This window comes from Cyclospora cayetanensis, unplaced genomic scaffold (assembly GCF_002999335.1).
Source record: "Cyclospora cayetanensis isolate NF1_C8 unplaced genomic scaffold, CcayRef3 CcayRef3_contig_10, whole genome shotgun sequence".
NCBI classification, from domain to species: domain Eukaryota; phylum Apicomplexa; class Conoidasida; order Eucoccidiorida; family Eimeriidae; genus Cyclospora; species Cyclospora cayetanensis.
In genome coordinates this window covers 42,639-177,172 of record NW_020312037.1, presented here as the reverse complement: position 1 = coordinate 177,172, position 134,534 = coordinate 42,639, and the positions used below count along the sequence as shown (strand labels likewise).

Genomic DNA, 134,534 nt, shown 5'->3' with positions numbered 1-134,534 from the left:
CATGCAAGGGACCAGAGGCCTTTGCAAAAGACTGGGTGTAAGAGCATTGCGCAGCTTGAGCTGCTGACAATCTGGGCATGCCACTGCATTCTCCTCTGCCCAGAATGCATCCCAGGCCACCGAAAGGAGTGTAAAAGTTTTTGCACTGTACTGTGAGTCCCAACGTAGCTCGAAATAAGAATAGCATATGCTTTGAGCGAAAAGCACTGCGGATCAAAGCGAGAATGTAAACACGGCAGAGGTCCGGCTTTGTTTGAAACACTGCACGTTCTTTTCGACGTGGGGTGTTTTGCTCGTACGCAATTTTTGATTTATCGATAAAAGAGGATGCATGCATATCGAAAGCAAAAGGCCCATGACCTTCGGATGGAGAGGTGGATCATCGGAGACACGAGCGGGTGCTCTGCACAATGGTGAATTGCCGGGGCATTGTGGCAGTGCTTCGGCTACTATACTTATAAAATGCCCTCGATAGACTTCACTGTCAGAAGTCGTACTGAAGGAAGAGCCAAACCACATAAAAAGGTCAGGGCACATTGAAGATGGGTGGTCGGGTTGGACAGTAGACTGATGCCCGTGTAAATATTAGCAGCAGTTCATCACCCCACGCCATACCGCATACTAGCACATTTCCCTGCAGTGGGTGCTGCAGCCCAGTTTTGGGGAAGTGATGAGAATGAAACGCAAAACTTTGATATTTTGGAGGGCGTTTTACAGTGTCGGAAGGGAATAGCATCCACCGCTACATTACTAGAATCGGTCGTCCGTGGAGTGACGCTCAAAATCAGGCAGCGCAGGTACCAAAAGAGTTGTAGTGGGCCTCTAATTGTCCTTGCTGCAGCATCAGCCTTTTCTGGAGAGGCTACATAATTTTTTTTCTTAATAAAGAAGTGAGAAGAGCGCCTATCTCGAGCAAGTGTAGAAATAGAATTTCGGTAACAAATGCAAGTCAAGATTCCTTTGGGTGCGTAGAAGACGCGCACTGACAGCTCCAACTTCTGTGGGATCTAGCTGAATTCCTGCAACAAAAAGTGAAACCCCAGAAAAACAACTGCTCTAAAGGAATGTGATAACTTGGTCTGCTAGTCCCGCAACAGATGAAGCGCACACCCTAAATGCTGTTAGAGTGTTCGAGCGTTTCAGCGGTAAATTAAGACGTCGTCCACGTAAGCAGCCATCCACTCCTCCTTGATAGACCCATCAAATACCCGTTGGTTCGACATTGTATCTCACCTAGGGCATTAACAGAGTCAATCGGCACCACCTTATGTTCGAGTTCGCAAGAGATATTATAGACTTCTGTTTGTGCCTGTAGTCTGGGTACATGCAGATTCGTAATAAAGTGGCTGTGCGGTCAAATGCAGAAAATTGTTTGTCATGGATTTCGCCTATTTGCCCCATGAGGAGCTTTAGCCTTACAATGGTCTTGCTCAGGAGTATTATGCTGGTACACATGCGTTAGCTACCATCGTTTTCCTGCACCAGTATCAAATTATGCCTGAAATCGCCTATCCATTTCTGCGCTCTGCTCTTTTTCAACATATTGCCCCCCTGTCATTCAATTTCCTTTTCATGCTGTGGACGACTCTGATATCACAGAACATAGCTTCCGGCTGATGCTCGATAGCTCAACGCGGTGCATTGAACGACCAGCAGATAGCTAGCCTGCTAGAAGCTCGTCTGTATTTGGCATATCCGCGAGCTCCTCGTATTATTTGCCCATCCCTTTCGTTCCTCTTTAGAACGTTCAAGCGAATTTCTTTGAAAACCCGGTTGCAAATCCACAAAGACGGGATTCGTGCTCAGATCATTTTTCTCTTCTTCAGAGATGTCCGAATGAAGGCTCTGACTCTCCTTGTGAGGTACCAGTTCTGAGCCACTCATCATAGATGGAACTAGCAGTTCTGAGAAGACCAGGAGTTGCCTGTTGCTAGAGCTCCCTGGCACACGTACTTCCACAGAGTCAAGCTGTGGCCACAAGCTCTCGGAAAAATTGGTGACCCATGGCGTACCTAGCATGCGTCATGGTGTACTGGTCGAGCAGAAAAGTCATGGACCGTACTGATGGAAGCAGCTACTGATTTGAAATCGCATTTGGTTGCTGGAGCCTCAGTGGAAGTGTATCCTTTTCTCTGCTTGCCAACCAGCCTGCTTTTGCTGGAAGCAGTCGCATTGCCCAAGTTCTTTGGCTCTTTGTATGCGCTTTCAGCCCCATATCCCCACAGTACTTTGTTTGTCCATGTAAGATTGTAGGCTGGGCCGTCTGACACGATCCACAGGTTTCGAGCTGGCCCCCGCACTTAGCTGAAAGCCAAAGACGCAGAAGCTGCGCTGATTCGTCCCTGAAATCCTCAAGTACTGCACCATATGTAAAATCGCCACGCTTTGATTGCTTACTCGCTAGTCGCCACCGAGCCTGCGAATATCTGATGTGACACTTCGGGTAAACTTGCTTTAATTCACTGGTAAAACAGCTTTCTGTCTGTGTTATGACTTTTGCAGATTAAAAACGTTTCCGTTTCTGGATACATCAATTTATCAACAGCTTCCATTGTGTGAGCTTTCTCAGTTTTTCCACAGCTCGCTGTTGAGCTGATCCTGGCATAAGCCACTGACTTACGGTTCGGCTGAAGGGCTGAGCTGTACTAATTTATGCCGACAAATACTTTTTTTATACAAATAGCGCAGTCCTTCAAATGTTTCTCCTCCAGTTGACATGCCGCAGTAAGCATTGCTTTGTTCATCTAGGGGTACAAGGCGGGGTACATCTACAATCTGCTTATGAAATTTTCGCCTGCTTGTCCATCCCTAGTGCAGTCACATTCTGTGGTCGGTATCTCCTCATCACCGCAACCAACAAAGGTTTATCGGATGGTAAATCATGCCTTGCTACCGGCTCTGGAGCTGGCATTCACATTAGCTTGCAGCCGGCCGTTTCTACCCGAACAAACACTGTGCCACCGTCTTCTTCCATCGCTAGAGAGCTTTTTCCCCTACCAAGTTGTCAAACTAAAGCACATTATTGAGTTAATCAATAACCTGATTAAAATCAGACAGATATAAGGAAGTTCGACATCCCACTGCATCCACACCTTGAGGATGAGCGGGGAACAGCTGCACAGAACAAGGCAGTGCAACCGACTGTCACGCTTTAAGTAAGGTCTTCCTACGAAAAAACCCAACTGCAGACTCAGATATAAACTTCTTAAAAAGTTCGTAACTCACTTGCATACAACATTGAGTCTTCGCCTAGCGAGTCGATAGTAATCTACAATAAGCAAGGTACACAGAGAGACAAACCGCCCAGTCTCCTCTTTATTCACTCCTAGTAAGATGTATCTAGTGTAATAGAAAGTGCCCTGGCGTAGCTTTACCAGCTACGGATAAAATAAACCAAGTCAACGATAATTAAGGCTGTACACTTTTGCAGCAGGCGCTCAGTGAACATAACTAGCTCTGAATGCTCCAAGTGCGTATACGGTACAGCTACGCGTCCTTTTAGTTGTCTGCTACCACTCATGTCGCGAGCTGAGTGGAGGCGTGCAAGGAAAGGCGGGAGATTATTTGGAGAACAGCTCAATAAATTTCTCTTTTGTTTGAATTGAGGCTGGAGTTAACTTTCTCCCCACGGCACTTTCGATTGGAATGCACTTATTGATTTTTAACCGAGTCCCCTCATTCTCCTACCTCGCATCAGACTCCCCGACAGGAGGATAGAAGGTCAGCTCGGTGGTCCTTGTTGCTTTCTTTAAGCACTCCGAGCATTCATGGCCATCCTCACGTAGCATCTAGCAAAAAATACACGGACACGACGGTGCGTCATCTTGTATCATGTCACTACTGCCCTGCACAAAAGAAGCTATACGAACAGAAAAGCCAGATTGTGGGCTCGTAACACATTCTGTTTTGGATAAACTTTGCTTAGAGAGAGTGACTGCCTCTAGCCTTTCCCGGTACATACATTTGCAGACAAAGTGAAGCCTCGTAGTCATGGTCCATGTCACTGTACTCCCTAACTCAGCACTTTTCTGAGCAAAAGTTCTTTATTTCACATCCGTTCCACTAGAAGTTCACAAATGCTACTGAAATAAGCATTCACCAGGCTTCGCAAAACCCTTTGCCGGTTCAGCGCGGAAGGGTGCCTGTGACAGGACAATGGAAGCACTTCTCAGCTAAAATGTGGCCAGATTAGCCCTGTAAAAGCTCACATAATGATATACTTGGCGTACAAAAGCCCGTATCTGTCAACATATGCAGCGATTTTCGGGGCTGTCGAAAAAGAAGCTGGAGTAGCCTAACAAGGCGGAGTGAAACAGTGTAACGCCTGATACTTGGAGAAAAACTAATGATAGCAGTGTTGTCAGGATCTGCTTTCTGTGTTTTGAGCATTAAGCCCGAGAATAAAACTCATCAGATGGCGGCTATCTTGACCACCCAGATCAAACGAGTCCCAGGACCGTATGTCCACCAACAAAAGTGGACTTTTCGTAGCTCTAATCACAAATATTGCCATTTCCGTCATTTTACACTGGAATAAAGCTCAAAGGAGTCTTCAAAACATTGGTTTCCATACACTGAGTAGAAGTGGTACCAGCGCCATCCATGACCAATTCATCCCATGCAAGACGGTCTGCCAGTAGCTGTTTAACGGCTTGCTGCGAGATTTCCCAAGGCCTCAAGCTAAATGGAAAAATTGGGGTAACGGTACTTGCCTCAAGCTTCAATAAGCGTAGGTGTACTGCAAAGTACTTTGGAGGAACGTCATTGTGCCACCAGAACCGCGTTACTGCAGCGCCCAATGCCAGCTACGGGTTCTGACCGGGAAGCCTCATTGCCACGTATTCCAAAGACTGCTGATGGGTCTTTTCTCCCTCGAGGCGCTCTCATAATAGCAGAATCAAGGATACCTGGGGCGGGTTTAGGACTCTTCGTCCAACAACGTGAGGCTGGCTGACGAGGTGCTACCGTAGCCAAGCTCTTATATATGCAGTGCAACTGCTATTGCCATAGTACATCGATGACGCTTCTACTACAATGAGTATCTATATAAACATATTTAGCATGACGTTGAGCGCTTCATGGTTCTATATTCTATGCACCTCCTGCACCCATAGTGTCCCTCGTCATGCCATGGGACAACAGAATGCAACCGAGTGCATTAGCCAGAAAAACAAGCAATGGCTATTCTAGGCGTGTGTTGCGAATGCTGTGAGCCACTTACACAGATGTTGAGCCAGGAACCTGGATATGCGAGTACCTTGGTGAGAGGAAGAGCCTAATGTAAGACATATCTGATTGTATAGGTGAGACTGCAGCCAAGGTTTTCTGCAGGGAGGGCCGTCACCGTGTAACACGCTTTGATCTGAGGGCCAAACGTTCTCTTGTATTGTGTTCATCTAGAAGAAAATGGGGTCAGGACACAAATTACAAATTGATCGCCATGCGCGCTACCCCTAGAACAGATGAACGTTTAATGTTTTCGACGCTTCAGGCAGGTAATGCGCATGGAAGATAGAGAGTATGTAATGGGAACAGGACAAATTAACTGCCATATCGATGCAACGAAGCACCCAGAGGCAAGAAACGGCCTGTAACGCGGCTTTGACATTAGGGATTCCCGCGGCGTCTATAGAGCTTCTGGCAAATACTCTCCCCTATGCTTCGCCTTCGTAGCTTGTAAGCTTACGTATTTCTGTCAGATTCAATACTTTGCTATTTTCTATACCCCTTTTATTTCAGGTATATGCAAGGTACGTCAACGACAATGGCGACAGAAGGGCTTTGAACGCAGAATTCTTTAAATTCAAACATGAAGGGTATGCGCCCCACCCGCTTATCCTAACCTGCATCACTACGGATTACCTCGCAACATGAAACGGCGAAGTAAGCGTCCTATTCTAGCAATCCTCTGTGTTCTGCCTGGATTCAGCCGCGTATTACTGCGAGCAACGGCTGAAGTGAAGGCCGGTTCGGAGATCTATGCTTCTTACGGAGAGGTAACTTCGCACTACTACGCCCATGCAAACTCCTTGACATTTTCAAGCAGCGTCGGGTGGGATTACACCTTGATGGAGGTGTCATGAGACTTGTGCGTGGCGCGTGCAGGTTTTCTGGCGCAACCGCAAAATGGTGATTGGCTACACTCCTGCTGCTGAGTGGTCTACAGATTCAGGCTAAGAGAATTTTCGCACCCATGTTAACCATCATTTTAAGAAGATGCAATCCTTAGTTGCCTCCAAGCGTCTGCCGAAATTTTAGAATAGTCCACAGGGCCATCGTGGGACACAGCCAATGTATTTTTGTCTCTAAAAAGTGAAAAGTTGGATTCCCTAACACGCACCGCGCCTGCACAATACCCTAAAGCAACTACGTATACAGTAGCGCGCCGGAGAGGCTTCCCTTTGCTTCTCAACTGCACAAACAAATGACGGTTCGCTCGCGGAAACGTGCAACGCGTTTCCGGCGTTGTATTGCGTCATGTAGCAAGCAGAGTTGCTACGAGGGCGAACCTCGGAAGTCAGGCAGTGTGCTGCCGCCTGCTGTGCTGAGCTATTCATCGTCTTCGGAAATGCTCTCTGCCTCTGACGCCTCTTCAGACTCATCGCTTTCGCCGTTGCTTGATTCCGAAGATGCCACTGTGTATTTCTTCGGCGCTTGTGCTGCAGCCCGACGGGGCCTGTTGGATGCTATAGGGGATTCTCCAATGTGGGAGTCTGAAAGTGGCGTGTAACACATGGCACTTATTTCAGCTGCCTGTAGTCATGGTACTAGTAGATACAAATGTGGAGACCAATACTATTCAAGGCCTTCAGCCAACACACTTTTACACAGATGCAATCCTCCCAAAGATATTTTTGCACGAATTTTTATTCAAACGTGTTTCAACATTTGTTGTTCAACGAATACAACGAGGGGCCTGCCGTCGGTATGCCAGGCTAGCGTGCATCGCCTACCTTCACCTCTGGCCGAATCCGAATCCTCGTCGTCACGCTGCGGCTTGTGTTTCTTTGGTGTTGTTTGAGGCCTCTTCTGAGGTGTCGTCGAAGCGGACTTTCTGGGAGTGGCCTGCTTGGGCTTGGATGTGGATTTTGTGGCTCCGTCAGAGTCACTAGAGTCAGCAAGTATCCGGCGTCGCTTTGGTTTGGGGGGAGTTTTTAATATTCCCGAATTCAGAGTGTCTGCCTCAACGCTCGCAGTGCCAATGGCCATGCTGTTCGTTGGCGCTACGTTGTGATCGCTGCCAGGGCACACGGAATGCAGCACACGAAAGCAAGGGAATGCAAACAGTCCCACTCAAGGGGTGCAGACTGTCGTAGATTGTTTTAGAGACACTCATTCTTCGACAATTTGTATCAGAAGGGATGCCTTGTACTCTAGGAGAACTCAGTCAACTAAAGAACTCGAAGGATACAGCGCAGAGTAGCAGGGGCGAGTCACGCAGAGGCGACCGCCCGTCGAGTCTGAATTGCACGAGAACTTACCAAGTTTCTGACGCCTTGACGGTGGAGGTCTGGATAGGTTTACCAGCTTCTGAGGGTTTGCTCGAGCTGCTGGCAGTGGGTGCAAAAATCTCATCGAGCGTCAACTGTTTGGTTCGAATGGGAGCTGAAGAGGAGAAGGAACAGCCCCCCCCAAGCCGGAGCCGATCCAGAAGCGAAAGCGACTGTATCGGGGGAGGAGCGGCCTGGATTTCCTGAACCGATTCTTTCTTTTCACTCAACGCACTGGTACCGAACAGGGGCGGGGCTAAGGATGGCTTTTCTCCTTGTATAGCTCCTTCCCTCAATGGGGAAACTTTTGAACAAGCCGCCTTCGGTGGCTCGTCTGGCTGCACCCCGTTTGTTTTCTGTTGCGTCTGTGGGGGCCTTGCGCGCACTTTTAGTGGCCGGTCTTCGTCAGAAGAGTCATCGTCGAGACTTAATTCGTCAGGCGATTCTTCTGAAGCATCAGAAGAGCTAATCGATTCCTCCTCGGAGCTCGAGTGAACCTGAGTCAAACAGGACAGAATAGCTGGCATTCGAGTGTACGCCCACATGTTTTAGGATTTGCACACATATATATATATATAAACGTTCGCGCTAAAAGCGTATTAGCCCCTGCCATTGATATCCATGACATGCCTAAAGTGATATCCAAAGTAGTTGGTCCCTCCCTCCCTACCTTCTTCGTGCGAGTCTTGGAAGCCGACTTGGCACTCCCCACTTTGGGGGCAGCCGCGCTCGCTTCCTTCGCAGCTTTGGGTTTGCCCTTGAGCGCTGCGAAACCCTTGAGGCCCTTCTTGCTTTCTAACTGCCTGTGGAAAGCTTGATCTGCCTCTCTCTGCTTAAGGTCCGCTGCGTCCTAACAGCGCACGATGCGCACCGAAAATCCCCAAGATGCTGGCGGATTCTTGCACCCTGTGAATCCGCCGCTGATACTTTTCTTGCTTTAGAGGAGGATCAAGACTGCGATTGGTGCTTAAAGTTATGGCATGCGCATGCCGGTACGGTACCTGCTTCTCAATGGCTTCCAAGAGGGCGTCTAGGTCCTTCAGCCATAAGGCCCGAATGTCAGTCTGACGAAGCCCCTCCAGGTCAATTTCCTTGTCTCGCAGCTGTCTCTTGAGGTCTGCAACCTACGATCACGCACGCGGCGGCCATATGAATGGGAAAAAGGCATGGTGGTCTTGCGAGAGCTCATTCACCTTTCGCCGAATATCCTTCCAAAAAATATTCAGAGGACTGCAGGGCGCTGAATCTGCGCCGCTTTAAGCGCCATGCCACCAAAAATATGAATGGCCTTTTTCACGTAGAAACGCAGGTAGATTTTGACGCTCTGCGCTTCCTTGCGCATCACGACAAGCTGCCACCTAGCCATTACCTTTTCAGCCGTGAGACTCCAGAGGGGCATCCCCACGAGATAGTCGAAATCTGACCCGACACACCCACAGGCGGTTGCAGGCTCTTCATCAGCGCTTTCTTTATCCTGAAAACAGACACAACGAGCTTGTCAACAAGCCGCATACCCTAAAAATGAAAAAAATGCCACCCTCCAGAAAACGCACATCCAGTAAGGGCCCTCTTGAGGAAACCGGGCAGGACCCCCAGACGACTTACAGACAAACCGTGCTCCTGAGGAATCTTATGATTCAAGATGCTGTCAATCAGAGCCGCACACTTCTTTTCAAGCTCGCGCATCGGATCATATCCCTGTGGTCGAAACGTGCAATGGTCAATACAAGCTATTTAGGATGTGAAAGCCAAGCAACACATGCGTATTTACACCCATACCCATATATATATATACCCAACCTCACTGCATTCACGCGTCTATCAGTAGGTATATAAATTTATATATATACTTGCATGCACGTCAAAGTAGGAGGCTCTCCGAGGTACAAGAAATCTGCGGGAAGCAAGAAAGGAGCCCAATCGTTTTAGGTGGCCCCGGTTTCCTTGAGGAGAAAGAGGGATATCGTAAAGACGTCAAATGCACCTGGTGGGCAGGTGTAGCTAGCTGTGCAGCCTGCTTGCCTTTGCGAAGAGCTCTTCAATGAGCGCCTGGCGGCGCTTGTTGCTCACAATCAGTTCACCGGACAGCACGGCACTGATAAAGCGGGAGCGGTTGTAAAGTATCGCCTTTTCCTTCTCCGAGACAGCAACGAGGTAGGCCTTCCGTTTCTGTGGTGGCTCGGCAGACGCATGCACACGTTGGGAACACTGTTTCCATTGCTGCTAAGAGTACAGTGCAAGACAAGACGCTGTTACGCATCTCCCGAATCCTGCGTTGGCCTCTCCGCCTAAGTGGAGAAATGAATGCTCTCCGCGAAGTTCGAGCCATTGGAGAGGGATGCCGTTGGGCTTTTTCGCCGTGTGAAAGGGTGAAAATGCCTCCCGACGGGAGTATAGGCTCTATTAAGACAAAGCGGGTATTCACTAACCTCGTAGTATGCCAATCGGATGGTCGCGAAATCGCGCATGATCTCCAGCTCGTCCGCGTACTTTTGGACCCTCCCTTCGGCGTTGAAGAGGTGGTAATTTTGAGTGCTGAGAGATGACTTCAGACGGAAAAGCTTAAGGAGGCCTTCATCGTCGGTGCTCGCAAGTCGCTCTGCACGGTGCATTCACCCCACCCGCGCACATGGCAAGTGTATGTACACCTTGATGTGAGCCGTATGTACGCGCCCTTTTTACGTTGCCTAAAAGGGCAGCGGGGTAGAACGTGGCACGCCGCCGAGAAAGAGGCATGGGAGAAGGGACCTTGATGTGCAAAGAGTGCATGCAGAAGCCAAGGCAAGTGAAGCGTACCTGGGGAGACTTTCACGGCGAATTTGATGTCTTCGTGGCTGCTGCTGTCTCGGTAATCGGAGATTAAGGGCTCCTTCTTCTCGGGTGCCGGTAACTGCTCTTCGAGCCACTCTTTGTAATCCTGTTGTGGAGGAGAGCGCATGCGTGGAGGGGTGCTGTGCAGCGAGAGCCTCTTCTTCCCCCAAGAAGGGTTGGCAGTTTCGCGCCGGAAAGGCGATACAAGGGGTCCAACCATAAGGGTGCAGAGGAAGCAGATGTCGAGATAGCTCTAGAATATCCTGAACCCTACAGCTCTTGGCTGGCTTGGCAGGTGTCATCGACGCTGGTGCAAGAAAAACATTCGGTGGCATGCGTGCGTCCAAGGCGGATGCGTACCTGTGTCCAGCGCTTGATGGGCAACTCGGTGATTTCTATGACATCTTCGCCTTTCCTCTCGACGAGCCCGACGGTTTCGAATGCGATTTTGGTGGGACTTTCTTCGATGACGCCCTTGAACCCCCTATACCAAGGTTTCATGCGCACCATTTCCTCCCCGGCAATGAACCTGGTGGCACAACGGAGTCATACAAGAGCACGCGTTTAGAGGAGAAGCGGCAGGCTGTGCGGTGGCATCAGATGGCCTCTTTGAGGGGGGAAAGAAGGGCAGCGGGTCAAGATCGAGTCGGCAGGGGTACATTCGGCCGTGCTGACCTCTTGAGGTTGGCGATGATGTCTCTGGGATTGAAGTTGGGAATGAAGGAAGACCACCCCGTGCCGATGCCTTCGCTGCCGTTGACAAGCACGGTGGGGATGACAGGAACGTAGTATTTCGGCTCGATCTTCTGCCCCTCCTCATAGAGGTACTCGAGCAGAGGGTCATCGGCTTCGGGGAAAACGAGGCGTGTGTACGGTGCGAGCTTTGTAAAGATGTAGCGGGGTGCAGACGCATCCTTCCCGCCCTCTTTTCTGGATCCGAACTGACCAACGGGCTCAAGGAAATTAAGATTGTTGCTTCCAACGAACCGCTGGGCCATGGTAATGATGGTTTGCTGCAAAGACTGCTCGCCGTGGTGATACGCACTCTGCTCGGCAACATACCCAGAGAGTTGCGCCACCTTCAGCTCGGCCTTCGTGTTCTTCTTGAAGACGGCAAACAGCACTTTGCGCTGCCCAACCTTCCAGCCATCGACAAGCTGCGGGATTGAGCGCTCGTTATCGTAACGAGAAAACTGCACGAGCTCCTTATTCACAAAGTCAGAGAAGGTAAGCTCACGCACGGAGTGATCTACAAAGGTCCCCTCGCGGTAACCCTGCAGCCACCGCTTCCTGTCCTCTGCGCGCTTCTTACTAAAGGCCATATCAATCAGCTCCCCGTCGTTACTGCCTGAGAGGCCGCGCGCACATCTCGCAGGAATGTCCTAACCGCCCGAGGCTCACGTAGGGGCAGAAGAACGAATGTCAAAGCCAGACAACAAACATTTACCGAGGCAGACCACAAGTGATGCTTTTCTTTGCACTTGGGAAGAGGCAGACACAGAAAAGCGCCAGCATGTAGCACCCAGCACACTTGGCTGCTACCGCGCGCGGGGTCGCTGCCTATATGTGTAAGTAGGTAGACAAAGGATTCCACAAAGCGAAGGGTGGTCAGCGAGCTTGCCTGTCCATCGAAATCTAATTCTGTGCTTATCGAGAGCCTGAAAATAGTCCTTGAATTCTCTGTCCGTTGACGTTCCCAAACCCTGAAGCCCGAGAGTGAGCAAAAACCAACGTTCGAGGCGCTAGCAAGCACATGTCCTGTCCTCTCCCAGGCTCTCTAAGGCTAAGGGGGGGAGAAAGGGGGTGCCTTTCGCGGCGAATCGATGACATCGCAACTCGCGATATGCCTAAACCTGCATATTAGACCCACTTTGTAGTACTTTATCTTCCAGCCAGAAAGGTTGCCTGCCTGCTTTCTCCACATGTCGTACTCCACAAGCGTGAAGAACGCCTTCTCTACCGAGCCTTTGGATACCTGCACGTTACGGCACATATAAGTGTATGTGTATACATGTATGTATACATATACATATGTATATGCATATATGTATTTATGTATGTATGCATGCATGTATGTATGTCTGTGTGAATTTGTGTATGCATGCGCCCCTAGTACCTACGTCTCTAGTTTAATCGATTTGGGCCGGAAAAAGGCAACGCCCATGGGGCTGCATGGGGTGTACGGACATCACAGGCTCTCAGGGTGGCGCAAAGGCAGGGTCTTTCACGAAATAGTACCTTGACGATAGGCGTAACGAACTCCGTAAGGAAGTGGTTGCATTGGAGCAGATGAGGCCAGTAGTGGTGCAGCATGTTGATGAGCAGACCCTTTATGTGGGAACCGTCGTAATCCTGCACGCGTAGTAGAGCGCCCCCCCCCGAGCATCAGAGCCCCCCCTTGCGACCCTACCGCATTAGCCATGTAAAATTCACGTTCAGATTTCCTCGGATGGATGCAGTGTTATACCTAAAACAGGCGAATTAGGAATTTCGCGGGGGCCTGCATGGGCTGTATCGGCTTTATCTGTAGAGCTTTCAGCATTTCAACGGGACGCAGACACACTTGGTCCGTCATGATCATGAGTGATCCGTAGCGTAGGCCGCGTGTGTCTTGAACTTTGTCATTAATCTGCAGGCCAAGGATTCGGAGTATGTTTTGTATTTCGCGGTTTTCCTTTAGCTGCTTGAAAGAGGCCTCGCGCACATTCAGCAGCTTTCCCTGGAGCAAAGCATTCCACAGCCCACCGGAAAAAACGCGCGCTGAACGCTGCAAATACGCTCAAAGTCGAGACGGGCTTCACGCAGGGCGACGTACACGTGCCGAAAAAAGCAGCGGGTGACACACCAAACCAGCGGCGCGGCCAGAACACACAAATGCCAAAGAGACACCCCCTTGAGAGCTGTGCCTGACAAATGTGGAATTGCCACCATGCATGCCTGTTGATACCGCTACACCCTCCGAGTATTCTATCGTCGCTAGAATGTAAATGCAATGCCTATTAAAGCCATACTGTGAAACAGCCCCCAAGGAAATCCCAACCAATCTATCTATGGAGTGCAGCTAGTTCTAAATGCGAACTGCGAAACCGGAGAGGAAGGCCGACCCTTAGAGGAAACACGCCATACTTCTCCCTCCCCACAACGGAGAGTCCGGCAAGGCAGGACGTTTTGGCGCTGTCACCCTCTGTGAGAATCAATGTGCATGCCTGGGCGTAACGACCACCTGCAGCAACACATGTAGGACAAAGGGTAAATCCTCAAAGCCTTTCTGCAAAAAAAATCCTTCCTTACGCCTGCCGTGGCAATCCTTCAACAAATTAGAGGATGGATGCCTGCAGCTCCGATATTTGCCGCGACCTCCGCACAAATGACATCCAAATGATGCCGTCCTCCTATCACACAGCACCTACGTCAGGCCCTCCCAAGTACAACAGCTGTCTCCTCGCCCCGAAGCCTCTTGCACCGGCGGCCTCACTGCACAGGCGAAACTGTTAGTGCCGTGGCTAGAGTAAGATATTAGGCTGGACGTCTGAAAGCAACCCTTAGGCGTGCGTTATCAGCAAAGGCTTGTAAATTAAAAGAGAAAGAACGCATCTGCAAAGAGGGGCAGCCGGTTGCAGAGGTGGGTGGGGCCTGTGCGGCAGCGAACGAGGTCCTCTCTTACCCGCCTCGTTTGCATCCTCGAGCTTGGAAATTCCCGTGAGGCGCTCCTTGCCTTTCGTCTTTCCTACAGACATTTGGCGTCTTAGCTCTACCTGGTAGCACAGGCACGCCAGAAATAACAGCGCTCAGACAAATCGACGAGAGGTTCTGCAGGCAGCTGCTTTACGCTCTGTGCTGGTCTGGTCTCCCTATCTGAACAAAAAGAGAATCAAACCTTTCTTGAGGCACTCGCGCTTCTTCAGGCTGGCACCTAGCACTGTTGCTCACCTGCGCTTTCGTTTGTGCCCATAGCAGCACGCCATCTAGGATGGCAGACTTGGCGACGGCATTAACTGTCCTCTCGGAAAGGTTGCACTTGCTGCCGAAACGGGAGACGGTGGTGGTTAGCGTCTCCTTTGTCTGGGAGTCGAAAGCAGGGTTCTCAATGAGGCATTTAACAAAGACCCAGAGATGTTGCCTGCGCAGGAGTAAGCGCATGTGGAATAGTCTCAGAGACACGGTGCTCTCCTACTAAGGTTCCCACAAAGCCGGACGGTGCTGCCTGCAAATGTTAAGCCCCCAATGCGAAAACAGCAGCCCCGACTGTGTGTGTGTGTGTGTGTGTGTGTGTGTGTGTGTGTGTGTGTGTGTGTGTGTGTGTGTGTGTCTGTGTCTGTGTCTGTGTCTGTGTGTGTCTGTGTGTGTCGGTGTAGTCAGCACTCCTGGCTAGCAGTCCACCACACAGCTCCTCCGTCGCCATCGACGGTTGCGAAAAAAGGCACCTCCTGTGGAATCCAAGTGTAGCCTCCACTAAAGTCCTTCTAAGCAGCTAGGCAGCTTGTCAGTCAGCTATTAGCTACAGCCGATCCGGGAGGGAAAGACAAACGGGGGGAGGAAGGAGGGGAAAAGGCCTAGTCGTGTAGGTGCAGCAGAGAGCGCGCTAGAGTGCATGCCTCGGTCAAGCAATACCTGACATGCGGGGGCTTGATCTCCATGCCGCCCTTGTTCTTCGCATTCGCCTTTTTGACGAGCGCCGCGAGGAGGGGCTCAATGACGTGGTTAACATGGTGACCTCCTTTGGGAGTGCAGATGCTGTTGACAAAGGACACCTGCTGGAAACCGCTGCCATCTGCGGACAGAAGCAACTCCGCATGCATGCAGCAGCAGCCTTGTCTCGTTCTAGCCCCTCCTTTCATCCTTGCCGATCTCTCTCTCTCTGCCCGAGAAGGTCTCTGTGCGTCCTGCAGAAACTGCGCTGTCTGTGACACCCTGCTGAGCGTAGGGATGCCATAACTACGCAGCCTTTTTGCCTGTCAGGCCGAGTGAAAGTCTCAGACAGCCGGGGGGCAAGGCATATTTGTACCTGACTGGCTTATGACGACCTCCCATCTGTGCATTTTCTCGTGGATTTTGATGACTTGCTTCTCTGGTGTCCTTTCATTTTCCTTGTCTTCATCCGCCTGGGTCTCTGCGGCGTCCTCTGCCTCGGAATCGCTGCCTTCGCTGCTTTCGCTGCTTTCGCCGCTGCCCTTTTTCTTTTTTCGCTTCCTCTTCTTGCCCCTCCCCGCCGCCTCTTTACCCCTATTGCCCTTCTTCCGAGAGCCGCAGCTTCCAAGATACAAATCCACGTAATCGACAAAACTCCTCACAGGCAAGCGGACGCCATTCCAATACACCGCCGTCCCCGACGTCCCCGCCAGGTCATAACACCGCTTGCGCAGCAACGAGATCAAGTCCTCATCCAGCCTGTGCGCAACACCCATCATTTCCAGCCTGCATAGAGGCGTCTGTACAGCCAAGCCCAGAGGCGCTCTTCGCACAAGGCAGAAGAGAAGGCCGGGAGGTGCCCTCCGGGAAGGCGATACACGTCAGCACGCCCTTCAAGGCTTCAGGCTGTTAGGAGGGGTTTAGAGCCCTTCATTGCAGAGGCATGCAAACTTTGACAAAAGGGGTAAGGGCTCGCTTGCGGGTAGGTATGCCGCACGTAGACATCCCGAAGCGGCCGAGATCGGGCTTAAATTTTACAGCGACAAAGTCGCCAGCGCCATTGAAAGGGGTGAGCACGGGTGCCTGCTGCTTGCCCATATTATCTGTCCACACTACCTTGATTTTCCTGTGCGCAACAACAGCAGGCAGAGAAAACACGTGCATCCTCACACGCAGAGGCCTCTAGAACGCTGCACATATGACCCCCCAAAAGTATGGACCGCCAAGGGCTGCCACGAGCGCGCATAAGTAAAAGGTCTTAAAGGGGAAGGAGAGGGGAAAAAGAAATGCAGAGGAGAGGAAAGAGGAAAGAAAAGAGGAAGGCGAGGAAAAGGTGAAGAAGGGTTGGCTGCGTGGCTGGTGCAGTGCATGCAATGCGGAAGGCGAAAAGACTCGAGAAGACGAGTGGCAGCGCGAGGCGGCGTGGTGTTGGCGCGGTAGTGAGCGAGGGGGGGGAGCCCCCGGAGATGTTCACCCCGCGGCAGCAAAAGGTAAGATCCGATAGACTGAAGAGGGCCTCTTCTTTAGGGAAAGAGGCGCAGGAAGGGGGCCTCAGCGGACTGTATGCTGAGGTGACCCCCTTCGCCCGCACAGCACCCCCCCGGGTGCTGGCCTTGTTAGACGATCCCGTTTTTTTCGCATTTCACACACGGGGGAGGGCAGCAGGCATCGCATGGGAAAAGGCTAGCAGACTGCAATGTGTGGCCCTACTGCTTGCGCTTGCTGTCGGCGCATTCGACTTCGAAGTAAGAAGAAAATATGTTGGTTAGCTTGGCACCAAAGCCGTTGCGACCCCCTGTTACCCTCGCCTCCGTGTCATCGTAGTTATCGCTAGTCAGCAGCTGGCCAAAGATCAGCTCCGCAACGTACACCTGGTGTTCCTTGTGAATAGCCACAGGAATACCTGCGAGAAAAAGGCGCTCACACCGACACAAGAGAGTCTCAACCTGTGCAAAACGAAGGGAAACAGCCGGGGAGAAGAGACTGCCGCGAGGGAGCGCAGCAAGAAAAAACGATACCATGCTCGGAGCAGGAACCGTCCAGCAGACAGAGCCTGTCCAGCAAGTCCTCACACACAGTCTCGACTCCAAAAGTGGGCGGCAAGGTGCAAGAGAGAGACCCTGGTGGAAGAAAGACTAGGGGCATTATAGGTTTTAGAAAAAAACAAGAGGAAAATGGGCAGTCTTTCATTCACACGCATACATACACATGTATGTGCGAACATATACATGTATGCACAAACATATACATGTATGTACATACACATACTCCTATACATACACATAAACACGTATACGAATATTCACATACGCATGTACATATAGGCATATATACACAAACATACATACATAAGCATACTCACAAATGCATTCACATACGCATACACACACACTCATGCGCACAATTGGGCGGGGGAATGTGCATGTTCTCACCTTCCCCGTCATTCCAGACTCGAATCATGCCTTCTGCGGGGTCGACATTGACTTTGATTGCAGTCATCTTTCCCCGCGGAGGAGCCTCTCGGCCCTCTGTTTCTCGGGCTTTGACGTCTGCTGCATTCACGAGGATCTCATCGACGATTTTGTAGAGTCCAGGGGCAAAGGAAATGTTCTTAAGCTGCATGCGGACTGCCCCATCGGGCATAACCCACAGCTGCTGGATACTTTTCTCAGTGCTGCCAATGTAAGAGTCCGGCCGCAGAAGAATATGGTCAAGCTGAGACTTCTTCTGATACCGCTGAGGAGGACCACAGGGAGAGCACACGCACACCACATCACCCCCTGTCTGGCAATGCAAGCCAACCCGACATCATAGATGCAAGCAATCGAAAGACGCGCCTTTTAGAGCAGAATCGAAAAAAAAGAGGTGTATACAAGAGGCTGGCGGCCACCACGGCCCAAAACAAAGGAACCGGAAAAACGCACACGGGGAGAAGAAGCTTGTTCAATAAAAATTCGGTTGACACAAAGAAAGCAGCGGCAGCAAAAAGAGTCAGGAACGACAGCAAGAGAAGACGTCTTCCCCTGCCTCTCCCCCCACTTGAAGGCCGCATACATATTCTCGGGTTTCAAAGCTACCTGTTCAATGGTCTTCTTGGCTCTCTTCTTCGTGCCATGACTTTTAGGCCTTGAAAACTCCTCCTCTTCCTCTTCTTCGCTGGAGACTGCATGGACATCTTCATCCTCAGAGGAACTCATCCTTCGCAAAGGCGGAGGCCAGGAGCGACAAAGGAGGCCCTCCTGCTACCCTGTTTGGCAGAATGCTGAGAAGCGGGGACGGCGGCACAATGGTGGGCTCGGCGCGACACTATGCAGAAAGCCTGAGGGGCAGGAAGAGGTGGCGGACAGAGAGAGGTGTATTGAGTGTTTTCAAGGAGCCAAAGCAAATGCCGATCGTCGTCGGCGGAAAACCTTTATGAGGCCTCCAGAGAAAGAATTTGAGTTTGGTGGTGGCAGTAAAAGCCCTCGAAGCGTCGCCAGCGGGCAGCTATGGAGGTCTGCCACATGCTTGCCAAGGAGTTCAAGTTGTATGAGCCGCTGGATTACAGGGAGCGATCGCTCTGTCTATGGGGATACAGTAGCTACAAGGGGGGAACGGGGCCTTTCGGCTTCTGCTTCCACCAGGCTGTGGCTTGCACGCTGAGAAATACAGAAAATCCATGCACGAATCCCTAAAAAGACAAGCGTAAGGAAGCCCCCAAGGAAACCAGGTGGTGGGTGGGGGGCCCCCCAACATGGTGCTGGGCCACCAGCCCCTACAGGGAAGGCACCCCGGGCAGCGCAGCCTGTACGTCTCCTCGCCGTCAGTTTCTGGTCTTCCTTACTTTCTTCCAACCACACACAAATCGAAATGCGCAGCAAGAACTCATCAAACTCAATGTGCATGCGCTATTAGGGCTTGAGGGCACGTAGGAACCGTTTACGGGAAAATGCTTCCACTAGGGAGTGAGCGAGACGGGGAAGGGAGGGGACGCGTTGCCAAGGAAGAACGCTGTATTAGAAAATGACTCGCTATGATCAGGGAGCAGGGGACATGTGTCATTAAGAAGCCTACAGATATTGCCCGGGAATGCAAGTAGGATCTTTGCTTAAAGGGTGAAAATTCAGAAGAGAGACCTGTTGTTAGCCCCTAGCCAGCACCACTGTATTTAGGACTCGCCTAGTGGCGGCACCCCCAGGATCTCTTGAATATCCTCCTTAGAGGGCCGTTTGCGTTCTTAATGCAAAAAGAGTATGAACCGCTGTACAAGGGTATCTGTAAACGCGTACAAAAGACTAGCAAGGCAGCCCTATTAAACATTCCTACGGCCGCTCTGTGCACGGCGTTCTCACACTGCGCGCCAGCCAAGTCGCTCCTCGCGAATTGCTGCTGCACAAGGAGTACAACGAGGCCTTCAACTTCGCCATTTCTACCGCTGTCTCTCCTCTTTTCGGCGTTTACCTTGTACCATGTGCGTTCTAACGGAGCCAGCCAGGCATGCTGTGCATGTTTGAGGGGTCTTAGGGTAGAGGCTAGGCTTCTCGTTCCTGCTGCCCGAGAAAGTTCTCCGATGCCCAGCCGTTCGGATCGGTCTCGACGGCTTGCAAAACACCTGTTTCTAGGGTTGCGAGCCTAAGGCTTCTTGGCTTTGAGGAGGTTTCTCTCCACAATGGCGCACCACGTGTTGGCTATGAGGACCGTCCTGGCGGCCCTCGAAACGAAGGCCGCCAGCTCCAGTGTCGATCCTGCGCGTTTATTGTCTATTGGGCTTTCGCCGCTAGGTAAGGGCGTGGTGAGTACTCTGGCGGCCTACCCCAAAGAGGTTCTAGATGCTTCGACCCCATTGCTAATGATCTAGCGTACGTGCCAGGCACGATTGCGACTTGTAAAGCCGTTTCGCGCATCAAAGGGTGGCCGCTTTTAAGCCAAGATACCCGTACACATTGCCAGGACGCTCCCACTACGACTCAGATGTCGCGCGCAGAACGAGAAGCAAACGGAACACGCCGAGGAAAAGGGCTGGGGGGAGGAAGGAAAGGAGAAGGGCATCCCTGCGGTGGATGTTTTTCACCGCAAGGTTTCGATGCTTTAAACAGGATTTGATGGCTTTCAAAGTCTGCGGTGATCTGCGCACTGCAACTGGTTGAGCAAGCGCAAGGGCACCGAAACTGCGTCAGGCAAGAGGCCCTTAGGTCTCCCTGCCCCCCTTTATCTTCTAGCAGACAGTGGCCTCCCCATAGAGAAGCATGGGAGACTCTCTTTGCTCGCTACTCGCCCCGCCTCCCTATTTCTTAGTGCCAAAGAGACCGCCTCCCACCGCAATTTGCTGCGTGTTGCCAAAGAGGCCCCCCCCAGTGCCCTGACTCCCTGTGGAGGTGCCGAAAAGGCCACCCCCCCCTTGTGCGCCGGTGGACGCCCCGAAGAGGCCTCCTCCTGCTCCTGCAGCTTGTTGTGGGGTGTTTGAGGCCCCGAAGAGGCCTCCTCCTGCTCCTGCAGCTTGTTGTGGGGTGTTTGAGGCCCCGAAGAGGCCCCCTCCACCCGTTGCACCTGTCTGCTGCTGCGTGTTTCCAAAGAGTCCGCCTCCTCCAGGTGTAGTGGCGGAGGCCCCTGTCGATGCTCCGAAGAGGCCGCCGCTACCTGCAGGCTGGGTCCCTGTGGAGGAGGCTCCAAAGAGGCCCCCAGTGGCGGGTTGTTGTTGCTGCTGCTGCTGTTGATTGCTGCCAAACAGACCCCCAGAAGCACCTTGGAAGCCTGAGCTGGCCCCGAAGAGGCCCCCCGTTGCTGCCGCCGTCCCGCCTCCTGTCTGCCCTCCGATGCCACTCGCAGTAGACGCGCCGAACAAACCCCCACCAGTAGAAGCCGCCAAAAGACCTCCCCCCGCCGCAAGGCCCCCAGTCTGCTGCTGCTGCTGTTGATTGCTGCCAAACAGTCCACTGCTGCCCCCTGAAAGGCCTCCAAAGAGGCTGCCACCTCCACCCTGTTGACCCCCCCCACCACTCCCCAGAAGGCCCCCTCCTCCCACACCGCCAAAGAGACCGCCTCCAGTGGCGGTACTCGGCTGCGGGGCGCTTCCAAACAAGGAGCTTGAGGCCCCTAACAGAGGGCCCCCCCCGCCACTCGTTTGGCCCCTATCTCCCGCACCATTACCGGAGGGCCCCCCAAACAAAGTGCCCGCTGTCGCCACCCCTGAAAACACTCGAACACCCCAAAAATGCATGCGATACGCCGCTTTCTTGGAGGAGCTACAGCCAAGGCGCCCACAGCAGCAGCAGCAGATACGACAGCGCATGCATGCATGCCCCTGCCCCTCCTACCGTCAGGTCTTGAGGCTGCTTGAAGATCTGCTGCCTCTTCGTCTTCTGCGGCGGGTAGCAGCTTGATCCCGGCCTGGTCAAGGGCCTCCTGGGCCTCCTGCGCTGCCTCCAGAAGAACCAGCGCCTGTAGACGACGCACGAAAGGCAACACACCCTCTGACAATGCGGTGTCTCCCCACAATCCTCCGGAAAAGCAGTTCCCGTGGCCTTTGACGCTCCTCTGGCATCGCGCGTGTGGCTCCCTCCTCAAGAAAATGCAACAAAGCCTATGGGAAACATCAAGGGAGCCCTCCGTAGGACCTCAAGAGTCTCCTACCGAGAATCTGTCTCCGCACGGCAAAGCTCCCAGGTTACCTACCCTCTTAGATGCGTTGAAAAGGAGGTCGCGCTGGGCCCCTAAAATTTCAGCGATAAGAACCCCATCTGCTCTACGGGGACCGAAGCTTGGCGGGCCAAACGGGGAGCCTTGATGCTCGGCTCTATGAGAGGAGGAGGAAACTCCATCACAGGGGACGCAGCCTTCCTCTGCGACACGCAGTTCCTGCAGCTGCGCCTCAAGCAAAGAGAGCCTGTCTCGTGCCCTTTCTATGGACTGGAGCAGCTGCTGGATACACGGAGTCGACACAGCACACGGAATCTGTGCAGCGGCACACACACACACACACAGGAAACCCCAGGCTGTCCAGCCAGAAGTGCATGCAGCCCCGTCTGCCTCAACAGGGCCACGCCACTTCTGTGCAGGGTAGACACGGCACACCGCGGAGGCCCTATTGGCTAATGCACACGATAGCTAGCCAGGGAGTACGCCAACTCGGAAAGCAAGGGCTAGCTAGACAGCCGCCGTGGATTCGAGCTGCACCTGGAGAGGAAGTGCACACGGCACGTCTGCACCTCGAGCTTCCATCCCCGCGGCGGCTACCGCAATGTTCTGTATGAGCTGCTGATAGAGCTGCTCAACTTGGACGCAAAAGCTCTGCAACAGCAGGAGGCAGTACCAAGGGCAAAAGAGAAGAAATGCACACAAAAGCAAAACACGGGAGCAGTGAGGGCCCCGCAGGTGTTGCCCCTCTGTCTGTTGGAAAGGTCCTTGCTGCTTAAACATTGCAGGGAACCAGGAGTTGCCTCTAGAGCAAAGCCTCGCTTCAGGATAACCGTAAACTAACCTTGTCTCTTTCTAAGAGGGGCTGCACCGTGTTTGTTTGTCTCTTCATCACCGAGACGCGGTGACCAGCAGCAGCAACGCGAGCCGCCTCCGCGGAGAGGCCCACCTCAAGAGAGCTAAAAGATCTGCACCCCGTATCCCCCCATGCAAACACACACCTCACAACAAAGGCCATCTAAGACTCGCGGCAGCGGGCTAAAGGAAGCAACGCGCAACTGCGTGTGTAATTATGTGTATGTGTGTGTTTGCGTATGTGTGCAAGGTGTGTGCATGTGTATGCGCATATACATATATATGTATGTATGTGCGTGTATGTATGTGTATATCTATGTGTATAAAGTGCGATAAGAGAGAGGCAGACGTTAGCTCGTGATGAGACGAAGGGCAGCCCTACTTTTTAAGAGATTCAGTTTGTGCCTGGAGACCCTCCAGCTGTCTCTCCTGCTCCCGCAGCAGCACCTCTACTTCCCTTGCCCCCTGAGGCAGGTTCTGCAGAACCCGTCCGAGACTCTCCAGCGTGGGCTGTCTAGGCAGCAGGCCAGCGTTACGCCAGTCTACTGAGGCGAAGGCAGCGGTGCTGATACTACCCCTTTTCAAGCTGCTGTTACTGCTACTGCTGCTTCCGGTGCTGCTACCGAATAGGCCTCCGCCTCCCGTAGTGGTGGTACTGCTGCCAAAAAGGCCCCCCCCTCGTGTAGTGGTGGCGCTGCTGCCGAAGAGGCCTCCCCCTCCCGTAGTGGTGGTACTGCTGCCAAAGAGGCCCCCTCCAGCGCTGCTGGTACCAAAGAGGCCCCCCGTAGACGCCGTAGTGGGTGTGGCTTTCGACGCCCCAAAGAGGCCTCCTCCTGCTGCTCCCGCAGCAGCAGCAGCGGCAGTGTTCGACCCGAAAAGGCCTCCTCCGGTTGCTGTTGTGGAAGTTCCCCCCGTCGAGGCAGCAGCGGGAGCTCCTGCACCTGTTGAGAGACCGCCGAAGAGGCCCCCACCGCTGGCCCCTGTTGTGCCAGAGGCTGAAGGCTTGCCAAACAAGCCACCACTTGGAGTGGAATTGGCAGCAGGGGTGGCAGACGACCCGAAGAGGCCCCCACCGCCGGTCCCAGTTGACGTGCCTGAGGAGGTTCCGCCCCCAAACAATCCGAAGCCGCCCCCCGTCAAGGAGGCCCCTGAGGGAGCTGCAGTCCCTCCAGTAGCGTTCGCTGTTGCTGACGTGGCGCTACTGCCGAATAGGCTTGTCCCCGTTCCCTGTCCCGACCCCTGGGTGGAGGCGCCAAAGAGGCCCCCCCCAGTTGGCGTGGGCTGCTGCCCAGTGGTGCCAAACATAGTCTCTCGCCTGTGGCTCTGAAGCGAGTGCGTTCAGATAAAGAGGGCTTCGTAGCCCCCTTCCCCCAAGACACCCCGGCAGAGCTGCTTGACAGAGACTTCGGGACACAGGAAAGCTCAATCCCCGGCTCGACACATGCAAAAGAGAGTCTCAGGGTATTATTGCTGGACCCTCATGCAGAAAGCACGTCGCCTAAACGGCCACAGCAGCCAACGGAGCTCCGAACCGTCAATGAAATCGCATTTGCTTGTCCCGTGGGGCCCCGCTCGTGGGTGGGCACTGACGATTGCGCACAGGGGGCCCCTGGACCCCGGTCACCGTGTGCGCGTTTCAGCTGCCAAAGGCTAGCGGTTAATTCTTGAATTCCATGAGGTTATCTTTTTCTCTGATTGCGTCATATTCCTCCGTTCAAACTTGCAGCTGCCGTCAGTCGCCATGCGCGGTTGGGGCCCCACCCCGCATCAACCCACAGCCAGGGTTCCACGTTACCCACCTACGGGCCCCTTCGGAGAGCGTACCAGCCAACGACCTCAACAAAAAGCTTCTCAAAGGCTCCAAAAAGGAAAGAATACGCGTTTTAAGGACACCCTCCAACCCCGTCCCTCAAGGGTCATTCCCTCCCACAGGGTGTGCTTCGCCAAAAAGCCTATGGGCTCACTCTCCACACAAAGTGAAGATCACTAGAAGCACCATTGTCCTTAGCTCAGGAGATTCATTCAATCGCCAGGCTTGACGAGGTCAAGCCTGTTTAATACTTGCACAGGTGCCAACTTAACTATGGAAGAACCACCTACAATTATACCTAAACTACCAGGATAGCTTTAGTAGCAATTTTCGAGTGCAGTTGACTCCAACTCGCAGGCTACCTGAGTCGACGCATCTGACCGCGTCTTGCTTGAACATTGGGAAGCAGGTGGCATAGCCGTTAAGCGCTCAGGGGCAGCGCTGCATGTGGCAATCTTGCATAGCATTTGCAAAGCCACAAAGCTACACTTGAGCGCTCTTTACTGCACCATCGACATTTTACAACGAAACAGTAACGAGTGTAGCATTTTTCTGGTCATTTGAATATTTCCTGGGCAGCATAGTAGATTGAGCCCGGATGGTAGGACTAAGTATTCTGTCTCTGTGCGCTACTTGTAGCGTGCAACTGTCTGTTTACGATCCAGATGATTAGAGGCATAACTGACACATGCCGTAAGGGTTCCTCTCGCTTCATACCGGAACCCTAGTAGGTGAGGGCATAAAGATGGGGGAGCACTTCGGGAGGGACGCCCGAGCGTTCTGTTAAGCCTCCTATTGGGTTTGGGGATAAGTGCCTGTATACAAGCACTTCGGTACTCCATCTAGGGAATCCATAGAGAGATATTTAACGCCGGAGTTAACTCAGCAGATCACAGGACCCTGGAGTTTCGCAAGCCGGAGCAGTAACCCCATGGTACCTGGAGCGAGCGGGAGCTGTTCTTTGGATTTGCCCGTGTATCCACTGTGTAAGCCACCAAAAGGCCGCATATTGATGAACTCTACAGTAAGTAGCATTGTGCTGCCAACAGCTTCAAAGAATATCTCAAGGGCAGGAAGGTAGCTTTCAATGAAGTGCTGGGAACGGCACTCTTCCAGGATAAGGACATTCATGCAATTCGGAAAGACAAAGGGCATTATAGTGACACTGCCATTGAAAAATACAGTCGGAGATATAAACTCAGAGACTCGGTGGATTCACCTTGAGAACGTCAAAACAATTCATTGGACGCACTCTAAAAATATCCCTTGATGTTCGGCAGAGCGGGAAAACATTCTTCCAGAACTAATTTCTGCGGAAACCTATGTACACATGGCCAGTGTCACATTGCCACATCGTAGTATCAATTCTAGAATATCCTCATGGATTCCTTTGCGACTGCTCCACAAGCTTAACAGATTTTTGGTGAAAGATATTAAGGAGAAGCCACTCCTGCTAGCTAGTGCCGAGGCACTCTACATTATATTCCTGCTGGGCGTAGGTGCATGACACAACAGTGCTAGTGCACTTTAACACCCCAACATCACCGAGAATGCCGCGGTGTACCGATCCCAAATCCACCGGAGCCTGCTAGCAATTCATGTCGGGGGCATTAAAAGCAGTGCCAGCGCGGGGATTGTGCTATCCAAACTTACGCGGGGATTATCCTGGGCTTCCTGAAATGTACCACAGCATGAAGGCTTTTCTGTATGGATAACTTAAGAGTGGGAGGCTAATGGACAAGAATTTCTCTTAATATTGCTGGTACTAGTACGACAATTGTTACTACGACTACTTCTATTCCTCAAAATATTCAAAAGCCACGGGGCCCCATGCTCAGTGTTCATAAGCATTCTCGGCATTATGTACGTCCCTGTGCACCCTCATCATTTACAAAACAGTTTTCCTAGAATATCTATGCCCGATCATTCCATTGCGCTTAGAATACGTTAGTACCTTTATACGAGAGATGTAACGATTTTCTATGGGCCTTCAAAGGGAAACACTTTAGTAGACCTAAACCCAATATAGAATTTTGTACAAAATATTGAGTATCCTTTTAGAAACACTCCTTCCCTGCTTTGACCCCTTAGAGGCGCAGCTACGGTGTCGGTTGCCCCACCCTGTAAACACTCGGACCTTGATCTTGGGTACATGGGGTGTTTGCCAAAAGAACCGCTGCATTCAGGACCAAAGCCTTCATACCCTTGAGCAAGAACCCAAGGTAACCACGCCATGTCAAAATCGTAGGTGTAATGTACGAGCAGTCAGATAGGAAAGATGATTCTTTACTAATCCTTGATCAACTGTGACCAGTGTAGCAAAAAGTCTCGGAGTGTAACTGATCTCGCTACATTTTCGTCTTGACACTTATATGAAACGTCCTCGTATTCCATATCTATCCGTCAAGACCAGCTACGCACAAGGTACTGCAAGAGTTCCAGCTGCATCTCCACTCAACAAACAAGCAGATGCACGAAACAAGGGTGAGTGGAAAACACGAGTTGCCATCAGCCCAAAAGAGAATTAGAAGGGAGTATACATATAAGCCTGGCCAACAGCGACCGACGACCACACCAACCCGACCGTGGCGGGACAATGGCTCGCTGTTGTCGGAGAGCATAAATGGGTGAGCCTGTTGCTATGAGATAACAGAAGGCAAGCAAAATGTACAGAGATACGCTTGATACAGCAGAGCTCCGCCAACGCAGCAATTTCTGCATGCAAATCCAGCCGCTCCTTTCTGTGTGTTCAAGGTCTAACCCAAAATGGGCAAAAGGAAGAGTACGGAGACGGTGTAACACAAAGTGCCTACGCATAGACTTGCGAGTGGCGAAGATCTGAACAATAGTAACTGCAGACCATCCACGCAGTGCCCTTGAATATAACTAAATGCTCGGGGCACAGAACGTACGAAGGAAGAAGGAATTCAGAAAAAAAGGCGAGTGAGAAATTCCTGGTAATTAGCCTTCGAACCGAAAATAGTGGCGGATTCTCCCGCAGACAACGAAGTTCGCAGCTGCTTCTCCATACACTGCTGTGATTGTGAGTGTGTGTGTGTTCCCCACCGTATTTCACTAGCGACTGTCGTCTAGTATGACCCTTGATGCTCAGTTGCTCTAGAATCCTGCAATTCGAAAGATTCCTGCGCGGTCGCTTAACTGCGCCAGAATGTCCGCAAATTATTCAAAGATCTCTAAAACTTCTTCAAGATGCCAGGATGGATAGTTCTGTTGCACCTTCAGCTTTGAGGAAACCGATAGACTAACACAGCTTTAATTCGTCAGAAGATGGCAAGTATTTTCAGCCACGTGACCGCAGCCTAATTGGTTTGGTCTCCTCCTAGTGCGCGTCATAATGCATGTCTATCCATATGGACCAAATCACCAGGCTCGAAACACACACCCAGCCTCCGCTTGTCATAAAACCAGGCTTATGCCTATAGGTTACGCAAGCATTCCCATGCCCAAGCCAGCTGCTTTTTGAATCTCTCCGCCGGTAAAGCTACCTGCTGACCTTGGACCACCAGGTCCACGCCCCGAGAAGGCGGTCCTCAGTGAGAACCAAGGTTGCGGAAGTGCTACTGGTGGACCAGTGTACCGTCGAATATTTAATATAATTAGTGCAAGGAAGAAATCAACGCCAAATCGTTAGATTTTTGTGAGCATAGAGTTGCAAATACTACAGAATAGCGCGGTCGGTGCGCTCTGTCTGTTCATCTGCCACAGAGTGATCTTTAGTAGTTGACTATGGCCATTATTTAGAGGGGTCACGCACTTCAAAAGCATCGACGAAGTTGGCATCCCTCTTCGGAATGATACTACTGAAAGACACGTGAGCTATTAGGCATGAACTAGAAATAATTAAGCTACCTTGAGTCGTGTTAGAGCTGGAGCAGGGGATGAAGTAAGCAATTTGCTGAATCTCTGGACGATATGAGTGCCATCGTAACAGTTGAAATCCCGCAGTTTAACAGTTAGGTTCATAGACAAAGCATTCCGAATCATTTCAGAACCGGAAGTCTCTTCAAAAGGCGGGGTTTAGGGAATGGCCCGCGATTAGCTGCTTACATGCTGGGTATGATGCTGCGCACTTCTTTGCCGTAAGAGCCTTTCCACTAAGTTCAAATCTGAGCATTGCACAAAGAGCACAACTATGCGCTTTGAGCAAAACTACTCTGCTAGAAGGAAGCGGAATGTGCAAGCGTCGGAGTCAACTCTTTGTTATGAAGTGCGTTGAGGCAGTAGTTGTGCGTCACTGATTCACCGTTGCGGAATTCTGCGACATCAACTGCAGGGTTGCAACGAGCACACGAATAACGCAATTTCGAAAGTATCATGAAGCATCACAGACAAGAGGAGTTGCGCCGTACAACAGTAATTTGCCAGCGTGCTTCCAGTGTGCGCGTCAGCGACCCCGTTGGAGATGACGCTTTTCTGGTTCACTGTAAAGTACTGCCGAAGACACTCGAGACAGCCGATAATCACCCTAAGGTTATCAAGGTCGTGAGCACTCTCCGTGAGGCGCGTTAAAGAATGATTCTTGGTCTTGACAGGACAAGCACACCCACACGACAAGTGCCGGCATTATTCAGGCCCCATAAAACCACTTAGAGCTGCTTTCGTTAGTGAATGCCGTCGCTTGGCTTCAGTGGAGCGCTCAGAATAACCCGGATAAATTTTGTGCTGTGGAATACCCATCGTGCTGGAGATAAGAGTACTCACAGCTACTTTACGAGCATTCGTTAGTACGCGCGAGCACCGAGGGATTTGAAAGACGGTCGATGATTATCCATGGTGCAGCATCTGCCTCCTTTGTCCAAAGTAGCATAGTAGTGTAACGAGCAACAATCAGAGCGCGCTTAGGAATTAAAATCTGTTACTATAATGCAAGCCTATAAAACTTCACAACGTCCCTATAGATGCGTTTTGGAAAAGGCCTCGCTTTCCTATCTTCAACTTGTTGTGCTGGATTCGCTTCGAGTTCTGCAATTGACTCACGGGATCCCACAAAAATACAGCTGCCTATTGGGTATTAATATTTGCGTAGGTGCACATAGCACCTTCCTGTGTATGCTGAGTCGCAAGCTGTAGTTGCTGTGGGTGATCTTGAGCGTTTAGGCTAAATACTATGCGCCCTGTATGTAGATCGCCATCCTCTCCTCTTTTATGAGCTTAAGCAAGTCCATATTAGTTCAGCATCACAGTTCAGCTGGGGCATCAACAAGCCTAAAAGGCATACAGGTATACATGAGTTTGCATGGGCGAGCGTAGAACGCGGTTGTGTGCGTGTCATCAAGATTAAGGGGAATTTGCCAGGGAACGCCTGTGAAATGAACTATTGAGCAGACTGCGGCTCCGTGTACTTATCACACAGCTCGCCAATGAAGCAATGAGAACGTCTGCTTCACAGTGATTATCTTCAGGTACCTCAAGTTAACGCGCATGCGCTACCTCCCGTCATCATGTCGGCGACAACACCAGGAAACGCCAAAAGCGATGATCAACTCCTGCACTTCGCCCTTTTCAACAACTTCTCCACCTGCATTCCAGTATCCTCGTCATGCAGTGGAAGCTTTCTCTTCGACAAACACAGCTTGGGGCTAACCCAGGGATCAGCTCGATACGATGTAGAAGAGCAGCAGATGGCCACCGTGCTGGCGATTTATCACGTTTTAGCACATCCGGAAGCTCCCACATAAAAATTGCCCCCCTGGCACTGTCCCTCAACTGAACCTTTAATAGTCTTCCTTGATAGCAAACCCGTTTGAGAGAGGAGATGCATATGTTCGTCTTCTCATTGCTGCGGAGCCACCTACATGAAGAATCTGCCTCACGGTGTTGAGGCATCAACTCTACCCCACTCACCGTGGATGAAGTGAACTTTGTTAGAGGGACCACAAGGATCTTTTTTACATCGATTTCTGCCATACAAACCTCCACAAAGCGCAGCTATAACCCTAATGTGTACTTTCTATCAAGGCGCCAATGGCGTGCCTAGGAATACGTCCTGGTGCACGGGTCCGACGTAAAAGTCACGGACCATGCTACCAAGCCCCAATTTCGATATTAGGTAGTATTTACTGCCCTAGCCTTGTCAATGGTTGCATTCTGCCGCCCTTCAGCCAGCCTAAAATTTAGGGACTATGCTAACTTGTGAACAGACAACTTGAACTTGTGCGTCGTCTGCTTAAAACAGAAAGTCAGATCATTGAATTGCCAGCTAGCCAAATCAAAACTGGTCCACTACTGGAGGAAAAGCTGACATTCCACCGCTTCCACAGCCAGTGGATAAGTGGAGGAAAGCTTCATCGAATCATATGGCTTTCTCAAATGTAACGCTTAATGTAAGGACTATGTAGGAAGACACTTGATTCCAGACTTTGTTCAAGCTTTGTAGATAGCCACTGAATGTTTCTCAAAAGAACTCGTGCCTTCTTCTTCCCGCACCCCCCAGAGTTTGAAATATGAGAGTAGAGGGGCACAGAGGCTACGCATTGCTGCACTCGCTGAGCACTCCGAGCAGGCGCAGCCAGTTGTACACAGGATCTACTGAACACGCACTCTACATTGTGCCTACTTGTATCGAGCTAACAGTACTCTGCAATTGAATGCATAGGAACAGCCAAGCCAAAAAATACGGTCCTCACTAATTCCTAAATAATATCACTAGTGGAATATAAATTGTTTTAGCGTATTTCAACATTCTACACGTGACACATGTTCAGCCCCTCAAACACCAGTAACGAGGTACACAGCCCCTCTGGCACGTGGGGATCTTGCCATTTTGAAAAGTCCTCACAAGTCACAACTGCGGGATGGGGTGCGAGCAATTGGCTAGCACTTGGAAGAATCGAGATGATAGAATAGGCATACTATTACTAAATCCTAGACTGAGCAGATGAATAGAGCCAAAAAGCGTACAGACGCTTCACGTAGCCAAACCCCTCTCAACACAGAAACTAAAGCACTTGTAGCCAGAGTTGAAGATCTATCCATAACAAAAATACGCAGTTCGAGAAGTACCACATTCCCACAATGTCAGTAAGATGGATTTATGAGTTGGGGATGCCCCAATGCCTTAATAATAACTGGCAAGCTCTTGCCCTACATACGATGTATATCAAGCTCAAGGTACCTTATGTAATGTTATTTGCTTTCGCACCATGACAGCCAGATTAAGCAAAGTTGCTTGTTTCCATGCACGTTTGGTAAAGAATGATGTCTGGCCTGTATCTTTTTCGTGGATAAAGCCTTGGGGCAACGATCCTACAATTGCTGGCCTTGTAATTTTGTCTTTATTGTCGTCACGCATGTCAGCCACCAAGCATCAAAGCAAAAGAGGTTCTATTCCAGAGTGGGAGGAGAGCCATCCAATGAGGCTGTACGAGGCTGGTTCAGTGAAAGAGACAAACTGATCGGTGAGCCGACCCACTCCCGCTTTTGCCTGTCTGGATAGGTAGTCCATATTTTGCACGCTATCCATTCGTCCGTGGCTGTGAGAGCTGCGATGGCAGTTCATATCGCACCTGGCCATATATGGCAGAAAGTACGGAATAATAGAGTGATCCCAAATTGTTGTATTGTCTCGCTACTATGCGTTATTATGAGTACTTCGCACGGCTAATGATTATTTTAGTTATGGGACCACATGCAGGCCAGCGAACAGCTGATAGTTACAAGGGTAGTGGTAAAATTATCACGAACCGGCTGTACGCAAGATGACCTGGCTAATGGTGTTTCAGTTGATGCTCCCTTTTAACATCGGGTAATTTTATTGTTCCAGATAAGGTACTCCGCCTCCGCTGTCCGTTGGAACCGAGTTTATGACTTTGGAACTTCGAAAACGTGACTGCGAAATGTAAATAGAAACTTCATACCCGTGTGAGTTTTCAGTGCTGCCTTTATTGTCAGTCCTCCTGACATTCCCCACGCTAGGAATTTTCAAAACTGTAAAGTAGTACACCAATCTCCCAGGGCAGCCTAAGCTCGACTCTCCGTCTTTTCCAATGGAAAGGGCATACATGGCACCAAGGAGAGCGTTGTGGCGCCGTGCTCACCCCTCAGGTGTATTCGCAGAGCTAGAAAAGCCCAACGACGTGCTGGACGGATGGGGATCTTCCAGCAGCCACATGTCCACACTTTGACACCCATGACTCCACGCCAGTGGCCGGTTCATTATGCGTAGTGAACTCGGAACATGCTGTACATATGATACTCAGATCCTGCTAACCCCTCGTGGAAGCGAGCGGTCTTAAGCTTTTCACCGGCGAAAACCTTTATAGGCATTCCAGATCTGGCGATATGCTCTTTACCGAGATACAATTAATGGGAGAGGCGGTAAACTGGGGCTAAGGCGCGCTGCCAAGTGCCTGTTCAGGCCTACCGTATCCCCCGGGGGGAGGTGACTTTATGAGCTAGTCGAAAATGCACGCTGGAACGACGGTATGCAACAGTTTGGTTACAGCAAACGACGGAGACCTTCCGCGAGTTGTGCGTCGATCGATTTGGAAATGAACCCACCAGTACCGCTGCGTCCTGAAAGCGCTGCAGGTATCGGGGAGCGAAACGGACTTGTCTGAGACAGGCCAAAAGCTTAGCAACTTTGCAGCTAAGTCTTCAGAGGGCGTCGAAGATACATCCTAACCGGAAGACGGCGACAAAAAGCGTTAGCCCAAAGTTCAGCCAAACCGGTATAGAACACATAACCGCGCGATAGCGAAGCGGGTAACACTTCGATTCGCGTCGGGAGTCTCGGTAAGTTCCCAATCATTGAATGAAGAAAACGTCAAAACTGATATCCAGGCAAACATACAGCATTGCAAAGACGGGGAAGATGGCTTCCTCACTGGCGCTGAATTGTATACAGGTGAGCGTTATTCTGCTGCTGGTGCTGAGCCCACGTGGTCCAGCCAGCAACTGTCGCTCTTGGGACGGCTTTTCAATTAATTGTGGACCCCGCCGTTGTGCAACATTGTGTTCACGCACCCAACTTGTGTGGATAGCTGCATTCGCACCCAATGCAGCAACAGCAGTTCCTTAGGATTTCTTTCGAGACGTCGGTACCTGCACCTTTTGCGAGTGGCGCCACCCCATATTGGGGAAGGCCAGTGCCACGGGATGCGTTTTGTAGCACTGCCGGCAACAGTCCCTTGCTCGAACAAGGCGCTGCAAGACAGAAGAGCCTTCCTCCTCCTTGAGTGCACCCTCTACCACGACCCAGTGGCTTTCTAACAAGGGCCCCAGCTCATGCGGAGGCAGATTAGCGTACGCCTCGGGCAGGTGCAGCAGCCGCAATGCCACCTTTCGTAGCTTTACGCTGGCGAGGCAGTTGCAGAGGGGCAACGATGCTTCTCCTGAAAGGAGAAACTGTATTTCTTCTCTTGATCTGCTCTCATGCGGGACGCGCCACTGCATGAAGCATGCAAGACCTGCGCGGGAGGAGAGTGCGCTGTGTGCATCTCTAGGGGCGGGACCGTTGTTCAAACCCATTCGACTAGACAAGGCAACACTCCGAGGACCTTCAGCATTGTGCGCTGATACCAGCTCCAGCAGTCGCACTGTTTCCAGCGAGCCGCGGGAGCAGATATCTTCGTAGTTTAGGGGGTACCTCAGGAGCAGGGAGCGCTGGAGCCACATGGGAGATGTGTAGCCCTGTAGCCTGAAGTTTTCTAGGACGCTCTCTGCATTAGCGCGGCGCCTCTTTATGAGGCCTAAAGTGGCCAAAAATGTATCCGTCAGAAAACCAGGGAACTGTAGCATGTTTAGACACAGCTCATCGCCGGTATGGACCACCTCCTGCGACGCAGGCCACACTCCGCTTTAGCTTCAGCTTTGCTTCACGCCGTCACACCGCCAGTTGGCGCTTGCTTCGCTGCATTCTGACACAGTGTATGGAGGGATAGGTACCTGCGGATTGTTTGTGTAGACGTAGAGGGGAAAGCCGTTCAGCAACACCTGATGCACCGAGACCGTCTGCCTCTGCCCATGCCACTTGACCCAGGGGCCTCGCAGCGCCTCACAACCCCGCAAGCGTTCGCCTGCAATCAGCAGCAGTGCCGGCAGTAGGCGTGCTTAGTTGCGCATGGAAACAAATACTGCATCGACGTATCTCATGCGCTGGCCTAGACGGGGGAGAGGCAACACGAAGCGCTCGCAGAGGGCAGGGAGCAATGGGAGTAATTGACCGCACCCGTGTGCTGTACGAACGCGAGGGGGCAGGCCCTGCGTATAGAGGAGAACTCCAGACCCTTAAAGGGCACGGCCACAAACGGAACGATGCCACTTTCGAGTTCGCTACACCCCCGGGAGAAACGCTTGGCAGCAAATTCATCCTCCCTGCTGTGCCAGCTAACCCCCGAGAGGCGGAGGGCGCCCCTCACCTTCTCCCTCCACTGGCCAGTCGCGGTAGAAGCGTCAGGCTGAGGCACGGAGAATCAAGCAACAGACGAAGGCAGCAAAAATGATCGGATGGGCAAGGGCGGCGCTGCAGGGGACATGCAACGCAGGATTCCACTTGGTAGCCGCGGGAACTGCGAGGGGCAAGGCCACAGAGAGAGAGACAGAGATAGAGAGATAGATAGAGAGAGGAGGCACTACTACACCCGCGCAAGTACCCATGCAAAGACGCACATAGATATCGCATGTCCGAATGCAGTCGTACTGGCCGGTAGGCTGCAGCGCCTTGGCAGCTTCGGCCCCTTCGGCGGGTGTCAGAAACTCTCCCGTTCGAATTCCGAGAATTCGTAACTCGCCCTTCTAAGGATCACAGCACACGAGCAGGGGGAGGCTGCCCGCCAATCGGAAAGGTGGTGAGGTGAGTGAGGCACAGCAGAGAGCTGCCGCCACGCGCCTCCACGCAGGCCTAGCAGCAAGCCAGTAGAAATTGCGTAAGAGTGCGTGACTACTATTGGGAGCCATGACAGGGAAAACCACGAAGCCACGTACTTTTATTGGCGGCCCCGTCCAGACGGCGACGGGGTAGGGGGCCCCAAACACCCATATGCGCTCTCCAGGTTTCGTGAAACGCTCTCCCGTGAACGATGTTAACTTGCTGATGGGATGGCAAGCATCCGCGACACACGCCAGCCGCACTTCTGGCCTACAGAAGTACAGCGGCCAGCAACCGGACAGCCGCGCCTGCAGCAGCAGTAGAAAACGACAACAGACACTCGGCAACTAACATTTGTCTGTGACATGCGTAGTTAGGCTGCAGCACCCGTGCGACTTCAGAAGACACACGGGCCTCTACGCGTGCGTCATGCCCCTATCCTAATCCCGCTTCCAGCAAAAAAACGCTCATCCATCAGTGCTAACAGCAGACTTGGGGCGCACTTGGACAGCCTCAAGAATGCTGTTCTGAATACAGCGGGAAGTCGCGCCACAACTTGAGCGAAGGTACTGCAGCTGCTGCGCTACTGCAGGCGGGGCATCACCGGTACCGAGTCGCATGGGGTGCTCGTGTGCGCCAGTCCATTGCATTGCAGTGTATATACGGCGCGCTGTAGGTCCCAGTGTCTCTTCGAGAGTTCTTGGTGGGGTCCAATTCAGCACCTCCAGGCCCATGCGGATGCGGCCTTTCGCCCCCCCCGCCGCTGCCGCTGCTGCTGTTGCTGGAGCTGTGGTTTCACTGTCACTATCGCAGTTTTCTGGCGAAGAAGGGGAAGGAAACGGCATCAGCGACTGTAGCATATATGCCCGATGCTTCTGCGGCAACAGTAGCAGCAGCAGCAGCAGCAGTAGCAACAACACGCAGATCACGCAAGTACAGTGCCTAGTCTAAGTGGCAGCACTTTTTTAGAGCTGCAAATAACGACTCCAACTTGCTTTTCCCCGGATTTTCAGGTGTACTCGTCTCACCGCCATTCGTTCTTCCCACAACTTGGTAGTCTTAGTGCTGCTGCTGTGCATGGTACTGGACCTGCTGCAATCCCCTTTAACTGGCGACTGCCTTTTCCGCCGCAACGCTGCCTGTGCTGCCATGAGGGCATGCTGCCTCTGCTGCACCTGCTTTTGAGTCAACTTGCGCGGGTTCTGCAAAGTCTGCTGCTGCTCCGTTGTCTCGTGCTTTTGGCCATGAAGCTGCTGCGAATGCTGCTGTTGCTGCTGCACCTCCCTCTTCACGCGCGTGAGACGCGAGTTTTGCGGCTGTTGTTGGGGCTGCTGCTGTGCCTGAACACTGTTACGGCACCTCTTTTGCTTCTTGCTCTCCAGCTCTTTCAGAATGCAATCGCTCGCCCTTTTAACCTGCTTGTGCCCAGCCGCATCAGCAGCAACGGCAGCAGCTACAGCAGCACCCCGCGAGGGTCTCAGTGGATGCCGAGCAGAGTGCACCTCGCTGGTGTGCAGTGTCTGCAAAGCGTGAGGGTGACTGCGGGTCGGTGAATGGCACGTATTTACCGAGACAGTGCTGCTGCTGCTGCTACCACCGCTGGCTCTGCGGCTGGTGTTGCCAGAGTAGTTGAAGCTAAGGATTGTTTTCGAGCTGCTTTTGCTGCTGCGGCTTGAAGACAAGGACGCCCTCTGGTCATCGACCAAAGCAACACCTCCACACGGCTGCGGAGGCCTCTTTACGTTATAGTGTTGCTGCAGCATCGTCCCTAGCGGTTGTCGCTGCCGCTGTTGCTGGTGTTGCTGCTGCTTGAGCTCCTGTTGTCTACCTGTAACGAAGAGCTGGAGAAGCTGTAATGTGAGCTGCTGTTGCTGCTGCTGCTTGGTGTCTGCCTTCCGGACCGCTGCCTGCAGCAGCTCCCATTTAAGAAGTGCACGCTGAACTATCAGCCTATTCCACTCTCTGTGTGTTGCTTTCAATTGCTGCCTCTGCTCCTCCTCTTGGATCTTCAAAGCGCGTTGCTCTTCTACCAGCCGTTCCCACTCCTGCTGCTCGCGCATCGCTTCTTCCTCCAACTGCTGCTCTCCAAAAGGCTGCTGCTGGTGATACTGCCGCTGCGATTGGAGCCGTTCCCACTTGGTACAGCCTTGAGCTCCCCCTGCAATTGGTGGCTGCACAGGTTCGAGGGCACCGCAGCAGCTTGCAGCGTCATCTTGTCGAGGCCGCTCCTGCAGCACTTCCTCTTCTTCCTTGACATTCGACACGAACTGCACCAGAGAAGGGGGCCCACACATCGCGCCGCTTGCCGCGAGCTCAGGATACGGCAGCTGTGGCTGCTGCTGCTGCTCTTGCATCGGCTCCTGCTTTGGGCAGCATGGGAGAGGCCTCTCAAAGGGCAGCACAACATCGCTGGAAACAGACTCCGCACCAGACACACCACAAGAATAGGGTCCTTGCTCCTTTTCTAGGTGGTCCTTCGGAAAAATCTCCTGCTGCAGTTGTTCCTGGAGGTGCAGCTCCTGCTGCTGCTTGTGCTGCATGCTCTCCTGCTGCTGTTGTTCCTGCAGCTGCATGCTCTCCTGCTGCTGGTCATGCTGCATGCTCTCCCGCTGCTGCGAAAAATGCTGGCTCTGAGGTATCTCCAGCTGTAGCCGAAGTCCGAGGCATTCTTGCTGCAGGGGTTCGATCTCGTGGAGCTGCCGCTGTTGCTGTTCCTTCTCGCCTTTGACGCGAAGAACGCTTCCTTCCACACAAGGCTCCAAAGGCGGCAGTTCCTGCTTCAGCGAATGTGCCATTTGCGTGCTGCTAAATACAAAGGTCTCTTCGAGGTGCTGCGTTTCCGCGAGCTGCTGCTGTTGCAGCCACGTGTGCTGCTGTTGCAGCCACGCGTGCTGCACTTGCGACATCTCTTGCGGACTGCAGGTGCCCCACCGCTACCCCAATTCAAAGCCGTACGGCTCTGTTCGCACAGCAGGCAGTCTATGGGTTTCGAGATTCCCACTGTAGCGACAGGAGCGCCAGCTACTGCTGCTTCTCGCCTGATAGGCAGAGGGCAACAGTTCCGGCCCCTTGCCTATCCCGTGCGGGCTTTCAGCTCTAGAGGGCCGTTGTGGCAAAATCGAATTCAAATTATTTGACTGCAGGAGTCCCTGCTGCACTCGTTTGTCAACACGTTTGGTTGCTGTTAGGGTCCTCCGAATTCCGAGAGGAGCAACCAGTAAGATTTTCTTTTGTTCCTGCTCCACCCCGGTGTTATCATGCAGCAAAAGGGGCAAACTGCGGCAGCGTCAGCTGTACCGAGCGCTCTACGCCTCCTGTCGTTCCAACACCACTGCTGACGGTGGCTTTGTAAAACGAAAGCTGCTGGCGACCCCCCGGTGCGCTTTAGCCATGGGGGGCCATTGGGCGTGGAATCACTTCCTTACGGCAGCAGCCTCAGCATTGGCAAGAGGAGTAATGGAGGTCGCCTTTTTGGCATCGGCCTCCTTCTTGAAAATCCCCGGGGTAACCCGTCCTTCGCTGCATGAGGTATTGAAGCCGCATCCGCAGCTGTCTTCTCTGAGGGGCCTCAGAGCGCGTGCCGTTGAAAAATGAGATCGCGCTGCTTCTCCTCAGCCCGCTGCCCGCTTTGTCCTTTTATAGCAGCGCTAAGTATTCAGAAGTTCGTGAGGTTCTCAGCAGCAACTGCTGCACCATGGCATTCCACACCAGGTGACCCTGTGAAGGTGCAGCCTTGGCCCTCTGTGCCCCAGGGGCCTATATCGAGCTGCAGGCGGAGCCAGGAAGTTTCTCAAGCCTCGAAAGAATGAAAGCTGAGGAAGGAACTGAATCTCGTCGGGCCATAGGTACAATGCAGCACAGAACAGGACGGGAGAGGCAGCACACTGCGTGCCGCCCGTACTGAGGACACGCACTAGTAACACTGTGCAGCTGTGGCACACATATATCTAACTAGTTAGATGGATAGATTTAAAAGCTATGGAGATGCCTGTACGCCTAAGTAACTGGCTGGCCACTGCCTGGAACGGTGGTCGCGGCATATCACCCCATCAGCAGCAACTGCACACGGGGATATTGTCCCTTGCCCTTCATTTAGGTACCAACTCCCAATTCAATCCCTTCTAATTACCAGAAACCATACAAAGCTTACGCAGAGACAGCAACTCAGAATATCTCGAGCGTCGATACTGGAGGGTACTCCGCCCTCTGTGGGGGGCATATAGTGCCTGTCCTAGCTCTGCCGCTTCCTCTCGCCGACAAATTTTAGTGCGGCTCATGTGACACCGCTGCCTCATTGCGGTTGCTGCACAGTGGGACTGGATCTGCTAATAGAGCAGCGCTTGTTCTGGTGTTGGACCCTGAGAGAGGGGCCAAGTCCACTCTTCCCGCGATCCGTCGGAGGGTCTCCCGTATAATCTATGTCTTCTGGGCTGGAGAAAAGCTTTGTGGTGGCGCTCAGCGTGGTAGACAGCACCTACACCATGACATCTCAGTATGTTTAAGGGGTTATGCAGGGCTTTTCATAGAGGGGCATCCCATATCCTGTTGTATGTGGCGACGACTGCCACGACCACACCCTGAACATGCAAATGTGAGCTTCCTAGCAAAATCTTGAAGGACTACAGGAGAACATAATGCGGCTGGTGATTCTCCCCTGTGTCGTTAACTTCCTAGCCATAGCGCTGCACGGCAAGAAACCTGGGAAAACAGCAGGCACCTACAAAAATGTGTTGTCCGCGACATACCCCTGAAGTGCCACTGACGTCTTCGCCCTCTGTCCACAAGATCAGCACTTAACAAGTGGACTTTACAATCAGGCAAATCGTTGCTGCACGCTGGATTGAGTCTGCATGGGCCTCCATGGCGTGCTATATAATACTTTTGCGTGAGGAATCACCTAAAGTATATGTCGGGTGTTGCTTAACTCCATATCTAGTACAAATCTGATAGAAAGTTACTCCATAGTTTCAAAGACTATTCCCTCCTTTCCTTGCAGCAACCCTCAGAGTCACCGAAATAGGGAAGAGGTACAATTAGGCTGTGCATCGCTGCACCCTCGAGGTGCGAGCTCTTACAGCTAGTTGCACATAGCACCTAGCCGGCACGTACACCATATTGCGTTTTCCTGTATCAGGCTAAACGAATTGTGAACAGGAAAACCAGCTGCAGAATTCCTTTCAAATTCTTAAGAAAATACAAGTGGAGGAAATGCCACTCCCCGCAGTTGTGCATTTTGATGCCCTCACAACGGCAAGATTGCACTGGCCAGAGAGGCTGTGTACCTCGTTACTGGTGTTTAAGGGACTAAAGACGTGTTAGATGTAGATGGCTGGGCTGCGCTTAAACAATTTATACTGCAATAATGATATTATTTAGGAATTAGTGAAGAATTCACTAATTAGCCTGGCTGTTCGTAGGTATTCATAATTGCAGAGTGCTGTCAGCTCGATACAAAAGCCACAATGTATGGTGCGTGTTCACTTGATGCTGTGTACATCTAGCTGCGCCTGCTCGGAGTGTTAAGCGCGTGCAGCAATGCGCAGCCCCTGTGTCACTCTACCATCATGTTGGAACTCTGAGGGGTAAGGGGAGGGGAGGGAAAGGCACGTGTTCTTTCTGAGAAACACTCACTGGCTTTCCACAGAGTTTGAACAAAGACTTAAATCAATGGTCTTCCTTCATAGTGCTTAAATTGAGCGGTTGATAAAGCCTGATGATTCGATGAAGCTTTTCCGCATTCATCTTGCTGTGAATGCAGTAGGAGGATTTTAAAGGTTGACCGGTTTTGATCAAGCTAGCTGGCCATTAAATAATCTGATGTTTTGTGGCAATAGCCAAAAGACATCGATGGAAGTAGACGGTGGCCCAACGTCTGTTGAGTTGACACTGGACGCCATGCAAGATCATGTGAGCGCAGGAGCTCCACAGCTGGTGGAAAGCCACGATTTTCCAGCCGAAAATGCTAATGGGTCCGTTCTGGGAGTTTTACATACCTGAGAACTATGGCGGCCGTAAGGATGTGCAAGCACTCAGCTATCTCATCAACTGGTTGAAGATGTACCTCGCTCTGCAACCTCCAGATAAAAAAACGAGTGCTGTTCAAGTTTTATGGTGCGAAAAGCACTTCAAATGCAGCTTAAGTAATGCAGATAAAAGCGGCTGTCTGCAGGAATTACTACTGTCCAAGCCTTCGTGCACGCCTTGACTCATCGGTGAATGCCGAAATCAGGTCAACAGCAAGCCTTGGGAACGTTGAGAAAGCTGGAGCAGCAGGAGCTGTCGATCAATTGGTATATCGAGAAATATGACATTTTGGCTCGTAAAAGCTGCAGTGTGAACGAAGACACACTTTTTAAATTGTTTTTAGTCAGGTTCACGCCTAGTGTCAGGTCAGGTGGACACAGGATGGGCAAGGACTCAGCGAATAAGCAACCGACCGACGAGGCATCCACAAACGAATACTATTTGAGGGTTCAGGATCGAATGCGCGCAACGCCCGCATCTATGGGTGGAAAAGAGGAGCCAAGCTAAGATCTTAAACCTATGGATATCGGGGCTGTGTCACCTTACAGTAGCTTACAGTCTACGGTGGACTGCATCGAAAGCCTGAGGGAAGGCACGCTCCTGAGCAGTCCCAGCCAGTCTCCAACAGAGCTTCTGCTTTCTATTGTGGGTGATTGTTCAAAGTTTGGAAGAGCACGCGCATGCGAATAGCCAAAGAACTTGAGCAACGGTGTTGGCAAAGCGAGAGCTGGCTACGTGGTCCATGAATAAGGTGCGCCAGGAAACAAAAATGCCTTACGCAATCTGTGACGAGTCGAGAGGTGTACGAAGGATAGATCTGCAACATGGGATCCACCATGGATCAATTGTACTCCGACGCAGCTTCACCATGAAGTTAAAAGTTGTGTGTGCAGCACTGCTTAACAGTGATATGAAACGAATGTGTTACTCGAGCAGACGGCACACAAGTCCAAGCTGTCTGTTCACTAGTTAGCATACTCCCTAAATTTCAGGCTGGCTGAAGGGCGGCAGAATGCGACCATTGACAAGGCTAGGGCAGTAAATACTACCTAATGTTGAAAGTGGGCCCTACTAGCATGGTCCTTTTACGTCGGACCCGTGCACCAGGACGTATTCCTAGGCACGCCATTGGTGCCTTGATAGAAGATACACATAGGGTCACAGCTGCGCGTTGTGAAGGTTTGTATGGCAGAAATCGATAGGAAGAAGATCCTCGTGGTCCCCCTAGCAAGTTTACTTCATCCATGGTGAGTGGGGTAGAGTTGATGCCTCAACACCGTGAGGCAGGTTCTTTATGTAGGTGGCTCCGCAGCAGTGCGAAGACGAATGTCAACATGCATCTCCTGTCTGAAGCGGGTTTGTCATTCAAAAACCTTATTGAAGGTCCAGCCGAGGGACAGCGCCAGGGGGCAAATATTATGTGGGAGCTTCCGGATGTGCAAAAACTGCTGAACTGCCAGCACGGTGGCCGTCTGCTGCTCTTCTACATCGTATCGAGCTAATCCCTGGCTTAGCCCCAAGTTGCGTTTGTGGAAGAGAAAGCTTTCACTGCATGACGAGGATTCTGGAAGGCAGGTGGAGGATTTATTAAAGAGGGCGAAGTGCAGGAGTCGATCAGCGCTTTTGGTCCTAACCTAGTATTGTCGCTGACATGATGACGGGAGGTAACGCATGCGCGCTAACGTGAGGTACCTGAAGACAATCACCATGAAGCAGACGTTCCCAATTTCTCATTGGCGAGCTGTGTAATAAATACTTCGAGACAGTCTGCTCGATAGTCCATTTCACAAGCGTTCTCTGGCAAATCCCCATTAATCTTGATGACACGCACACAACCGCATTCTACTCTCGTGCATGCGAACTCAAGTATATCTATATGGCTTTCGGATTTCGGGCTTGGTCATGCCGAAGTGCCATTGCACTCTGAAGTTCATACGGATTTTCATGGGCCTATTAAAAAGGAGAGGATGGCATTTAGTATTTAGCTTAAATGTTAACAAGCACATACAACAACTGCAGCGTGCGCTCCAGCATTTACAAGACAAGCAGTGGCATGAGAAGGCAAGCACACGTTGATGTTTCGAATCAGAATTGCTTTCCGGGGGGTCCGTGTACACTTGCGGAAGCTGAACCAAAGCTAACACAAATTGGATCAGTCATTTCCTTAATTTCTGCGCCCTACAAGGACGCTGGGAAGTTCTTCAAACGTGAATCTTTAAGCCAAAAAATTTATTCCTACATATGCTCGAATCGCCTCTCCTCTCAATGTTTTCACTATAGAAACAGCCTATGTTTTAGATAAAAGAGGCTGATTTTGCAGCATGGACGCTAATCAGACGCTTGACTCCTCCCCCTAGTATTCGTGCAGCGTGATAAGGAACGTCGCTTCATCCAAGCAGGCAATAGTAGTGACGTAGCGATAAATAGTTTTTTTCCTCATAGACTGGAGGCTCTCCAAAATCAAGTTGCTGCTTGGTATTAACATCGCTTTACCAACACTTAGTAGCGGTATCAATTGCTGGAGAAGACCTCAGTGTGCTAAAATGGGGCATGAAAAATGCCGTCGCATTTTTGCTGTCCAGTCCGACCATCGGTCCTTAATGTACCTAGCGGAGAGGGTTTAGTTTTTGAATAATCTTAAGCTGATTCGCTGGCTGTGACACCTCCTGCAGTACTTCACGGTGAAGTTCATTAACGACATCTGCAACGTGGTGGCTGAAGGGCTCTTGCGATACACCGCCGGCCGATGATTGTGCAGTGCGACCGCTATTCTCTGTGATGAGTGACGGCTTTCGTTAAAATTGTGTACACCCTACGCTTCGACACTCATCTATCCTTTATTATAGCAAAATTCATAAAGACGAAGCAGTGAAGCCCCACCACCTCAGCATGGCGTGGTGTGATTCAAAACATGGCAGGGACTCCATCGCTTGCATATTTGAATTTGCACCAGCACGATAGATTTGCACGGAGCACATTCCCATGGCTTGACACACTATAAAGGGGTCCAAATAAGATTGGGGAAGCTCTCACGGCCTTTTGGGGGCGTGGCTTGGGATGCGTCTTGGGCATGTGTCTGTGCACGGTCATGTGCAGCTTGTTAGCGGCTGAGGCCGTATATTGTTTACAACCTGGCCTGCTTTAAAGGCTCTTGGTCCCTGAAAGGATTTGGGCATTGTCTAGGGAATTTATTGTTGAACTGTCGGAGGTCAAGGATTACGGCAACACCTACATCATTGTCGACAGACTCAGCACATGTGCCCTCATAATCCCTTACTCCAGCTGTATCACGACTCAAGGATGTCGCAGCTGTTTCTTACTTAGATATGGAAGCCCGGCGTTATTTTAAGTAGTATCATTACGATTATGGATCCTAAGTTCGTTAATGTGTTCTGGTGTACCTTTATTAACAGCGTACACATTGACGATAGTACATCACTGAGAGCCACGCTGAGGCAGCTGGGCACTCACCTGAAGTATTTGCAAATTTATGGTCGCACAATCCCGATTGATATGTTTTATTTTCTTCCTTGAACTAACTGGGCCTACAACAAACAGAACATTTGTCTGCTCTTTGTTCTCCTGCAACCTTAGTTCACATTGAGCATCCCTTCACTACTCAGGGCCTAAAGCTGATAAACCATGGTCAGGCACTACCCTCACCATCTGAAAGACTTAGAGAACTGTTTGTCTGTACACGTGAATGTATGCGCAAAAAAAGTGACTAGTGAAATGGGGTAGAGCACGTCAGCCTCGATGGCTCACGGATATGCAGTAACGAGCTTCGTTGCCTGCGGAAAAATTGCTGCTGTCTTCGGCACCAATTTAAATTGGCATGGACGCCGGACGCTAGCCCTCGCGTTCCTTGGTAACTCTTTCCCCAGCCATGCTCTGTGTAATGAATATACTTTCATTAATGAGTACTGCACTCATATGTTGCCGGTTATTATTATGAAGGTGTTCTTTATATTTAACATTATTAGCAGGTAATTTCAAGTATGTCGTCTCGAAGCTCTTCCTTTTACCTCTGCGACGACTATGCTGCATGAACCGTTTGCAAGTGCATTGATGGACTACTTTAGGAGGCGTCGAGGTACTCTTGTACTGGTGTGAATCGTGAGTCCCTTTAAACATATGACTTGTCTTCAGTATTCTCGTCGCCGGAGGCTCACATATTTAGGCGCTGCGACGCAAGCCATTACATCGCCGCCTTCGTGTTGCTTTGATCCCTCGTTCGTTGTTGGCAAGTGTGATTTTCTCTCTGCCCATAGATTTCACTTCACGACATACTTTTATTCCTCACTTGCACTGTTTTTGCATTTTTGCCTGCCTGGAAAAGGCGATAGGGCGGGTCCATACATCGCTGTCGTGGGCGTAGTTGGTCAAAACGGACACGTAGAAAACACACGGGTGCGAAGGGATGGGGAGGGAAAAATGCATCAGAAAAATCAACACATAGGCGCTTTCTATTTTGCATCAGTCGTCTTCGCTGATAGTAACGAAATGACTGATTTGCTTGTCTGGTCGCGCAACATTAATTGAAGAGTAGCGTTAGCTCAATACAGAAAAACAGCAACATTGTGTGCTTTGTGTGTATTCATGGCTTCTAGATGCTATCAGCAAGCAGCTGTGGATTCAAGGAATACTGTGAGATTTGAGTAACGCCCGCTGTAGCCTTGCCTCCCCTAACATGCAGGGACCCAGAGGGTCCGGCTGGGAACAAGGGAAGTCTCGTTTGAAGGAAACTCGAAAACTTCTAATTTTACCTTAAATATGGAAATAGGTGTCGCCTCACGGAGATCTTTAAATGCAGAACGCAAACATATTCGCTCCCCCAGTTGCTTCCTTCGCAGTGAAAGGCGCGCTCTTGGCACTAACGCCTGAAGGATGAGGGCCCTAGGCGTCTACGGTTTATCACAGTCCTCAGAGCCCCAAGATGGTTGGCGCCGAAGCGTGCGTACATTGTGGGGAAGAGCTTTATACCAAATTTTGTTATAATTGCTTGGTATTCCCACACGGTTAAACTCAACAACGAATATCGATCCTAACGGTGTGCAGGGCTAAAGGATAAGCAAATATTGAAGGTCTACCTTTGATACATTTCGCCGAAGCCCACCTTCCGTTGCGCGCAACCCTTTGTGCAGCGATCAACTACAGTAGCCGAACAGTCTTCAAGTGTTGTCTTCTGTTGACTTGGCCCTTTCCTTGAAGCACACAACCAGTTCTACTAACAAGAATAGGACACTATTCAAATTCATCAGCATTTATAACTATTATTCGGCTGCTGTTGGGGTCTCGAGGGTCTGAAGAGAAGCACTTGGGTAGCAGAGATTGCCTAGAGCTGCGGCACCTTTTGGGGGCGCAGTGTACATTAGACCTAGGGCTTCAAACCTACGCAGTAGTGACCTTTAAGCAGTGCTGACACATGAGGTATTCTCGGAATCTGTCTCCGCAGGCGTTGCCCGCCAGAAACAGCCCCTTCCTTGGGTCGACGCATACTGATGAAGTTTGGTGCTATCCCAATCCACCGAACACGATGTAGCACCAAGCGCCTCCAGTGCGCCAATCTCATTAATCACTAAGTATGGGTCTTATTCAAGCCCTTGTAAGTCCTGAACTTTTATAGGGTCAGCTATTCTCGTGGGTAGCGACCAATGCGTTTTTCCTTAAAAGACAATGTTGGCGAGCTATCTTGATGGCCACGTTTCCATGCTCTCAATGCCGGCTTCGGCAAGTGTGCAAGTTGACCTTTAACAGCGACGTAGACACTCTCCGATACTAGAAACACACAGATGCTTTGAGAAAAAACCAAAGCCTTCCAGAATTAAAGCTTGAAGCCTGTTCAACCTTGAAGGGTGACCCCTAGGTGCCCTGGTGCCAGCACAACAAGCTGGGTCTTGGGTTTTATAGCTTCAACACAGTTTAAGTGGGCTCCATTGGCAAGGTAATTATAAGCTGCCGGAGTACAAACAAGCCTCTAGTCCATTTTCCGGTCTTCAACTTTCTACTGAGTTGAGGATGATCATACTCTTACGATTTACTGGGAGGGAAAATAAAATGACGCAAATAATGGGGTGGTTTCATTTCCACAATTAATCGGAGAACGGCGAAATCCTTGCTTCACGGGCGTACGAATCTGCAGTGCCTCTTGTTAATGGCTAAGCGCCTTAATGCTCAAAAGATACACGAGAAATCCAATTTAATACGAGCTAGTGCCTACAGTGTGCATTCATCTGCCAAGCAATGAGTGCATGCCGCGAGTGCAGTTTTGCTGCATACAGGCCCACTAGGTTGTGTGCTTACCTCTGTTTCTGATCCTCCAGAGGATTTATCCCCGAAGTTGTGCCATGGGATGTAAGGATTCACTAGCGCTTTGGAGCATGCCAACAATACATTAGTCGGGACCCTTCTACCGTAATTCTGCTGGCCCACTGTACAAGCAAAGGAGCCGCTGCGTCGCAGTACACGGTCCCGCCCATTGCATTTCTCCTCCCATAGCTTCCAGGAGAGCCAGAGCATTCCAATTTTAAGAACGCTTACGGAAACATTATATGCTCTCTCTTAGTGAGCAGCTTTCTGCTTGGCACTCCGTTAGTGAGTGCCCGAAGGCGAGTGGACAGTCAGGCTGCAACATAGGGCATCCCTAACACACTGGAAAGCTGTACACTAGTGCCCGTTAAATTAGCCGCTGGAGCGCATCCAGCATAGGGTTGCGGTGTAAGCTCACCGTGCTCTGCATCAAATAGTATGTAGGAGCAGTTTAATCATACCAGTGCTTGAAGGAATATCATATGAAGTTATTCTCTCCCGCTGCGCTCGCACAAATCTGAGCTGCAGAATGCAGAGAGGAGTGGCGAGGCTAGTAGGATAAATTGCCTAGATTTTCACCTAAAAATGTCTTTAGCCACACCAGCGGTTCCTGAACATGCCCAGGCAGTAAAGTGCCAGGAGGCAATAGGGGTCTGTGGATGAAGTTGAGCCGATGGGAAGCCTGAGAACTGCCTTGTTTCTCATTATCAACATAGACTAGCTAAGAGCCTGAAATTGTTTTCCATGCTTTAAAAATCTATCAATGGCCTGGGCCCGGGGGCACTGTACTCCAGAATTGATACGAACTTCATAGAAACTAATCAAAAGCCCTTCCAAGAGAATCTTTTTTCCCTACCCGAGGCGCTCAGAGTTTCGACATGTCAAGAATTAAAGGGCCAGATAACGTGCGTGTTGCTGCACTTTATAAACACTTCGTGCATTCACAGCTAGTTGCACCTTGCACTTAGGGGGTATGCTCACAACAATGTGCCTGTTTTATCGAGCTACCAGTACTCTGAAATGGTCAAAAATACTAACAGCCAAGACAAATGATCAAATCGCTCTAATGCTATGCTAAAAGTAACTACTAGGGCAGAATGTGTCCAAGTGTAGCTTAACCCATCACCGTACTGCAGCGTTGCTCAGGAAATGACAAACCTGTGTAGATGTGTGCCGCCAAAGCAGTAGAATGAAAAGGGGCGGCCCTGTTACAATCCCTCAGGTGCGTGGTCTACCGATAGGCCCGGCCTTTCTGCATCTACTACCTAACATCTGGATCGTCCCCAAGCGTGCGCAGCAGCAGCTATTTGTCGGGGGCTCACAAGTACACCCCTTGCCTCAGCTTGCATGCATTTGCTGCCGCGAGAATATATTAGATAGTGCTCCTTTCACGACTCGGCATTAGGTTATCTGCTCTTTAAGGAGATAAGGACACATGGCGGCGTCCCCTTGTGCGCCTTGCCTTCCGACGCCTTTGCCTTCCTCTGCGGATGCCGATATATCCATCTTGATAGCGACAACGGATGCAGAACCGGCTGCTGAACGGGCGAAAGCACTTGAGTCGAAGTAGCACAACTAGCTCCTGCTTCTAGAGCAGCTACTCGGCGGAGTCAACAGCTTCCTCCTCTACGAATCGAGACGGCCTGAACTTTTTCAGGGCCGCTTTAAGCAGCGCCACAGCGACTGCTCCGACTGCAAAAACGGCGAAGGGCCTCCAGCCTGCAATGACAGCAGTAATAGGTGAGGGCGTAGGACATGTTATCCCTGCAACAGTTACAGCAGGAGGCTGGCCGATTGCTGCACTGCATGCACGCCTGCAGGCATGCAGGCGCCAGACGGCCCTAAAGCCACCAAACATGGGGATCTCAGGACATAACGGAAATCAGCTGCCGTTTTAAATGCTCATGCTACGACCGGCTGGCGCTGCAGCAGCCTCACCAGAGCTGAGGGAGTCCAGGCTTCCCAAGGCAGAGCCCATGGAGACTGCAGAAGAGCAACACCCAGGCAACAAGAGCCTCAACCATCAGATCCGTTTCGGCTGCACAAAAAAGCAATTTTCCTAGCCTCTCGAGTCCTTTTAAACCGTCAACCCTAAAGCCCCAGAACTTGCCGAAAAGCGCTGAATTAGGCATCAAGCCCAGCCAAGTGGCGACGAAGAAGGGCCCAAACGGAACGTCCAAGACAGGCGCTGCAAGCGGACGGCCCCAACAAATCCTAGAGCGGATGTACAACCGAATACTGGTGACATCGGTTCAGTTAGTAAGGCAGGTGTTAGGTGAGAAACGTGGGCAAGGGATCCCAAGAGGGGGCGGGGAGAAGGGCGACACAGACACGCGCATGCAACAAAACAATCAGCCAAACATTCAGCCAAGCAAACAAACACACAAACACACATGTATACACACGCACAATACGGTGAACCCGGATGGGGGAAGCGCAACATGATAAGAGAGAGATGCCGTGTATATATATCAGAAGCATTATGCCAAGAGTACAAAATGTGCAGTGAAGAACTAAGCGAAGCCGTAGGTGAGAGGGGTTGAGATGAAATGAGTGCCAGGTCGTACAGGCCGCATTGATAACCAAATTCGGGAAGGGTGAGACCCGCAGGAACAGAATCGTTAGCATCAAATCCAGCTGCGTCTCCCAAGTCTTTGATTGCTTCTGGTGCGTGGCACTTGCACCAGTCTTGCATGCAATTTCTTTATGCTCTATCGGAAGGGGGCTACGATGGCGGCCACGGTTACCACTACTCTGCTTGGGGTGGATAAGGCGGCGCATCCGCTGCAGCTGATTGGGGAAGAAGCGAACCTGCAGGGGGTTCGGCGAGAGCAGCAGTACGCGAAACAAATAGCAGCATGGGCCGACCAGCGGCACCGAAGAGAGGGTGCACACAGAGGCCCTTGATAGCGCGTGTTGCGGAGCTTAGCCAAGCGCTAGAGCAGTTGTGAGAAGCGGAGAGTTACAAGAGCTTTGTTGTACGCAACGAGGCGTGGAAGGGGGGAGAAATTAGGGCAGCCTGCCGGGTGCAAAAAAGCGGCGCACACGCTTACCACAAGGGGTCGGCCGGAAGCCTTGAACATGAAATACGCAAGGCTTGGTCCCACGGCGGAAAGCAAGGATGCCAGCGAGAACGCGAACAATGGGCTGTACAAGGCCCCGAGCAACAGTGTAACGGCCATGGCCAAGCCTGAAGCAGCAGCAGCAGAAGCAGCAGCAACGGTCATGAACGGCAATACCAGCTGGGGGTTCGCAGGAGTAGCCATTGTGCAGCGACACGCTAATGGAGGCGCATGCAGGCAGGAGGCTACATCAGCAGAACCCTCGCAGCGTCATGCGCCTTTTATAATACGTTTGCTCTAAACCGCACCAAACGCCAACGCGCGTTGTGTTATCGGCCCAGAGAGGCACCCACTACGATACCCGAGAAGGGGAACATGAAGAGGGGGAATGACTGGTAGAGGAGGTAAAAGTAGGAGAGCAGCAACGCGAGGGCCACAGGATGCTGCTGCCTGTACACTGCAACTGCGGCGCAAATCTTCCGGAGGGTCGTGAGCTCTCGCAATCGGCCCAACTCGGAGAAGGATGCGGGAAGGGAGGCCTCCAGCTCCGCTCGAGCCTCTCCAGTTAAGCCTGCGGAAGCAGCAGAGGCCAACTAGAGGCAAAAAGGGAGAGTAGAGAGGGTCGGAAGGCCACTAAGAAGGCCAAACAATTGGCAGAGCCCTTTGCAGAAGCACATAACGGGGGGGAGGGGGTGGATTGCGGCACGGATAGCACACATGGTGTTAGCGCTATACTTGGAGAGCCTGTTCAGCGTATTGAATTCCACGCACAGCCCACTAGACAGACACCTTCACTGGCCTACAATCATTGACACGGCCACACGGCGTGTGCAGCACAACCCTAACACCCCTAGTCGCCCTCTTGGCCGCGAGCACCCCATTAGGCAGAAACATTGTCGAGAGCAACCATGTTCCCATCACACCTGGGAGGTTGAAGTATAGCAGCGCCAAGCACCCAAGAGCGCTAACAAAGAGAACTGCCATTATGCCAAATTTCAAGAAGATCACCCGCCGTCGCTCCGGGGTGGCGGGGGCTGTTTCGACATCAAGGGGCTCAAGACCATCTTTGGATAGGGGGGCAACCTGAGAGTTCCCCCCTCCACGCTGGCGTGGGCCCATCGGATTCGTTTGTGCGACAGCCGCTATTGCGGCTGCGTCTGCGGTTGATTGTGCTGGCGCGACTGCGGTCGTTAGTGCTGCAAGGAGCTTGAGGAAGCCACAGCGAAGGGCCACTAAGCGTTAGATAGCACGCTGAGATTCACGTAACCCTCCACGTCATTCGTGCTCAAGAGACGCCGTGGCAGGAGCAGCAGCAGCTGCTGCAGCTGTACAACCCCTGGTAGCTAGAGGCCACGGTAGAAAAGCGGCGGGGATACCCTTAGAACGGAAGCACGGAGTACAGAACAAATAGAGACGAAGTACACAGAGTGGAGGCAAAAAACGCCCTGGTTACGGTGACCCTGGCGACGAGGCGCACTGCAATGCTGTCTGTTTAGCCAAGGGGCCCCTAGGGCCCCCTTCGGCAGAGTCTTGCCGAGGTGGCAGTAGCAGCATAGTCCAAGGGCAGCAGTTTTTCGTTAACAATGAGCACCAAAATAAAACTCGTGCAGACACCTCGGAAGAGTTCTTTGCCTTCGGATTCTCGTGGGAAAAGTTTTCTGTTCTCCGCGGAGAGAACAACAGAAGCAACTGCATCCTACTGCCCAGGGGGCCCTATGGACTTGCGCCGCCCTAGCATCCACGCAGCGAAACGAGAAAGGGCACTTTTCCAGCTTATTTGGATTTGATTGTTTTGGCTTGAGCACGCCGATACAGAGTATATTAGCAGCAGCTGCTGCTAGCACCGTCTCTCCTTCCGGCAGAGCAGCAGCGTTTGCGGCGATCGGCATGTATCAGGCGACTTATATCAATGCGATCAGGAGTCGCACGAGCCTTCCTTGGAGCATAAGGCTTACCAGAAGAAGCCACAGCGGATGCACCTCTCTCACGCCCTCTGTGTGCAGACAGACAGCGCAGCAACAGCCGCAGCAGCAGTAACACCGGGAAAATCAACAGCAGAAGCACCAGGCGTATCGACAGCAGCTGCATATGCCGCCTGTCTGTTCCGTGGCACTGTGCCCGGGCAGCCGTTGTAGGAGCAGCTACTGCGAAGACTGCAGCGGGGTATCTGCAGCAACAGCATTGATACCAGTGGCCGTCAGAGCCTTTGTTGCAGCTTCAACAGCAGTAAGGACTTTAGCAGCAGCAGTGGCAGAGCCACAGAACCTGTTGCTGTATTTCCCTCAGGTCCACGTATTATACTCTGCAGTGGCAAGGAACGGGGCCTCACTAGTGCACCTCCCTCACGCATGTGCATGGCCTGTCATGTCTGCCCCAACCCGTTTCATGATTCTACCGCTCTTGCTGCCTGTCCATTCGTGTCATGTGACCTGATGACTGCCGCTGTGTCCGCCTTATTTGCCTGTGTCTGTCTCATCCGCCTGTGTCTGTCTCATCCGCCTGTGTCTGTCTCATCCGCCTGTGTTTGCCTTATTCGCCTGTGTCTGCCTTATTCGCCTGTGTCTGCCTTATTCGCCTGTGTCTGTCTCATCCGCCTGTGTCTGTCTCATCCGCCTGTGTCTGCCTTATTCGCCTGTGTCTGTCTCATCCGCCTGTGTCTGTCTCATCCGCCTGTGTCTGCCTTATTCGCCTGTGTTTGCCTCGTCAGCCACGCTTCCCGCTTCCATTTCCATAACCCTGGATTGCAGGGTCCTTACACCGGTTGCAGCTGCTGCCTGCGATGGAAGCGGGGCTGCAAGACAGCGGATTCCTCCCACTGGAGCAGCTGCACATGTCAGCTGTTCAGCAAAGAGGTGAGATTTCTTTGAGGCTATGACGAAGGGCGTTCAAACAAAGAGGCATTTATGGCTTCTCGTACGTGTAGCTGCATGTGGCTGGCAGCCTGTGGGACCCTGACGCATGGCCTGTTCTCGCGTTGCTAGCTGGTGCACCGCTCGCCTTTCCGATTGCGTTTTCGAGCAGATATCGCGCGGTTTGAGTCGAGTATCCGCCATTCCCTAAGGGAACTTCGGGGCGTTGCTTGCCTTCATAGCCGTACGTGTCTCGAAGCGGCCACCTAAATACTGCTTCCTGGCAGCCAGTGCGCCGTAATTCCCCTTCCGCCTACCCAAGAACCATCAGATTCGCATTCCTCAGGGCTGTCCTGAAGGGCATCCGACAGGGCCCCTGTATGCTGTAGGCGGCTGTGTGTCTGGTTCAGGAATTGTGTGGCTCCTGTTGGCATTCGGGGCAACCAGTCTGATTGGAAGCGTTTTGCAGCGAGTAAGATGCAAAGCGTCGTGTCATATTCTTTGCACCAGGGCTCCATGGTCCCTAATTTGCGATTTGTGGAGCTTCAGCTGCGAATGTTTGTGCGCGCAGCCTGTGTTCCTGGACCAGGTCTACCCTCACCTGAACGTCGTGGTATCCCTGTTGCTGCTTTTTCTGTGTCTCCACTCTCCGCGCTTCTCAAGAGACCTGCGGGCAGATGAGTTGTACGCCTGTGTGATCGATGCACGCGTTGCTTTTCCGTCGTGCCTGTTATGCCTGTATTTAGCCGTCCGTAGGCGGGTTGAGGTGGGCGGGCGGCCTGCGGCGAGGTGGAGACCTGGCAGCACCTCTTAGTGCCGAGTGCCAGTCTGACCATTACACCTCTTTCCCGCTTGTTTTCGCGCTTTCGGTTCAGGTATTTGGCCAGGATGAATGCAGCGCTGCAGCACCTGCATCTGTATTACGACAAGAAGTCCGCTTTCCTGGAGGCAGTATTCCCTGTCACTCCCTCTCACTCTCCGCTTTGGTTTTTGAAAGTTTCTTAATAACTGCTTTTTCTATGCAATTTCTATATCCCTTGCGCCCAAATATGACCGTGCTGTAGCAGCTTCTTTGTCGGTATCGGGCTATTGTTCTGCGTTCGTGGCTCCCTGCCTCAGCCTCTTCGCACATGCGTCGAGTTCATACCATTAATTGCATCCTTTTTGCTTCAAATGGTATTCCATCATGCCTCTACTCATTACCTTTAGGCTGGACGGTCTCGTAATCTCCCGCGCACGGCCCCCTCAATTGCACGTTCTCGATTCGCGGCGCCTGCTGCAGCTGAGAGAGGCAGACCTCCATGATGAAGCGTCGGAACATTTGAAGTGCTACCGAGAATGTCTTCTCAACGCTGCGGCTGTTCCAGAGGGCCAAGATGGTTCAAGCAAATAATGTTATTCGGCTCTTCCGTTCTTTTGCGCCTGCCTCTCTAGGGTTACTGCAGGACTTACTGCACCTGCGCTTCTGCACCTGCACAGGTGTGCCCCCCCTTTCCCGTGAGTGCGCAGTGATGAAACGGAGAACAAACACTTACCCAAGAAGGAGGGCTTATGCGAATTGCAGAACAGAACTTTTTTTGTTGTAATCACCGTGTGGAAGACCGGCCGGCACCCCCCTTCTTTTGAAGCGCATTTTGGTCTAGTTAGCGGCGTACAGATACTGCAATAGCTTCGAAATAGCTTGATCGACACTTTCGCCTTTCTGGTTCGTTGTCTCTGAGGCACCTGGGGGCGGAGCCACCGAAAGAAGCTTTGACTCGATAGATTCAGAGAGCCAATTGCAGTCAGCAGATGCATGTCCACAAACCTACCCGGAGAGCCTTGCGGGCTTTAATTGTTTGGCGAATCCGTCTCCCTCAATCTACTCTTACACCGAGCATTAAGAATATTTCAAACTAGCTAGCCAGGGTCTCACCTTTTTTGGCATTTGAATATGAACGTCAACTTGTCAAAGACGCGTGCAGTGATCAACAGCGCATTGGTCGCCCATAAATAAACAATGTAAAGCCAGAGTTCCTTCTCAAATAAAATAAAACCAAAAAGCAGTAACCAAACATTGGGGCCAAGCCGACTGCAGCTCCCCCAGGAAATAGAATTCTTCGGTACAGCAAGATACGTACACCCCGTGTCTACAAAGAAGGAAGACTGGGTGTTCAATCTATAGGGTACTAAACCCGTGAAAATGGTGTCGTGCGACCATTTGCATTGCTTCAACCTCGGGACAAGCAAACACAAGAAAGAATCCCGCGCAGCACCAATGTTTTCAGCACCAGAAAGACAGGCAAAGCAATGTCCTAGAGCGAAGAGTAGATGATTTTGCCATTCTATTACATCTACCTTCTTTGGTTATCACGTGGAGATCTTGCACGGATACAAGCGAGCTTCATCCAATGGAAACTGGGTGATCCGGCTCTCTTACTGGAGTCCTATCCCAATTCCTTATTTTTGCGGCCTTTTCTAAAAGCAGTATCCTCTGCTCGACCTCATTCACGCAGATCAGGGCTGCCAGAAGGGCATTTTGGTTGCGTAAGTGAGGTGCAGCTGAGGATGCCGTTCTGATGATCTCCCACAAAAGGTTAGGGAGACGGTTTCCCGCTGTCTCTACGCGTTGGAAAGGGGCACAGGCGATGCGAAAATCTGCAGAAAGACCGCGACAACACAAAAAAAGGGAAAGGCGCAGACAATCCTTTAGGGTACAGCAACGGATGGGGCTGACGGTGATGAGCGGGCGAAAATAGCTGGCCAGCGGGGATGAAAAGGCAACGGCAGTACGGCAGGCAGTTATTGTCGTTCTAAATGCTTTGCCACAAAAAGTCATCATGCACAGCAACGCAGGTGCATAAATTTTACAATTGTTGCGGTGTCACGCGCAAAAGCAAACTAGGTGAAAGAGCTAACGAAGCCCCTTACTCGTGGAGTGGCAGTGCAGCACCAACGAGTGCTTGCTCTCTGAAGCAATACAAGTGTTGTCCGCATGGGTGTCTAAAGCCATAAGTCTGAAGTCAGGCCTTGAGAGGTCGGGAGAAACGTTGACGCCAGTCCCCAGCTTGCCGCTGATATCTCCTGCATGGCAGGCAAAAGGTCTCCGCGCGTAAATTCTCGGGTTGCAATTGTACTCGCCGGTGAACAGCTCGGTCCCTCGAAGAGCCCTGCAGCGCCAGCAGTTACATATGCAAGCAGCAGAATGTGCAAGCGTATATATCGTGGCTGTACCAAAGCTGTGCATTTTTTCCTTTCAACTGCATACACCAAACATAGCGAAGCAAAGGGCATTGCGGGAAAACGCACGAGGACGGAGGAATGTCCAAACCCTTGCAAGCCGATCCTCCAGTGGATCCACAGGCGTATCCCGGGTCGTGATGCCCCCCGGTATTCTCCGCATCACAAGCGTTGTCAGTGTTGAGCTGTCCTCTAGGTAATAAAGAGTTGGATTTCTCATGTTGATGGAAGGAAATAGGAAGCAATTGGTTATCACACTTTGAGGCGAAAGTCGCTAGAGGGCCCATGTCTATCCTTACACGAGACACCATGCCTTGCTTGAATAGGCCAACAGTGACTTGCGCCTCCGGTAGGTCGATCACCGCCACACTGAGGCATCCTGCGTGGAAACAAGGTACGACAGACTACCAACGCATTATGGATCCAGAGACAGCCATCAGGTGAATATTTGCAAACATAATACCTCTGAAAAATTAGCTGTCCAGTTATACCCTCTCCTAAGACGTGCGACCGACCCAGCCTGGTAAGCCTGTCTTGAAGATCTGGATCTGTGTAGTCGACTGTGGACTTGATAATAACAGAGAGCCTTGCTATGCAAGAACGCATTCACAAATACGGCCGAAGAAAAGTCGGACACACTCAGATGCCTACGCTAATGAACGTCACAGTAAAAGTGGTGCATAGGTAGCTGTACCAGACTGTCTACGGGCCCGAGATTTACCGGCCAAAGCTCGTAAGTAATCTCGTATGCCAGCAGCGGGGACCTCCAGGCAGCGGTTCCTCCCATTTACTATGCACCCAGGTACATCAAAAGACGGCAGATCCTCTTCCTCTAAGCTCTCTGGCAAGTGTGTTGTCTCCTCATTCAGTTTTAGGAGGGGCGACAACTGCTGATTTGCTGTACGCTGCTCGGTTCCTCGGGCATTGGAGATCTTGGTGAGGCATTCAGCAGCCATCCTGAAATTCCCTGCCACAATTAAAACTTTATAGACGATGGCAAAATAAATACAAATATAGAAACGGCGACTTCCAAAATACTCCATGGTCGGTCAGAAGATACCAGTGGTCACTTCTGCTGCTCAGTACGTCGGGATTCCGCTAATTAGCCGAGGGGTTCAGAGAATCTATGGCTCTGAAAGAATGCTCATAACAGTCCAATCACAGCTGATGTTGAAGCAGGAACAAGCTTTTGTGCGGCGTGACCCCTAAGTGGCTTGAAGCCTGTCCTGTGAGTGTACCTGCTTGCGGCATCGGCAGGGGTCAGTGGTGTGTGGTTGCAGGCAGCCACCTTTTTCCGCTAAATCTTTTGAAACGCACGAGTGTGGGGCGCATACTAGACATTATTAAGGTTTCTAAGGATCTACATCGTGAAAATACATTTTACCATTTCTATCGATTAAAATACAGTAATCCACTATCGTTGCCTACTGCCCTAGCCAAGATCCACCTTTTAACGCAAAGTTACGCTCCTCTTTTTCCATTGGACGTATGCGTACCTAGCAGCGGAGTCTGAGCATACAAAGCTGAGAACGCGGTTAGAAGTAAGCAATCACACTTCAGTAATTGCAGCATACTTGCAAACTACCGAGCATGCTTCAAGGATTTCTACAGTGAGCATGTTGCCTGAGGCCACCGTGGATTGACATACAATTGATTATCCCGTTCAGAGCCTATTGAAACTCTACATCTAATTATGCCGTGCGAAAACAAAAAGTACAATGTGGTAGAAGGAAACTTAGAGTGCAGTGGATCCTGTCAAAGCATAGTACAATGATTAGTTACACTCGCTTCTCGGCTTTCACGACTAGTTTGTGAGACCAGGATAACCTAGAATGCTTGTTCCGTACATGTCTACAACGAGTGCATTTGGGAAGGCTAAATGCACAATGTTCTTTTGTAGAGTGTTACACCAAGAGTCTGCTTTCAAATCCAGACATACTAGAGAGGCGAACACAACATTCAAGCAAAGTGCGGGAAATACAGTCTATGTGAGCATACACAGCATGGCAACACAAGTGGCTTGAATTGTTTCCATGAGTATCTTCTTGCGAGCATAGTGCTGAGAGTTGGTGACCACATACCCTGAAGCGTACTTCCAATACTTCACAATGGTGGCTAACACTAATAAAATCAGGATAATGGGGTATTAGTAGCGGTCAAACCCCATGCGCACCAAGCAGCTCCAGCTATCCTCCACTTGTGATCGTGAGAAGGGCACTAGCCTCAAAACATATGAAAATTTAAAGGAGAACTAATTGCCTCATCATAAACGGCTCCAGGCGTGCTTTTACCCTATAGGAAGTGGTTTTCGTATGAGGAAAGAAAGGAATTATGAGATGCTTGTTGTTAAGCCTTCCCAGCACTCCGAGTATTCGGCTCCAGCTGGACAGCAATCTAACATACAAGCGCACAGAATTCGTCTGCATTGAATGGAACCAACACCAATATCCAAAACACAATATCGCAACAACCAATATACAAGTTGATGCTTTAAGAGCTGTAACCTAAGGATTGCTGGTGCAATAGAAAGCACCGAAATTAGCTCGGCCAACTACAGCAAGTACGCACCAATGTTTCCTAGTCTACTTTTGTACTGGGAAGCTCTAGATAAAAGGGTCTATGCTAGATAGGCACTATTGATTATTAGGCAGTCTGTGGCGCTACCAAAAGAGGGAAGATTTTCAGGGTGTAGAAGCCCGTGCCCTGTGCAGAGGAGAGCACATGTGCAGGGCAGATGGGATACCCGCGTCCTTATGCACTTTGGATAGCAGCTGTGTACATCACGGTGATGCAAGAGCAGGAAACGTATCTCCGAAGAATAAGGAAGAGTCCTGTGCCTCACAATTTGCGTTAGTCACCTGATATCCCTGGCGCGAGTCTACTTTGACCATTTGCTCGATGAACCAAGCACTGTCTGCTAGGACGCTTATCTCGGGTGGACGATAGGGCTCCATAATTGACGGAGAGGAACCATTTCCTACCAGATCATTAGTGTGCTATCATTGGATTCTAATATAACAGGTGTCGCGCTGAGATTATCGTGTTGGCAAGCATCGCACAGGATATAGTACACGCCTGCTGTTTTTACAGTCCCCCAGGAGCAGGTTTAACAGCGTAATGCCGTGGCATATACAGGCGCCTTTCTACGATAGCCACAGTTTTGAAGGATACGTGCAAACAGAGCTGCATACCCGTGAGCTATACCGATGTTTTCAAAATACTAATATAAAAGCGGAGCACAGCATGACTGTCGTTGGAAGCAAGTTACTAAAAAGAGGGATTCTTTTATGGTGTACAAGAAAAGCCGCACATGGCACTCAGCATGAATACGCGCATATGAGCTGTTGGAGCAGCGGAAAAAAAACGCTCAATAGAGATATGCGAAATCCATTCATGGAGCTTGTAGCCAGTAATTCAGTATATTATGCCTAAGTGAGGGGAGCAAAGTACCTTGTGTTACTGGAGCACTTTTTTACACTCCGCGGAATAGAGCTCGGAGTTGTGCCTGACGCAAGTTGAGAGAGTTCTTCAAAAAAATAGCGCTTTACCTAGAGCCCAGACAATAACACCCTTAGTGTTAGGCGTATTGCATTTTGATTTTTCCTCCCTTTCTTTTGGCCCTCAAGATTTTTCACCGACTGTTGTTGCCTAATTAAGAATTCTATCGACTGCATATTGTGGCCTACGATCTTGTACACTAAGTCTTTACCGCTAATTTCAACCAAACCGATTTGTTTGAGTGAATTTTTGCAAAGGTGGCTTGTATTACGCGACTAGGTTACGGAGTGTTTAGAGGAACTCCCTGCGATCCCAGTAACAATTTGGTTCGTAGATTTGAGACGTCTCTCCTACAGTGTATCACACGTAGGCCTTTAGAGCATCATAATAGACACAAGTGCTTAGCTTGAGACAACATCATCTCTACTTTTGAAAGTGCTACAGTCGGTGTCTCGCCAGATTGCAGGCGATGGACCATTAAGGCATGTGGAATTGTTGGGCTCGCGGACGATAATATATTATTGGTACAAATATCCCATCTAGTACTAAGTTAACACAAATCTCGCCAGAGTGAATATGCTTTATAGGCGTTCACGTCTTTTTGGACCTATATGTGTGTTGGTATCAGGCAGCGGCTGGCAACTCCGATAAATTGGGAGCGGCATGACCAACGGAAAGTCAGTTCCTTTCGCTACAAGTGGAAAGTAAAACCATCAGTATAAATGCTGCTGTTTAGCCTAAAACATAGTCTTTTTAATGTTGTTTTAAGTCTTGTGGTTAAACGGGGGAAGCAGGACAGCCGGCACGTCAGCACCACTCCAGTGTCACCCGCGTGCATTGCCGCGCGGAAGGTGGTTTAGAAGGATTTTCACCTGTCAACTGCGGTTCATATGTTGACTTCCTCCTTCATACTATTGCTTCATTCATGTAAACACTGGGAAAACCACACATTAGTGCAGTTTGCTCCAAGACTCCCTTTATCCTGAAGCATTCGACGGTCCCACCATAAGCCTCTTTTTAAATAGGGTTTCCGACTTCATTGGTGTCTTTGTCTGACACTTTGTCTTTACACTTTGTGTTTTATTTTCCACGTGTCCTTCGTGTTGCTCACCCAGCGGTTTGACCATGGGGACAGCCGACCACCGTCCTTCGGAAAAGCTACGAAATGCGGCACCTCTGGTCGTGGTGCTTCTCTGTTCACTATTCCTGCCAGACCTATGTGCATCAGAGGCGCCAGGTGGCTTTCCTACATCCGCTTTGACTGCCAATGACTACCTTGCTGATGAGTCCATATATATCCACGAAGAGGCCTCCGCGATGCTGGCATCTTTAAATACCCCTGGAGCTCTTGCAGATAAAGCGGCTCCGAAGACAGCTGCACCTACTAGCATAATGGACATCATGTATCTCATGAGTTCTATGGCTAAGGGAGAGAAATCCGTCGCTATCAGCAACACAGTGCAACCGATCGTGCGCTTCATGAGAGAATGCCTTGATCGCCTAGCAGGTTGGCAATATAAGAATGCACACAGCATCATGAATCTGTATACGCTTAATCAGGCCATTTCACCAGGCCATCTGCAATTTCGACAAGGTCAAAAAGAACTTTCGGCTGTGAGTGTTGGCTGTTGTAGATCGACTGAGGAGGCTGCAAGGAAAGGATATAAAGTATGATGGCGACGCGTTCAGGCAGCTTGGTAAGAAAAGTAGTCCTCCCTATTCAAAATCCGCAAGGGGCGCTGAGTAGTGCCGACGGAGAGAACCGCATGGCAATGGATATTTGTCTATGGTCTCCTCTGTGATTGTATTTAGGATGCATTGCTGTCTCCAACATGGCTCTTAATGGTATTCAGGGCACAGTAGCTCTTTTCCCATCTTCCTTCCTCTCCCGCTTGACCGTGTCGATTCCACACGTTTCCACGGCTTTTCACCAGCCATATGACTTGCCGTGTATCAAGCCAATTGCCCTCGCCATCCACGAGCGAAGCAACCCCAGTCTTCACCCAGGGGGTGCTTTCAACACTGATGGCCAATGCAGCGCAGAGATGATTGGAGGACGACACGACCCAGGCCTGGCATGTGGTCCGGATGGCTCTGAGCTATGCCGCACTCTCTCCATCCCTCCTTTCGAGTACGTTTGCAAATTCATGGTTAGAAACTTTCTGACCTGTATTCATTGCACTGGCGTCACATATAATGTTTGTCTTTATTGTGTCTGCGTAATATGCGCTGCAGCAACTCTACGGGAAATCGTGACTCGCAAGCCAGCTACACTTGCCAGAGCACCCTGTACAGTTCGAGGCCGTTTTCCTGCAACGCCGGCGACTTGACGGGGAAGTTTGGATTTGGCAGGGACCTCTCAGTATCGCCACAGATCGTGGACATGCGCGTCTTAGCAATGGACTCAAGCCCGGATAACCCATGTGGAATAGGCAGCCGCCTGTTGCCGCTTGTTCTCAGCTGCAGCACGAGCGGTCAGCAAATCCATCCCTCTTGACTAATTAGTGCCGAGAAGCTGTTGTTTTTTTTACCGCTGAGACTCCCTGTAGCCACCCATTACTCAGCGTGTGGTGCTGTGCCTGTTTCTCGTGTTGATCATGACTAATTATGGAATTAAAGAGGTTTTTGCACACGTAAAGCAAGCTGCCGCACAAAACATAGTTATGTATCTATGACTATGTTTGTAAGCGGCTTGGCCGCTACGGCATTAGTGTGCCTTCATGGACTGTATATTCAGTACGGCACTTCGAAGTACGTTCGACTGAAATGCTTCGTAGCGGTGGTTGTTGGAAGCAGAGTCTTCGGCATTGCTCTGGCGTAATTTGACTGGTGCGAACTTGTACAGGCCGGAGACTGGCGTGCTCGCCGTTTCAAGTGGTAGGCTCCGTGCCCAGCATGGTGGTGCCTTTGCTGCAAGAGCTGGTTCTTGAGACAACCACGGCTCTGTTAGATCAGCCCACAATGCAGGAGGTCATAGGAGCTCTAAAGTCCTCGGTCGAATTGGAATCAAGGGTGATGTTCCTTGAGGCGGCGGCAGAGGGGGTTAGCCCTACTCCTGGGCCTTCTCCTCTACCACCACCCGAAGATGGCACAACCACAACAACCATGTCTCCCACATTTACAACTAGGGGAGGCCCAACGAGCACAAGTCCGGCGTCGACAACAACAACGACCACAACACCAACAACTGCACCGCACACCCCGGCCCCACCAACTATACCAACCCCAATCCCACCGACAACCACAACAACTACCACACAGGTAACTACAACGAATTATTACCCCATACCAGGGCCACCTCGCGATCCTCTATATCCAGAGCCGACGCCCCCTGATGACCAGCCAAGCCCGACCCCTCGGCCTCCTAGGAGACGCAGACCAAGGCCAGCACCGCAGCCCAGATAGCTTCAGCCTCAGCCACCACAAACGCCGTTGCCAGATCCTGTGGCTCCCACCCTCATCCCGAGCCTCGTACGCAGCCGCCTTACCCCGAGCCACCCACGGACCTTCCTGACCCGGAGCCTTCTACGGAGCCACCGCCCTCTCGCAATAGAAGTAGACGCCCCTGGGATCCAACAAAGTAGTAAGGTATTTTTCACGAAAGATATAACCAGCAAGGTATATAGCCGGACTGCTTTATGACCACCTCACAGCGCCCGCCACGAGGGCCTAAAATGCAATACAGTCCTCGTATATTTGGCATCACGCGGGAGATATTTGCCAGCCATGCTCTTTGGCTGGGCAATTTTTCTTGAAACCCTACCTGCAGGAGGCACTGCGAGGGCTTTTCAGGATTGGTAGAGGTCCCGGCTGAATTGTCCTGCACTTGTTTTGTTTGTCCTTGGTTATTACCTAATTGCCCAATAGGAGCGTCTGTAGCGGGGATAAGTATCAAGGACTTTATCTCGTACAGCCGACCAGATGGGTCTGTGTTGCAACAAAATATGTCTGATGCAAGCCCCGCGCAAATCGGAAAACGGGTAAAGCGGGAACTTCTACGAGAATTTGTTGGGGTGGCTTAGGTAGATAGGTGATGCTTAATATTGAGGGTAGCAAGTAGGACACGGGATTCTCTGCGGAGAATGCAAGCACTTCTGAATGCTAGAAATAAATGTAGCTGCTGCATATATCGCGTAGTGCGTAAGCTCTAAGATTCTTCATTGCGCCACAAAGGTCGAAGACCATGGGAATACAGTCCCCACCTTCAGGCTTTGGGAGGCTTGAGCAACGAGGGTAAGGGAAAACCTTGTAGACAAGGGACCTTGTCGTGATACATCCGATGATTTTAGTCTTTTGGTTTCCCTTTTAGCTGTTAAAAGTGCTACGGGCCGTAGGAAAGAGCTTCTCGAGTTTCTTCCAATACATAGGACAAACGTTCAGAGCTCTTGTTCTTTGGATCTGGAGCGTGCATGAAATTTGACCGAGTGCCGGTGCTGCTCAAAATAAAAATGCACTAGGCTGCTGCAGAGGAGCTAGGGCCTTGTTAAGCGAACTTTCAATGCTCTACCTAAGGCCTCAGGAGGCGCACACTTGACTCCTGACTGAATTCGAACTATGTACAACGCTATTGCGTGTTTATCAAAAGAGTTCTCCCTGCCAGCGTCCCTAGAGTTTGTGACGCGTGACCACAGCACTGAAACCACTCCATGGCTTTTTACAAAAGTTATTTAGTCGGGCATTAGGTGTCTCCCTACGGAGATCTTAGAAGGAGCGTGACAGTCGCTTAGCCCCCTACAAACTGAGTGGAGCATTTGTGTGATTAGTCATGATCAGGACTGCACAGCGATATGGGCATCGCGAAAACTTAAAAAAGAGCATTGCTACAGCTCTAGCGTGAGCTCAAGTACCTTTTGTTCGTTACCGCATTTGCTAGTCTGTGTGTATGCCACCTGGGTTTTAAAGTCCGAAGCTGCGTTGCTAAAAGGAGCACAAGGCGGTTTCCGTGTGTTTTTTCTGCGCCTACTATGTTAAGAGCCCAAAACATCCCGGAACTATAAGCAAACTGCTTGCATGGTTTATTACCATATATCTGCTTCGTGAGTAACTTGTTTTCTCTTTGTCTTCCGGTGGTTTTTCGTTCTCCATGGAAAAAATATTTTGTATCCACCAACGAACCAGCACGCGCTACTTACACGATGTCCTGCTCACATAATAGTATCAAATTTCGTACCTATCTGATCAGATCCCAGAGCTGAAGCGTGAAAAGAAGCCCAGCACAGAGGAACGAACGCACGGAAGACGGGTACACGGATCAAAGAGCCGCTGCAGTATTACCGAGAAATTTTAATGGATCACGTCTATTACCAGATTGAATAAGTCTCGCGCTTTAAGGGCTGTAAGTCCGTGTCTCTCGTGCACTCTTTACTTAGTGATTCGGCAGTTCCCTACTGTGCCAGGTGCTCCCAAGCCGTCAAGAGCTTCAAAATAAAACCCACACATTCGCACCTCCCTCTGCATAAATTCGTTTGGATATTCCATGTAACAAACGAATTACTAAGGTTTCAGTGTTTAAGCTTTGCAAACCTACCTCGTGTTATTCCACTGACCGCCTTGCTGTTTGCGCCCATGCTCGACGGTCAATTACTACACATACGATGGTCACCGAGGCATTTCTGTGCATTTCACTTCATTTTCAGCTTTCACCCTTTTTCCATTTTTTGTCATCTGATTTATCTGCATTTTTTGTCTCTCATTTGTCAGCCAGATACCCTCATTACTCTTTCCGTCTCCCCCTTTCGTGCAGTGCAATCGCGGCATCCCCAGCCGTTTCCGTCAATGGAATTCCTTCGGTTTTCCCCGTTTACGATTATTCTTTCCGTATATTTCACGCAAACATTGTCCGCAATTGTCTATGAGGAACCGATATCGATGGTTTTCCCCTCAAGTGGCACGTATGAATGGCCGCGGAGTCCAGTGGTAACACCAACACCAATAACAACAATCAACTGCCCAAACCCTCCGTGCGTCAGTGGTGTACCACGCGAAGTAGCTATAGAGCTCGAGACTCCTGTGGACTTGAAGAGGTTGTGGGCAGAGCGCGAGGCCTCACAATCTAATGAACCTCAATCCTCCATAACTCCTACACAAGAGAAACTCAGAGGTGCTCTCGGCACTCTCATCAGTGGACTCCGTAGTGAGTGTGCCTTCGTGAGCAGGCAAAGAGCCCTTGCACGAGTGAGAATAAATATAAACTTAGCCTTAGAATCGAAGGGAGCACACCGGACAGCACCAAGCAGCTACGTGTGAGGCACCCCAGGTGGTCACTATGCAGCGAAAGGCCATCATATGCCACTTTCGAGGCCTCAATGAAGCATCTCTACGATCATTTATTGACGTCGTCTTCATCTATCGCCAAAGTAGCCCCCGTTCAAATCATTGCTCTTTCTTGCATGAGAATTCATGGGACATTATTGGACTTGTGCTAGTGGTATTTGCACTGAATGTAGCCTGGCGTCTGTGATTCGGACTGATATACTTTTCAGACAAGGTGAATGAGCTGCGAAAACGGCAGCCACTAACTTACGATGAACAAAAATTCAGAGAACTAGGTAAGCGAAAGCTCAATAAACGAAAAAGGCAGACGCGCAAGAACGGGCAAAAGCCCAATAGACACCTCAGACCTTTAAGAAAAACCTACACAGACCACTGCACCTCATGGCCCCAGTCACATATCCTCCCTTTGATTCGTTTCCTACTGGCCTTTCTCCATCTGTCCTTCCTCTGTAGATCCTGCCTTTTTGCCTGCTGCTCAGGTTGCATTGCCCTCGCTTCTCCGTCCCTTCGTGCTTTTCACGGCGTAGTGGCCCTCTTTCCTGCTGCTTTCCTTGCCGAGATCGCGGTGTGCCTCACCATTGCGGCTGCCGCTTTTGACCCAGCGTGCCGAGGCCATGTGACGCCTCTGGCGCTGAATCTCCACAGTAGCAGACACCCAGCTATCCCGCCTAGCGGCACTTTCAACCTCGTTGGGCAGTGCAACAACCTTGCAGTTGGAGGCATTTACAACTACGCTCTACCAGGGGTCCCGAGCGACGTGTATGCAACGAAGCCCAAGGACAAATCGTGGAAGGCGATGTCTGTGAAGTCGGAAGGATGCGGCATGCCACCGCCCAGCAAAGAGCCGTAAGCATGTCACCATTGTGTCGTGTCCATGTTGCACTAGTGCTTGATGAGTGGGAAGGCCTGCGGGATGAGGTTCTGGTCGGTTTGGGCCTGAGGATCTTGAGGTACACCCTACTTCGTGCAACTGCGTTTGTTGCGTATAGGTTGGAATCGCCTGTGCCTCGCGGATGCAGCCCCAGCCTTTACCGATTAAGGCCCTTCGGCTGCCGTCCGGGGCACTTCACGGGAAAATTTGGCTTGCCGAGAGACGTCTCGCGCTTGTCGACAACAGCGGATCTGCGGGTTCTTGCTCTGGATCTGCACTCCGAGAGCCCCTGCGTTGTATCCGAGGCTTTCCTCCCTGTGGTTTTGTCGTGCTCTTCTACCTGTAAGCTCCCCATTGCAGAGTGCCTTTTGCGCTGAAAGGCTTGCGGCCGCCTGTGCCTCCCTCCGTCCAAATCACATACGGTTTGGATATGTGGGGCTTGCATGCAGGCGCGGCACTGGCGTGCGTACCCTTCCACCGCCTAGAAACGGTTGCACCCGCGGAGGTGCTCGACGAACTCGATGCTTTGCTCGTGGCCACAAACGGGGCAGCAGCAATCATCGAGACAAACAAGCAGATGCAGGCCCTCGTGAGCATCATCACCGAACTGCAAACCAGGTTAGAATTCCTTGAGTGTGCGCCAGCAAAAGCGTAGGTATTCTTTACCCTGCAAAGTTGCGAAAGGGCGAGGGCCTTTAAGCTTGCGAACCCCCTCTTTCCCAAAGGCTAATTATCTAGGCCTCCCTCGCCCCCTTAGTGTGGGGCCCTTTTGCCGTCCCGCGTGGGGCCCTTACTTTGAGTTGATTCTCTATCTAGCTGGCCCTTTAGGAGCACACGCCGATGGCTTCGCACATGCTCTGCTAGGCTTTCCTGCCGAACTCAGAAGAAAGCCTCACGTGTCATGTGAGCCGATGCTCTAAGCTCTCCTAAGTGCTTGCGTGAATTCTCGTCGAGTGCACTAGGGGCACACCAAGGAACCGTGGCCGATGATAGCAAGCGAACAGTCGTTTTACACGAGGGGCAGAGAAGCACGACGCATGCAGACTATTGAGAGAAACCTAGGGCAGGATAGCGAGGCTGGTAAACCTATCATCCTCATGCATAAACCTATATGCTGGAGCGACAATGAAAGAGCCTGTGCAGGTGGATGGCCATCCACGCGTTTTGCTGAGAAAACCGGTTGGCTTTCCATAGAGGAACACACAAGGCAACGAAGGAGGCATTTGTGGGAATAGCGTAACCACCTTGGCCAGACTCTGTGGCACGCTTAGTTGTACACACTCCCCACAGTCCTGTCTTTCTGCCTCTTTGCTGCTACGGTGGGAAGCAAGATCAGTGTAATGACGACACTAATACACCGACGCTACAGCTTCTAGAGAGTGTTCGTGGCAGGCCGAAAATAGTCGCTGCTTTTCTGCAGTCCCTCACATACTCCGCACCATTGACTTGGGTATTTCACTCTCATGAGGCAACGGTACTGCAGAAACCTGCTGCTTCCGCCAACCCCGTAGAGCACCACGCACAATTTCGTGCTGCTAAGGGTGCGTGTTGCTTTGGAGTGCCAGGAATTCTCCTTTCAGGGTCCTTCGTAGCGGCTTCAAGTCACCGTCCACCCTCGAGGCCCCCTCGGGGCCCCCTCGGGGCCCTCGAGGCCCCTGTTGCTGCCTGATTACCCGAAAAATGATGCATAAAGCAGCATAAAAAAGCAGGCAATTGGCAGCGGAAATGCAAAAAGAGGCCATATGCAGCTGTGAAAGTCTCCCTGAAGGAATGATAACTCGCTACATGGGCCCTCAACTGGTGGTGGACTTGGCCTAAAACTTCTTTTATGGTGTAGCGCTTTCGCGCCTAAACTTTTTCGCTGCTACACTTAGGAGCTGTGTATCTCTGTGGATGGCTTCTCCGCTGGGATTTTTTTCGGAGGTGCCGGGATCTGCAGGAGATTAACAAGCTGCATTGAGACACTCTGCAGGAATATAAGAGCAGCATCACCCGCCGCAGGAGGAGCGGGAACATTCACTGGTTCGAGATATCTTCAGAAAACAGCTATCACATGCTGCGGACCGCAGGTTTTCTCTCCGCGGCTGCAGCAGATAGCTGTGTGCCTGCCAGGGTTTCCATCGCTTGGGTGGACTGTATGGGTGCTTCTGGACGCCTCTGTTTGCTAAAGGCAAGGAACTTACCGGGTAGCTTTATAGGGGCAGCAGCAGCAAGGCAGAGGCAGGTGTCGCTGCACTGGAGGGTGAGCGCGGCTAGGGGTCTTCGACCGGATCTACCCAAAGGCAGCAGCAACATCAGCTGCAGCAGGCCAGTCAGTCGGGCTGTTGGTGACATGAGCTGCGGAACCATTAATTCTGCCTCCAATGTTTCAAAGAGGCGAAACTTCTCCAGCAGCAGCAGCAGCGTGGGTGGGTCGCACTATGCAACGCTGGGAGTGAAGCCAACAGCAACACAAGCGGAGATTCGACAGGCGAGAAACATATGCAGGAGGCAGACAGGCAGAGCTAGCGCCCGCTCTCTTCTTTGTGTCTTCCACCCAGCTAGCCTCACTGCTGTTGCTGATGCTGTTGTGGCGGCTGCTTCTGCACCAGACCCTTCTGCTGCTGCACCTAAGACTGCTCCACGCCTTGCGCTCCATTGCTGTAGCGCAGAGGATGCACACCTCTGCATCTGCTGTGGACTGCGCCTCATGACTACCTCCAGGCTTATGTAGCTCTGGCTCTCCAACTCCACCCAGATAAAAATAAAGATGATCCAAACGTGAGACACCCTGCTGCTGTCGATGCCTCTGTTGCTCTCGTTATCCCTGCATCAGGCCCTTTTCCTGCTATACCCCAGACAATGAAGGAACCAGTGCTTCACCGTTCTGTGTATCTCGCTGCTTCTGCTTGTCTGCTCTCCCACGTTTTCTATATCCCTTATTTCTCTGTCTCTCTCTCTCTCTCTGTCTCTCTCTCTCTCTGTCTCTCTCTCTCTCTGTCACTCTCTGTCTCTCTCTGTCTCTCTCTGTCACTCTCTGTCTCTCTCTGTCTCTGTCTCTCTCTGTCTCTCTCGCTCTGTATGCATGTATATATCTGCCTCTCCCTGTACCCCCCTCTTTTATAAATATCTCTCTGCGGCCGTGCGCTCCTGCCCCTCTCTTTGTCTAGGCTGTCCCTCGTAGGCAGCTTGTTGCCTTCTGCATGCGCAGTGCTGGATGCATATTTGCATCTTGACTGCTGAGGCACGCATGCCCGTTTAACCCCTCCACGATTGGTGGTCAATGTCTGCGTGTTTGTGTGCCTTTCTTTATCAAGGCATTTCGTTTCGGGGCCGCTCTACTTGTGTCTTCTCCCATGCTATGCCTCTTCCATCTTCTTCCACTCATCTCTCTTCTTTGTTTGCCTCAGGCCGCCAGTCGCTTTCACGAAGTTCGCGTGGCCTACGATGTGCTCTCCCAACCCTTTTCGCGCAGTCACTATGACAGGCAATGCGAGGGGTAGCTCTTCGGCTCTGCAGCTTACATCCAGCGCATCTGCATCTCCTTTCCCCGATTATCCCTGTCTCTCACAAGCACGCTGTCCTTTGCGCGTTCTCTTTTGTGCTTTACCGAGACTTTGTGTGCCTCCTGGCCCTAAACGTGCTGAGCTTATGCATACGGATGGTGCCATCCCCCAGGATCTTAATCGCTTGAGTTGCTTATAAGTTCCTGTCCACGTTCAGTGCTTTCGCCAATAGTTTTCGAGGCTCACAGGACGTCTACCCCCCGGCTGGCGTCTTGACTGTCGAGAACACAAAATTCTGTTTTCGAGTGATGGGTGGTGCACAGGGCTCGCGGCATGGCAGCGGCTATGGAAGACGCAGGCGCTGCCGCCTGGGGAGAAGAGACAGAAGAGCAGAGAAGTGCGGCAAAGCGCTGCCCCAGGGAGCCTCATCAAGTCTTTCTGAGCGTTGTTCGGCTATAGCCGTACCTAGCTAGTTCAGTAGCTAACCGTGTTCTCGAGAAACCGAACGAGCAGCGCAACGGGGGTGTAGCAAAACAGCTCTTTTAATGGGGCCTCACTTCGGGTTTGCGGGCCGGCGTTCGTTGGTAGTGATTTGTTTGCCTCTGTGTATCGCTTTGGTGAGAGAAAGATATATATGTATGTATATCTTTCTTTCTGTCTTTCTCTCGATGCTTAAAGTCCGTTCGGGGAGGAACTCGCTCCGTACAGAGAAGCGTGCGTGTGGCGCGTTCCGTGGGGGTGGGGGGGCCTGAAGTGATTGCTTCTAATGCTGCATGCGGGGAGATTGCCCGTGTAGGGGTATTGTGTTTTTGTTTTCTGCGGGTCCCCTCGGCCTCGCAACAGGAGCTATGAGGGCGTATCGCCTCCCCATGCGTTCCCCGCAAGGTTCGCTGCAGTGTGTAGCTGCCCATCTTTGTCGGCTTTTCTGTGTGGTCTGCAGCACTCCGCCGCCAGCGCTACCAGAGATATGCAGCTGAGCAGCGTACAGACGTTCCTTATGACGATACTCCAGGCGTTGTGCGTTTTTAAAACCCCTTTGCTGAGTCTCGTTACTTTCTTTTCGGGTGCTCTGGCTTTCTTTCGCCCCTTAGTTCGCACCTTCTGGGGTCCCCCCACCCCACACGCTTGCTTCGTGTGCCGCTTCTGTCCTTGCCAGAGATGCTCCCCTCAGCCTCAAGCGTCTTTTGTTTCTGTGCCTGCTGTCCTTAACTGGCCTCATGAGGGCTATATATCTATGTATATTTATATATATGTATATTTGAACATGAGTGTGTATGTGTATGTGCTCGTCCTCTGCCTCTGCACCGTGGTAGCACTCAAACTCTTGCTCCCTTGATCGTGTTACAGTTGGTGGTTTGCGAAAAGTGCGTTCTACGGCCCGCCCGCCATATGGAGGACGACGGACAGGTGGACAGATGGGAAAGCGGCGCTTAGTCTCCTTACTGGCTGCGTGCGATGATGGCATGTGCCTTCTGTGAGTCGCAGGTGCCAGTTATCGTTTGCGCGTTCCTGGCGATCACTTACTTCTCCGTCGCCTACCCTAAGGCCCGCGAGATGGAAGAGTGCTACGGGTAGATCAAACCACCGAAATTGAAGAGCTAATTGCACTGCGGGATGCGCACGTCCTGCCCTAGGTATCCGCGGCTTGCCTGCGGGAGCTGCATGCGGCTCCTTTCTCGTGGCCTCTGCTTGTTGTGTGTGTGCTGTTCCCGAATCTAAGTGTACATGACGAAGTCACGCCGCGAGACACTCGAGGAGATCCGCTAGTGAGGGCTTTTTATAATCCTCTCAGCGATCAATGGGAGCGAATACCTAGGGGCTATGATGCCCCACTCCCCTCAATCCTACACAGGGTAAGTCTCTCGCTATACGGCGGGCGCAGTGCATCCGTCTGGTGTGTCCTCCTTCTATACACAGATCTGCTTCCGGTAGTCTGCTCTGTCTACCCCGGCGATTTCATTTACTTACCCTACCGTACTTGCACACACAAAAGTACAGGCCAAAAATACTTTGGATTAGCTATCTTCATCAATGATGATGTTTTAGGTACCTTCTTACTATGGGTTGCAGGATTACATTTCTCACATGTATTACTTGGTGCGAATTTCTTATCGTCCTTAATGTTCTGGAAAGGAAGTCTACAGCCCTTTTGCCACATCCATACGAGCCCTCTCTGTCTACCGTTTTCTGCGTCTATCTTTCACGTCGCACATATTACACCTACACCTCTGCATGTGCCCCATCCTCAGATGTACTCTGTTCGCCATCCGTCCCTCCGACTGGAGACGTCTCAGATGCCAAGGCAATTCGCGGTGCTTCAGGTAAGCCGGGGGCGTTTGGCCATACAGCGTACATACCGACTGCCGGCATCCTGGCAGCCGCTTCTATACCAGCAGGCAAGGAATGATCTCCCTTTCCTGCCGCCTTGTGTTGCTACAGATGCCGCATTCTCAGACCGAGCCCTCACGGCTTGTGCGTGATCCACGCACGGGAGAGCACCTCTGGACGGGGGAAATTCCAGTCAAACGGAGCGGCCCCAGTAACAGCAGCAATAGCAGGTCTTCCGATTGCAGCCTTCCCACTGCGCATTCGCCTGCTGAAAAGGCTGGTGGACTATCGGTTTCCTCGGAAGCAAAGCCCCCAAAGTCTCAGGGAGTTGCTGCGTTGTGTATCTGAGAAACTAATACGTTTGGCAGGCTACAGCGCCTCACTTTTGCAGCCTACCACGCGGCATGGAGTCTAGCAGTGCTGCAAGTAACATTCTAAGCAGAACCAAAACCTATCGGCAAGTGTTGCTGCCCTAGCGTATCCTGCAGCATTAGTTCGCGTAGCTGCTTACGGTTGCGAGGGGCCGCCCTTACTGTCTCCTCGGCTGGCTGGAGTCGCAGCCAGGCGTCGCTGTACGCGGCGCCGGCAAACTTATGCAAGTCAAGGACTTGCGGCTGCGTGACGTCAGCCTTTGCTGCTGCCTCAGAGCTCGCTGAAACAAACTGCATCTGCCCCCCGCGGAATAGACGAACGGCCGTTATGGGAGTTTGCAGGTATTTCTGCGGCCCTGTCTGGTGCGGCTGCGGCAGCTGATGGCAAAACTGCAGGGCGCTGCTGGAGGAGCAGCCGAGGAGGGCAGCGAGGCGCGAGAGGGGCAAAGAAGCCCCCCCAACTGGTGCAGCAGCGATACACGCAGCGATGGCAGCCGCACGCAGTGCATCAATATGCCGGTAGGCCGCAGCTTGCAGGAGAAAGGGAAGAGTCTTCGCGATGCGCAGCACCCGGAGGATGTTTCCAGCCGCCGCTGCAGCAGGCACACACTTGAAGAGAGCGTAGCCCATGAGGTCTGAGGTCGGGTGCGTTGCGGAAAACCTCATGGATCGCTTGGACTGTTGAGAATTGCGGGAACGGTCCGCGCTGGCTGACTGCAGCAGGGGCAGAAATAAGGGCAACGGGTGCGCTCGTAAGATTTTCACAAAGAAACGGCTGGCGCTGTGGGAGGGAGAGGAGAAGAGCACAGCGCGACGTAGTGTGCAAAGAGGCCTAGTTGGGTGCAGTGGCTAAGAAGCAGGAACCAGTATCTAAGCAGCAAGAACATAGTAGGCATACAACGGCCTTCTTAAAGAGAAAGAACTTGGAAAAAGTGCTGCTCTCCCGTGCAGCGGCAGGTGCAGAGCAGCCGAGCGGCATGGAAGACTGCCAGAGTCACACACTCATATTGGCCAGGCAGAAATGGGGGGGACCTGTTGTAGAGGAGGGGGACTTGTGCCGACACAGAAGTGTATATCCGTCTCTCAACATAGATGTACTCTGTTAGGGTACAAATGAATCGAGAGTGTGTGGATAGGAGGCTATTGGGAGAGGCGCCTTGTGGAAGAGGTGGAAGCAGACACCGCAGGGTGCGCATGCACGAAGAGTGGGCCGCAGGGCTCAGGCGGGGTGGGGGTGGGGGAGAAAAGAGGGAGAATCGAGTGGCTCAAGACAGTAGGGAAAGGCGCACAGAGGCAGCGAGGCACTTATTACAGAGCAAGGAAGGAGTGCAGCGCAATATGTTGCATGCGCCGCCACACCCACGAGCCGCGCGAGGAGGGAGTTAGGTCCCGAGCCGCTACTGAGGCGAACGCTAAGGGATAACAGCACTACTGGTTCCCAAGCGCAAGGCCAGACCTTACTGCGCTCACTGCTGCATATAGCAGCAGTGAGCGCAGTAAGGCTTCTGTCTAGGTGACAGCAGCAGCAGCAGCATCAGCAGCAGTTTATCGTGTCCCCCTACCTTCAAAGATCAGGCGCGCGGACAAGCGGCACAGACGTAGCTGTTGCCATCCTTCCCTTCCTACGAGCAGCAGCAGGCGCTGAAGCAGGAATATCTGCTGCTGCTGCTGCTGCAGAGGAGAAAGCAACGCATCATACAGGAGCAAAGCAGCAAGCAGCTGATCCAAGGTACCGGCATCCGTTTGCAGGTGCTGAAGCACTAAGGAAAAGTGTATCTGTCCTCCCCCTCCTCCTTCGACTGAGCGCTTCCGTTGCCGCTGAGTCGCCAGCTTTACAGCGCTGGTGGCGCGCTGCAGCTGCTGCAGCAAGGCCGAGAAGGCGGCACGAATCAACAAACGGTTGAGGCTGGGTGCGAAGGCAGCCGCTCGCCGAGCTGTCTGCAGGTCTTCTGCCTGCACCCCGTTGTTCATACTACTAGTATTAGCACTAGTACTACTACCACTACTAATATTACTACTACTACTATCAGTGCTGCTGTGGTCAAAAGTACGGAGATGGTGGGAGGCGCCCTGCCACTGCTGCTGCTGCTCTGCTGGCTGTCCGCACAGACGGCATTTGCTGCAGCAGTGGCAGCGCCCAAAACAGTGTGCTGCTTTGGCGTTGTGGTACAGACGGCCGCCCCAAAATACCTCCGCGAAGAGCATAAAGCGGATGCTTCTGGCGATCTGTGCCCATTCGATAGCAGGCGTCAGCTGCTGCTGGGGAGGCTGCTTCTGCTGTTGTTGCTGCTGCCGTGTTCGCAGCAGCAAGCCCTGCCTCTGAGTGCGCAAGCGGTCCGCAATGAAGGGGAAGCCGTGCGGTTGCTCTTTCAGCAGCAGAGTACATTCGCACGGCTTGCTACCGGGGTGGCCGCTGTTGCTGCTGGCGCCAGGCTTCAGGAAGGGGCAAGAGGCGCTCGTATCCGAGGAGCAGACGGGGAATATTAGAGACGGCAATACATTACCGAGGAGGTAGCCGCTTAGCTGACACAGAGCTTCCACACTCAGGACCTCCTGCTGCACTAAAGCGCTCCCCTTGCTCCGGTAGCTCGCGCTGGTGTACATACGGCGCATGAACTGCTGCGTGAGGCAGCGGCGTGGCGCTGCCTCGAGGAGATTGCGGCAGAGGGCAGACCGGAAAGAAGCCTCAGAAGGACCGCAGAAGGAGGCGCTGGGGGGGAAGAGACAGCAGCCGCAGCAACAGGGTCCGTCCTCCCTCGGTGCTTCTCCAGCCTCCACGACTGTTGCGCCTGCATGCGAGGCGAGCCGATTTCCTTCCTCCCTTTCATGCGCTGCGGCTATGGCTGCTTGGGTTGCTGGTGGCGCTGCTGCCGGGCCTGAGGCGCTATTCGGGGAGTTCTGGCTCCGTAAAAAGGGTCTCGTGGAGCTCATTGTGGCGATAAAGGGGGGAAATGAAGCGCAGCAAGCAACAGCGGTAGCCGCAAGCCTCAAGAAACACGGTGCCAGATACGCCCCTGGGGTAGACGGCCGCCGGTCGTTACTCCGCGTGGGAGGACGGATAGTTGTACAAACGTGCTTTCCTCCGAATAGGCTGTTATCGCGAAAAATGCGCAATTTAAACGCCCTAGAACGATCGTAGAGCTACAAAGAGCACGAATTCCTTAAGCAGCTTGGCAGGTGAACACTCGATTCCTTTGAAGGGTCACTCGGGGGTGTGCGTCGCGAACCTTTTTCCTGCGCCTCACATACATTCGGGTGTCTTCTTGGACGCCTAGGCTCCCTCCAGAGCCGGAAAGGGCCGCCAAAACGTACAAGAAACCCTGTGAAAAGGCGGTTTCCCTCGTTCTCTCTCCTGCTCCTGCTCGTGGCTGCAGCAGCACCTGCATGCAAGCGTCCAGCGGCAGCGTTCTCAAACGGCGAGCTCTATCTGCAGCTCCCTCTGAGGGCTAGCAACCAGTCATCGCAAGACACGAGGTTTTTAAGCTAAGAATAGGTGCCTACGCTTCTCCATTCCGGGTAGCGGCATCGTAACAATAGTGGGAGACCAGATAACTCCCCAGACTCCACTTTTTTCGGGTCCTGCTGGCTGCTAGCCAGCTAGTTGACTCTGGAAGCCTTTTTACTCCTCGCAGAATTCGTGCAGCCTCTGCCTCCTTCCTTCACGGTTGGCAACAACCCGGCCGTCCTTTGGGCAGCTGGCGGGTTGGGCTCTCCATGCTGCAGTAGGACGGGAAGGAGGGGCAGGGGGCAGCTGTATTTTTGGCTAAGCGGAAAACTGCCGTCCTTGTTGAATGGTCTTTCTCTGGATGCGTGTTGATCAGCATCAGCAGCAGCAGCAGCAGCAGGAGCAGAATCAGCATCAGTAGCCAGCGTAACTGCGTCACTCGGCCTCCGCGAAAGGGCAGTAGCAGCCACAGACAGGCACCGCAAAGACGGCGAGAAGGAGATCATGCCGTCCAGCTCAACATGAAGACACGAGGCTGCGCAGACCCTGCAGGGCGTGCCAGAAGAGGCCCTTGCCTGTGGGTAAACGTGGGGAACCTGCTGTTGCATGCACTGGATGCGGCTGTTGTGCTGTTGCTGCTCGCCGCTGTGTTCATCGCGCCCTTCCCCGCCGGCGAAAAAGCAGCGGAAGAGTTGGGGTGTCTGTACAGCTGCCTCGCCCCCCCTCCTTCTTCAGCCCTGCAGCAACGGCAGCAACAGCATCACCATCATCAGCAACCGCAGCAGCAGCATCCTTTCACGGAAGAGGAGGTCCACAGGGAAATTCGCAGTCCACCGCATGATGAGGAGGCAGCGGCAAAGAGGGGCGGCAGCCTCTGCGCTCCTCGAAGGTGCACGAGCAGCCGCGTGCCTGCAGCCGCAGCAGCAGTTGCCGCTGTTCGGCTGCTGCAGAGCAGCAGCGGCGCTGCAGCAGCGGCAGCAGTCCACAGTCACCGCATAGCTGGGGCTATTCGAGAAGCGGCTGGAGCGGTAGGAGTGGCGGCAGGGGGGGTGGCTAGCAGAGCCAAGGCGGCAGCCAGCGTGTTCGTAGAGAAGGCTCTAGTGCAGCACTTGCGCATGCAGCCTCGGGGGCAGCCAAAGCTGATGCCAGGGGGCCCGATACTGCTGCCGTCTCTCCCTCCCTTTCTCCTGCCTTCCCCCCACAGCCGGCTGCAGGGGTTGCTGGATCTCCTGCCTGGGTTGCTGTTGAGTGTCTCCTTTGCTCCACCAGGCCCTCGCCCTCGCAGCAGCACCAGGACTAACAGGGCAGTCAATTTTGTATCTGAGGTTCCGGAAGGGCTTAGCTACCTGCTGCTAGTCCGCTGCCTTCTGCTGCTTATTTTTGCCGTCGCGTATCTGGCCTTGCGGCGCAGCTGCGCTGCAACTGCAGCAGCCGCTGCAGAGGCGCAAGAAGCGATGGCAGCGGCAGCAGCTGCTGGACGGCAAGAGTCTTGTGGGGAGGGCGAACGCAGGGGCCTGCGCCGGCGCAGCAGAGCTGTGAGAAGCTCGGAGAGCAGTCCAAGCGACGACAGCAGCACAAGCGATTGCAGCAGCCACAGCGCCCGCAACAAGAGCGCCGACAACAGCAGCAACAGCATGTGCGTCCTCTTAGGCAAGCAGCTCTGGGGAGCTGAGCGACGAAGACAGATGGGCCGCATTGCCGCAGCGAGGGCTTGGCGGCTCTCTCTCTTTTCCTGTCTCTTTCGCTTTGGCTTCGCTGCCGCTGCCCTGAGTGTTGCGCCTCTCGTGTTGGAAGCGTCTGCCTCTCCCTCCGCTACTGCTACTGCCGCCGCACTGGCTGTTGTTTGTTGCCTCCACGCCTCAGCGCTCCGCTGCGAATACAAAAGGCGAACTGCGGCTGCCCGCCAGCTGAACAGCAGCAGCAACAACAACACCCCCAGCAGCTCCAAGCGCTGCTGCGCTGAGGCCAGCAGCAAGGAGCCTGGATGCAGCAGCAGCAGCAATGGCACCAGCAACCCCAGCAAGCCCGCTGTATCGAAGGAAGACGCGCATCAAGACGCCTTCCCTGCCTCCGCGACTGTCTCCAATAGCGAGTGCAGCCATAGGAAGAGAACCCCACAGAGCAGTCAGAGGTGCTCGTCCTTGTTTCGGATGCAACAAGGGGACTGCAAAGGCAGCTCGATCTGCTGCCGCTGTGTCTCTACAGTTTCAGGCCCTGCCGACGCCCTCCCCGGCGCTGATGCCAGTGGAAACTCGGATGCTGTACCTCAGCAGTCTAAGAAGCCTAGCTGCAGCAGCAGCAACGGCGTTGTCACTGCTGCTTCTGCCGCTTCCTCTTCTTCCCCGTCCTCGTACCGCCTCCGGGCTGTCGCATGCGTTTTTATAGGGGCAGTGGCAGCTGCTGCTTTTGAGCCGTCCCTCGTGGGTGCCCTGATGCCGGTGCTGCTGGCTCTGACAGGGGGGCTTTGCGCCTATGAAGGCCAGGAAAAGGGCGCTGTTTGTGCATCACATTTGCACGACGGCTGCAATAGCAGCGGCGGCAGCATCAGCAGCAAGGGGGTCAAGTATTTGCGCTTGCTGTTGCTCCCCCTTCTCGTGTTGCTTTTAGCCGCAGCTCTCGGCTTCGTAGTGGGTGCGGCAATCGCTGCAGCTGGAGAGATCGCGGCCTTTGGCGAACCCCTGATCTTGCAGCAGCAACATCGGCATGTTTTCACCGTTTTAGTGCAGCGCTTGCGTCATGCAAAGGGGGTGTTGCTGCTGAGGTTGGGGAGGCCGCTAGAGCTTGTGCGGCGCTTGCTGCTGCAGGAGCAGGTCTCTTCGACTTTGGGCTGGAGAGCGGCAGACAGCTCGACAGGCTCCACAGTTCTCGCTGGATCGGGAACTCGCGGCAGCAGCAACATTGCGTACAGCCGTCACAAAGCGATGCAGGTGCTGTTGTGGCAGCAAGGGGGCACCGAAGGGGGGCTGAAAGGGGCGGGCCCTTTAAGCCTACAGCAGCTCTTGGCACTGTCCCCTGGCGGCGAGCTGGCATCTTCGTTCGGAATTTTGCTGCTCTTGCCGTTGCTTCTATTCTCGCTGCGGCTGTTGGCGAAGTGCGTTGAGGTGTTGTGGCTGAGAGGCCCTTTCCTGCGGGCAGCCAGTCGCAGGGGGCCGCTTGGCAGCGGCTGCAGGAAGTGCAGCCTTTCCTCGAAGCAGGCAGCGCAAGAATGCGACGCCTTAAACGCAAGCAGCAAAGATAGAAGCGGCAGCAAATGCACTGGCCGTGAACTTTGCAAGTCGGAGGGGCGCCTGTCAGAAACTGGTTTGCTGCTCATCGAGGAATCTCACGGGAAATCTCATGGGAAATCTCATGGGGATTCTTCGAGAGGCTCTACTGATGCTTCTAGCACATGCACCCGCGGCGAAAGCAGCGCTTGCACCACCCATGCCAGAAGCTGCAGCGGCACCAAGTGCGAACGCGAATGCATCACACCTAGCCTTATCCCATGGTTTCTATGTGGAGATTTGGCTATTCCTTGGCTCGGCAGTGCTGTCCTTCTGCTGCTGACACGGCCACACCCAGCAGACACGGAGGGCGAGCGGCAGCAAGCCGGTGATCTGGTGCCGCTGCTGCTGCCGTTTTGTGCAGTGGTGGCAGTCTGTGGGGCCGCAGCAGGAGCTGCCTTGCTGCAGCAAATCCTTTTAACGGTTGAGCCAGGCTCCTGTGCTTCTCGCATTACTCGCGAATATGATTCTTCTCCGTCTTCCGCGGATACGCCTGCTGAAAGTTCTTGTTTGGGTCCATCTGCAGCAGGGTCACACGCTGCAGCCATGGAGGCTGTGTCTCCCGCGCTGCGTGACGTGCTTATGCTGCAGGAGCAGAGGCATCTATCCACCAGCAGCACACCCACCATTGCAAGCAGCGGCAGTTGGCACGAGTCGGCCGGTCCCCTGATGCTGATGCACGCAGTGTCTCTACGGTTGCCGTCTCGCGCTGCCGCTGCAGCACTCCAGCTGCGTAGGGCCTCTTTCGCATGCATTGAGGCAACCCTGAGGAAAAGCCCCACCCTGCGCCGCATCCGCCGATTGGCTGCGCGGCAGAAAGAGCTAGCACAGCGGCTGCTGACCCCCCAGGCAGCTGCCGCTGCTGTGCTCGGCGTCTTGCTGCTGTTGCTCTTTGTTTCTGCCGCTGTAACGTCGCTAGTCCGCCTTGCCGCTGTGGCATACCTATCTCCTGGAGGGCACGCCCTGCACGCACTCGAGAGGATGCTGCTGCACAAGGCATACCTGCAAGCGCCTGGATGTGACGTAAGCGCAGAAGCAACGCACAAGGTGGAAGCCCTAAGGGCTGCAGCTGCTCCTGCTGGTACGTGGGGGGCAGCAGCAGTGCAGACCCTCACCGTTCCCTCAGTTTTCCACCAGCTCTACGACGCCACGCTGTATCCGGATACCGGGGAGGCCGTGCCAACAGCAGGAGCTGTGATTTATAGCCGTTGGATTGCAGCAGCCGCTGCTGCGCCTCACTCCGCAGCGGCAATAGCAAGGGCAAGCCGTGCCGCTGCTGCGCCTCTAGGGACCCTGGAGAACCTTTTGCAGCCGCTGCACCCCTTCCTTGCAGTAGCACAGCGACACCTTTCCCCGAAACACCACGAAGCTCTCAACGCAGCTGCATGCACCCGCGAGGTGCTCGGCACCCACTCTCACTACTTCCAGACGCCCGGGTCGGTGCAGCAGCAGCAGCAACAACAACAACCGCGCGAAGCCGCGCCGTGCAGCATTTATGTTGCTGCGGATGTCGCGTCTCTGGGAGCTTCGCCGTTCGCTGCGCCTCCCCCATCAACGTGTGCCGTTCACTGGGGTTCATCAGAGGACTTTTTACAAGCTTTCCAGTCGCGGAATTTCACGTTCCTCCTTACAGCCACCCCGCCGGATGAGCTTTCCAGTGCACTCGGCGTCAGTAAACGCAGTGAGCGCAGCGCCAAAGGGCATTATTGCTTGCTTTTCGCTGTGGCAGGGTTGGCAGAAGTGCGGTTTGACGCGTCGCCGCTGCTAAGACTGCTAGGCCTTCCAGCTGCTCCTTGGCTCTTCTCCCCCCAGGGTCCCCGGCAAGCGCAGCAGCAGCAGCGGTGGCGTCAGCTGCGCCTGAGAGAAAGAGACTCTCAGAAGGCGACGTTCCTTTTGTCTGTGTCTCCCTCGGCCTTCGTCTACTATAAGGCGGGCCCAAAGCCCCCACGGAGGCACTTTAGGGGGGGCGCTATGCCACATCACCATTCGCAGCCGTGAGAGCAGCAGCCAGGCGCACACGCCAGCAACTGCAACTGGATGCAGTTACCAGCAGCACATGGAACGTGGAAGGCATTCTTTCCTGCGGCAAAGTTCGCGACGGGAAGGCGCATAGCTGCAACAGCAATTGGTTTCAGGCTACCTGATAGTGGGAGCGCGCGAGGGCAGCAGGCCTGCGCGGGGATGCGGAGCACAGCACAGGACTGAGTAGGGAGGGGAGTAGAACCGAAGGCCATGGCTGCTAGCCAGCGCCTGCTTCTTCATGGCTCCTGTTTACCAAATTGCAGTGGAGGGGTGCGCTTTTGCAAGTTCTTTTTTGTCAGTATCAATTGGCCTCTACCCTGAATGGCCAGAAGTTATGCGCGAAAGGCACTGTCAGCCATCAGGGAATTACTTCTATGTCCCCGCGTGCGCCGCGCGGCTTTTCGCTCCCACGCCCCGCCCGCTGTGTAGGAGGGAGCAGTGTGTTGTTTTACAAATGGCAGTTCCTAGCCTTCAGAAAGCTCGTTTGGTTCTGCAGAATATACTGCGTGGATTTAGTTTTGCCTCTCTGTGGTTCCTCACTCACGCCGCAGGGTAGCACTAACGAGACTAATGTGCAGCGACACAGGAACAAGCACAATGCAGTGCGGGGAGCGTAGGTTCTGCTGGGTGCCTATTGACTGCGTCTGTGGGGCGTGCAATGAACACCCTTCGTGGCCAGAACAACGTCCCCCCCGTCTAGCGGCAGGCTGGAAACTTTGATAGAAGTACGTACACGCGCTGGCACGTACACGATTCAGATGTTCTCTAGGGAATAACCTCTCTCGACCCGCTTCCATGGCGCACAACAGCGGGAACGGCTGCAGAGAATCACTTGGAAACTCGGGAAAAGCGCCATTGCTGAGAGTATTACCCCCAAATTTCATCGCTACAACAGGCAGGCAATCCCTACAGCCTCTCCGGCAGTGCAACAGGAGGGCCATATGAAGTCCTCGCGAGTCCATGCACCTAAGGGATATGCAAATATATAGGCAACAAAACAAAGTAATAAATTAGTTTGATTTTGAGTTGATCTCAGGGAATGTTTCCTTGTGGATTGACCGCATCTACGGATCGCTAAACGTCCAATGGTCTTGTGGGCAGCATAGGCTTTTCTAGCACGAGAGTCCACCCTCTCTCCTCTCCCCACTATAACTAGTGTGACTGGTCCAGTTTTTCGTTTTCTCTCCTTAGGCGTGACGAATAATTGCCAGGAGAAGTAGAACAAAGCTGCAGATACGGAATGTGGAGCTGTCTCGAGGCATGGCTGCCTTTCCAAATGATTCGGCCGAGTAGCTAGCGGCTTGTGAGGACGGGCCCCCTTCCCACCATTCTAAATGGCCATTTGGCCTTTTGTTATGCACAGTAAATAATTCGTTAGACATATGCCCTTTCAGCTTCTTTATTCCCAAGAAGCTCAGCGGATTCCGACGCAGGACGTCTCCGCCTACGGAAGACCACGAAGGCCATAGAAGGCCTCTGAAAGCGAGCCGCAGACACAACGCGAAGCATTTAAGAGGCGCGGAGTGCACAGTACGTGTCATGAGTTTCTTGTTAGCTCGCGTCAAGACGCAGTCCCTTGGCCAGTGCAATTGCAACAGGGGCAGCACCAGCATTGTACGCCGCGGAACCTACGGCGCTCAGGAATCTCTCAAACAAGCACGGCACAAGCAGCTGTACATGCTTCGCCGTCTCCAGCTTTTGAGTCCATATTCAGATAGAGAAGGCACAGCCCGGTATTGGGGCCCTTATGAACCCAAGAAACTGCAGAATACGTCCTGCATACACCTGAGGGCGTTGCTACTGGCTGCCTGTTTGAACACCTGAGCACGCAACACGATTCTTCTGCTGCCGCACTAAACCCCCAGAAATGACAGATCAAAACGTCGCAGCAGGACAGGGAGTAACCCAAAGCGGCGAACACGGTCTACAGCAGACGACCATGGAATCCTCAGAGCCGCCTGAGCAGCAGCAGCAACAGCAACAACAGCCAGCGCAGCAAGCTGCTCAACAGCAACAGCCACAAGCTGAACAGCAACAACCAGATAAAGTTAATCAACAACAGCAACAACAACAACAGCCAACTGAACAGCAGCAGCAACAACAACAGCAAGCTGAGCAGCAACAGCAGCAGCAAGCTGCCCAGCAGCATCAACAGCAGCAGGCTGCACAGCAGCAACAGCAGCAGCAGGCTGCACAGCAGCAACAGCAACAGCAGGCTGCACAGCAGCAACAGCAGCAGCAGGCTACACAGCAGCAACAGCAGCAGCAGGCTGCACAGCAGCAACAGCCAGCTGAACAGCAGCAGCAGGCTACACAGCAGCAACAGCAGCAGCAGGCTGCACAGCAGCAACAGCAGCAGCAGGCTGCACAGCAGCAACAGCAGCAACAGTTGCAGCAGGCTGCACAGCAGCAACAGCAGCAACAGGCTGGACAGCAGCAACAGCAGCAGCAGGCTGCACAGCAGCAACAGCAGCAACAGCAGCAGCAGGCTACACAGCAGCAACAGCAGCAACAGCAGCAACAGCAGCAGCAGGCTACACAGCAGCAACAGCAGCAACAGCAGCAACAGCAGCAGCAGGCTACACAGCAGCAACAGCAGCAGCAGGCTACACAGCAGCAACAGCAACAGCCAGGTGAACTGCAGCAACAGCAGCAGCAGGCTACACAGCAGCAACAGCAGCAGCAGGCTGCACAGCAGCAACAGCAGCCGCCAGCTACACAGCAGCAACAGCAGCAACAGCCAGCTGAACAGCAGCAGCAGGCTGCACAGCAGCAACAGCAGCAGCAGGCTGCACAGCAGCAACAGCAGCAACAGCCAGCTGAACAGCAGCAACAGCCCACTGAACAACAGCAACAGCAGCAGCAACAACAACAGCAGCAGCAACAACAACAGCAGCAGCAACAGCAACAGCAGCAACAACAACAGCAGCAACAACAACAGCAGCAACAGCAACAGCAGCCCGCTGACCAGCAGCAACAACAACAGCAGCAGCAACAACAGCAGCAGCAACAACAGCAGCAGCAACAACAACAGCAGCAGCAGCAGCAACAGCAGCCCACTGACCAGCAGCAACAACAGCAGCAGCAGCAAGAACAGCACGCTGAAGAGGGGCAGCAAGCCTCGTCACCTGGGCAGTTGCAGAAGCCATCTTCAGAGCAACAAGAGCAGCAGCAAGGTGGTGAATGTGGGCTAGGGCAACAAGATCAGGAAGCACTGGAGGAGAAAGGAACAGGCAACCAGGAGCAGTTGCTTGGAGAAAAGGTCGGGGCTGATGCATTGCAACGTGAGACACAACAGCAGCTTTCAGAAGGGTCAAAGGCAGACGGCCAGCAGAGTGCAGTGCAGCAGCCAGTGCTTGAGGAGATGCAACAACAAAAAGACTTGCAGCAGCCTGAGAAGCAAGTGCTAAATGTAGGAGCCGGAGAGCAGCCACCAGAGGGGCAGCAAGAACAACTGCAACGTTGTCAGGAACTGCCTCCGCTAGTCGCGCAGGAGCAACAGCCCTGTGAACAGGCTCAACTACAAGCGCAGGTGGAGGGGGGAACGGGGAAAGCCTCGGAAGCTGCAACGGACCAGGCTGCGCAGGTGCCTCAGCCTTCTCAACTAGAAAAGCCACAAGAGCAGCAGGCTGCCCTCCAGTCAGCGACGCCCACTGGGGAGGTGTTGCAGCAGCGGAATCAGCCAGAGCTTACAAAGGGTCAGCAAGAAGCTCTCCAGAAGCAGCAGCAACAGCAGCAACATGCTCAACAACACCACCTCCTGCGTTTATTGGGCAGCATTGAGGCTCCGTCTTCTGCGTCCTCATGGGTTATTGAGGCTCTTGCGGACGTGGCGGCACTGCAGGAGCAGGGCCTTCTTCAGCTGACAGGGCATTTGCCTAAATGCAGTTGCTGCAATGTGCAAACATCTGCAGACGCTGCACAGCCAACTTTAGCAGCAGCCTCAGAGCCGAAAAGTGTAGCTGGTGCTCCCGCAGCATCCGCTCGAGCCCAAGAAACAGCGAGTGGAAAGGCGGATGGGAGTATGCTCGATACTGACCTCGAGAAGCTCCCCGTGACGGGCCTTTTGCAGTCTATTGCTGCTGCGGAGGAAGCCTTGGAGGAGCAGCAGGAGAACCAGAAGCAAGCGAAGGCGCTGCATCAGCTCCTCGCAAAACGGCCGGTGCAACAGCCCGAAAAAACGCTGCCTGAGGCCTCGCAAGAACTGATTAAGGCGAGAAGGGTCTATATGCGGACTGTGCTGGTATGGCTTTTGCAGTTACAGCAGCTGCAGCGGCGGCAGCTACACGCGCACCACAGCAGCGACAAAGGGGACATGTGGCTGCAGCTCGAGCTGCCACTGCGAGCTGTTAGCAGCGCGGAAAGACACCAGCGCCGATGTGCATTGTCCTTCCTCCGCAAACAGCAACAACAGGCGCTAGAGATACAAGCGCAGCGTCTGGCTGCCTATGAGGATGAGCAGCAACGGCATTCAGAGCAAAATCAGAAGGTGCAAGCGGAGCAACAAAAGGATTCAGCGCCCAGTGATACGCGTCTCCGTGCTGCAGCGTCTGCCGTAGATGCGTTTGCAAGGGGGCGAGCTTCTTCTGTAACCGCTCTACATGCGTCTAAATCAGCACCGCCTGATCAACAGGATGCCAGCCAGCCATCCGCGGTCCCTATTAAGAAGCCATCCTTTTTGGAGGGCCTCAGGCACAGAGCAGGCAGTGGCAGAAGCAGTAGCCTGATGAAGTCGGGGAGTAGTGCAGCCGCTGACGGCGCTCAAAAGGCATTCGAGGGAGCCAAGCGGCTCCTTTACAAAGCGGGGAATGTCCTGACTCGTCCGGCTTCATCTCTGGCTGGTGCAGTGTTTGCTACGAAAGGCGAGTCAGGAAATGGCTCTCGCCATATGCAGCAGTCCTCGCAGAGTTTGCTACCTCCGGGTGCCTCCATCATCAACAGCGCCCCTGAGGTAACGGCAGTGGGAGCCGTGACAGAATCTTCAGAAGGCGTGCAAGTGCCACCCGAGTTGCCGCTTACACTCTCTAGCTCGGAGGAGTCTACAAGGTGTGCGCGAAAGGAAATGGACACGAATGGCTGCCAGCAGCTACTGAGCTGCTTTGTCAAACTCCTTCAGCTGCATTCCAATAGTACTCTGCGGGGCCTAGACGCAGCAGGAGATATCCGTACGGAAGCGGCCTGGGAGGCATGCTGCTCACTTGCCGCAGGTAGAATCCGAGACATCAGTGCCGCGCTGCCTCAGGGGCCGGAGTCTCAACTGCCGCAGTCGCAGCAGCAGCATAAGCCAGGATCAGGACAAGTTAGTAATGGCGCTTCCGGACCATCTGCACCCCAAGTTTTTATTCTCGATGAAGCCCCCACGAATCATGGGAAGCGAAAGGAGGAACTCAGTGCCGCTCTCCAACTGCTGGAAGTCAGGCGTTGTTTGCTCTTGCTGCGGCAGCGCCCAGAGCATGTTGCGGTGCCGCTGCTTCCCCTTAGTGCAGATGAGTCCGCTAGTGAGGGTGAAAGCGAGACGGCTTGCCGCTCAGCAGCGGATAGTCTCACATCGTCCCCTCTGCTAGCCAATAGAGCACGTGACCGGGCGGAAGCCGCAGTAGCAGCAACAGCAGCTGCAGCAGCTGCAAAGACACAGCCCAAGGAAGCAGAGGCCTTGCTGCTAGCGGCGCTTGCGCTAATCGAAGTGCTTCTGAGAGGACAGAAATCCTTGCGATTCCTGAGTCTTGGTGCCCCCGTCCTAGAGCTGATAGCCCAGGCCCCAGATTTCCTCCTTACGGACTGGCACAGTCGCAAGGTTGCGAAGGTGCAAAGGCGTCTGCTGCGCCTTATTGCAGGCTCCTGGGGCGCTTTGGAGCACAACATGCCCCGCCGGCATATTGAGGACAAGGACTTTGCAAGTGAAGACAAGCAGCACGTGTACCCTCTGCTGCACCTGCAGTGCCTCGAGGTTTTGGTGCTGAATAAACCCAAAAAAGGCTCTGCCTTATCCCGCATGCTGACAGTTTATGCTAGTGACAATTACAGCAGTTGCAACACGTGTAGCAGCAGAACGTCTTTGAGCAGCATGCCTTCTGTTCTGGACAGTGGTGTTCCCTCCGCAGACCAGGATCTGCCCGCATGGTCGCCAATAGCAGCAGCAGTAAGCAGCTGTGGAAGCGTTACGGCAATCAACGCAGACGAAGGGCCTCACCAACTGCCACAAGTTGGTGAGGCGGCTGGGTGGATGTGGCACTACAAAGTAGCCAAAGGGCAGTCATCAGGAATGGGATCGGGCGTTTTTCCTCTTGTCAGTCCGCAGATGCCTAAATATCCAGGCGCAGATGGAGTTGCATATGGCGAAGGAACGCAGCTGCCTCTGCAGCAAAGACAACTATCATCGTCTTCCGCCGCTGCTATGGAGCCACCTGGGACAGGAATCGATGGCGGCGCGCTGTGCTGCTTTGGTGCCGCTGTTGATGTGCGCCCCTCCATCCTTGCCGCTTTCCTCTGCCAGCCTGATGAACTTCAGCAGCTACTAAGGCTTATCGGAAGCCTTTCAGTCCAACGTACGTCTAACGAGAACACAACGCACCAGAAGGAGGATCAACCGAATGGAAGAATTCTGCGTTCTGTGTACATATGCAACACTATTGCTGGACATCTTCACGGGTACCATCACATGGGACATGCAGCCGCAGATTTCGCCCTCGAGGAGGCGAAGAAGCACAACCTGAGGCCGACAGTAGCTGAAGCAGCGGTAGCTGCGAAGCCAGCTGCAAGAACACAGACATCCGGAGAGAATTTTCCTGTAGACGATGGCGAAAAGGGGGAAGAGGCACCCCAGAAAGCTACTGCCGCGTATATTTCGTTGTCAAGCCGCAGATGTAGAGGCCCTTTACTGGAGAGCCAGGCGCAGGTACTCCCAAATATCACCCGCCTACACTTGAAGCGCTGCAGCTTGCTGCTGTCGCTGCTTATCTGCCCGTCTCTGCAGCAGTTACTGCTACAACGTACTACCGTCCATGTCAATGCCCTGTTGCTGGCTCTGGAGTGTTGTAGTGGCACCCTCCGCCAGCTCTTTGTACACTGTATCAAGGGCGAAGCAACGCCACCCATGAAGCCAGATTCAGAGTCAATGCAGCAAGCAGAGGCGAATTTTCCTCCACAGCTCCCACCGGCCCAGCTACCGAATGATGCTACAGAGCAGCCTAAGGAGGGAGACTGTGGCGACCTTAATGTGCCTGCACCCGCTGTGACAACAGCAGAATCAGCATCTGCGGCGGCTTCTGGTGAACTAAAAGACCGTAGGCCCCGGCTAGTGCTGCCGAAGCTGGAGCATTACGGCGGTACCGCCTTCTTGTTCAGCCAGGCGGCTGGGGGCTTCTTTTGCCCATCCTTGAAAAGACTATGTCTTACTGATGCGCAGCATTGGCTGGGGACTTGCCAGGAGGAGCGTCAGCAGCAAAAAAATGCAGTAGGGCAAGCTGCGGCAGAAGATGGACGACAAAATAGAAGAACGATAAGTGCTTTTCTGCAGCAATTCTTGGAAACGCACATGTCTTTTCTGGAAGTTATTGGAGTGGATTATGCATTCCCTATTCTCTTCTCGTCTGGTGCTGCAACTCCTGACGCGCAAAACCACAAGCTGCAGCACATGGGCATCGGACGACTTCCTCGTACTCATGGAATACAAGAGGAGGAGGAGGCGAACCAGCAGTCCGGGCTCTCACCCCAGACCTCACTAGAGGGTGCATCACCGATGGCCTGTAGGCGCAGCCAAAGCCACAGTAGCAGCGACAGCGGCGACAGCTCAAGTGAGAAGGAGGAGGAGGCCGAAAGTTCAGAGCTTCCTTCAGGCCCTGTCTCGCGCAGCCTTCCGTTTGTTGTCTCCGATCTGGGACTAGCGGCACAAATGCCCTCTCTGATCTCTGTGGCTGTTTCCGGGGCTGTTACTGTAGATGCCCTGATGCGCCTTACTGGGGAACCCCAAGCTGCGGCCGGTACAGCTTGTGTTTCCCCACCGCTGAGGTTTCTTTTCCTGGGTGCGATTGTGTCTGCCTCCGAGGAGCCATCTGTTGGGGTCTCCCCGTGTAGCACCAGACCAACAGCAGCTGCTGCTGCGGAAGCTGCCGGTGTCAGCTCCCGCACGGTAGATCAGTTGCTGCAGCGATGCCCCTCCTTACAGGTGTTTGCACTACACCACCTTCCAGCTGGAGTTCATCTGCAGGTGCTGGAGGCCCGTCTGAAGCGCTTGGGCTTCTATAGGGTCAGCCGCCGTTTGGTCACCGCTTTACGCCTTTACGAATTGGGAGTTTACGCTCACAAGGCCAAGGGAGACTCACATTGTTCTCTAAACTCGACTCCTCATCCCCAGACATTCATAGAGACACCGCAGTCGTCGGAAGGAGGGGAAGGTGGATGGGAATACACCTCGGGCCCTTTTTCAAAGGAGAAGCCGTTACAGAATGAAAGTACAGCAGCACCAGTCAGTGTACCAGCAGCAGCCGATGCAGTAGTGGGAAGCTCCTTGGAAGATGCAGCAAGTACACGGGCTGACAAGCAGACAGGCAGCATGGAGGTATCTGCAGCAGGTGGTGGCGGTGGCGTTGCAGTCAATACGCTTCGCGGTACCAACAACGACAGCCTTGCCGCAGGTGGCAGTGCTGGTACTGAACTTTCTTCTGAAGAAACTGGCAGTTGTCTTCCGGAGTTTCTCGCCCTTTGTGGTGCTGCTGCTTGTCTTGCGAGCCCAGAAATTGCGGAGCTAAAACAGCCGCACTATGTTGCTGCTCGCGAGCAGCTTCAGCACGAAACCATTGCTGCGGGTAGACGATGCTGCGAGGGTGAGGAACCTTATGCGCAGCATGGCAAGCCCAATTCTGAAAGGCTGGCTGCGGCCGTGTCCTGGCAACAGCAGCAGCGGAATGTTCCAGATGTATATGCCGCTCTCAGGATACTGAGCAAGTGGAGATATGTCTTTGTGAAGGCCTCTGATGGCATCAATGCGATTGGCAGTATCATGTAGGGTAACTAGAAGCTACGCGCCCCCACTTATATCGCATCTTCGTTTGAATTGTCCAGACTATGTGAATCCGTAACCACACTCATTTAGACACCAAAGTTTGGAGAGGCCCTTTCAGGCAGGGGACTGTGGACGTTGCATCTTCTATGAAACGCTCTGCTAAATAGCTGCAAATAGGCTCTTTGATAACTCTCACTTGCTTTTTTATGCTTATGTTCCCTCCTTTACCTCATGACGAGCATTGGCCTTTACTTTTCTTCCGGAGTACGGAGGCAACTGCCATTTCCCCACGGGCCGCCTTTAATGAGGGCGGAGAGCGTCCCAGTGGATTGTACCGGCGAAATTCCTTTATACAGGGAAAGTTGGTGGCTGATTCGTAGTGTGCACCACTACGGAGGAGAGACAGCTGATGGAGATTCACGAAATCAGCGGCTCGCTGTTGTGCAGCCCATTTAAAATACATAGCAACTTCACTGTTTCAACCAAGCGGGGGACATGCGCCCCAAGAAACCTTCTGTACTGCCAGGTAGTTCGAAGCGTGAATGTGCTTCATGAAATATTCTGAACGATTGCCAAGCTCACTGGTACTACAGGAAGTGCAATCCGCTCTAATAGTGCAGCACCTACAAGCGATGTGATAAAGAGGATACTAGGTAAACGAAGGGGTGTTAAGTAAATAGACGGCAAGAGTGGTGCCAAACAGAGGCCTCATATTGGCGGGGAAACGCAGCGGGTCGAACCTACTGGACTCGCACGAGGGGCTCTCCCCATTCGTAATGCGTCAACTGACTGGATCCCCAAACTCTGGCAATGCGATTTATTTTCGGTAGAGCTGGGACTAATGACAGCCGCACTTGCCCCCCCGTCCATGCACTATTTCACTGACAAAAATTCAAGTGACCGAAAGATGCATACGCTCGTCTCTCTCCCTCGAGTACATATAGACTTTTTCACTAGCAAAGGCTGTGTGCGCGTCCACCCTGCAACCTCTGAAGCAAGATCATGAGCAGGGGAGTTACGATGCCCACAACTGCTCAGCGCATCGAATGCGAATAATAAGATCATCACGACTTCGCATCAGTTTTGCATTCATTTTGGCTAACCTCAGCTTCACTTGCGTAGGTACAGAGCACCCCTGCAGAAATCTGCCACAGTACTTCTATGTGCCTACACTATTAGATAAATACATACAATAATCTGGATCCAAGGACGCTGTAATGGTTCTCAATGTTGCACTGGCAACTACAGCTTGAACGTGCCTTTTGATGCAACAGCTAAGCCACAGAAAACTTCCGCCTTCCCAGTATTTACGGCCTCTAAACGCGCCCTGAAGATCATTGAACACCAACCCATGGCTTATAAATGTAATCGGAAGGCCCCAAGTCGAAAGTGTTTGTTATCCTGAATTGGCCCTAGCAACATTGGAACCACTGTTGACCCTTTCCAAGTAATGCGACCATCTACAGCACCTATCTGCGAGAGGAGCTTTACTCTGCATTACTCTTGACGTTGAATATAAGAGTGCTTGTCCTTTGTGTGGCTGGTATGATTTCGGCCTGCTCATGCCTCAGGGTGACGTGCAGGAGAGTGTACCTGGCAGAAATATATGTTGATTCATAATTATTCACCCTCCTCAGTGCGGGAGTGCAGGTCTTCTCTCTGTAAATTCTAACCCTCCTTGCAATGCACTCAAATATGAGGAGTAAGTATTCATACTCATAAAAGCGCCTTATGAAAATCTTGCCCACTCTCCTTGCCTGTGTAGTATCTGTTCCCCCAGCTCTATCCTAGGCTCCTGCATTATTGCATAAAAGCGCCGGTGTGAAAAATCAGGTATTGGTGAAGCTCCAGACAGGCCGTTGAAATCCAGTTGACATGCTAGCTTGCCAGAACAAGGGCATCACGAAAGCAAATGGAAAAAAGCCACCCGGGACCATGCGACTAGGTTTGCTCTTTGGTTCTGTATACTTTGCCCGTACCATCCGCGACCCAATGTTTTCCCCACTCGTCTCCCAAGACAACTTTCCTGAGATTTGTCTCCCTCTCATTCTGTGGCTGAGCCTTGTTGACAGCTGCTTCTCGTTCCCTTAGGGAACGTCTGCCAGGCACTCATAAGGCACGGGAGTTAGGGATTCACATGCTTCCAAGAAAGATAGGCAAATGACCGGACGCGCCGCAGCATCAGAACGTGCTGCGGCGCCCTTCGCGGATCGGATGCGTAGCCCTCGATGCAGCTCGGGCTCTTCTCAGTGGTAGCTTTGTGGCGAATCGTCAACAACACGGCCCTCAAGCCATTCGCTGGCTAAATTAGATTCCTTTTTGATTCTCGTGGCCACCCACGCCAAAGATTACATTCAGTAATGGAACATATCTCAATCCGCAAGGGTAGAATCCGATCACGCAGACCAAGAGAGCACATAAATTCTGTGTGGACCAGAAGTGGGGCTGTGAAGAGGCAGCGAGTGTTTGCTCCAATGAATGAACTGGAATGCGTCTACATGTTTTCGTGCGCGTGAGCCCCATTTCTCCACCTTAGAGTAAATACTTTTAAATATACATGCATGCATATTCCACACACGTACATGAGTACCGACACCTCCCAGCATAAGTTGGGGAGGGTCGGTTTTGCATCCTTATTGCAAAAGGAGGCCATGCTCCGCCTCCCCAGCTGCTATCTGTCATTTGCCTGATGATCAATCTGATGCAAAGCGGCAGCAACTGGTCTCTGATTTCTCTAACAACCTTCTTGCTGTTTTAGCCGGCATTATTCTTTTAGCATAGACACCTGGAGTAACCTGGTAACTGCCCCTGTGCAACGCGCCAGCCAGAGTCCTTGTAGAGGTAAACTCAACTTCAGGCTAGATAGAAATTCTATAGGTCATTGACTATTCTTCTAAAAATGACAACCGCGGTTTCCTGTCCGCGCCTTTCAGAGCTCAGACAGGAAAGAAGGGAAACTACTGCGCGTTGCTGCAACTCTCTAGGAACATAGCATGCAGTCTATGCGGGCACAACATTGCGTATTCTTTTGTTGAACGAGTACTACTAAAGGGTAAAGAGCATACACGTACAAGCAAGTCAATCAGTCAGCTTTTTACACGTCCTTTTCAATTATAACTCGTGGAAAATAAAGTGCGTATGTGTAGCTTAGCGGGGTACACCCGCTCCTGGACAGTGGTAGTCCTTTCCATTCAATGTTGATGGATACGGATACGCTATAGATACCACAGTGATCCTGAACTAGGCAAGCGGTATAGAGTTTGCCTCAGTGAAAGAGCACAATGAGCGGCACTTAGGAAGCCTGGATAACACAAGCGGCCATGTGCATAAGGGATCAAAATTTGGACTCTGGTGTCTGTTGTTGAAAAAAGTATATTTTGTCACCCCAGCTATGGCAGCTAGTGGCAACTGATCAGGAACAAGAGCACTACCCTACTCTCACAAGAATTTCTGCCGCATACCATCACTGTTCTGGGTAGGGGACTGCCGTTCGTTTATTCTACGCTCACGGCGTTGATGTAGCAACATACTGCGCAGTTTTAGCACCACACTACAGTTTGTGGCCTGCAGCCTTTACCCCATACGTTGATCATTCCGACCTAAGAAGCTTAGTCCTCGGGACGTACTCACCCCTGCAGAAGGGTCACCACTGCGGGGATCAGATCTCTGCGGATGTCTATCCGCACTTTCGTCCATGTGTCTGCCCTGGCCTCTTTTAAATGTTTTTACTAAATGGCGCATAACCCCCTAGCTATGTTCTACAATAGAGCCATGCGAGCCAAATGCAAAAAGCTTCTTTGGAGCACTTAGAAGGCAAAGATAGGTGTTAGGTCTGCTGGGTTAATTCGAAAGCCTTGGGATGTTTCTCCCCACAGCGTGCAGCATGCGGATGCAGAAGAGTAGTAGCAGCACAATTGGGATTGGTTGAGACATGCTGCAAGCTGCTTTGAGGCAAATTGCTGCAGACCCATCCTGCGAGTACATATAGCCCTGCGGCATTTGTGACCCCCACGATTGCTTGTAGGTCATCACAAGGCTCCCTTGGTGGCATTTTGCTCGCTAGGCACTTCCGGCAAACAGAATTGCTGAAGCTCCGCCACATTTGGTTTTGCAAAATGACCATATTGCGGCTGCCTCATTGTTGTTCAGCCTCCTCCCCACCCTGCTTCTTCGAGTTGCCTTCCTTCTTTTTTCTGAGCGCCTCCTCTCTCTGTAATTTGTGCAATAAGGGCGACTGGATTTGTTTTAGACGGCCGAAGTCGGGGGTTCCCACGAAAACACGACCCACAGAATCTCCAAAGACATTCGTCGTAATGTTTTTGCTCTTCTTCTTGGGGGGACCTTGGGGGGCATTAGAACCTTCCTCCTCGGCCGCTGCCTTTTGTTTCTCCCGCCGCTCCTCAGCCTTCGCTTTCTCGAGAGACTTTAGGGCAGCTTTCCACTTTTCAGCTGACGGCAGGCGCACACGGTCCGGTCTGTAGCGAAGCCCACAGCAGCAACAAACGGGGTATTCACGTGATACTGGAAAGAGCCGAAGAATCTCGGAAAACAGCTCCTGTATGCCCCAGGCTCAGGCCCCCGCCCCCCCAGCTTACATACACAAAGAGCTGCCAAAAAGACCGTCAAGCAGCAGCAACCCCTGGCGCCACAAATTCCCAACTAGCAGTCAGAGGAGATCCACAGGCAAAGTGCAGCGCATGCAGAAATAGCGGCAGCAGGCAGGAAAGCAGGCAGGGAGCAGAGAGACACAGGACGTCGGTTTCTTACTTCAAATCAATTTGAGGGCCAACTTCTTCCAATTTGACGGCGGGGCCGCTGCCAGCCCTATTTTCCTCCTGCGGCTTTACCAAGGCGATTCTGTAATGCCGAATACAGATAAGCACGCCCCTGTATCCCCCTCCAGCAGAGTTCGCTCCTACTGCTGCTTCCGCTGCAGGTGCACCTTCTGCTGTAGCACGCTCGCCCTCTGCGGCAGCAGCCTCAGCCCTCATGGCTGTTGCACTCGAGGCCTGCACTGCGCTCACCGCAATAAGTCTGTCAACGCCACCCAGAAAGAGTTTTTGTTGTTTCCCGTCTCGCGGGCCTCCCACCGATCTAAAAAGGTCCCCAAAGAGATTTTTTGCGTTTTTGAGCTCCTCTGAAGCTTCCCAAAGGCCCCCCTGAAGCAGCACCAGCGGCGCCGATCCAGCGGCTGGTGCCTGAACGGAGGCAAAGGCTGCAGCGGGAGTGTAATGGCTGACTGAAAACTCGTGCATGTCCAGGATCTCGTGCTCATAAACCCGGCCAAGGATGAGGCGCGCGGGACGTTTCTTGCTACTGCTCGCAAAGGCAAACAAACCGCAGTCGTTCTTCCTTGTCAAGTACTCGATAGGCTCCGCATCTTCAAATGGGTGCAGGTCCTGCTGCTTCCGCTGTGAGAGAAACACCGCATGCGGCTTCTTCAGATCTCGAAGGTCCCCCAACAAGGCTTGCAATTCGGTATTGCACCTGCCGCCACGCATCAGCAACAAGCTCTTTACTCCTGCGTATGATTCCGACTCTCTTGCAGCCAAAATTTGACGCCCCTTGCGCGTTTTGGCCTTGCGGGAAAGTGTGAGTCCAGCCGAACCTAAGGAACCCTCCCGCTTTGCGGATAGGCTGGCGCCTCCTCCCTTCTTGGACAAGGCCTTCCCTTCTCTTCTTCGCGCCTTCTTAACCGCCTTTCCCATCTTCTGAAGGGACCGTCGCGCGCACGGGGGCTGAATGGGAAACGGAGAGGCCACGTCTGGTATTATCTCTTGCTTCCCCCGCTGCAGGTCCTGCTGCAGTTGTTCTACGAGGAGAGAAAAACCCAGCCTGCAGCTAGCTAAGGACCCTCCACTGTGAATCTTAGAGAAGAATTGGAAAGGGCAGATGTCGGGGGTTTTCGATCTCGAGGCCTCAACTCTGGGCTAGAGGGCCCCCCAGCCCGGAAGGGCGTTCTGAAAGGCGAGACTCAACTGCAGCTTCAGCGTCTTTTCAGCGTTTGAACCCCGAAATATAGAATGCCATATAAAACCAGTTCCTAATGGTTCTTGCTTTTGCGTATTTCTACTAAATTTGCCTTGAAACTGCGCCAGCAGTGGCAGCAGCTCGCCCCACACTGATCATGTCACCATTATTGGGGGGCCTTGCCCGGGCTACGGGCCCTCTGAGAAGGCCCCCGGCCCCCTATTCTTTAGACAAGCTTCAGGAAGTTCCTCTTCTCCTTTTGTCTTCTTAATGCCTTTTTCTTACGAATTGGTAATTTGGCTTGCGATTGGAGAAGTAGCTGTTGCTCAGTGCAGGAGACGGCCTCACAGACACACAGGAGGGCCCTGGTTTTCTCGAGCTCGAGGGGGGGCCCACTGGCCCTCCAGCTAGCTAGGGCTTGCAGTCGTCGAAGGGCCTGCTTCTTTCTGTGGTACGATTCCTCACACACGCGTTAGCTGAGACACCTAGACACACAGAGGGCCTCCCTTGTGAATTGGAGAGGGTTGCAACAGCAACGCATGCGCACACACACAGCGCCTTGAATGCATCTGAAACTGGAGGACTAACTCAGAGGGCCCCTCAAGCTGGCATCAGGGGAGGAGAGTGATGCGGGCCAGCTCCCCATACGGATGGGAGGCGCTATTTCAGAGCTGCAGTGTCTGTGTCAACTAGTGCTCGCACCCAGGGTGCTTTAGCTAACACAGCCTGGCAAGCGACATGCAACACCCTAGGGCAGTGCACTGCAGGCTATGAGGCAGTGCGACTCGCGAGATTTCCTCCCTGCTCCTGCCACTGCTGGCGCTTCCTCCAGCTGCGACCACACACCCTGCTGACCCTTCGTGCCCCCGTAAAGCGGCTAGGCCGATGCGGAGCGTGGGTTTCATAGCAGCAGCCACCTCGACGGCGGCTCTGTTGCACGTGTCCTTGTTGCTCCTACTGCCGCTACTGACGTGTAGCAGCAGAGTACGGGGCCCTGCACTGCAGCTGCAACTCCCCTTGGCACGGAGGCTTCAGCGCACCCACTCGGGGTGTACCTATGAATGTTCACGGCCCTTGATTGCCTTTTTCTTTGGGAGCCCGCTGCGTTCGAAGGCATTTCACGCGGCGGGGTGGCGGCAGCAGCAGGTAAAGCAGCAACAGCAACGGCAACAGCTCCGGGCTCGGACCACAGTAGGAGGGTCTGGAAAAGCCCCCCTAGACAGCTGCAGCAGAAAGTCATCAATACGGAAGTCTAGCCGCGAGGGAGGCAAGAGCAGCAGAGTCTACAGCGTGGACTGGTTTGGGCTGCTGGGGCAGCCGTATAGGCCCGCAACGGAGGGTGAGCGGAAGCAGCTGCAGCAACAACAAGCAGAGGAACAGGCTGCTGATGAGGCCTTCTCTGCTGCTCTTCAAAAATGTCAGGACGAGGGCGATGGCACAACTCTGTTTGGACAGGAGCTGCCACAGCAGCACGATCAGGAACGGAATGAAGATAATGGGTCCCTACAGAACACTCTTGAAGGGCTGCTGGCATCTCTTCCCCACGGCCAGACCGAAGACGCAGCAGTAAGAAGCGTCCACGCTCGGCTTGACGCACTATTACCTTCCCAACTTGCAGTTTGTATCTCTGCGCCACTCGTGAACTCCATTAATGCTTCAAGCAAGCTCTCTGTGTGTATGCGTAGCTGGTGCCTCCTGCTTCACGTTACATTCTGCTCGTTCATCCGAGCGGCTGCTGCCAGACAAAAGAGATGGATGACGGTATTGCCTTCGCGGTGCCGTTGACGTGCAGCTTGGAGAGCTGATGTCGCTCTCCACAGGCCCTCGAGGGCACCCCTCAAGCGAACTTGGCGAACTTTCTCGGTGGCTAGACGCTGCTGCAGCACTGGAAGGCACTCCACTACACGGCTCCACGAGCATCCAGGGCGATGCAATGGCCTTATTGAAGCTTGTGAATGAGGGAGGAGGTGTGTTATCTCCAGTAGCTCGGCTACGCTTCCTGTGCTGTTTCTGCCTCTCTGCCCCATCTAGGCTCCTTGCCAATGTGCCTGTGCCCCTCTCCGTCGGACTTTCCGTCTAAAGCTGCCCTCTGCGTCTCTCTCGCTGAGTGCTGCTGAGCGGGTCTAATCTCACCTGCTGTCTGTCTCTAAAAGCGAGAGCACCTGAAGCAGGTGGTTGCGCATATCCAGCAATCTTGGGGCGCTATCCCTCCTTCGTCCTACCGCCTCGTGGTGCTTCCCCAGGGACAGAGGCACGCATTTCCTCCTCCCTGCCCCGCAGCACCGCTTCTGCAGGTGTCACGTTATATTTGCTTGTGCTGCGCTGCCTGCGAAGAGGCCTTCCGTCCGTTTTGCCGCTATCCTTGTTGCTGTAGAGTTGCTTCAGGTGCTTCGCTACCTCCAGAATCATCAGGGATCTTCTTGCGCTGCATCGCTGTCCGCTGCCTTGGCCGCTACAGCGGCCAGAAGTGGCCCCCTTAGTACTTCAGGTGGGCGAGGCTCTACACCAAACGCTCTTCCCCGTGGCAAAGGTGAACCGGCATTCCGTGGTGTGCTGCGGCTGTGCTAGTGCTAAATAGGTGGAGACCCCTTTGGATACAGTATTGCTAGGCCCCACACGTCCGTTCAAAGCGTAGAATAGACTTACGTTGCTGCCGTGTCGGTTGAGATGCAGCTCCTGCAATCGCGCGGACACCTAGTACCGGACACTCGGCGGCTGTTGCCACCTCTACACCGTCTGCTTTACAAAGGATCACACTCCACATTCGAACCGCAGCAGCAGCAGCCACAGCAGCTGCGGCAAGTGCACTGCGTAGCCTACCCTGGCGCCAAGTTCAACAAGGCGTGGATAGGGCAACGGTCAGTAAGACAAATGCCTTGTGTTTCATGTAGCCTTAGGCGTCTTGGGGTGCCCGGATCGGTGGCTGTAACACTTCCGCGTACAAAGATTTAAGACACGTTCACATATAGTACAACGCGATAGTGCGCTTTTGAACACTTCCACAAGTGCTTTTTGAAGCTTCGTGGCTTCCTGGTGTTGTTTGGCTTTCGCTGAGTCACCTGGTGTGCGACGCTGTGACGTCTCGACTTTTGATTTGCAGTGACATACCGCGCCAAGTCACCGCAGGCCTCAGTGCATGCAGCATGATGCACTTTTGCCTGGCTCACCTTCCAGGTTTTATATGCTGTTGTATGGTGAGGAACGCTGCGCTGCAGGACCAAACAGGACAGCACCCTCAGAGCACGCATCCCGAGCCAGTGGCACGCTTAGCGGAGCTTCTGCACCAACCCTCTACTTCCTCTTGGTTGCTGCTTCTGAAGCAACAGCAGCTTCAGCAGCCGCAGCTGGGGGACCCAGCTGTACTGTCAAAGCTTCTTTCTGTAGGGACTGCTGCAGCAGCCTTCCTTCTGCCGCAGACGTCTCAGTCTGGCGATGGGAGCACCGGCTTAAGGCCATCGGTCGACTGGAATGGGCAGGATGAGGAAGTATTCAGCGTCTTGTTCGGGTACAAGCTCCTGCTGAAGCAACAACTATCAGGAACCTTGGACAAAGCGATGTCCAAGGTTCCTGCTGTAAAGGAACTGCCCTCCATTGGAAGCACTCAGTGGGCTCATCCCGTAGTGCAGCAGTACGTATATCTCATGGGCCAGCAGCAGCAGGGCAAACAGCATACACAGACAGCGAGGCCAGTCAGATTCTCTGAACCCCCAACGCTGAAAGGCCTCGTACCGCTGCCACCTCCTGCTGCTTTTGCTGACCGCCTGCTACTCTTCGCGCATCTCCTTGCCTCTCCAAGTCCCGCACCGACCAGCCTTTCTGGTGGCCGCAATGACACTGTCGCGGGAGTTGCCTCTGCCCTTTGCGTAGGTCTCACCATAGTTCCAAATTTGAGCTGCGCGACCTGCTGGCGAGCTCATGCATTCCGTTGGTAACTTTAACCTTGTTGTGGCCAACGTCCAATGCTTCGCTGCCACCTGGTTGAGCAACCCCCTAATGATACTTTCTCAAGGACTGAAGCGGTTGCCGGCAGCGGCATCATTCTTTGTAGTGTGTGCCGCATGACGTTTTGCGCATTGCCTGCTCTTTCCAGATGCCGCTCGAGCTCGCAGAAAGCCGTTTACGACTTCTTCTGCGCCGAATCGTCTCTACGCTGGCCACTCGCCTATTTGCCCACATTTGCCCGTCGAGCGAAGCTTCCACCAGCGTTAAGGCTGGAGGGAAAAGCCAGCTACGGCAGATGATGCAGCAGCAGCTGCTGCGTCAGGGGGCAGCCGCTCTGCGTGAGGCCGTTGCAGCAATGGGCATCGATGGGTCCACGATGCAGGGGGCTGCTACTGAGGCTGTATTGCCGCTTCTTATGAGGCGCGTTGTCTCCTTGCAGGAGTCCAACCTCCCTCCCGTCCCTGCTGCTGTCCCCCTGGCCGTAGCGCGAGGCAGCCACGCGAGCCCTGAGGAACTTCGAGCCCACGCTTCTCGAATCCTTGAAGGTCTGAAACATGCTATTCAAACAGTGGAGGAATTTTCTGTTGTGGTGGCAGGGCGGTCTGCAGAAGCAAAAATACGCCGGCAGATGGGAGCCTTGGCCTCCAGTAGGCTTTTGCCTGAACTGTCTGTCGCGCTGCTCTCTCAGCTGGCAGCAGCTCATGCAAAGGAACCCCATTCACGCAAGTTTAATTCTCCTTCAGTGGTGGGGGAGACCCACAAATTGGTGGACGGAATTGCACCTGAGGTCTTAGAGGCAGAGGTATTCGCGATCAAAGCATTCAGCGAGATTCGGCGTATCTTTGGCTTCAGCAGAGACGCGTTCCTTGGTATTTTGCAAGTCGGCTTGTTCCGGGTCGGGGCACCCCTGCGGCGCTCTCTCGAGGTGTTCTCTACTATGCAGAACAGAGAGGCAGCGCTGTGCACTGCTGGCCAGCTCCTAGGCCTCGACCACGTGCGTCCTTTTCTTACAGTGCTGGTGCTTCCGCTGCTGCCGCAGTTCATAGTGTGCAAGGCATTATATACGTGTGGGAAGTTGTCCTTCCTTTGGCTCGGGGCAAGTATGCCTTTGCATCTCTGAGTTCTTGATAGCATTCGGTGCTGTATGTGTTTTTTATAGGCGCTAGAAAGCCTTGTTGATTTGGCCCTAACAGACCCGAGAGACTCACAAGGGGAGCCCGCGCCCAAGCAACGAAAGCAAAGGAGCTGTGAGGAAAAGCTTCACGAAGGAAACCCTGAGGGGCTCGGTTTGCCCGCCGAGGGGAGACACCTAAGTCAATTGCTACTGGCGTACTTCCGGACGCATGCACTGCTTGGTGAAAGCCCCGAAACTGCAGCAGCAGAGGCAATGCAGCAAGCAGCAACACAGACTGTGGAGGGTGGAGGGCCCTTGGGTGCGCAGTGGAGTCGCACCTCTAGCGCCACCTGCTTAGATGAACTTGTTGCCGTATCAAGAGATGCATACAGCTCAGGTAACAGCGAAGAGCCGCGCAGGCTTCCGGCGAAGGTAGCTGACTATGTGCTTAGTCTCCTCCTGCAGCGGCAGCCACAGCTTTCACAAGCCGCTTCACCTTCAGCAGCAACTGATACAGCAGCGGTGAGGTGGAGGCGGATCAACAACATTGACCTCAAGTAGGCAAATTTCTCTAGCCCAGGCACAGTGGAGGCAAGAATAGCTGCCAGAAAGACACCCCAGTTCTTATCCACTGCTCCCCTCGGTGAACACAAGCAGGACCTGAACACGCAAACTGTATCGCTTGCAAAGAAGGAGGGGTGTCGGAACTGCGCCTAGTGTGTTCCTATTGACCATATTGCGTGTAAAGACAGCAACGTGAGACCTTATCTTATTCATCATATTGTAATTCGTAGGTTGCGGTCAGTTGATGGAGTGGTGTGTAATGTGCTCTGCTGACTAGACAAGAAGATGCCATGAAGGCTGCACAGCTTTTTGATGCATTGAAAGACACCCTTGCAGGTGTACAGGCAGCCTGGAGCCCTCAGACAGCCCATCATGCCAAGAAGGCTTTAGGGGACCCGTGGAGACAGTGGATGCCTCAGCTGAGGAAGCTGGATTCCAGCGAAGGAGCGGATTGTTTCGCATTGCAAGCAAGGTGACAAGCCCCCACCCTTGCGTCGTGGGAGACTCCTAGGTGCAAGGCTACTAGTACACAGAGGTAGCTGTGAGCGCTGGCCTGGTGGGAGCTTTTCTGGTAGATTGAAGGGGCATCTGGTATTGCTGTGCAAGCAGGGAGGATGCTCTATTTCCATTGGCTTTGCGGTTCGGCATCAATGATGAATCCCTCGCTTTGGCCTCAGCTCTTAATGCTTACAAAAACGCGTTCGATAAGGAAACAGAGGCATCTCCTCCAGAGACACCAGAAGAGGCGGAAGCCCGAAGAAGACGGTTGCTGGCCTACCGCGCAGCCATGGGCCTCATCACATCGGATGTTTCTCCATTACATGCGGACGCTTACAGAGTGAACATTCCCTTCATGCACAGGCCGCATAGAGATACTGCGTATTTCCTGTCCAATAGGATCTTAGCGGACTGAAGTTATAAAGTTTCCTAATGTAAAAGCAAGGGTAACAGAGTACAGGGCCTTGCGTTTCGGCCTATGCGTGGCCTTACTCTACGCAATTAAATACTGAAGAATATTAAGCTGAGGTCTTTGGAGCCATTAAAAAGGCCTGCATTCTACTCATATCTTGCGTGCAAACTCTTTCTCCTTTCCAGGACTGGTTCGTTGCCTTGACCCGAGAGGCACTGGGGCCCCAAGGGAAATGGACTGCGGAGGCTTCGCGTGCTGTAAACGATGCTGCCGTCAAGATCGACCTCGCGAAGGCAAGTGCCAACTCATCAAATGCAAGCAAAGGCATGGGGATACCAGCAATCACCCAGCGTATGGCAGTAGGGTTTCTCATCGTCTCCGGCTGTTGTGCGCCAAGGGGTCACTGAGATGCTGTTGAGCTGCTTGTTCAGGAAGACAGAGATCAGCTCATACATGAGGCACTGGCCCTGTATGCGGTTGAGGTACTACTACCTCCTATCCTTCGTGCAGCTGGAGAGAGACGAAAGCTGCTTATGCAGGAGACTGCCCATGTGACATCGTCTCTCCCCGAAGCGCTTGCAAAGGTGGTAGGGGAAGACGCGGTCCAGGTGGAAGCCCTCGGTCCCCTTCCAGAAGACCCGCACGAGCCAAAATCAAGGCACCTGAATCGGGCCCTTACTCGACGTAGAGAAGGAATGACGGTACTACAGGAGTGGATGGTGGCCCACCCTGAGGCAGACCCATCGGCGCGAAAGACGAACGAAAAGATCAAAAGCAATCCCTTTTCTCTCATAGGAGCCTTAAAAGCTTCCAGCGGGGAAGCAGGCAGCGAGAGCGCAAATACCTCATCTGCACCCACTGCCGTGTTAAAAGCGGGCCCTTCCGATTCAGACGAGTTATCGCAGCGCTTACTTACGGCTGTAGAGAACTTGACTGCGTTTGGCCGTAAGCATGATCTCCTCCACATTCAGGTGCCTGGTAGAAGGTCATCTGTTGGCATCGCCCCCAAATTCCAACAGGAAAATGCGGGACCCCAGCACACTGAAATCACAGTTTTCTCAGCCTTGGAGGAGTTTCCACGTGCCCACGCGATCGACGCTTTTACAAAGGCTTTCAGCAGGTACGTTCGAATCGTTGCTGTCCTTTTTACTTGTATATTTTAGTATTGAACCATCTGATTGCTCTGTACCGGGTTCCATAATTGTGTTGATGTTTCGCAGGCAGGCAACCTCTCCGTTGCCGGCGTTGAGAGTGGTTCTAGAGGAGGCCTTGAGTGCGGGCCTAAGCTTGTGTACGAATACATCTGGGCCCTTCTCGCGCGGAGGTAACGGCCAAAGATGCGCAGTAGAAATAGCTGCGGCTTTATATGGACTGCAGGTTTTGGCTGCCTCAGCGGCAGCAGCGGCCACCGAAACCACAGCAGACATGGCAGTTCTCAACTTGCCCGCAATACCAGCTGAAAGCTCCTTTGCTGTTGGCCGAGCACCCAGCCAGCTACAGGAGTCCCTAGGGCTTCCAGAAGCAGCCAAAGCTGAGGGACTGCGCCTTTTGGATGTACGGCAAGGAACCTCCAGGCATTCATAGAAGGTGGGGTTATTCGGCATTATGTCACTGACTGCTTCGTACCTCGTGTTCTTTTGCGTGCGGGAATCTCAGATTGCCTGCCTTGAAGGGTCGCGAGTTGTTGCAGCAGCTCTGGCAAATACAGTTGGCCTACCTAATTGCAGCTGGCCCGTGAAGGGGGCACAAAGCGAAGGCGTAGCGGCTGTACTTGCAGCAGTTCTCCAGAGGCTGCGACGAATTGCTATCTCCCACGGTCTCACTCCGCAAGAAGTCAATGGGCCAAACGGGAGCCTAGAAAACCTTGTAAAAGATGTGAGGTCTTCTAACTTGATGTGGCAATTCAGGCTATGCATTCCAACCCATAGAATACGAGCGCGCATTCCCCTTCGTCCATGCGATCCCGGCTTCATGGTATTCACCCTAATAGAGTACGTGGGTGTGCTTCTCATCGTGCTACGGTTTCTGCTTCTTCTGTGGCACAGCTAGCGCTACAACTTCTGTTTAAGGCTACACTGCATGAGGCGCGGCGAAGGGAATCTCTAGTTCAGGAAGCTGAGAAACGCAGCGAAGCCATTCCAGTCTTCCCCCCGTGGAGTCCTGTTAGGGGCCTTTTCAATGCTGCGACGGCATTGGGGGTGGGGGATTGGCACCGCCGGCTACATGTAGAGACACAGCGTCTCTCAGAGCTGTTTCGGTGCGCGCTCTATTTTCTACGTGGCTTGTGTCGCTTCCACGCGCTATAGTGACTCAAGCAACAGGGCAACAGTTACTGTACTCGTCGCATAACCTGTTTGTGCACCTTTTGGGCATGCCAACCTCACCACATTTGGTGAGTAAGGCGTAGCTGTGAGTGCCCTCTTTGTCGAATTCTGCTGTGCAGGCATGAAGCGGGAGCCCTTGTGTCTAGGGCTTTGAAAGCCGCTGAAGGTGCCAATAGCTCGAAGGTGCGCGCCGCTGTCTTTAACGCTGCGGTCGATGAGATATCCACACGTCGAAGCCTTCTTAATGTCTCAGGCTTCACGGCTACAAACGTCATCAAGGATCTGCTAAGCAAGCAGTAAGTCGTCTCACCGGAATGGAGTTAGTGGGACACTCGTGTGCATGCACATCTGACGAAAGCCAACAGAATGCCATGTGCACCGTGTCGTGTTCAGAATGACCGCCTTGGTGGGGAACGTTACGGCGTTGCTACAAGCCGAGGAGCTGCAGGATGCTGCTACTGCGTTCACTAGGTTGACAGATGCAGTAATACTCTGGAAAGCTTTGCTGAGACAAAGCTGGTCCACGGCTTCCTTCGGGGATCTAGTAGGGCCGGGTCTTTTCGAGGGTTTGAAACCTCATGAACGAAAGCACCTGGTAGGTTTCTTCATAAACATTCATGGAACTTCACTATTCTGTTGACTGACCAGAGCTGTCGGGGTCCGCGCGTAAGAATTTCATTTTCATGCTATTGTGTATGCGCTGCAGCTTGAATTGTGCTCGGCAAGACCTTTTCCCAAACCAGAATCCGAGGAGTTGCAAGTCCTGGAAGAGCTCCTGGGCTCCTCTCATCATTGAGATTACTGGATTGGTCATGCATATATGGGCTACAGTGGTCACACCCATCTTGCGGATTTGCCAGTGCCTTCTCCTGAGTTCCAAGGGCTCTGTTGCATCCCTGAGCGATATACCTGGCACGCCCTGGAATGGTTTTATTGAGCTCCATTAAGAGCAACCCACTTTCTTCGCTGTGACCATTGCCTTGAGGACGCAACACTTTTTCAAGGGCCACTTGAGATTCGCTGATAGTATTCAGGAGCACCCGTATCAGGATTCATGATGCAGTGCACTCAGCAGAACACGCCACCGCACAAGTCTGCCTGCCCGTCCCTAGGGCGTTTCCTGATCGCCAGTTTGGCTCCTCTACACCAAAGGAGCTACTATTTACGTGGCACCTGAATTTTCGGTGTTTGTTTGAGAGGCTCGAGATGACTATGCTAGTAATTTGCTGTCTGAGGGAGCCTGCCTAAGGTTTCAAGCCTCAAATCGCTGTGCTAGAGGTTCGAAGCATGATGTACACCACAAGGTACTGCCTCGCGCGTAAGGACACGCCTAAATTACTGACTGTTCTTATGGCCTATGCCAGTGAGTTTTATGCAAAATTAGTTTACAGCGTTGCCTTCTGTAGCATTAACCTTTGTAGTGGGCAACAAGCTAAAAGGCGTGAAAAGACATTATCGCAGAACGGCTAGTACGCATTTTTAAAAGTATCAAGGTGCGTCTGAGCTATAGTACGGTTTGTATACGCGCATAAATCGCGCTCCTGCAGATCGCCTGTCCGTATGAAGTAGGACAAACGGGGGATTACCACAGAGAGAAGAAGGGAAGAGCCGTTATTGCAGGAGCAAAGGTGAATATAGAAGTGTGATTTCTAACTATTCAATTTTTTTCATGTGCTTTAAGCTTGTTTCGATCCTGTGAAGCAACGAAGCACACTACACTGCGCGGCCTTTCGCGGTGACATGGCCACGACCAATGGCTAATGTGCAGCTCAAGAGCCGTTTTCTCATTTCTGGAGGCCCGAAAATTCGTCCAATATCTATTTCCTTTTACTAATGTGAGACATTAATCAATAGATCTCGTTTCTTCCTTTTCTCTATTGTTTCCCCCTCCTCCGCTTGTACGGCCCCACATAAATGTGCTTTCTCAGCAATCGTCCATATGCTTCGTGCAAACTCCATTTAATTCCAGCAGGTGCTACGTTTTGAAGGACCTGACAGGCTTTCATGAAGCTTCCCGCTGTGCATAGTTGTTGATTACCACACCTGTGCTGGCGTTCACATTGTTGTTGCCCCCCAACCGACGCCAACAGCAACTTCTTTCATCTGGAGTATGCAGACCCAAGAGCAGCCAAAAGGGGCAGGCCAAGAGAGCCTGTGTCAATGGGCCGCAGCTGAGGCCACTGACCAGCAACTACCAGACGATTCAGGCTTGGTGCAAGTGAGCATCTTCTCCAGAGAGCTGACTCTATTCTATGCTGAAATAGTCGCGTTTACGTTTGCCTAAAGTTTTCACCTCACTCCTAAATATACCTTTTTTTGTACCAATACCTTATTTCCTACCGGAACTCGTTCGTGCTTACCCCTTGCAGGATCATAACAGGGAATCCTTCAAATCATATAATAACTACCAATCATCTGTTTCATACGGGGGGAGAGCTTACGCGTGTCAGAAGACACGGCGATGCTTGAAATATTTTTCGCCTATAATCCTATATCTGCACATGCATGCAGTCTCTTCGATTCTATGTGGCACATGCAAATGCCGGAAACCGCAGAACGTCTGAGAGCCCGCCAGAGAGTGAAATCTTCCGATATCCGCCAGAGTCCCGAACAGCAGCAGCCGCAGCTTTGGCAGCGGACAAGGAAGATCGACTTTTGCACCTTGTGAAAGGATACGGCTGTGCTGTGGTGCTTGCAAACCTCCTCACTACTTTCTTATTCTCCAGTGGGTCCTGCGGAAAGTGTAGAGAGTAAAAGATAAACTGCGCCACCCATCACCTCTATCAGCGCCCCTGAAGAACTCACATTTCGAGCAAAAAATTGCTTTCGTTCCCATAAAACCGGGTATTTAATGAACTTTAGCTGGTTCCTTGTGCTTACTGTGCAGTGGTGCTCATGTTGTTTATAAGCTCAAACGCCACTTTGACACCGGAGGCCTTGCCCACAAGTTTTGGTAAGGCAAGGCCAGCTTATCCAGAAATTTTCGGACCATTACTCAATAGCTGCCCTCATGTCTAGCGCAGCATCTCAGTGCTTTCCAATTCCTGGGACAGGAATTGTGAATATGCATGTTTTGTCCTGTTGTTAGCACTAACTCCTAGTATCCATATCACATCGGCTGGTCGGGCCACCAAGCTCGAAGAAGCCCTAGCGAATCCTCGCTCAGTGATTATTAATGTAAGCTGAAAGCCGTCTCGTTACCCGCTGTGTTTTCTTTACTTGCCATTTAGGATAATCGGCAGAGGATAACCACGTGTCACGTAGTGTGTACACCCTAAGAACTTCTTTTGTTCTCTATGTAATATTAAGTGAAAGCAGGCTACAGCTGCTGGCTTTGTGCCCTTTACAAATAGACAATTTTACAAAGTTATGCCACCTTGCGTCCGACAGGCATTCGATTCGAAAGGGTTCTCGGTTATCTATTCTCACGACATTGTTGGCTGGGAGGCGAGCAGAGAGCGAAGTAGCGCCACACTTTTCCTCTCTGCAAATCGAAGGCTCGATGTTACATCCAGTGAGAGTATTAGCACCTCTCGTGAGGGTGTAGATACTGCTCATATGCGTGCCACATCGCCGGTCTCTGTCGATACACAGTGTTGCAGTGCACGCATACATGCCAACCTCGGTCTTCATCGAAATCTGTTATCGTGTCTACCAGTAGAACTTCTTTATGGCACTTGTGGTGAGGAAAATAAGGCGAAAAAATCTGCGATTCCTGGAGGCAAGGAATTCTTGCATTTCATCGTTTGCAGATCATGTGACATGCGGCTTTATGCGGTGATGCAGCAACCATTCTTTTCGAGGACACTGTAACTGGTTTTACGATTGCCGAGTGGGAATTGTGGGACGACGAGGCAAACAAATCCCCCCACGAAATCCTTCGCAATGCTCTTCAAGCAGCAGGGGATACCACAAGCTCTGCAGTGTCATCGGTAGGAATGGCCAAAAGCGACAGTCAACCCCCAGTGGGAGTACACGAACAGGAAGGCCCCAATGCTGCTCCCACAGCTCGCCGTTTGTCGGAGACATCATCGATGTCCATGGTGACTCCGGCACTCCAAATTACGACCCCACACTCTCATATTATCACTGAACTGCACGATTCGCCCATTGCAGACTATGGGGCAAGACAAAATGGGTTAGTGGAGGCCCAATTCAATATGTGGTGACATGCATTAGAGGCCTGCGGATCGAAGCCCCCTCTAAATCTAGAACACAACCGAATTGGCTGTGCTCTGTCGCTGCCCTCGCCTAAGTTAGCCAAGTAGTGCTAGGTAGCATTAGCAGAGGAGAAAAAGCAACAAACTCAAAGCATTTTGGTGTATTTGGCTCGCTACTCAGATGTCTGCAGGATATGCTCTTCCGTCAGGCATGTACAGCTCGAATGGCTCGTAGCAAGTACACTCCACTCAGTCGACCAACAGCACCCTCAACCATTAAGTGTTCCTTTTCATCTCCTATATGAGCGCAGTCCACCAGACATGACTCATATGGAATTGCCCTCTAATGACGTTGGTAATAAATTCAGATTAAAGTTACTTCGCAGACAGACAGGCATGATCAAGACACACAACAAACTAATCCCCAGCGAGCTTCAACTAATCTTACCTGAAATGCGATGGATTTAAAATAATCTTCGTACCTACTCTAGCCCGCATATACTATATCGTGTTGCGATATCTTTTGCCCAGCCTCTGGTCAGAAATGCAGCTTTACAAAAAACTTGAGGGCTTTCTTATTCAAATCGTCCAGCAGAACATTGCTTATGCCCAATTCTATTGGTGAAGAGTTGAAAGACGCGCTTTGTACGGGAAAGCTCAATAAAAAATGCATGTATTCGCCAGAAAACCTGAAAAATGAACCCGCTCACGAGCCATTACAACAAAGACCCGCGCGGCTGCCGCGAAAAATCCATTTCTCGTAAGCTCGAATGCACATATCAAAAACATAGCCAGATGCACCACTTAATTGGCCTCAACCGGGGCCATCAGCTATGAAGGTCTTTGCTGCTTATTCGATGCCGTTGCCGCAGACTGTCTGAACCCCTAACCCAAGGCGTATGTAAGGGCTACGCGCTCACACCTCAGTCCACAGTCTGTGTAAATGTAATTACCACTGCTGTATTAGGCTTGCCGCGGAGGCCTTAATGAGGCGGACAAGAAGGAGTGCATAACAGCAGTGATGCCTGTGTCCACCTCGATCCAAGAGGCGGCAGTTTGTTGAGATCCTTCCGCAGTATCCAGGGGCAATCCCTCCGCTTTCATCAGCTCCTGGAAAATGTCTTCTGTATGGCTTTGTGGAGTTGGGACTTCCGACGACAGTACTGCTCGCTCATCCTTCGGCCACCCGTTGACGAAGATCGGCTCAAGGTAATCAACGGGGGTGCTCCCACCATCAGCCGAGCTGACTATCGGGCCCTCAGATTGTGGCGTGGGCAGTGGGGAGTCTCCCTTTGTGTTGGAGTCAGGAGGCGCATCCTCAGGCAGCTTCTCTGAACCACGTTCGTCCTTCTCGGTTCGTCTATCTATGTTCAAAAGGGACCGCATAAGGCGGCGCTGCTGAGTAGCCATTCCGAAGACGGCTGTGACGGTGTGGGCCAGTAAGGCCTCAGCAGCCTCCTCCACAGACATCACTATTACGGTGACTCCCTCGGGCAGCACCCCCGCAACAGTATTCTGCAGCTGAGGGTCCACTACAGCAACGCAGCACTCACTTGGATCACTACTCGTCTCGAATGTTTGGTGAAGCTCCTCCAGCGATGCCAGGCCGTCTTTGTTCTGTGTCACCATCCATAGACGGGAAGCCCCCAACGCACAGGTGGGTCGCACGCGATACTCCAGGCGTGCCCAAGGACTAATGTATTCAAATAACACCCTGGCATCAGCAAAATGTATCAACCCCTTGTGAAGTGCCCTAAGAACACGCTCGGCGCTGGGAAACCGTATGAACCGGGTCTCCAGGGTCACATGATATTCATTTCCAATCGTTGCCACCACCTCTACCATGGCGCGTTGCGCGTACAATACCTCTGGGCTCGATGCGGAGGTCTTGTTGTCCATGGGCATGCCAACGAGAACCACGCCAGTCTGCAATATGTCCATGAGAGCGTCATCAGGGGATATTCGTTGCAGCAAAGGAAAGTTCCGGGCTACAGAGCCTGGAAGAGTGCCCCCGCAATCGAAGAAAGGCACAACATTGATTTCCTGCAGCTCCTCAATGATATTCTCCAGTACCGCTTTCCGCATAAGCAACACGAGCGCTGCATTGTACGCATCCTGCAGTGCACGGGTACTGAGGTATCGCCGACCAGAGGCTAGTGGCTCTCTCGCATCCATGCGTAAACTTTCAAAAAGTTCCATTTCATTGAAACGGGCAGCAGGCTCACTGCTCCAGGGACCTGGAGTAGCCGGATACGAGTCTTCGTGTTCCGTGAAGCCGACGGGGGTATCACTGCCTTGGACACGTCCCCACATTCGGTTTTCTCTGCCCATGCTGAATTTCTGATAGCTGTTTAAGCTAGAGCTCTTCTTTGTCAATTCCTTTCTTACGGAAGATAGCGCCGGGTCTTCCGCCAACCTAGATGAGGATAGGGTAGAGGCGGCAGCTGCAGCTCGTTTTGTGCTCGCTGTAGAGGAGCATCTGCTAGAATGTCGGTCCATTAGGAAGAGGGCCCCCGTGGCATAAGTAGCACCGGCTGCGAACTGGCGCAGCCCTTGGTGTAGCCAGAGTAGAGGCCGCTGGGCTGTAGCCGCAATGGCTTCTTCATCGATAAGCACGTCTACCAAGTGGGATCCCGGCACACCATCCGAGAGAACCTCATAAATTGTGAAAGGAGGCAAAACACGGGCGAGGCTTTGATGGTTCCACGCTCCGTCAACCACCACAGTGCGGCTCTCCTGATCAAAAGAGAACAAAATACTCTCTCTCAAGGCCCACAGACTTGCGATGTTCGTTTCGCTCTTGACAATTACAATAGTGGACTGCGTCATGACCTGATCGGACCGGCTATACCGCGAAGACACGGTGACGCCGTTGAAGGGGTTGTGGCTCAAAACCATGTTGATATCAGTCATGTGGGCCTGGCCCGCGTCTAAGGCCTGCAATGCCACTGCTGTAGAGGCCTTCACCACGTACTGTATCTGTATGGGCATTGCGGGCTGCTTTTCGTTAAACTCCGGCGGGCCCTCCGCCCCTGAATAGTGCATGTCGATCTCATCTACGATCTCTCGAAGGAAGCTTTCATCAAAGGATGAAGTCTTAGGGGCCTGGGAGGGCCCCCGTGCCACCGTGGCCACCCGCAGCACGCGCCCCTCCAAGACGTCGCGCAGTAAATCTTGTTCATGCAGGTCCTGTAGCTTAGGCCACGCTGGTATTGCCCCTTGCAACTCCACAGCAAAAGAAAGCGGTAGCATGTATTTTAGAAGCAGCTTGTTGCGCACCCCTCGGTCCACCAACAAGCGCAACGCTGCGTTAAAAGCTTGGCGCAAAGCAGCTGCACACGGGTAGGACGTCCTGGAGAAGAACATCCTGCGAGCAACAGACAAAAGACGACACGAAAAGCCAAACGAGCGTGCACTATTGGGCACCCTTAATAAGACGCTGATCCGTAGAATGGAAATGTTCACCAAATGGATACGCACTGAATTTTTGTGATGGATTTGTTTTCTATTCAGTGAACAATACAGCATCCTCACCGTCTGTCGTCTATATCACCCCAAATCTCAAGGGGTTCCTCATCTTCTAAAAGTTCATCATCAATGATGGGTTGCTTATCTTGGGTCTTCACAGAGGTCCTTTGCTTCAGCACATCAGCCGTAATCTGTGGACCCAGAAAACGGCCGTCATAGCCGGAAGTTGCCTCTGCTCCCCATGCAACAAGCCTCCATGATGATGTCTGCGGGCTCCACGGATCCCTACCCGCAGGCTGCGGAATCCAGAGCAAGTCATGGCAAAAAAACGCCACGAGAAATGTCAAGGCGCTCAACACGCCGCGTTTTCCCCAGCGCCGGTGGCATGTGCACTTCCATCTACCACCAGTCAAAGCCCCAGAAGGCGCCTGCCAAGAGGCCACGCGGTACACAGTTGAAGAGGGCAAGCTTTTCCCCATGCTGCATTCCTTCCTGAAAACCATGCGCCGCCATACCACCGTGCCCCCTGCTGCCTGCAAGAGGAGCACTTTTCGGCAAGAGAAACAGTCACCATAAGTTTTGCGCGGCCATATATTTCATACACTGCTAACGGTTGAAACCGTTTGAGCCGCAGAAAACGATGCACATCAGGATCGAAGACGATCCTCCCCATGCAGTATCGATCTGATATTATAATTACTAAACCTACAGGCGAATGTAGTACTTACACTCTCACGCAGAAGCCATTTTCACAGTAATTATGTGTCGCGATGGCTGTGAGGGGTACTAGAGGACACAAGTAATTGCCTGTTGGTCGTAGCTTTGCATCCGTGGGGTGGAGGCGTAAGCCCCGGAATTGCATGTAGCAGCGGAGAACATCCTTTTAAGGAGTCTTTGCACACCAGTAATTATTGTTTTAATAAACTGCACAGTTCGCCGAAAAGTGCTCAGCGGTGATCTTAGTGAAGAAGTTCTCTGCTTGCACCCGCTACAGGACTGCGCTGGGAAGTGCAGTGGGGCAAAAGAGGGTGTTGCTGAACAAACATCACGACCTTCAGCAGCAATAAAGGCCGCGTTGGCACTTCGGAACATAAAAATCATTAACTCGAGCAGGCGGATGTTCTTTTAAGCTCGGCGTGAACTCCTAGACAGGCTCTGCTTTTCGTCCTGCATGAGGGAGGGAGAGATCTTCATGATTAGCGGGAGAGGATTCAGCCGTGTAGGTGGTGGATCGTTCCCATGAATGTGTCTAACTGTTATACGCCTGTTCGATACAAGCTCACCCAGTGGCGACCATGAAACGGACTCTTCCGCGAAATTAATATACACTGCAGCAAGCGGTGCTACAAGAAATCGCTTTCTACCACACTCGTTATACCAAACTTCGAATTCATGGAGGATTGACTAATTGGTTTGTCCAGCCGCATGTCTTGTTTATTGCACAGGAACGCTAGCTGGGTAGAAGAAGATGCATCGTGTGCGTTTGCAGCGAACGCTCCATGCAACTGTGTACAAGTGCTGAGAGTGCCCAGCGAATGCACCTATTGGCACTCCAGTTGTCCCTCTCCCCCATGTGTCGGAAACTAGGGAGACTTCAGGCATTTGTGATTACTCCCGTAGCTCTCCATGGAGTTTGTAGTGTGTTGAAGTTGTCAACCTAGGGAGGTCTTTGATAAGGCGTTCAACAACTATGCAAGTGCTTTGCTGTAAGCTGTGCTGGGACACAACAGAAGTCTACCTGCCTTTGAGAGGCTTTTCTTGGCACTAAACGTGGCAGTAGGGCACTTGTCTATGTGCGCGGTAAAAGCTAACACTTTACTGAAACATGTAAACGGACCGCGAATAAAACGCGTTTAGTATAGTACCAAAGTGATTGCATGCATCTTAATTTTATACGCAATTTTTCTTTACAAGAATTGCAACACTCTAATGCTATCATCTCTACCTGTTATCCTTTCTTCGGAGTGACATTTCTGGCTGGCACACTGCTGTCCATTGCAATATGAGGCAAAAACCCATCAAGCACATGCTTCAGAGCTATAAATACATTGCCGGTTTTACGCCGAGACTTGAAGTATTTACAGCTGAGACCCTTTTTAGCACCTGAAGAGAAGTCAACTTAAGGCACTATCCAGAGCTTTTTCCCCTTCAAAACTCTCTCTACCGGCCTATAATGAGCTGCTATATTTGCGAGAGAGTTTGTGGCATTGCCTTTACACAGTATCCGATGAGAAAAAAAGGAAGCTGAGACTTCAGCAAAGATGCTTTAGAGCAAAGGTTACGCCAGCACAAATGGCCGCCACTTCTGCCACCACATTTTGTCAAAGTATATATATATATATATATATATATATATATATATATATATATATATATATATATTACCCGAGGAGCAATTCGAAGTGATCTGAGCTTTCTGTTCTTGTGTCCAGCAAAATGAGCGGTTGCTCTGGCGCTGCAGAAAATGACCACGGAAAGCGATAGATTTTACAGAGGTGCTGCAGACAACATTCACGAAAAATTTTGTCAAACTAGCATAACGACAAGCCAGACCCGGTGAAACTGTGTCCTCTAAGGAAATGGATAGAAGCGACACGTCTTGAGCATGGTTATGCGTGAATCACTTGCGGCAACGAATGTCAGCTTAGTGCATGTTGCGCTGCACTAGGTCTTGTTGCGGTTGTCCTTTGCAACTTTTGTTGTCCCGTTTCGTTACCTCTTAATATTTCAAGTCTTTCAGACCTGTAACGCTTTACAACCAAGCTTCGGACGCTCTATGAAACGTTTACGTAGGGACATACTCAACTCTATACTCAATGCAAACTTAGAAGAAAGTTACTAAAAGTTTCCCAGAGGAGCTCTTCTCTTCCCATGACCGTGCGCCTCAGAGTTCCCATTATAAGAAAAGAGTGCCTCTTACTGCACCGTCTAGTCGCCCTAAGCATTTACAGCTAGCTGTATATAACATCTGGTGCACTTGCATACAACGTGAGGTGCGCGAGCGGACAATTCACTTATTCAACTCTAGCCAGACACTTAAAACCAGTCTATTAGAAGCTGTTAAAGTGTAGCTTAGTCCGTTACACATTCCCCTTTCCCATTCGCTAAACACACAACCCCATGTTCCTCACTTGTACATCGAGACCAGGTGCCTGCAGGGAAGCGGAAGCATTTCCCACCCTATTACCACCCCCCGAGTCAGGCAGACAAGCGAAAGCACAGCCGATGGAAAAAGTAAGCTAATTATCAACTGCTGAACTGAAATCAACTGGAAGAAAGATGCACACAATAGCCAACAGCGAACAAAGCTCCAGGCCTACACCACCGCGGCGGCGGTATGGCTCACAGTGGTCGGAGCGCTGAATTGTGCGAGCTTCCTGCTATGACAAAACTGAATTCGACTATGCTGCGTGCAACGGCTGCATCTGCCTGCAGATATTGTTCCTAAGTGGAGACACTGCTGAACTAGTCGGTGTTTCGATTCGCTGTACACATTCCACTAGTCTTCTGAGCCCCTGCCGAAAATCTGAGTTTAGAAAACGCTCACTCTTCTGACAATACCCGCACATGAAGGCAAGAATCGTCACTATGGTTTTTCCGCCGGAAAACGCAGCTTACACAGAACAAAGCGGAAAACTGTCCATGGCTACTAGGCATGAGCAAACAGAGCCACAAATTCTCCAGCAGTCAACGAAGCTCGCAACTGCTCCTCCGTCAGACAATTTGACTAGAGGTCCCTACTCAACTTCACTGGAGACTCCCTCTAGTGTGTCCTTTGCTCTCAATAGTCCTAAAGCTCGGCACTTTTGCGGCTCTCTGTGGAACCCCCACCTCCACATGGTTGTATTGCATGCGCGATCTAGTTTTCAAAGAATTTAGAAGGGTTTTGAACCTTTTTAGGAAGTCAATATTCGCAGTTTTGTGGCACCTTCAACCTTTGAAGAAAATCGCTAGAGTGGAAAATAATGTTGAATTATGAGAGAACAACAATCGGTATTGACCGCCTGGTACAAGCATTTTCGCCTTGTCTCCTTCGAATGCGCCTTGTAGAGGCTGCTGTTCCACCAGGATTAGGTCTCCAGGGTCGAAACACGCAGCCCACCTCTGCTTACGGTATTGTTGAGTTTGCTTCTCTGCAGTCGATGTATACATTTGTGCGCAGTAGCCAACTGAAATCTAACTACCTCCGCTGCTTAGGGTCGCTACTGACATGGAACCACCAGGTCTACGTTTGGAGATTCGAGATATCCTTAGTGTATGACCAAAGATGCGGGAGAAAACGGGTAGATATATAAACCTTTGTCTTATGAACCCACAAATGCTGAAGCCAAACAATTGGATTCGTCTGTGCCAAGAGTTGTAAATAGTGCAACTAAATGCAGTGGGTACGCTCTGGCTGGCCATATGTGTCGGCGTGGCTCGCAGTGCCCATGCTGCATCCAATGTTTTGGCGGATCATAGAGGCACACCACAACACAGTCACGAAATCTGGCTCCCTATCCGTGAAGATAGCTCTTGAATATCCGCGAACTTCCAGATGTAAGTTAAGAACAGTTGAATGACTTCTGGAGCCGTACAAGATGGAGCAAGAGATGCAGTTTGCATATTTGCTGAGTCTGTCAGCGTAAATGATATCCCGACTCTTAAGCTTCGGCAGTTGTACCATACAGCCCGTAGCCAGGCCAGTCTGCAAATTATATTAAGGTCTGGGAGGCTTTGCAAAAGGCTGGCTTGAGCCGAAGTGCATGGCTACAACTGCTGCAGATAGCGGTACGACAAAGCATACACCTATGCCGTGGGACACACCACAAGCCACTAGCAGGACCAAAGGACCAGTTCACACTAGTATGACCATGACTCTGAGGGACATGATTGCTCGCTGTGCACAAAAAGCTACTTTGAAAAGGCAGGATGTACAACAAACGAAAACCCTGCTTTGTTTTTCACCACAGCAGCGCATCCTCAACGGGGTATTGCTTAACTTTTGTGTCAATCTGGATGTTTGCAAAAGCGGATGCATCTGTTTCCAGAGCATTTGATGCACGCAAACTTGATAAAAACTGTGCACAATCACAGACGAAAGCGGTTGAACTGCACGATATAGTAGCTGCGGGTAACGGAAGCGCGTCTGTGACCTTCAAAGTGATGCCTTTTAATATACAAAACCGCTACATAGTACTATACACGAGGCTCCCAAGCCAGTGAACATCCCGATGAGTTGGAAAGGTTTTGAAAACTCACCGTGATGTACCTTGAAGGCTAATGGCCGATCTGGACAGCCAGGATCTCACCCATTGAACAGTGCCGGTATTTTTCATCACCCCCATCCCCCCCCTAGAGTTTCCCCCTTGCTAATTACAGCTGCTCGATTTCTATGAGACAAAGAGCACAACAATAGTTTGGTGTTCCGGAGAGCCCTTAGCCCGTTTGGCGGACGTCACTAGCATCACTTGTAGGGACGAAATGACACTCACGAGCGGCTAGTGCAAGTACCGAAAGAGTTGTACAGCGCCCGAAAAGCTTCCTTGCTGCGTCATCAGCCTCTTCTGTTCAGAATACATACAGCGACTTTTTCACTTAGACTGGTTGCAGGAGCAGCGATCATAGCAAACCCAGAATGAAATTTCGATGGTAGGCAGCAAGCCCATGCACTTTTGCAGCGTCGTTGACAGTGCGTGAAGAAAAAGGCCCTGCTTTCATTGTTTCAGTTTTTTTCCGACTGGCTAGAATCCTGCATACACAATACAAAAGCACGATTTTTTTCATGAAAACAAGCACTTTTGTGTTTTGACTCACCAGTGCTTGTCTTCCAGCAGGTAATTGCACGCTCTATGTGCTGTAGGTCCTCTTGTACGTTTTTACTAAATACCAAGACGTCATTTATGTATGCATCCCTTCTTAATAGATCCAGCGAAATTCCAATCAAGTTTCCTTTGCATTTCGACGTGAAAATGAACAAGTTCAGGCGGCATACAGGTATTTTCGAGTTTGTGAATGTGCGCGTAAAAGGCATTTTTGTGTCCGTCATTGGGTCAGCGGGACATGCAAGAAGGCTTTTGTAATGTCAAATGCTGACTAGAATGTGTGTTCCATGTAAGTTGCCAATTAGGTCGCCAATGTAAGGCTTTGGGAACTTCTGCTTTAGAATGATCGTGCTCAAGGGCGTGGAGTTGTAGCACATGCTTCACCTTTCGGTTTCCGGCACCAACACTCGCTTGTACCAAAAAGAGCTAGTTTACTCCTTCATGTTGCCCGTTCTTGAAAAAGTATTCCTCCTGCTGCTAGGTTTCTCCTTTATGGTGTTGGGGCTTGCAATACGGAGGACAATAGCTTGAGGCTGACTTCCGGAAAAGCTCGATACAGTGCTCTGGACCACCAGCAGTGCTCAGCCTTCTGTCAACTACAGCATAACAGCATTCCTGCCCTTATCGCCTAGCTATTCAAGAGAAATCTCTTCAAAGAATAAGCTGCAGAACCATTAGTCCGGAATGCATTCTTAAAACCATCTCTCTGCATTACTGAGCCGCCCACATGAAGCTTATGCGTCACCTTGTTGAGGCACGATCCTGCCTCGCTAACCATTGACGAAATTAGGGATGTTAGGGTGAGCAAGCGTTGCTTTTTTCCTGGCGTGCCTTTGGGACGCTAAGATCTATGGCACGCAGCTGTAGCCGCGTGCAAACGTTCAAGTGGGCCACAGGTGGCATACCAGGGATTGTCGTGGAGCATAGATCCAGTATATAAAGCTCGGATCATTCCGATAGGACCAAACTCCGACTTTAAGTAGCATTTAGCTGCAGTAGCCTTGCCAATCGTTACATTCTGCCCCCCGTACAGAAGCCGTAATCTAACTGACGGAGCTGGCGATTTAACCGGCAGCCTGCACCTTCGCGCCGCCTCCACGAATAAGAGACCGTTCACCTTACATCTAGTGTCAACTAGTGCCAGATAATCGTGGCCTTTACCGTGAACTTGTATCAGCACAAAACTGGACGGTGGTAGGTCCTCAACTATGACTGTGTCCCCTGTAGCCCCATTTACTGCGTTGCAGCCTGCGCGGAAAGCTGTTTATTTTCCAAATATGCTTCCTTTGCTCGCCGAGGTGCTTGCCTCCTCTGGGCGCAGTTTCGTTGTTCAAATTCTTTGGATTTTGCATGCGCTTGTAGTTCTGAATTATATGACCCAGTTTTTCACTCTAGAAGCGCTTGATTTGGGGGGAAATATTCGAGGCTGTTAAGGAGCGCTGGTTTCCTCCGACTTTTGTTTGTCATTCATCTTGGACTGCATTTCGGGCCCGGTTAACACAGCCCCGACACCCATAAGTTGTAAATCTCTATTTGGCCCTTCATTTTCAGTCAAAAAACAGGACTTGCGCTTCTCTAATCCTAAATACTCCAGCGTTTGGAGAAATCGCAACTGTCGGCAATCTAGTCGCCGAATCGCCGCTCATATCGCGATCATCTGACGTGTTCCATTTTGTAAAAGTCAAATTAGCCAAGAATATAGCAGTTGGTTAAATCCCCGAATTCAGGTTTACCAATCTTCTAAATGCTGATTATCACGCTGATCTCGGCATAAACCAACAAGTCAGAACGTGTGTGAAGTCACGAACAGCAGTTATCCCTGCAGGCACACAAACTTCTCTACTTAGATCAAGCAGCCATTAGAGTGCTTCTGCCTTTCCAATAACATGGAGCAAGGAACATTAGTTCCCTCATATAACGATTCAAAGCCAGTTCTATCTCCATCTGACTGATGAATTCTTGAGGATTTGCATATTTCTACTAACCTCATGTTTCTCTTCGTTGTCACAGAGTCATCCAAGCGCCTGTACATATTTTATTGGCTAAAAAGGAATTTCTACCAGCTACAAGGTTTTGCATGTAGTTAAATTTGCAGGCCGGCCTCTGCCTCCCCGACAGGCATTGTGCTACAGTCTCTGCCATTACCATACGGTCTTTCCCCTTCATTCTGTTGCCAGACAAAAATCGGCCTGCGGGATTACCAAATAGCTTGACCGAGGCCAGATAGCTGTCTTAGTGAAGTATGCCATTGCGTTGTATCGGTATCCAGTGGATAAGCAGGGAACGGCTTCATCGAGCTGAGGTGATAACAGCTGTGGCGCTCCTCAGGTCACCGTAGGGAGGCGTGTAAATCCGGACTCAATAAAATCTGAAAATCCTTAGTGGTTTTAAAGAAAATTTCTCACTCACATCCGCGTTCCTCACATCTCCCGTTGCGAGGGGAGAAAGACAGCTAGGGAACCCTTTGGTGCAGCCTGGAAGCGCTTCTGAGCAATACAGCTGGTTGCGAATAGCACCTAACGCAGGCAAACGAACCTTTGCGTAGTGCTGTATAGATAATCTTCTCATACCAAGCTAGCAGGACTCGGTACTCTAAAACATACAATAAAAAGCAGCCAAGCCAATCAGTCAGTTGTTTATAAATCTAGGGTGACTTGGTCTACTGTGTTCGAAATTGTTCGGGTGTAGCTTAATCCACTACACACGTTCGCTTAAACACAAACAACAACAGTTCTGCATCACCATAAATCCACGGAAGGCGCCAATAAAACAGCTTTTACTCTGCATCTCTCAAATACTGGTAGGGAGAGGTGCGGAGTAAAAGTTGTCCACGATAACGCACGATTCGACGCAGCCAGTCCCATGAAGTCACTGCGGTAGGCCACCAAGGCTCTTACAGCATGCTGATTAGCTTTTGGGATCCGAATAGCTGATTTACTTGATCGATGTGCTAGTGATAAGCAGCTACTTCGTAGAACTAGGAAATCTGATGGTCGAATCACGAGCATTGCAGTGTTCGGCTCCATAATGCAGTGCTCTGGAGAAGGAATACAAATGCCCGCCGATTTCAGGCTCCTTCCTTTACTGCCGACAGAATAAGTGCCATCTCTGGAAGGCACTTATTCTGTCTGATAGATGTTCCGGCATTGCTATTGCGCATCTACGTGGCAATTTTCAGCGCTCCGGTGTTACCCCCATATATCCATACCATATCCTCCACTGTTGTACTTCCCGTCAAAACTTTTGGTAGACAGCTGCATTTTGCTGTGAGAGCAATGATTTTGACCAGATGCGCTTCCTTCTACCAAAGACCATGGGTGGTGCGTTGCTCTTTTTTGGTGCGCGCGGTGCAATGAGGATGAGAGTACTGCTAAAGTATTTAATCACAAGAATAAGATACCGAGAGAATTAAACATGTGATGCTGGGCTTTTTGTACTGTACTTGTGTTGCCAAGAGGTTTCAGGGTGTCTCTTCTGCTCTTTCTGGGCGAATGCCGTTACCGCACTATATTTGCTACGGGACGGCCAAATAGGACCAGAGACAGGCCACCCGGACCAAAGCGAGGTGATCTCTTATCAAGCAAATATGCCTTAAGGTTTGTTGCTTGGTGTAGAGAGCCGCCACAAAGTCCTTGGGAGAGCATAAGCCAGTGGGCCAGGTCAGAGCCGACCAGCCGTCTTCGGTAGAGACCGCACCAGCAGCCGTAGCGAGGCGGAGGCAAACTACCGAGATTTGGGGAGGAAATATCCTCGCAAGATGGCACAACTTGCTTTATAGACTAGAGGTTTTAAGCTTTTTTTAGATTTAGTAGCTTGGGCGGTTCCTTATTGCAGGAGCAGCAAAGGCAGAGTGCCCGTCGTCGAGTGGCGGAGCCGACGTAGAGTCGCCTACATAGATCGCCTCCTCACCCCGTCTGAGCGTGCGCTGATAATTTCTGTGAGTACAGAGGTGCCTTTATTTGCTGCTGGGGCTTCCTACGGTTCAGGGAGGCCAGCCACTCAGGTCACAGCCCTTCGGTCGTCCACCAAAATGAGGGCCAGAAAATTAAGGAGCGGCGCAGCAGCCGCGATTCTCGGATTCCTCGTGGCTGATCATGGTTCCCATATCCGAGCCTCTGCATTTCCCTTTCCAGGAGCTCACAGTCACACGGAGGATGCATCTCCCTCGAAAGGTAGTGGCATCAGCGGGACAGTTCAGGGCGGAGATGTAGCAGCGGCTGCTCTCTTTGGCGGGGGTTTCTTCGGGTCTCGGGCCTCCAATGCCAATATTTCTTTATCCATTCTTTCTCCTGCTGCGTCTAGTGCGCCATTGTCAGCCACAGTAGCAGAGGTGCTACAACAGGCGGTCACCTCCGCAACGGACGCTGTTAACGGAGCAGCTGAACACGCGGCGGAGGCATACACCATGGGCATTGAACAGGCCAGGAGCAAGACGTCGAAATGGTGGACCTCTGAAGGTCCACAGAGAGCAGCAGAGGCAGCTCGTGAAATCACTGAAGGGGCAGCTAGTATCGCATCGGGCGCAGCAAGTGAAGCCCAGAGACAACTGTATGCCTTGGGTTCCCTGCTAGAGGACAAGCTCCCCGGTGCAGCAGATACAGCATATTCAACGGCAAAGAGCGCAAGCTCAGCAGCCGGTGTCGCGGCAAAAGAGCTCTCTGCGGCAGCAAAAGATGCCGAATCTGCCTTCCTCGCGTGGGCGGGGCACATTAAAGAGGAGCTGGAGGGCGGTTCAAGTGAGGCGGTTACGAAAACTGCAGAACAGGCAGCAGCAGCAGCAGAAGTCGCACGAAAGGCCGCAGTTGATGCGGCAGAGAAGGCTACTGTAGCGGCCAGAGAAGCCAGACGCACCCTTGTCGTCTTGGGAAATCGCGTTCACTCCGAGTCCGAGGGCGCAGCGCAGTCTGCTTTGAAGGCCGCTCGGGAGACGGTTGATAAAGCAGAAAAGGCTGTGGCCACAGTAGAGCATGCAGCTGACACAGCACGCGCCGCCTTAGCTTCGTGGGGAGCTCTACTGGGACAGACACTGCACGCCGGGACGCGGCACGTGCGGGGTGCAGCGGAGGTTGCAGCAGGAGCCGCCAAGGATCTAGCAGACAGTTTGCAGAACGTGGCCAGCAGCGCCAGTAGTGCTGCAGAGACACTGGAAAGCACTGCATATGCCGTTTCCTCTGGAGCGGAGCATGGCGCAGAGAAGGCAGACAGAGTCATAGATGTGCTGGCCTCCAATGCCTCCAAGCCTCTCATCGGTCTCTTTATGCCTTGGGTCGGAGGACAGAATGTGCAAGAAGAGCCGAAGGTCAGCGCAGAAGAGGGCGAAAAGGAGGCAGCTGTGGTCGAGCAAGCGATACCGGGGTGCCATTGCCCCGAGTCAGCTACGGCGACGGCCTCTAGTTCTCCTCAGGAGGGCGAAATTGGAGGAAGCGGCGAGGATGAGGGAGCAGCATGCAACTGCCCGTCCGGTAACAACAGCGAGTCTATTCTGGATGCTACACAGCGGCTTTTGGGCCTTGGAGCTCCAGTTTTAGAAGAGGCCACGGGCACAGAAAAGGCGAGCGAAGGCGCTGAGCCAGCAGAAACGGCAGGCCTGAGCTCTGTCATCCAAAAGGCCGGAGAACGGATCCTATCGGCATTGCCTATTTTAAATCCCAAGATGGACCTTCGTCCGACGGATAGCGCTGCGTGGCTGGGTTCCTCGGCAGTGCTGAAGTCTGAAACGGATGCCACCTTATCTTCCGATCCGGCACAGAACCGTGAGGTTGTGGAGGCACTTCCTCCGGTATACAAGGAAGGGATCCCCCTGGATTGCGACCCCCTGCCCCCGTACAGGGACTGTATCGCTCAATGCGACAGCGTGGAGGCGAAGGCCAACGATTCGCAAGAGCCGGCCCCCGCCACCCAAGGCCTTTCCTCTTACGAATACAGCAAGAAACGCGCCTGTTACTTGGCGTGCGTGTCCAAATGGATCGACACGACCATTCCGGGGTGTATGGACAGCAACGGGAAGGTGGTCGCAGGCACCCCGCCGGCGGCTCAATTCCGTTCCACCACGACGACCAGTACAACCCCCCTTCCAGTCACCACCACTGTGCCCGAGGCACTTACGGATGCGAAGCGAGAACCTGCGGGCACTTCATGGGGACCCTTTTTAGAAAGACTGCAGAGAAAGGAGGAGCAACATTCCGATGAACCCAAGGAAAACACGCAGTCATCTGGCCTTTCATGGTTTTTCACTGAATCAGAAACCACCACCACCACCACTACCACCGTCCCCCCAAACAAGGGACTTCTTGACTCGCTTTTTAATAAGAGTCAAGAAACGCAGCAATCCGATGAACAGAAGGCGGCTATCCCCTCCTGGCTTTCGGGAAGCGCATGGGGTGACTGGAAGCGCGCTTTGACGAGCAAGGTAATGGGGAAGGTGGCAACAGACGATGCTACCACCAATGCAGACAGCACACAAGCAGAGGAGGAAAACCACAGGGACCTAGGCGAAAGCGAGGCCACCAATTCCAACGCCATCATCTTGGGGACTGCAGCGGCTGTCCTCCTTCTGGCGTTGATCTTCGTGATAGTGGTTCTCCGTCGCTGGGAAGCCCACCACAGAGAGAGAACCCGTGTGGCTGAGCGGCAGCAGGTGCCACCAAGCCAGAGGGGCGACATGCAGCAGCCCCTGATGCAGCAGCAGGCCTAAACTAGGCAAATAGTCCTACTAAGGTAGCCTTGGGATAGAGGCAATTCGCACGTCGCGGGGGGCAGACGCGACAAGAAATGCACTGGATAGCAATCCTGCCCTCTTCACTACTGCTCCTTAGACACCTCCACTGTCTTCTTGTATAGATCTGTGCTAATTTTAAAGATGCATCGAGGGAATAGCGGGGCCGCTATTAGTTCTAACTGGGGTTTGCCGGACAGGTTAAGATGCCTTTGGGGGGCTGCCTTGGTCAAGACTGCACTCTCCTGAGGACTGAGAAGCAGTTGTGGGGCTACCGCAACATTTATTTGTCACCTTTCTTGGGTGCGCTTTTGCGGACTTTACTCTTGAATTTATTCATCGCATTTGATGTCCGTGTCGCTCCCCAGTGTCTGTACACGACTGGGGAACACGTCTAGGCCCTCCCAACGGACGCGCACATCGAGTAAGCCTATATCGATTCATACGTATATCTGTGCTGCATAGCTAGAGAGAGGATCTGCGATGTGGGAGTGTGGGTGTGGGTCGCCGTGCTCACTGCAGAGTCCACACACAGGGCCAGACACGAAAGGCTCTACGGGTAAGATTCATAAGACATCGCTTAGCCACGCTGAAGGTACAGTCGACAAAATTCTCGACTTCAGTGTAGTGCATGAACAATTGCGCGGGTCCATGCTCAAGCCTCAGCTGCGCCCTACGGCATAACGCCGTTTCCTTAAATTAGTCACTGCTCGGAAGGGTCGTCCATACTCTCCACGCACCAAAAAACTCCCTGGTTACAGTCAAGAGACTGTAAAAAAATGACCCTGGCCATCCTTGGCCTTGAGGAACTGCAGAAGAGGCGAGCCGAGCAAACTCGCGGTTGAGGGGCCCTTCCCTGCTTAGGGAAAGGACACTAAACATTATTAGCCAAAGTGCCTACCGCAGTTAAGATAAAGCCTTTTGCTTCTCTCTCTCCGCTTTATTATCCTTTTTGTACCAAGCGTCTTACTTGCTTCCTTCGGCCTCACTTGAACAGAGACACCCCCAGTCACTCTCGGCGCCGAGGGACCTCCACTGAAACTCTGGCTTTTGGGGCTGCTCTTCTGCTGACTTCGAAGGCCCACCTCTTTGGAAATCTGCCATTCCATTAAGGCTCGAGTTCTGAGAGGCCTTAGGTCGCATTTACATAACTGCCGCGCTATAGGACGCCGCCTTGGGGTCTCCCCCTGAACTGCACTTTCGCAGGCACACCAGTCCGCTAGGAGCTGCAACAGCAGGATCTCTTGTGCCCGCCTACCCTAGCAACAGCTAGCTCTCCTCCAGGGCTGAAGACACCCCCTCGGATGCTGCCGCTCGTGAGCGGCAACAGGCGAATGCACCCTGTATGCCGCGGCCGCTTGCTACAGGGCGGAGCCGGGTTGTTTAGCGTCAAGAGCAATGGCGCAGCGGACGCAGAACACAGAGGTTGGATCTACGGGAGCCAGCTCCTTGTCATCTCGTGTGGCTTCACTGCTGGCTGCAGCCCGCCACGGGCCCTTTGCTGTGCAAGCGAAGAAGGCCGTGAAGCTTCTGGAGGGCCCCACAGCACACGTGCGTAACAGTGGCCTTCACAAGCTCAGGCAGTTGGTGCTTCAGTTTTCTCATCTTCACAAGGAACGCCAAGTTGCCCTTGAGCTATTGCTGCTTGCTCTCGAGCACGGGGACCTTTCTGCGGAGGATGCTGCAAGGAGCCCCATCGCCATCGCTACAGTCTTCAATGGGGAGCACCAACTGCCTTGCGCAGCCTTCTTGCAGCCGCCTTCCGCGGCAGCTGCTGTGCAGCCCGCTGCTGCTGCGGCTGCTGCTGCAGGAGAGAACCTGCTGCGCCTTAGCTGCCGCAGCGAGGCTCTCGGGTGCCTCATCGATCTCATTGAGGGGGGCGCCCTCGAGCTCCAGCAGCTTATAGACGCGCTCCATGCGAGGCTGGCTGCGGCAGGGAACAAGAGAGAAGCAGGCAGCAGCAACAACAACGGCAGCGTCAGCAGTGAGGAGCTGCTGCCTCGGCAGATGCAGCTTCTGCTGGTGCAGCGCCTCCTCGAGCTTGCACTAGAGGGCAAGCTGCTCCCTGCCTCAGTGCGGCAACCTAAGCAAGACGAAAGACAGCAGCAACTCCCACAAGTGGTGCGGCTTCAGCAGGCAGCAGCGGCCCTCCGTGACGCACTTATTCGAATAAGTCACTTTTGTCCTCGCGTGTGTATCGCTGCCGTGGAGGCTGTGTCTTGCGTATTGGAAGCTGTTTCAGACCGCAGCACTAGCAGCAGCGAAGTGCCTGAGGGGGGGCTCCCGTCCGTCACTTTTACGGCCTTGCTCGAGCCAACTCTCCTCGTCAGCATGCAGCTGCTGCTCAACAGCACCAACAACAGCACCAATGCAGCAAGCTGTTCTCTGCTCCCTCTTGCTGTTGCACGTCTGCTGCGGTGCATGGAAGTCGTGGGGAATGCGGAGATAGAGCTCACTGCGCGAAGCCAGAAGCAGCAACTTCAGCAGCAGAAGCAGCAAGCCATTATCAGCGACAGTTTACTGCACTTGAGCTTGTCTGCTTTGCTACGGGTAAAGGAAGTCGAGGAGTTCTCTTGCTGCTTTTCTGCAGCCTTGCAGAGCATTCAGCTCAGGGCTCTCGCCATTGCCGCCCTGCACAACGAAAGCGATGCGTGCAGCAGGGGGCCTCATTCGCTGCTGTTACTGCAGCAGCGACAACAGCAGGCACGGGCTAACCGCCTACTGTGGGAATGTGTGTGCCGGCTGTGCACTGCACGCGAGCAGCAGCAAGACCTTACAAGTTTGCTTCGGCAGCTGCTACGCTGCCTTGATCTGTTCATTTCCTCGAGGCTGCCCAATGCCGCCGCAGCTGCCTCTGCATCGAGAAGCGGGAGCAGCTCTGCGTGCAGCACGCAGAGCCGCCTCTCTCTGGGGATGTGGCGTATCGCTTGCGCCACAGTGGGCTGGCTGCTGTGGAGTGCGGCAGTCAACGAAACAAACACAACGGAGGTGCCATTGCTGCTTCAGGCTGCGAGTAGCTTGCGCAATTTGCAGCCCCAAGTCGCTCCCCTGCCCTGCAGCAGCAGGATGGCCTCGAGCGCGGCGGAATCGTGCTGCCCTTGCATATATCGTCAAGAAGCCTTGCAACGCATCTGCTGCCTCTCACCACTGCTCCTGCTCCTGGTGCCGCTTGTCACACAGCAGCAGCTTGGTGCTGGAGGCGAGCGCTGTAGAGCCCCATTGACCGAGGCGCTGCAAAAGACCTCCTTCAGGGCGCATGCGTTGCTGGCATGCGCCGCCGCTGCTGCAGCCAAGGGTGCGGCAGCTGCTGCCGAAGGAAGCGACTGCTGCGGCACCGGGGCGTGCAGGTTATCCTTCGACTTGGAAGAGCTCTTTGGCCTTGAAGGGCCTGTGGAGCAAACCAGCGGCGCTGCAGCTGCACTTCCGCTGGCAATTGCCTTATGGAGTTTCCGCATTCTTGATTGGGGGGCGGCAGAGCAGCTGTTGGGAAGGGAGAGCCTGGCTGCAGCAGACCGGCTGCGCACGGAGGAGCAACAGCAGGAAAGGTGTGTTAGGGACACCGCTGCTGCTGCTAAGACTGCTGGCGAGGCGGTATTGTCCACAGGAGGGCAGCTGCGGATGCTGTTTTCCGTACTGTTGCGCAGAGGGTGTCTTGAAGATCTCCACAGCGCTTCCTTCCTGCTGTCACTGCCAAGTGCCTTGCTGCAGCAAGGACCGTACTCATATCTGGTAGCTTGTTGCTTCCTGGCAGAATCGTTGCACGATCGGCAACAGGCGTTTGCCGCAGTGAACGCACTAGTTGCGGCAGCGCCTGCTGCGGCGCTGCAGCTGCTTCCTGCCCTACATTTTGCCGCACTAAGACTCCCTTCAACCCCCGTTTTGCGGGTACTGATCCGGTGGAAACAGAACCTGCCACAGGAGCCCCAGCTGCAACAACCCCGAACACTACCGTTGTTGCCTGATGAGTTGATATTGTTTGACGGAGACGAAGCCTTGGCCCTGATTGCGTTGGCTGCTGCAGGCGGCGCAGGAGATGCAGTTACCGAGGATTGCACGCTGCAGTCCGTAGCAGCGGAGCGGTGGGAATTGTTACGGAGCATCAGCCGAGTTTTCTCCCTGTCTCTGCAGGCCCTCGCTTCTCTAGGCCTTCATAAGACGGCAGTGCTTCCAGCTTACAGAGCCTTACATGACCTCCTGCCGCTGAACCCAGAACAGCAGCGCCAGCAGCAACAACAGCAGCACACACACAAAATGGAGTCCCTTTCATCTGCGTACGATGAATGGCTCTGTGCAGCCCGCGGGCCTGCTGCAGAGCTTCCTGGGGTAGCTACAAGCACCCTTTGCTGCTGCCGAGCACCCAGCGAGGGTGGTGCTGCGGCGGTGTGCACCCGCTGTCTTTGCTGTGCCCAGTGCTGCTGGTGTAGCGGCGATCACCTAGGAGCTCTTGCGAGCTGTTTGGCGGCCGTTTCCCCGTATTTGTTGCTGTCTGGAGACGGGCGTTGGTTTCTGCTGATGCGGAGCCTCACACGCCTGTCAGCGTTTGAGGGCCTTCCATTCTCAAAGCTTGCCGCGCCTACTCCTCTGGTTGACGTGCAGCAGGGCACTCAAGAGGGCGGAACTCCAAGCAGCCCCAAGGGCAGCACGGAGGCAGCAGGGCTGCCAGCCGCCCCAGCAGCGGCTGGTTCTGCCGTTGCATCGGCAGCCTCCGTACCGTTTATTTTACCGGAAAATGCATCCCCGCTGCAGCATCTGCTGCTGGCGTTCTGTCTGCAGCGGCTGGAGGCCGTCTCTCCGCAGGGCTTGCTGCAGTTCCTGCCTGCCATGGAGCATCTGGTTGCGGCATGCACATCTAGCCCACCCTTACGCCAGCAGCAGCTAGAAGGCTCTCGTCAGCCACAGCAACACGGAGCGTCTGGGCAGAAGCACAAATGGCTACTAGAGCGGGCCTGTGGGGTGACTCTCAGCACCTTGGGCCGCCTGTGCATGCGGCGTTTTCTAGAGCCTTCAAAAATTCTGCGGGTTCTCCGACGCAAGTGTCAGTTCCTCTTCAACGCTCTACAGGCGCCGCCAGGAGCCCTTGATGGTTGCATCCTTGTGCTGTATGCGCTCTCCCAGGATCTGGCGGAAAAGATTGAGCATCACTGGCAGCAAGAGAAACACGAGAGGCTTCAGCATCAGCAACATAGCAAGACTACCGACAGCGGACTGCCTTCAGAGCTGGAAGGCCAAGTGCAGGAGCAGCTACTTCTGCTGGAGGAGGTAGCTGAGGCAGGCTCTTCCTTTGCCCGTTCAGTGGCCTTGTTCGCGGCATCGTTTATCTTGGGCCCCCTCTACGCTGCATCTGCAGATGCGGACTCGGGAAGCGTCTTGAGGGCACCGGCGGGGGAGGTTCTCTCCGTGCGATTTGCTTGCAGCGAGGGCATTGGGGCTGTCGTTCTACACCTGCCCCTGCGACAGCTGGAAGTCCGTGGGGCTGCTTGCCTTTTGGCCGCTGCCATGCGCCAGGAGCAGGTGACACGGGGAAGCTCTACTGCGCAGACACCTGCCGAAATGCTGAGACATCATCACCAGCAGCTAAAGCTCGGTACGGTGCTGTCGAAAACTGCCGCAGCAGCAGCCGGTGACGCAGGAGGGGACGCACAAAGCGAGCGAGCGCTTATTCGCCTGCTGTTCTTGTCCAAACCTCGGGCCTGTGGGGCGACGGGGGGAACTGCTCATGAGCGAAGAGGTAAAAGTGTAGCTTAGCCGCCCAGAAGGGTGATGAAGGCAGCTGTTAATGCCGCATCCACAGAGAGAGAGAGAGCATCTGCTTTTTCTTGCTGAGTACCTGTGCCAATGCCTCTCGCTCCTGCTGCTGCTGGGTCGGTCTCACTGCAGAGTTGGAGGAGCTAAGAGCACACGCACAACAGGAAGCAAGAGACATTGCGAGACGCTTCGTAACTGCAGAGCCTTTATTGCTTGTGCTTCTCCCGCGGATCTGTGGATTCTTTGTCCGACGGTACGGCAGTCAGCCTAACAGGGCGATTCGTTCCCGCTTCCCCCTGTCCCCAGTCAGCTTCACTCCTGTTGCTCGCGTTTTCAGAATCTACGCCACAGTCGTGCTTATGAACACTCGCTATGTAGCAGTACTTTCGGTGTTGTTCTTTTAACGGGGGCAGACGGCAACTTATGGTCCAGGAATTAATAGCCTGTTTCCTGTACCCGTTCACTAGTGGCTCAACTGAGCTTTCCTCTGAATACTTTCCTTTTGGCTGTTTTTCAGATATATAACATTGATCCCCCCGGCTGTCGCGGCTGATGGGGAGTTACTACAGCTAGGGCTGCATTTGCTGCAGCAGCTGGAGATGCTCATGCCACATGTGACGGCAGGCGAGGAGCAGCTGGGGGCTACACCCGATGTCCTGCTGGGTGCTTTGTTCCCCGCAGGTGACCCTAGCAGCAGCAGCAGCTCTGACGTCATGGGCTTTGGCATAAGATTCTCAGAGTTTTCAGTGTTGGCTTCGCTCCTAAGTGCGCTGGCAGCACAGCAGCCTGCACTTATCCCCTCTGTCACGAGCTTCTTTTCCACCATGCTCCACAACTCCAGTCCGGTGCCACCTCCTTGGTATGTCTCCTTATCCTGGCGTAGAATACCCCTGTTTGATTTTTCATGATCTAGGAATCACGAGGATTAGAGCCACCAATCGTTGCCTGAAAGTCATGTCGAGTAGCTCTGTCCCCCATCCCTCTCTCCGTTACCTAGACTGCTTTCCAAAAAGTTTGTGCTAGAGCTGCTACAAGCGCACGAAGTGCGAAAGTTATATGCATGAATATGTACACAGGCATTTACAGATGTTTACCCGTCTGTACCTATTATCTACATACAGTCGTCCACGTAAATATGAAATATGCCTTTATGTTGCAAACAGGCTGCGACCTGCAGATACCAATGATATGTCTGCGTATTGCAGCTGTGGCTTGCTCATTCCATGGATTGCCACGAAACTGCTGAACTCCTCCTTTTTATTTATCCGTGTTGCCGTCACCATCACCCTTTTGTCTGCGTTTAACGGTTTGTACATCAGGCTAACAAGCTGTTCGCTGCTCGCTCTGGCGCCGCTTCACGCCACTTCAGCAGATATCTCGGATATATGGATGGAGTGGCCCGAAGGCCAGGAGGGAGCAGCAGTTTTTGCGTCTCTTCTAAGAGGGTTCAATGACCAGACAGATGATGCTCCCCAGCCAGCAGAGATTCAGCAGTGCCTATGCGGAGGCGTAGGAAAGGCAGGCCACGACTTGCTGGCTGGCGCCCGATGCGTCTTCTTAGTTGCACACGCTCAGCACAACTCAGGGGACCCCTTGCTGCTCGGCACTTGCCTGAGAGCTCTTTGTTTTGCCATTTCTCCCACTGCGACACTGTTCTGCGTGCCCTCAGCAGGTTCTCAGGGCAATCGAAATAATCTTATCATAACAGCCGAGTTGGCAATTGCAATAGCAGAGATATCCCGTGTAGTTCATCTCCAGACGCCTGACCCGACATGCTTCTACCCCCATCTGTTGGAGCTATACAAGAAGTTGGAAACACTCCTGTTGTCTTCCGCAAGCCCCCAAGGCTCTCAGTGGAATGCTCTCCTCGCCTTGGGCAGCCTTTTGCCAATAATCTTGGAGGCCGGTGTCTTGCCACTCGACGAGGCACTTTGGTGCATGCAGAGGATCGAGGAGATTCTGGAGCAAGGGCTACCGGAGCCATGTTCTCTTGCATACGCGGGTCTTGCGCATATGGCACACTCTTTGTTGCCGTTGCTGCTCTTGTTGCAACGCAGGCCGAGGCGGGTGCTGCGCCTACAGCAGCAAGTCTCCGAACTGCAGCGCCTGCTTTTGCATTTCGAAGAAATCGTGCGGCAGTGGCTGGAAGCCCCAGTAGTAGGCGCTGTTGCCAAGCTGGCCAGGGCATTTGCTGCTGCAGCATTGACGGGAGCACCTTTCTTGCTACTGGATCCAACACAAGCTGCAATGGCGCAGACGAATGCTGGGGCAACAGGGCTCACTTCGGTTTCTCTAGCGCTGTACGGCGCAGACCCAGCACCAGGCACTCTTCGGGGTCGGCAGCAACAGCCCCCGCAGGAGCTTCGTCAGCAGCAAGGGAAGCAGTCAGACGCTTCGGCTGCTGTAGTGGAGTACCTCGTAAATTTGTTCTGTGGGCATACATCTAGTACATCGGTAGCCTCGTTCGGTGGCATTCACGGGGCGCACGTTGGAAGAGGGCAAAGCCACAGGGATCCGGATCTCGCGGGAAGCATGGTGCTGGGTCTGCTATACATACAGCTAACTAGCTACACAGCGGAGGGGTCCCTTGCGAGTTTGCCAAAAAAGAGTTTGACACGGCTGGCTCTGGAGCAGCTGCTGCGAATCCGTGAGGGGCAGGAGTTTCTGCTACCGGAAGGGTTGTCTTCTGTGGAAGCACGCCTCGTAGACGGCGCCACAGCGGCTGACATGAGGTCTTTGGCAGAAGAAGGCACATCCTTCAAC

General features: G+C 52.5%; 16 protein-coding genes across 16 annotated transcripts in view; 8 read left to right on the top strand and 8 right to left on the bottom strand.

The window, feature by feature from the left end:
• Positions 1 to 4,798: 4,798 nt before the first annotated feature.
• Positions 4,799 to 6,083, top strand: LOC34620647. Its single transcript, XM_026337336.1, has 5 exons — positions 4,799 to 4,940; positions 5,226 to 5,280; positions 5,492 to 5,590; positions 5,751 to 5,816; positions 5,930 to 6,083. The coding sequence occupies exons 1-5, from the start codon at positions 4,799 to 4,801 to the stop codon at positions 6,081 to 6,083; spliced, it is 516 nt and encodes a 171-aa protein (XP_026193121.1).
• Positions 6,084 to 6,549: 466 nt separating this feature from the next.
• Positions 6,550 to 18,127, bottom strand: LOC34620646 (DNA topoisomerase 2). The gene is made up of 23 exons (XM_026337167.1): positions 18,008 to 18,127; positions 17,363 to 17,666; positions 16,641 to 16,833; positions 15,928 to 16,056; positions 15,307 to 15,689; positions 14,913 to 15,072; positions 14,232 to 14,421; positions 13,966 to 14,056; positions 13,406 to 13,524; positions 12,865 to 13,020; positions 12,540 to 12,653; positions 12,195 to 12,276; positions 10,977 to 11,649; positions 10,662 to 10,830; positions 10,287 to 10,407; positions 9,920 to 10,089; positions 9,096 to 9,188; positions 8,860 to 8,964; positions 8,492 to 8,614; positions 8,161 to 8,340; positions 7,482 to 7,987; positions 6,954 to 7,237; positions 6,550 to 6,713 (listed from the first exon to the last, which is right to left on the bottom strand). The coding sequence occupies exons 1-23, from the start codon at positions 18,125 to 18,127 to the stop codon at positions 6,550 to 6,552; spliced, it is 4,629 nt and encodes a 1,542-aa protein (XP_026192952.1).
• A 2,066-nt stretch (positions 18,128 to 20,193) lies between these two features.
• On the bottom strand, positions 20,194 to 23,702 carry LOC34620645 (nuclear pore complex protein Nup98-Nup96). The gene is made up of 6 exons (XM_026337718.1): positions 22,780 to 23,702; positions 22,387 to 22,510; positions 22,083 to 22,196; positions 21,582 to 21,860; positions 21,224 to 21,347; positions 20,194 to 21,041 (listed from the first exon to the last, which is right to left on the bottom strand). Exons 1-6 carry the CDS (start codon positions 23,700 to 23,702, stop codon positions 20,194 to 20,196), a joined length of 2,412 nt encoding a protein of 803 aa, XP_026193503.1.
• Positions 23,703 to 33,080: 9,378 nt separating this feature from the next.
• On the bottom strand, positions 33,081 to 36,958 carry LOC34620644. Its single transcript, XM_026337327.1, has 10 exons — positions 36,864 to 36,958; positions 36,064 to 36,541; positions 35,697 to 35,910; positions 35,152 to 35,342; positions 34,837 to 34,962; positions 34,397 to 34,625; positions 34,093 to 34,244; positions 33,681 to 34,002; positions 33,271 to 33,554; positions 33,081 to 33,131 (listed from the first exon to the last, which is right to left on the bottom strand). The coding sequence occupies exons 1-10, from the start codon at positions 36,956 to 36,958 to the stop codon at positions 33,081 to 33,083; spliced, it is 2,142 nt and encodes a 713-aa protein (XP_026193112.1).
• Positions 36,959 to 49,262: 12,304 nt separating this feature from the next.
• Positions 49,263 to 52,319, bottom strand: LOC34620642. The gene is made up of 7 exons (XM_026337316.1): positions 52,121 to 52,319; positions 51,965 to 52,062; positions 51,737 to 51,807; positions 50,422 to 50,593; positions 49,936 to 50,179; positions 49,479 to 49,556; positions 49,263 to 49,351 (listed from the first exon to the last, which is right to left on the bottom strand). The coding sequence occupies exons 1-7, from the start codon at positions 52,317 to 52,319 to the stop codon at positions 49,263 to 49,265; spliced, it is 951 nt and encodes a 316-aa protein (XP_026193101.1).
• A 3,343-nt stretch (positions 52,320 to 55,662) lies between these two features.
• Positions 55,663 to 57,454, bottom strand: LOC34618852. The gene is made up of 4 exons (XM_026337306.1): positions 57,220 to 57,454; positions 56,568 to 56,877; positions 56,190 to 56,428; positions 55,663 to 55,916 (listed from the first exon to the last, which is right to left on the bottom strand). Exons 1-4 carry the CDS (start codon positions 57,452 to 57,454, stop codon positions 55,663 to 55,665), a joined length of 1,038 nt encoding a protein of 345 aa, XP_026193091.1.
• A 9,631-nt stretch (positions 57,455 to 67,085) lies between these two features.
• On the top strand, positions 67,086 to 67,795 carry LOC34618850. The gene is made up of 2 exons (XM_026337296.1): positions 67,086 to 67,482; positions 67,590 to 67,795. The coding sequence occupies exons 1-2, from the start codon at positions 67,086 to 67,088 to the stop codon at positions 67,793 to 67,795; spliced, it is 603 nt and encodes a 200-aa protein (XP_026193081.1).
• Positions 67,796 to 69,193: 1,398 nt separating this feature from the next.
• Positions 69,194 to 73,301, top strand: LOC34618849. The gene is made up of 9 exons (XM_026337288.1): positions 69,194 to 69,574; positions 69,844 to 69,900; positions 70,530 to 70,618; positions 70,949 to 71,022; positions 71,566 to 71,642; positions 72,111 to 72,196; positions 72,346 to 72,478; positions 72,875 to 72,946; positions 73,065 to 73,301. Exons 1-9 carry the CDS (start codon positions 69,194 to 69,196, stop codon positions 73,299 to 73,301), a joined length of 1,206 nt encoding a protein of 401 aa, XP_026193073.1.
• Positions 73,302 to 73,387: 86 nt separating this feature from the next.
• LOC34618848 lies at positions 73,388 to 76,255 on the bottom strand. Its single transcript, XM_026337279.1, has 3 exons — positions 76,131 to 76,255; positions 74,887 to 76,034; positions 73,388 to 73,917 (listed from the first exon to the last, which is right to left on the bottom strand). Exons 1-3 carry the CDS (start codon positions 76,253 to 76,255, stop codon positions 73,388 to 73,390), a joined length of 1,803 nt encoding a protein of 600 aa, XP_026193064.1.
• A 1,035-nt stretch (positions 76,256 to 77,290) lies between these two features.
• LOC34618847 lies at positions 77,291 to 82,030 on the top strand. Its single transcript, XM_026337270.1, has 4 exons — positions 77,291 to 77,578; positions 77,618 to 78,694; positions 78,863 to 79,907; positions 79,968 to 82,030. The coding sequence occupies exons 1-4, from the start codon at positions 77,291 to 77,293 to the stop codon at positions 82,028 to 82,030; spliced, it is 4,473 nt and encodes a 1,490-aa protein (XP_026193055.1).
• A 1,891-nt stretch (positions 82,031 to 83,921) lies between these two features.
• LOC34623147 lies at positions 83,922 to 92,061 on the top strand. The gene is given in 13 exon segments (XM_026337260.1): positions 83,922 to 83,976; positions 84,021 to 84,240; positions 84,242 to 84,620; positions 84,965 to 85,099; positions 85,224 to 85,380; positions 85,569 to 85,816; positions 85,899 to 86,297; positions 86,460 to 87,662; positions 87,942 to 88,911; positions 89,137 to 90,182; positions 90,360 to 90,940; positions 91,364 to 91,493; positions 91,786 to 92,061. Coding segments are annotated over 13 exon segments (5,799 nt in total).
• Positions 92,062 to 95,190: 3,129 nt separating this feature from the next.
• Positions 95,191 to 96,763, bottom strand: LOC34623148 (ribosome production factor 2 homolog). Its single transcript, XM_026337250.1, has 2 exons — positions 95,823 to 96,763; positions 95,191 to 95,530 (listed from the first exon to the last, which is right to left on the bottom strand). Exons 1-2 carry the CDS (start codon positions 96,761 to 96,763, stop codon positions 95,191 to 95,193), a joined length of 1,281 nt encoding a protein of 426 aa, XP_026193035.1.
• Positions 96,764 to 98,086: 1,323 nt separating this feature from the next.
• LOC34623149 lies at positions 98,087 to 110,048 on the top strand. The gene is given in 25 exon segments (XM_026337240.1): positions 98,087 to 98,216; positions 98,293 to 98,642; positions 98,818 to 99,014; positions 99,320 to 99,555; positions 99,699 to 99,912; positions 100,126 to 100,888; positions 101,116 to 101,965; positions 102,134 to 102,638; positions 102,923 to 103,117; positions 103,255 to 103,483; positions 103,741 to 104,675; positions 104,719 to 105,109; positions 105,212 to 105,430; positions 105,601 to 105,812; positions 105,999 to 106,175; positions 106,273 to 106,474; positions 106,586 to 106,658; positions 107,086 to 107,183; positions 107,427 to 107,507; positions 107,996 to 108,097; positions 108,391 to 108,604; positions 108,767 to 108,832; positions 108,968 to 109,056; positions 109,270 to 109,393; positions 109,666 to 110,048. Coding segments are annotated over 25 exon segments (7,035 nt in total).
• A 954-nt stretch (positions 110,049 to 111,002) lies between these two features.
• On the bottom strand, positions 111,003 to 113,986 carry LOC34623150. The gene is made up of 2 exons (XM_022736281.2): positions 113,574 to 113,986; positions 111,003 to 113,406 (listed from the first exon to the last, which is right to left on the bottom strand). The coding sequence occupies exons 1-2, from the start codon at positions 113,984 to 113,986 to the stop codon at positions 111,003 to 111,005; spliced, it is 2,817 nt and encodes a 938-aa protein (XP_022592279.1).
• A 9,355-nt stretch (positions 113,987 to 123,341) lies between these two features.
• On the top strand, positions 123,342 to 126,005 carry LOC34622550. Its single transcript, XM_026337223.1, has 2 exons — positions 123,342 to 124,610; positions 124,653 to 126,005. The coding sequence occupies exons 1-2, from the start codon at positions 123,342 to 123,344 to the stop codon at positions 126,003 to 126,005; spliced, it is 2,622 nt and encodes an 873-aa protein (XP_026193008.1).
• Positions 126,006 to 127,424: 1,419 nt separating this feature from the next.
• Positions 127,425 to 134,534, top strand: part of LOC34622549 — a 9,924-nt gene continuing 2,814 nt past the window's right edge. The window contains exons 1-4 of the mRNA XM_026337214.1: positions 127,425 to 131,754; positions 131,904 to 132,024; positions 132,289 to 132,630; positions 133,091 to 134,534. The exon at positions 133,091 to 134,534 is cut by the window's right edge and continues 2,814 nt beyond it. Of these exons, the coding sequence (XP_026192999.1) occupies positions 127,425 to 131,754; positions 131,904 to 132,024; positions 132,289 to 132,630; positions 133,091 to 134,534 (6,237 nt within the window). The remainder of the gene's footprint in view (positions 131,755 to 131,903; positions 132,025 to 132,288; positions 132,631 to 133,090) is intronic.

Excerpts from the sequence above, each read along its gene's own strand:
- LOC34618850 (XM_026337296.1), top strand. The coding sequence starts at position 67,086 with ATGCGGCATGCCACCGCCCAGCAAAGAGCCGTAAGCATGTCACCATTG. Across the intron at positions 67,483-67,589 it reads TTTGTCGTGCTCTTCTACCT|GCGCGGCACTGGCGTGCGTA; the intron begins GTAAGCTCCCCA and ends GCTTGCATGCAG.
- LOC34618849 (XM_026337288.1), top strand. The coding sequence starts at position 69,194 with ATGCTGCGGACCGCAGGTTTTCTCTCCGCGGCTGCAGCAGATAGCTGT. Across the intron at positions 72,197-72,345 it reads GAGATGGAAGAGTGCTACGG|TGTACATGACGAAGTCACGC; the intron begins GTAGATCAAACC and ends CCCGAATCTAAG. Across the intron at positions 72,479-72,874 it reads TCCCCTCAATCCTACACAGG|ATGTACTCTGTTCGCCATCC; the intron begins GTAAGTCTCTCG and ends CCCCATCCTCAG.
- LOC34620647 (XM_026337336.1), top strand. The coding sequence starts at position 4,799 with ATGCCAGCTACGGGTTCTGACCGGGAAGCCTCATTGCCACGTATTCCA. Across the intron at positions 5,281-5,491 it reads GGTGAGAGGAAGAGCCTAAT|GCAGGTAATGCGCATGGAAG; the intron begins GTAAGACATATC and ends TCGACGCTTCAG. Across the intron at positions 5,591-5,750 it reads CCAGAGGCAAGAAACGGCCT|GTACGTCAACGACAATGGCG; the intron begins GTAACGCGGCTT and ends GGTATATGCAAG.
- LOC34620642 (XM_026337316.1), bottom strand. The coding sequence starts at position 52,319 with ATGCCGATCGCCGCAAACGCTGCTGCTCTGCCGGAAGGAGAGACGGTG. Across the intron at positions 51,808-51,964 it reads ATGCTGCTACTGCCACCTCG|GGTATCCCCGCCGCTTTTCT; the intron begins GCAAGACTCTGC and ends TTCCGTTCTAAG. Across the intron at positions 50,180-50,421 it reads CTTCCGGCCGACCCCTTGTG|GTTCGCTTCTTCCCCAATCA; the intron begins GTAAGCGTGTGC and ends AACCCCCTGCAG.
- LOC34622550 (XM_026337223.1), top strand. The coding sequence starts at position 123,342 with ATGAGGGCCAGAAAATTAAGGAGCGGCGCAGCAGCCGCGATTCTCGGA. Across the intron at positions 124,611-124,652 it reads ATGTGCAAGAAGAGCCGAAG|CAAGCGATACCGGGGTGCCA; the intron begins GTCAGCGCAGAA and ends GCTGTGGTCGAG.
- LOC34618847 (XM_026337270.1), top strand. The coding sequence starts at position 77,291 with ATGAAGACACGAGGCTGCGCAGACCCTGCAGGGCGTGCCAGAAGAGGC. Across the intron at positions 78,695-78,862 it reads AGCTGAACAGCAGCAGCAAC|TGCAGCCATAGGAAGAGAAC; the intron begins AACAACACCCCC and ends TCCAATAGCGAG. Across the intron at positions 79,908-79,967 it reads CCCTTTCCTGCGGGCAGCCA|CGCAAGAATGCGACGCCTTA; the intron begins GTCGCAGGGGGC and ends CGAAGCAGGCAG.
- LOC34618848 (XM_026337279.1), bottom strand. The coding sequence starts at position 76,255 with ATGAGCTCCACGAGACCCTTTTTACGGAGCCAGAACTCCCCGAATAGC. Across the intron at positions 76,035-76,130 it reads GAAAGGGAGGAAGGAAATCG|CGCCTCCTTCTGCGGTCCTT; the intron begins GCTCGCCTCGCA and ends CTTCCCCCCCAG. Across the intron at positions 73,918-74,886 it reads CGCGCGCCTGATCTTTGAAG|CGGCGGCTGGAAACATCCTC; the intron begins GTAGGGGGACAC and ends TGCCTGCTGCAG.
- LOC34623148 (XM_026337250.1), bottom strand. The coding sequence starts at position 96,763 with ATGGGAAAGGCGGTTAAGAAGGCGCGAAGAAGAGAAGGGAAGGCCTTG. Across the intron at positions 95,531-95,822 it reads GGCCCTCAAATTGATTTGAA|ACCGGACCGTGTGCGCCTGC; the intron begins GTAAGAAACCGA and ends GCTTCGCTACAG.
- LOC34623150 (XM_022736281.2), bottom strand. The coding sequence starts at position 113,986 with ATGGGGAAAAGCTTGCCCTCTTCAACTGTGTACCGCGTGGCCTCTTGG. Across the intron at positions 113,407-113,573 it reads GGTGATATAGACGACAGACG|GATGTTCTTCTCCAGGACGT; the intron begins GTGAGGATGCTG and ends TGTTGCTCGCAG.
- LOC34620645 (XM_026337718.1), bottom strand. The coding sequence starts at position 23,702 with ATGTTTGGCACCACTGGGCAGCAGCCCACGCCAACTGGGGGGGGCCTC. Across the intron at positions 21,348-21,581 it reads TTTTCAACGCATCTAAGAGG|GCGCTGGTTCTTCTGGAGGC; the intron begins GTAGGTAACCTG and ends CGTCGTCTACAG. Across the intron at positions 21,042-21,223 it reads AGCAGCCTCAAGACCTGACG|ATAGGGGCCAAACGAGTGGC; the intron begins GTAGGAGGGGCA and ends ATGGTGCGGGAG.
- LOC34618852 (XM_026337306.1), bottom strand. The coding sequence starts at position 57,454 with ATGGCTGCTGAATGCCTCACCAAGATCTCCAATGCCCGAGGAACCGAG. Across the intron at positions 56,878-57,219 it reads TTACTTACGAGCTTTGGCCG|GATGCCTCAGTGTGGCGGTG; the intron begins GTAAATCTCGGG and ends GTTTCCACGCAG. Across the intron at positions 56,429-56,567 it reads TTGGACATTCCTCCGTCCTC|GGCTCTTCGAGGGACCGAGC; the intron begins GTGCGTTTTCCC and ends CTGGCGCTGCAG.
- LOC34620646 (XM_026337167.1), bottom strand. The coding sequence starts at position 18,127 with ATGAGTTCCTCTGAGGATGAAGATGTCCATGCAGTCTCCAGCGAAGAA. Across the intron at positions 12,277-12,539 it reads TCGTTACGCCTATCGTCAAG|GTATCCAAAGGCTCGGTAGA; the intron begins GTACTATTTCGT and ends CGTAACGTGCAG. Across the intron at positions 10,090-10,286 it reads CGCCGTGAAAGTCTCCCCAG|AGCGACTTGCGAGCACCGAC; the intron begins GTACGCTTCACT and ends TGCACCGTGCAG.
- LOC34620644 (XM_026337327.1), bottom strand. The coding sequence starts at position 36,958 with ATGGGAGCTGCTGCAGGCAGCGGTCCGGAAGGCAGACACCAAGCAGCA. Across the intron at positions 36,542-36,863 it reads TCTCCAGCTCTTCGTTACAG|CGAGGTGCACTCTGCTCGGC; the intron begins GTAGACAACAGG and ends ACTGCACACCAG. Across the intron at positions 34,245-34,396 it reads CGCGTTCGTACAGCACACGG|GCGAACGCTTGCGGGGTTGT; the intron begins GTGCGGTCAATT and ends TGCTGATTGCAG.